At 40.4% G+C, this 144179-nt stretch overlaps 2 protein-coding genes across 8 annotated transcripts; one reads left to right on the forward strand and one right to left on the reverse strand.

The window, feature by feature from the left end:
* Positions 1-1966: 1966 nt before the first annotated feature.
* On the reverse strand, positions 1967-9483 carry TRMT5 (tRNA methyltransferase 5). Of its 6 annotated transcripts, none has more exons than XM_014735627.3 (5): positions 9339-9483; positions 7311-7963; positions 5286-5410; positions 3023-3677; positions 1967-2671 (listed from the first exon to the last, which is right to left on the reverse strand). In XM_014735627.3, exons 1-5 carry the CDS (start codon positions 9341-9343, stop codon positions 2562-2564), a joined length of 1548 nt encoding a protein of 515 aa, XP_014591113.1. In that variant the 5' UTR covers positions 9344-9483; the 3' UTR covers positions 1967-2561. The 6 variants fall into 6 exon arrangements, with proteins under 6 accessions (XP_014591113.1, XP_070105934.1, XP_070105937.1 ...); XM_070249833.1 differs by having other exon boundaries at positions 1967-2651; positions 9339-9475; XM_070249836.1 differs by having other exon boundaries at positions 1967-2651; positions 9114-9421.
* On the forward strand, positions 9419-68052 carry SLC38A6 (solute carrier family 38 member 6). 2 transcript variants are annotated; one of them, XM_005605219.4, is made up of 16 exons: positions 9419-9689; positions 10807-10937; positions 12761-12834; positions 27862-27914; positions 29837-29876; positions 40255-40333; positions 50757-50839; positions 51311-51369; positions 56652-56717; positions 56952-57005; positions 59168-59247; positions 59594-59694; positions 65385-65509; positions 66671-66815; positions 66922-67016; positions 67196-68052. In XM_005605219.4, the coding sequence occupies exons 1-16, from the start codon at positions 9585-9587 to the stop codon at positions 67274-67276; spliced, it is 1371 nt and encodes a 456-aa protein (XP_005605276.2). In that variant the 5' UTR covers positions 9419-9584; the 3' UTR covers positions 67277-68052. The 2 variants fall into 2 exon arrangements, with proteins under 2 accessions (XP_005605276.2, XP_023483623.1); XM_023627855.2 differs by having other exon boundaries at positions 9687-10002.
* The last annotated feature ends 76127 nt before the right edge of the window (positions 68053-144179 follow it).

Raw genomic sequence — 144179 nt, forward strand, 5'->3', positions numbered from 1 at the left:
AAAATAAATTGGCACAATTTTTGTAATTAAAATTCAAAATATCGAGTACATTTTTTGTAATGCCTCTTTTTAGGGAATAACACTTCCTTTAACTGGGATTCTGAGTGTTTCCTATCATCAAAATCAGTTAATGATAACTTGCTAATGGTTATCTGTAATGAGATTTTATACATATCATCTTTAAAAATGTCTTTTCACACAGATAGATAACTGCCAAATACTGCTATCAGTCCAGGAGCATATGGTTTTAACTGAGTGTATTTATCACTTGGAAGGCATTTGTAAAATTCTATTAGATGTTTTCTCTTGATATTTGCCTTTTAGCATATCATTACATAGTACATTAATCACTTCCAATTGAAGATTAGGTGGAAGCTCAATTGTAGTTAAATGGATTTTGAAATATGGAAACTTCCTTTGCATTTGCACAAAAGTCCCCAAAATGCTGAGCTCAGATAATATATCCACTGGCAATTTACGTGAGAATGGAAGTCTTGTCTCTTGTTTGGACTTTTGATAGTATGAGAAATGTATAACACAGGATATTGTGATTCAAACATCAATTGTTAAAATGACTTTACCGCAATATGTTTCTCATTAAAGTTATGTTTGCCTTGTAATGGTAGGTTGAAATCTTTAAGAAATATTATCAAGTCTTTAGCAAAAGTTAACTTCCAAAGCCATTCAGTGTTCTAAAATAGTGTTTAAGGGTGGTTCTTCTTAAGACAAATTTCAGTCTTGAACCTGAGCTCAAAAAATTGCAATCAAACTTTATAATTGTTAGACAAATGAAACTTAGATCAAGCAAGTCAGGAAATTCAGCTTCAATTTCTGACAAAATTCAAGGAATTGAAGATGGTTAAAGTCTGAAAGCAAATGAAGTTTGTTTACCATTGACACTACTGGTTCAGTAACATGATAGAGTCAAAATTTTCTGCATCATACGTGCTAGTGAATAATACAGTGAATAACCATAGGTTTTAAATACCTTACATTTTTCACAAGCTTTGTAAATTTGTCCAATTAGGTCTTTTTCTACCTCACCTGTTTTTTTGCCACCATCATTTATAACACATCTTAGCAGATTCCACTTCAGGTTGTATAGAATTACTGTTTTCTCAACTTTGAAAATATTCACCTGTAGTTATTCCATGCAGAATTCATAGAGGCTAATTCTTCAGTAACTTCAAACTGAGCATTGATGCTTAAATAAACAAGAACAGCAGTTTTAGTAACATCTGTCAACTCACCAAGTCAAAGAACCACTTGGACTCATTTACCTTTCAAATTGATTACTGATGTTGCTCCCAATGTCCTCAACTCTTTGACCAACTGTTCTTGCTAAAAGGCCCAGAGTCTTAAGCAAGTTTACTGTCTCTGGACACATTTTTTTGGCTGCTGCATTCAAACAACCTCACCGTCAGTAAATGGCTTTCCGTGCTTGGCTCACAAAAGAGAGTGACTTTATTGGAGACTTGACTTACTTTGGTTGCAGCCTCATTTTCATTTTTTATTTTATGAAGAAATTCTGCTATGATGAGAGATTTCCAGTTTAAATTTTTTGATTTTTCTGACAGTTGCTTCTCTGAGTTGGAAATGCTGTGATGAATGTTTCTTTTGGTAATGTCAACATATATTGTATTTTAGCTCAGGTATAGATGCTTTGTCATCTAATTCAATTTCAAAATAATTTACATTCTACTGTGCCTTAAAAGCACTTTAGAAGCCCACTTACCTTGTTTTGAAATGATGGATATACACTGGTAATAATAAAGAAAAATGTTACAGCTTGATGATACCCATGGAACTCAAAACGCTAAGTTATAACCATGTCAACTATGATTTGTAGCGTGCTGAGCAGCAGTATGAAGTAATGAGAATCACACCCAGTTTGTGCTGCAACTACTCAGTTCTGCTGTTCTACCATGAAAGCAGCCATAGACAATATGTAAACAAATGAGCAGGATATGTTCCAATAAAACTTTATTTATGGACAAGGAAATTCAAATTTCATATAATTTTCAGGTCACAGAATGTTCTTTGGATTCTTTTTCAACCATTTAAAAATGTAAGAACAATTCTTAGGGCACTTGCCACAGAAAAACAGATGGTAGACCAGATTTGGCCGCTAGACAGAGTTTTCCTATCTCTGATCTAAATAATCTCATTTTTTGATACTTTTACTGTGATAGTGTAGGGGTACTTACATAAAACTTAGCTACACTTTAAAGTAAGGATAACTGCAAAGTGATATTGCTGCCTTCCTAGTTAGCACATATGTTTCAAAAACTATTTTCCCAAAAGAGACAATATTTTAATACATCTAATAAAAATTAGATATAATTTAGATTGTAAAATTATAATTATATATTACAACTTAGAAAATAAAAATATATTTAGTAGAGTTATTTAATTTAAATTTTAATTTGATAATCCTCAATTTATAAGATAGCAAGGGCAAAACATGAGTTCAATACTAAAGCAACTGGTATAATGTTATGAAATCATACAAATTACATTTCAATACATAAAAGTTTAGTGGGGAGATGGAGAAAGCATTTTCAATTAAGTGACTGAAGCAATTTGTGTTTTTTCTTCTGAAAAGGCTTTATCTGTCCTCCGGCGTTTAAAAGGTGGATCTTCATAATTCTCTGTAACAAATCCAGAAAACCTGTATTAGATAAGATATTTAACATTTGAAAATGCTTTTAAAAAGCAAGGAATATAGGCATTTTAAAGATTTTTAATCTACTCAATTTATACACGAAATAGTAACATTCCTGTGGATTTATTATTTTAATGAAATAGCCTTCTACTAGACTGAACAGTGTGTCACACTAAAATTTGTGAAATTGGTACAAACTTTCAATTGAATGGCAAGGGGTCTTGAACTGAAATATCTTAACTAGAATTAGTTTTACCTATTTCCAAATCTAATAAATAATATAAAATATAAATGTAGCCCAAGAAAGCTCCATGAACGGTATTATAAGTCACATTTAATTTCCCAGAAATTGCTCACCTGGATTTGGGGTCTGGTTCTTGTAGAGTACGGCAGCAGGAATCTGAAAGGTGATGCATAACATTTCCTTGTTCGGGGCCACATTTCTCACTAGATGAACTGAACTGCATGCCTCCAAGGAGATGCCTAACACAGCTCCAGCTCGTTGCTGAACGTCCTTAGCAGGGTTAGCATCTTTGGAAAAGCTGTAACAGTGCACTATGGGAAGGAGTTCACTGCCGCATGGCTGCCCATCTAAAAGCAATTTGAAAGCACTGAGAAACTCGATAGCCTTTGCTGGCAAGTTCATGACAATGTGCACAGAGTGTTTTCTTTCTTTTGACAGTGGTCCCAGCTGCTGCATTAACTCTTCTCTGACTGGTCCTTGGAGGAAGTCTTTCCCATCCAAGTTAAAGACTTTCACCTTTTGGTCCACTTTATTTAATTTACAATTGTGCAGTAGCCACTTATGGGATTCAGGATTGAGATCATTGGCAAATACAGTGCAGTTTTTCTTTGCTACTGGAATGGCAAAGGGCCCAACCCCAGCAAAAACATCAAATAGGACATCTCCAGGTTTGAGAAGTTCTGTGATACGGCTGTGTTCTGTAGAGAGGCGAGGATTCCAATAGACTTTTGAAAAATCAAATTCATAGGTGTAGTTGTTTTCTCGAACCTGAAAAAGGTATTACGCTTTTGGTTAATCTGCTTAGTCTTAAATTCCAGTCACTGGTATTGGATGGGAGCACCCATGCACAATCACACATTTAACTTTACAACTATTAACAGCAAATAACAGTGCATTTAAAGGCATTTTAATTAGAATTCTGGTGTTTATGATATATGTGAGGCCAGTTAATATCTCCAGAAGTTTCTCAGAAATTTTAGATCCTCTCTCTGGAAGAATGATGCTCCCTGTTACTCGAACGGTCAGTACCAAGTGAAGAACATGCACAGTGGTCAATCAGGGTATACCTAAAGGTTATGCCTTAGTGTCAGCTGAGATAAGCACTTATTACCAAAGGATTCACTTTCAAATCTTACTTGCCATAACAGACCTCGTGCATTATACACAAGCAGTAGGCAGTGGGGGGTTGGTATACAGGGAAAGACCATGCATGGGCTCTAGAGTCAGAAGCCTGGCTCCAGACACCCTGCTGAGTCATTCCTTGTTACTTCATCTGCAACCATTATCTTGTGGGCTTCTTAGGTTTTGTTATATTTGAAGCTTTTGGCTCCGGGCCTAACAGTAAGTGTGTAGTAAATGGTATTCTAATATTCTGATACAATTAAATTATGGAGAAATAATATTATGCTTAAGATATTCACCTAAGTCCATGTGGCTCAGAATCTTAAAAAATAATTACTCTGCATAAACTCTCGCCTGAGTTTTATAAAGTCCTGTTTAAAAGGTATGTGTAACAATTTAAGAGTGGCCTTTGTTATTAAAATTTTTGTCAAATTATGGAGAGTTAACCTATTTCCTGCTTGGGTACAAAATTTCACATACTATTAACATATAATTATCTAAGACTTTTGGGTTAAAAAAAGTTTATTATAGTCAGTACTCCAGAGGATTGTCGAGGTGGGGGAGGAGAAAGTGGTTTATACCAGGAATCTGTTCCTACGTATTTTAAATTATTTTTCTTTTAAATAGATTTGTTTTTATTATTAAAAAAAATACGTGCTCAGTAGAAAAGTATAAAGATGATAACAAAGGTCACCAGTAACTACACCAAATAAAAATATACCACTGTTAACATTTGATGTGTGTGCATATTTACAAAGATATTTAGTTAAAATGGAAGTCCAGTATATATACTGTTCTACAACTTGCTATTTTGTCACTTAACCTGTCAATGGGCAATTTAATAAGTATGAAGCTAAATAATCTTTAATGATAGAATATTCCACTGTATTGTTATACCAGAATTTAATCAGTTCTCTACTGATGAATATTTAGGTTGTTTCCATTCCTCTGTTTCTTTGTTATTATAAAAATGATGATGAAGAACCTAGTACCTACATCATTACAATTTTGTCCAGCTATATCCTTGGGATAACTTCTTATAAATGGAATGTTAGGTCAAAGGGTGTACCCATTCAAAATTGCAGCATGTTACCAGATACTCTTTCTAAATGTTTATATGTAGTCCCATCAACAGAATATATAAATGTTTACATTCTCTCATCAATACTTGATATTATAAATATTTTTAATCTTTGTCATCTAAATATGAATCTTGATATATACCACACTAGGAGACAATAAAATACTCTATACCTTGGTCATCATATTCTCCTCTCCAGATAGCACTTCCATTTGGAAATTTCGATATGTATTATCAATATTATTGATTTTATTTACTGCTGAAGTGATTCCTGGATTTTTGTCAATCATAACTTGGCCTAAAAGAAAAGATGAGAATTCGTAATAAATATTGCCTACTGGTTGCAAAACAAAAGCTAAAACTGCAAATATGAAATGGAAATGAACTGTATTTTGATTTATGGACAAAAACTGCATCTAACGTATAAAGTAGTATGCAATTTTAAAACTTCAACAGATTACTAAAGTTAATGTCTGATGGCCTCGAATACAACACAAAAAAATGTATGGGCACATTTTTAAAGGAAAAATTTTGAGGAGTTTGGGTCTACCTAATATTTTTCCATGTTTTCTACTATATCTCCTCAAATGTACCAATACACAATAAGCAAAAAGCTAGACCATAGAGAACTGGTAAAGAATGAAAAGGAGACGTAAGGACTGTGGCAACAAATGGTCTCAGAAAACACCGGCCGTCCCCATTGGCCTCAAACCAAATGTTTGCTTTACTGTGCACCTGAGATCCATGCCCCCACTTTGGAAATAGATACTAGCAAAATAATGTTTTCAAATAAAAGCAATATAGATTCTTTAGAATCTTATTTTTTTAAATGTTCATTTATTTGTTCTTTTTGTCAAATACTTGCCAGAGCAGAAAAAGCTACAACGATAATAAAATATGCCAAAAATGGTATTTTGACACCGTTTAATCAGTCTACTTTTTTTGTCAGCGTTTAAAAAAATTTTTCAGAATCTATATGCTATCCCACTGCATAAGGAAAGATAATTTGATTTGTAAGTTAGTAAAAAGTCCTCAATAATATAAACATGCTGAAATACAACCAGAATTTGTCTAATTTCTCTCTGATAATTAGATACCGGATTTTAAATAGGATAATATTAATAAACTCCAGCCAATCATTGCTCTTATCCTCTTCTACTTCAGGTATCAGAACTCAATTTTTAAGGTACAAAAATTAGTCTGAAATGACGAATGAAATTAAAAAAAAAACACAAACCTGTTCTGAAGGTCTGTAGTAAAGCTTTAAAATTATCATTGTGTGAAAATGTTTTGCTTTTAATCAGTGAGCGCTCCTTTATGAAAGAGAGGTTATAAAATAGGAATGCCAAAAGGAATGTTTGAGTTAAGATAGGCAATGGCTCAAAGGAAAGCCTAGAGCTGACAATTGCACCCAGTCATAATTATAAGGATCTGCTTAAGTATTTATTATGTTATCACTAAGCATTATCAACCCCTTTCATCAATAAAAACAAAGGAAACGCATACATAATAGCATATTTCTGAAATCCTACCCACGCAAAATACTGAGCACTACATTTTAAAGTTGAACATCATTCCCAGAAGTTCTGACAATTACTCTACATTAAAAAAAAATCTGGAGAATGCATGGCCATCAAATATTTATATAAGGACAAGAGCAATTCTGATTAGTCTCCTACTTTTTTCTTATACCAAATAAAGGACCCAGGTTCAAATGTGGGCCCACAGAGTATGACATACACAAGCATCATTTCTAAAAGGCTAGGAGCACTAAAAAACAAAGTATGGTGCCTGACATATAGAAAAAGCTCAATTAGTTCAATCGATGAAAGCATGAGCGTCTTGCACTTTTGACTATAAAACACTCAAATTTATGAAACCTAGCATTCAACACAGTCTTCAAGGCCCAAAAGTCCTGTGTACTAAGATGACGAACTGCCAAAAAATTCTGCCAAAGCAACTGATTCAAGTTTAATCTATGCTTATGTATTGTGTATGCAAAAGCTTTACGATATTGGGAGCTTGCCATGACTCTGGCAAGGGTATTCCAAAATGACCCTCAAAAGAGAGGGTACGTAGCTCAAAATGATAAAATGTCCTGCTTCTCTAATTTAGCATCTTAAAAAATAATTTTCAAAACTAAAATTAGAACTTGCTAATTGATTTCTAGTATGAAAACATGACTACAACACACCTACCAATTAAATGCTTGAAAGGTAGTTGATGATCTCGAAGGTTCAGGTGAGCTATATGTCCAACTCTGCTGAACCCAGAAGTCACATCTTGACCTTCAGGAAGCACAGCTCTCAAGATTTCTTCTGACTTAAAATTTTCGTAAGTTAGTTCCAAATTATATTTAGATATCTGTGGATTGACATTAAGCTGTCTTAAAATATCTAGTTCTGCTTTCTCAAAGGAATCATTAGTAAACATTTTATAGGGATCCAACATAATTAGCCTGCTTTCTTCATCTTCTGGGTCTTCAATCACACGTTTTATGCCTGGGCGCTGCAGTGCCGCCCTTTTAAGGGATCGCATCAATTTACTGACAATTTCTTTCCTCACTTTAAGCACTGGGATGGTGACTGTCTTTTTAAAAGCTGTTCTATCAAGTTTTGTCATTCCTCGAACATCAGAGGGGGGTGCAAACAATTCAGAGTCTCTCTGATTTGTTTCTGTTTCAGGCATGGTTGAGAATCTTTTTCTTTGATCCAACAAGAAAATACCAGTTGCTCTGCTAAGCTTCTGTATCAGTGATGTCCAAGCTAGTGGAATTGATTCTGATTCAGTTATTCTACAGTTTTCCACTTTGAGAAGTCTTCTTGAGAATGCAAATGGCCTCCATAAGATCCTAAAAAAAGTATTAAGAAAATACCATAAAGCTACAAACTAACTTCATGTTCACACTAGGTTTTGAGAATAGAAATTTAAATCCTGTTTTAAATAACCTGCTAAATGCTGCTAATTAAAACTTTTAGCGGCACGTACAAAGTATACTATCTTTTCCAGGATAGGATGACTTTTATTAGTGGCAAATAATAAATTTGCAATTTCAGCCCACCTGCTGGCAAGACAAAGGCTTAGTGATCCATCAGCCTTCCTATACTCCATGAAGCTCTCCACCCACAATTTTCTAGAGAATACATCTGAGATTGGCGTTAAAGGATCATCTCTAAATGAAACGGTCATTATATTTATGACTTTATCAGGGGCAGTATTTACTAGGATATTCTTTTAATTTTTTTTTATTTTTCCTTTTTCTCCCGAAAGCCCCCTAGTACATAGCTGTATATTTTTTAGCTGTGGGTCCTAGTTGTGGCATGTGGGACCCGCCTCAGCATGACTTGATGAGTGCGCCATGTCGGCGCCGGGATCCCAACCGGCGAAACCCTGGGCCACGACGCGGAGCGCGCGGACTTAACCACTCAGCCACCGGGCGGCCCCTACTAGGATATTCTTATGGGTGCTTATTGTGTCAGACGCTGTGCTAAATGCTTTTCACACTTGATCAATCTTGGGAGGTGTGTGGGATCGCACCCTCATTTTGTGAGTAAACTAAAGCTCACAAGTAGGTTAATTCACCAGACGCCTCGTTGCTGGTAAGTGGCTAAGCAAGGACTGAAAGCCAGGCCTGCTGTCTTCAGTGCTTGTGTTCTTAACATACTGCTAGGTTGTTTGTCTTGACTGCCACAAGTCCTGCCTCTAACTAGAGGTTTCAGTATCTTGAGGAGGATTTTGCTGAGTGTTATATGCACATCCCATTAACAGTATCAGTTATTCGGCTTGCCTTCTAGAATACCAAAGAAGTAATTGTAAGTGGAAAGCGCCCTGCCCCGGAACCCTGAAAAGCAACAAACTTCACAGGGTTCAAAATGGGTCTAGCAGTTACCCAGCGATGTCATCTTGGGTAAATTACTCAATCTGAGTCTCGGTTTCCCACCTGTAAAATGAGCTAAAGGCTCTAGCAGAAAGCTTTTGGGAAGATTAAGCAGACTCCTCACCACGCTGTACTCGGACCGAGGCTCAGCACCGGGGCGCGGGGGTGACCTCGCGACGCTTCCTCGCCCAGGCAGCGCGAGGCGGAGAGCAGCCCAGGCGGGCGGGTACCGCCACCGGACCCACAGCCCCTTGGGACTATCAAGGGTACCGCGGCCGCCACCTCACCAAGGTCACCATCTCAATTCCCGGCGCCGCCCCGCCGCGGGCTCCTAGACCAGACCCCTCACCTCATGCTCTGGTGCAGCTCGGAAAGGGACGGCGGGCGGAGAGGTAGGCCCTCGATGACGTCATCACCGCTCGCCGCCGAGGGGCGGGCGTCAGCAGCTCGCGCCGATTCCTTCCTTTCTTCCCCACCCTAGAGAGGTACGGGAACGGGAAGGGCAGGGCTCGCAGCCCCGCCTCTGGCGCGCCTAACGACGAGACGGCAGGGATATTAGCTGGCAGATGGACCTGGCAGTCCGCCAGCGAGCAGCATGCAGGCGCCCGGGGGGACCCTCAACGCCCAGCGGGGCTGGTATGTCTCTGCCCAGCAGCTCGAAGAGGCGGAGGCGGAAGAGTCGTGCCCGTTGCTAAGCAACGTAAGTGGGCTCCGCGCTTCCCGGCGCTCACGGCCTCTGGGCTTCCCTGAAGTGCCTGCCAAATAAGACCGGGAAAAGAAGGGCGACGGCCCGGGGAGAGGGGAGAAGCTGAGCCTGACTCCTGGGGGATGGGGCCCAAAGGCAACAGTGAGATTCAGATGAGATCCGGCGGAGTGCTTGAATGTGAAAGCGGCCTAACAGGTCCTAGGAAGAAAAGCTGAATGGAAGGTGCAGGTGGAAGAGAGGCAGCTCCGAGTGGAGGCTGGGGACCCGACTGGTGGAGCAGCCCTAGGGTCACGTAACTCTCTGCTGTGTTAGTATCTTTGTCGGCTTCCTGTTTTCTCCACCAGTCTTGTGAGATTTTTGCAAGAGTCACAAGACTTTTCTTTTCTAGACTTAGTCATTGAGGGCCTATAAACAGTACAGAGATCCTTAGCGGCGAAGGAGGGAAGGTTGGCCTGATAACAAATACGTAGCACTTCCCTGACCCTAAAGCCTGTGCAGTGGGCACTCGGCTTTTTAAGCCAAATCACTGGACTGTAACAGTTTTTAGTCCCAAATGCTGTTTTGGAGGAGGGTGTTTTCAGGCGTGTCCTCGCCAGAGCAACGTGAATTGCTTCCGTTTATTATATCGTCGTTACAAGGTATTCCTGCCCATCCTTCCTGTGGAGCAAACTTAATTCATTAAGTATATAAATAGCGATTGGTTTTGCAGACCTGGTATTTCAGGAGCAACTGTTGTCTCCAGCAGCCCCAAGCTGACTCAGGGATTCTTCAGTAGTCACGTGAGCTGAGGCCATCTCCCTTCTCTCCGTCACTACCTCATTCCTTTCTATCTTCATCTTTTGCAGTCACAAGGTTAGTCATGGCTCTTCCTGAAGCCTGCGTAGCCTCTGTACTGGTGGAGATGATATTCCTAGGAAACTGGATTCCTGGAGCTGCACTAGTGGGAGGTGGAAAGGGAAGAAAGGACACCAGTGCTGGTTGAGCAACTAGTGTGTAACACAATGCCTGGTGGTTTGCAGGAGACCTTCTCCATAACCTGTCAGTCATTTCTTGATGAAATTTGAACTTCACCATCCAAACATTTAACACTATTAAATTTATGTGCTTACAGGAGTTTCACAGACAGAGCTCTCCAGGTGTTTCATTTGGTCTCTCAGTATTTAATTTGATGAATGCCATCATGGGAAGTGGCATCCTTGGCTTAGCTTATGTTATGGCCCATACTGGTATCCTTGGATTTAGGTGAGTTTTTTTCTTATTCTACCATTGATTTTTTTTTTTTTTCATTTTGATAGTATACTGAGAAGCAAAGAGATAGGCTGCAGAAGCTGGTGCTATACAATTTCTAGTTAAATTATTTCTGGGGTTTTAGCATTTTCCTGCTACTCTTATATTGTTTCAAGCCTGTAGCTTGGAGGGATATTATATAATTTGTATTTTTTTATTCAAAAGTGTGGCTCATTTTAAAAAAATAGAAACTTGATCCACATTTGTTTATAACCTTAAGAAGTGGCCTATTTGTTGTGTCAGGTTGTCCAAAGTGAATCAAAGTTTGTCGGTCATGCAGATTGCTTACAAATAGCAATTTTGTGAATGTAAATAAAGCACATAATCTTTTCATTCATCTCCATCTCTTCCACTTCTCCTGTTGTTAAGTAGTGTTGTTTCCCTTTCCGAGGCTAGACGTGTTCTTTGCCTGTTCCTTTTCATCTTTCAAGACTGGGCTCGGATGCCAGTTTGCCCAAAATAGAAGATATTCCTGGCTTTTCTGTGTTCCCATAGTGCTTTCTATATTCATGCTGTTATTGTAATGTGTTATGATGATTGTGTGCCAGTTAGTTTCCCCACTAAACTCTGAAATTCTTTAGAACTGGACCCTATCCTTAGCATCTACACCCATGGTTAATAGAATGAATGGATGTTTGTTTTATTTTGTCAGTAGAAGCAGACCTATTTTACTAGGAAATTTAAAATATGAGAAAGTCTCATTTGGCTGGTGTTTTTTTTTTTGCCTTTATTTTGAATTAAATAAGCAAATCAATTTTTAAGTAACCCAACTTGCTTTTATTATGGAATGTGTTCACAGACTTTCATAATTTTAAAACTTCAAAACTATATGTGACCCCTTAGGCAAGACATAGTCATAGGACTTATTTTTTGGTTCCCTTTGGAAAATCATGTTTTACACTCTAGGGTCTTTCATACGCATGTGTACACTGAATGTGTGCTCACTGAATCATGTCACACTTCTCATTTGGTGACACCAAACAGTTATTTTGTAAGGTGTCCGATGTGAGTTTCCTGACAAGTGTACTTTCCATTTCAGTTTTCCTACTTATTAACAAGCGTTAAATGCACCACAAAGATAGTATTTCTTCAGCTGTTGGGGCACTCCACGGGGGCAGCTCTCTAGAAGCTTGTCCTGCCAGTATCTTCCTGAGAATGAGTAGGGGGTCATGCATGTTGTTTCTTTCCACTCTGTTGGTGGGAGAATCCAAATTATTACATTGCTTGCACTTTTTTCAAATTGTGTCATAAGAAGTGTGTTGACTGCATTTGGTTTGGTTTGGTGACTGTGTGTGTTTAATAGATGCTAGGAAATGCAGTCAATTCAGTTTTATAGATAAAGTATGACAGGGAGGTACACATTATTGGAAGGGGGGGATGGAGGAAAGGAAAAAGGAGAAGACAAGGAGATTTCACCACTGAAACTTCTCTTTAGACTAAGAATAGGAAAAAATAGTCATAAAAGGGAACTAGTGCAAGATCATCTAATGGCTGAACCAGCAGTCAGCAGACGAGAGTGCTAAAGGAGAAGATTTGTTTTTGTTTTAAAGTTTGTTTCTTTCTGATTTCTTTTTTGGTTTTAAAAGCAGTATATTTTCATTTAAATAAAATTTGGTAAATACAGAAAAGTATCTTCTCTCTTTCTTTACTGACTATAATCCAACTACTTAAAGACAGTCCCTGTGAACATTTGAATGTGAAAAAAAAATTGTTTTGTAATGAAATACCATAAAAAAGAAACTTTTTAGGGGGTTTGACCATGTACTCTTATATTTTAGTTTCCTGCTGCTGATAGTTGCTCTTCTGGCTTCTTACTCAGTTCATCTCCTGCTTAATATGTGTATTCAGACAGGTGAGTAAAAATATGCTGATTCATTTGATGAAGCAGCCCCTTGAGATTATATCTACGTGCAGGATTGGATGTCTTAAATCTAATTTCCAGTGAGGCTACATTATTATTAAGTAGGGTTGTTGAAATGGAGAATTTCAGAAGGCCTGGATATATGTCTAGGTAGACCCAGTCCTACTGGGGAATATCCAAGGACGTGATGGGAGCGGGAAACTAGCATTGTTACCTGCATTTCTCCTCAGCACACAACATAGTTTCCTGGATTAGAGTAGATTAGACAAAGCACCTGAAAGCTGTTCAGAGCATTCAAACCTTATGTTATGGGGTAGCAGTAGACAGGTGTTCATTCTGATCATATTTTCTCCTAGGGTGATCACTTCCTCAAGGAGAACACCCCAGATCTACTACTGCCTTCCCTTTTTCCTGTCTGTCTGCCGGGATTGTGGGAGGCAAGGTCACTAAGCTTTGATTTACTTAGATAGTTTTGTATTTCAACTTGCAAGTCCAGAATAAGATAGTTTTTTGTAAGTGACAGATGTATATGCAGTTAATACAATACATATGTTTACATGGGTTTTTTCCATTTGGAACTTCATCATGCAGTTCAGTTTTGCATGAGGACTTTTAACAAGTCCTCTAGGTTATTCTTGTGCAAGTTACAGCTTATAGTTCACAGCTGTAACTTGCACCAATACCTTTGGCCATCCAGTTTATGAATGAATGCCTTTGCTTTCCAGGGGCTTGGGTGATATTAATCTCAAAGTAACAAGTTGTTCATAACAGCATCCCAAATTCAGGAATAATAGCCTTAAATAAGTGTATCTAAATCCTGCTGAAACTTGACTAGAATTTTAATGACATGTTTTGAAATTTTGCTTCTTTGTGTGAAAAAATTATTTTTACTTAATTGTGATAGTTTAACATCTTAATAGGTTATTTTATTATGGGTTCTACTCAAAGATTAATACATTAGTCAACTATGTGGCAATTCTGTCTTCATTAACTAAAATGTTTCGCTTTATTAGTTTCAACTATTTGAAAGTAATATTCAATTTCTGAAGATTTCCAAGTAATGCTAGTTTTTTACTCTCCCTCAGTTTCATCTATATTTAACTTTAAAATTCTGACACTGTCTGTTGTTCTTTTCTGTAACTTTGGGGCATATAATGTGCAAACCTCTGTATTTCTTTCTTTTTTCTTTTTCCTTGATTTTTGTAGCTTACTTGGTCCATGAACTAGCTTCTTCATGGTTCTTCGTACACACTGATGCACGTCTTCTGTTGAGTGAATTCCTTCAGTCAGTGTAAAATTCCCTGTGCAGGTAGGCTTTGTAAAAAAAATACGTATATATAGAAGACTAGAGAATAGCATGTGACTAAATTCCTCCTCAGTTTGTTGGACTGTCATGAAGGAGTATCGTGCTGAGATCAGAGGCGTTGGTCAGAGAAAGGGCTATCAGAAGTCTTGTACAAAACAATTTCTTTATTTATTTGCCTGGAGGTAAAAGGTGAAGAGAAATTTTTATCTTTATAAAAGTAAAGGATTTCTTTACGTGAAATTCTGATATTTTAGATTTTATCTAGGGTTTGGGGTCTATCAGGACTTTTCTTGGGAGCTGAGCTGGCATATAACGTACCTTAATCTCTCTAGCCTTTCGTCTTGGTAATGGTAAGCCTTTCCTTTTGGGATTGTTGTGAGAATGAAATAATGTATATAAAATGCTAGCTTTTATTATGAGTTTTCATTGGGGCAAAACCCTTAAAGATTGCAAGGTTTTGTATACACTGCTGGCTCAGAAAGAGTTCGCTCATTGCAGTTCTTTGGGGAAACTTCTCTGCCCTGGGAATAAACCCTTAGTCTCTTCTTCTGGCCTCCATATCACTATCAGCACGAGGGAATGAGAGTTCTGGAACTCACCGTATTTCCAGTCAAGTCCCTACTCCCTAGTCCTTGATTCCCACACTCACTGCATTGTCACCATTATTTGCCTTGAGATTATTTCGATTAATGACATTATACCATTTACCTTAATTTACGTCAGTCACTTCAAGAATCCTAGGTTATCCTTCATTTCCCAGGCTTATCTCATGTGGCCCTGTCATCCATTTTCTGACCTCATCTCCCTCTCCTCTCCAACTCCTGAAACCCTTCCACTGTGCTCTCTAGAACTCATGATCAATCATCAGCAAAACCCTGTGTCCTCAACTCTTTTCTGAACATTTCCTTCCCTTCTTGCTCCAAGTCTTCTCTGAGGACATTGCTTTCCCTGTGGTCCTTTCTTCCATGTCCCTCGTACTAGTTTGAAGATGGGATAGATGTCCCATTCACACCTCATTTCCACTTCTCAACCACCTTCCTCTCCGTAAACCCCAGCTTTGAATCTCATTACTCCATAACACCTGCTGCTCCCCTTGCTATTATCACCTATAGTCTCTTCAGCCACTTTCTGTCATTTTGTAAAAATTTTAGCTCCCACTTTACTTTCAGATTCTTCAGTGTTACCCCTGTTATAATTCTGGATGATGTTAATATTCATGTTATAATCCTTCTAATACTTTCATTTCCTTAACTTCTTGTCTTCTAATGATCATATTCCGTACCTCCCTTGGCTACTTACTTCCATGGTCATACCATTGATCTTGTCATTACCAAAATTACATCCCCTCCAGAATCTCCTTTTCAAGAATCTTGCCTTCCACCCACCACTGTCTCTTATCTTTCTAACTCATTCTCTTAAGCACTCCGACTCTGACAATTCTCTGCCCCCACCAGGACTTCAATTCATTGATCCTACCACTTGCACTGTCCCTCACTCTTTTGTCCATATTTCCCCTCTTTTATCCAGTTCAAGTGTCATGGTGTGTTATTGCAATCACTCCCTTGCCCCTCTCTTGCATCATTATACTCCCCTGGCAAAACCCCGACCCTAGTTAAATGTAACTCTGCCTACTTCACACATGCGCCTGTGCAGCTGAATGTTCCTAAAGAAAAACACAAAGCTATGCAGGTTGATATCACTATAATCCAATGCCTGGTGGACCTATGATGCTATCACACAATCTTTATCAACTTCTTTAGTTCATTCACTTGCTTACTCTGCTGTCTAGGAGATGACTTTTTCATATCTTCTTTCTCTTACACCTTCAGCACATTCTCCTTGGTTTCATTCTTAGCTGATGTCCTCACTTTCTATTTCACTGAGAAAATAGAAGCAATCATAAAAGAACTTTATAAGCTCTTGCCACCACTTCTGCCTACCCATTTTCATCTGTGCCATATACTCTGTTACTTTCGATGAACTCTTGTGTTCTCATCTAAGGCCAGCCCCTCCACTTGTGCTGTGATCCTTCTGCTCTCACCTACATCTCTCTAGCCACTCTTTCCCTTCTCTCTTTTTCATCATCTTTGTTCCTGTCTACTGTTTTCTTCCTGTCAGTTTACAAATAGTCTATAATTTCTTTCATTTTAAAAATGACTCCACATTCCTTCGATATGCTTCATACCTTCATAGCAAAACTCCTCAAAAGAGTTGTCTATACCCGATATTTCTCCTTCCTCCTATTCTCTCTTGAACATGCTCCAGTTATGCTGTTCCCATCATTTCACTAAAATTACTGTACCAATGAGTTCCACATCAATAAATCTAGTGATCAGTTCTCAGTCTTCATCTTGGTTGACCAGTCAGCAGCATTTGACACAGTTGATGGCTCCTTCCTCTGTGAGACACTTTATTCACACTCTCCTGCCTCTCCTCCTATTTTGCTGAATACGCCTTCCCTCTTCTTCTGCTGAGTTCTCTTTATCTCCCCATCCTCTAAACAGTGGAGTACCCTTGGGAATATTCCTCTGATCTCTTGTCTTTTATGCTCACTTATGGGCTCATGATGATCATAAAATTTACACCCCAGCCTGGAACTCTTCCCTGAATTTCAGGCTCATATCCAACTGTTTCCATGCCATCTCTAGTTGGATATCTAATATATATCTCAAATTTACCAAACTCTCCATCTTTGCACTGCCAATTTATAGCTTCCACTGTTTACTCATCTAAGTATATGGTAATATTTTCCTTCTAGTTGGCTCAGGTCAAAAATTTTGGAGTTATTCTGGACTTTTTTCGTTTTTCTTTTTTCTCATACTCCAAATACAAGTTCCAAATGTGAGAAAGAATCTGTTCTGTAATTTGGAAGGTAAAATGTTGATACAACAATTGTGAAGACCATGATGGAAAGGTATAGAGGTTACCCATTTGATGCAGCAATCATGCTACTAGATATTTACCTAAATGAATTGAAAGTTTATGTTGACACAAAAACATGCACATGGATGTTTATAACAGCTTTATCCAAAATTGCCAGAACTTAGAATCAATGAAGATGTCCTTCAGTAGGCGATGAATAAACTGCTCTATCCAAACAATGGAATATTATTCAGCAGTAAAAAGAAATGAGCTATCAAGCCATGAAAAGACATGGAGGAACCTTACAAATGCATATTACTAAGTGAAAGAAGCCAATCTGAAAAGGCTCCATCTGTATGATTCCAATTATATGACATTTTTGAAAAGGCAAACTATGTAAAAATATCAGTAGTTGCCATGGTTAGAGAAGAAGAAGGAATGAATAGGAGCGCAGTGAAACTATTCTGTATGATGTTCTATTGGTGGACATATGTCATTATCCATTTGTCAAAACCCATAGAATGTACAACATCAAGAGTGAACGCTAATGCAAACTATGCACTTTGGGTGATGATGTGTCAGTTCAGGTTTATTGATTGTAACAAATGTATGACTCTGGTGTGGGATATTGCTGGTAGGGGAGGCTGTGCACATGTCGGGTAAGGGAGGATGTGGGAACTCTCTGTACTTTCTGCTCAGTTTTGCTGTGAACCTAAAACTGCTCTAAAAATAAAGTCTATTTAAAAAGAAGGAAGGAAAGAAGCAAACTTAGAGGAATAGAGGAAACATACTTCAGAAACCAGATGAAAACTTGAAAAAAAATGTTATATTTAATAGCTTCAGAGAACTAAAAGAATATATTGCATTCTTGAAACAAGAATAAGAAATTATTAAAAGGGTAAATTCAGAGAACACAAGTCCTGGAAGCTAAAAATAAAATTTTAAAATAATCTAGTAGTTGGATTGAAAGAGTTAAGGACATTTCCTAGGGAAGAAACAAGACAAGGAGCTTGAGAATGGGAGAGAAAATATAAGAAAACTAGAGGATCAGCCCAGGGGCTTAGTGTGTAAATAATAGGAATTCCACAAAGAGAGAAGAGAAAAAATGGGAGGAAAGAAAATTATCAACAGAATAATACTAGAAAAGTTGTGTAACTGAAGGAAATTAGTTTCCAGATTGAAAAAATTCTTCGTAGTATGCAATATGATAATTGTAAAAGAATTCACACCAAGACACATCATTGTGAAAAATCAGAAACCCAGTTATAAAGAGAATATCATAAAAACTTTCAGAGACAAGAAACAAACAAAAAATTCTCATACAAAGAATAAAAGACTAAAATGGAAAAAGACTTGCCAGGAGCAATACTATAAATTAGAAGACTATAAAATAATACCTGCAGAATTCTTGGGGAAAATGACTTTAACATAGAATTCTATACCCAGCCAAACTCATTTAGATGTAAAGATAGAATAATGACATTTTCATACATGTAAGGATTCCAAAAAATTATCTCCCATGCATCCTTACTTAGTGAGCAATGGAGGATGCCATTTACCAAAGGTAGGAAGGAACAAAGAAACAGGGAATTTAGCATAGGAGAGAAAGAAAGGGAATTCCCAGGACAACAACTGAGCAGCAGGTCTAAGAGCCACCTCCAGATTAGGGTAGTTCTTTTCACAAAGGCACAGTCAGCTCTCCAGGCCATGCTTGCCCTCAGGGTTGTGTTCAGGATGGAAACCCTTTTCTTTTTCTTCTGGCTGTTGCAGAAGTGTAAGAATCAAATAGTGGGAAATTGAAATAAGGTATTAGCAAACAGAATAAAAGAAACAGGTTAAGGAATGTGACGAAGTTAGAATTGAAGGGGGCTGATACCTGGCTGAATGTGGAGAGTGAGGGAGAAGGAAATGTCTAAGGATATCTCCCAGATTTCTGGCTTGGGCCACTGCGTTAATGATAGTGTCATTAATAGAGAGAAGAATTCAGCAGGAGGTGTTGGTTCAAAATAAAATAGTTTGGTCTTGCATAAGTGGGCTTGGAAGTATAAAGTTTCAAGAGGGACAGGTCCTAGAACTGAAGCCCGAGATAGAGGTTCATTCGTTCATTCAGTATTCTTCTATCTCTTAGGAATACAGAGATGGATACAACTCACTTTCTTCCCTAAAGAAGCTCATAGTGTAGTAGGGGAGACAAATATATAAGCAAATAATTTATATCATAGTGTGGTAAGTGTAGCAATTTAAACATGTGCAAAGTACAGTGATAGCTCTGAGGTGGGAGTGATTTGCCTTGTCTGGGTTAGGGAGTGAGGCTCAGAAACATTCCTGGAGGACTGAGCTGAGAAGCAATTTGACTAGCAGACAAAGCAAGAGAGTATTCTAGCCTATACAAGGGTACAAAGACATATGCTGCATATTTTATTCAAGGTACCATAATAGTTTATTATTATTAGCGTATAAGATACAAAGGAGAAAATGAAACTGAAGAGAGAGACTGAAGTGTCAGATCCTACGGAATCTGGCGTTTTTTACTGAGGCAGTGAGAAGCAACCAAGGTGGTTCAAAGGAGTCAAGGTAGTTACTGGGATTCTCTGCTTGTTACTTCCAAAGAGGATTTTGGTCCTTCCTAGAGCCCACTGAGGAAGCTAAGATAGTCCCTTATCTTCCTCTTCCTAAAGGAGGATTAGAATTCTTTTATGAGGATTTTAATTTTTAGTAATGATGAGGAAATAAACAAAGGGTAAAATGGCCCCCTTGTGCTCCCAATTTTGTTTTTTTACTTTAACCCTCTAGAGCAGTGATTCTCAACACTATCTATTGCAACACCTTACTTTTATTAAAAAAAGTCAAATACTCCCTTTCCTATCTGAAATGAAATTCCTCTAGGTGTTATCACCTACTGGTAGTGGGCTGAATAATGGCTCCCCAAAATTTGGCCATATCCTAATCCTGGAACCTGTGAATGTTACCTTATATGGCAAAAAAGGACTTTGCAGGTGTAATTAAGTTAAGGATGTTGAGGTGGGGAGATTGTCCTGGTGGATTGTAAACGCAGTCACATGTATCACTGAGGGAGCTCACAGGCAGAAGAGAAGGTAGTGTGACCACAGAGGCAGAGATAAGAGGGATGTAGCCACAAATCAAGGTATACCAGCCGTCACCAGAAGCTGGACGAGGCAAGGAATGGATTATCTTGAGAGCCTCTGGAGGGAGTGTGGCCCTGCTGACAGCTTGCTTTTGACACAGTTAAACTGATTTTGGATTTCTGGCCTCCAGAACTTAGAGATAAATTTCTGTTAAGTCACCAAGTTTGGGATAATTTGTCATAGCAACCATAGGAAACTAATACACTGCAGTCATGTGCCGCATAACAACATTTTGGTCTACGACAGACCACATATATGATGGTGGTCCCGTACGGTTATAATGGAGCTGAAAATTACTATCACCTAGTAACGTTGTAACATTATAGCACAATGCATTACTCACGTATTTGTGGTGATGCTGGGGCAAATCTTCAGGTCCATTCAGGAGGTATTCCAGAAGAAGGCATTGTTGTTATAGGAGATGACAGCTCCATGTGCGTTATTGCCCCTGAAGACCTTCCAGTGGGACGAGATGTGGAGGTGGAAGACGGTGATATTGATGATCCTGACCTGGTTTAGGCCTAGGCTAATGTGTGTGTTTGTGTCTTAGGTTTTTTTTGAGGAAGATTAGCCCTGAGCTAACTACTGCCAGTCCTCCTCTTTTTTGCTGAGGAAGCCTGGCCCAGAGCTAACATCTGTGCCCATCTTCCTCTACTTTATATGTGGGATGCCTACCACAGCATGGCATGCCCAGCAGTGCCGTGTCCGCACCCGGGATCTGAACCAGCGAACCCTGGGCCACCAAGAAGCAGAACGTGCGAACTTAACCGCTGTGCCACCGTGCCGGCCCCTGTGTCTTAGTTTTTAACAATAAGTTTCTAAGGTTAAAAAAATAAAATAAAAAATTTCAAAAATAGAAAAAGCTTATAGAACAAGGATATAAAGAAAGAAAATATTTTGTACAGCTTTACAATGTGTTTGTGTTTTAGTCTGTGTTATTTCAAGAGTCAAAAAATTTAAAAAAATTTAAAAGTTTATAAAGTAAAAAAGTTATGGTAAGCTAAGGTTAATTTATTATTGAGGAGGGGAAAATCTTTTTAATAAATGGAGTGTGGCCTCAGTGTGCAGTGTTGATAAAGTCTACAGCAGTGACAGTAACGTCCTAGGCCTTCTCATTCACTCCCCACTCACTCAGAGACTCACCCGGAGCAACTTCCTGTCCTGCAGGCTCCATTCACGGTAAGTGCCCTATACAGGTGTACCATTTTTATCTTTTATGCCGTATTTTTACTATACCTTTTCTATGTTTAGATATGTTTAGATACACAAATACTACAGTTGCCTGCAGTGTTCAGTACATGCTGTTCAGGTTTGTAGCTTAGGAGCAATAAGCTGTAGCATATAGCCTGGGTGTCTAGTAGGCTATACCGTCTGGGCTTGTGTAAGTACACTCTATGATGTTCGCGCAATGACGAAATCACCTCACAAGACTTTTCTCAGAACGTAGCCCTGTCGTTAAGTGACGCATGACTGTGCTTATACATAATATTATGTCATATAGTAAAATAAAGGAGAAACAAAGACAAATTAAATGCTGTTGGTGATGTGATTTTCCTCAAGGCAAACAATTTTTGGCAAAGTTCAAAACAAAACAAAACCTGCATTTGCATGGTCATTGTATTCCTAGAAAATTTTAATGTGTATTTAAACCATTAACCATTGTTTTCTCAGTATCTACCAAACTGTGCTTGACACACAGAAGGTATTTAATAAAAGCTGGATACGTGGGTCACAAATGGGTGGATGCATTAGAGCTACAGAGGGATTCTATCTTAAAAGTTCTGAAGTCAAAAAGCAAGGCAAAAATTACATAAAGTCAAAATTGCCTTTGAAAATTTCTTATGTAGTTTATAAAATAGAGTGTTCAACATTTACATGACATGTTGGACACTAACGTATTCTTTCTTAATAAAGCTGAGAGCTTTTTGTTTTGCCCAGCCTTGATGTGGGCTCCATATAAGGAGAGGGATTGCTTTAGGGTCATGATGAATCCCATTCAGCACTGTGAGATGCTGTCACTGGGAGAGCACATAAGAACTGAAACCGACTGAAAGAGTCGATTCCCATCTCCCATCCCAGTGCTCACTGAGCATTTGCTTGTTGTTTGGAATGGTAAGTGGCCTGTCCAGCTATTTCTATGTTCATCTCTTTCTTTTCTGGGTGAGTGAGGCTAGTCCAATAGACCCACAGTTTATTAAGTGGGATGATGACGTGACTTCATTTTCACTGGATTGGTGTTCTTGTCTCATCCTTTTTGCTAATGAATAGCTCTCAATTGGGCTTGATTTTTCTCTCCCACAGGCATTTGGCAATGTCTAGAGACATTTCTGGTTGTCACAGCTGAGAATGTGGGGGGCTAAGGTAATACTGGCATCTAGTGGGTAAAAGCCATGGATCTGCTAAACATCCTGCAGTGCACAGAACAGCCCCCACTGCAAAGAATTATCCATGCCAAAGAGGTCGGTGGTGGCAAAGTTGAGAACCGCTGGGCTAGACTGTGCGCTCTGCTCATGTAGCAGTTCCCTCATATGGTTCGCCTTGACGTTAGAGTAAGTGCTGCCTGTAGCAGAAGCTGAGCTTTTTCTCTTGGGCTGCAGGGGAGGAGAGGGGTGAGTCTCTGCAGGGTTAAACATATCTTTAAGTTAACCTCCTCTTTTATTTTTATCAAAAGTAATATATGGTCACACACGTGTGTGTGTGCACGCACGCACTTGTGCAGCAGGGCTTGGAGGAGTTCCCAGCCCATTCTTACCCGCTTCTGGTTTCATTCCCAGAGTTAGCACCGTTTAGAGTTTTTGTTTTTAACTCTTTTGGTGGTTATCTTCCTAAGTCTAAATAATATTCTTCTACTGTTATTTATTGATTTAAGAGATTATCTGTTGACACTTCATTCTGAAGGGTGAGGAGTTAGCTTAAGAACACTAATCCTCCTTTCCCCCCTGTAATTTTCATTAGTTTATATTAAATAGTTCTTTCATTGATTATTTTGTAACTCTAAATAATACACTTAAACCTTTATTTTTGTTCCATGGACTTTAGACAGTGTCTCTTGACTCTCTGCTATGTTATATGATATTAGTGTTCCTATCCTTTCTTTCACCTGTCCTCTTCCTATTTCCCGTAGTGTTTCTGCTGTACCCTTACATTGTCCAGGTTGACAGTATTTACTTTCTGTTTTGTAATCATATTTAAGTCATTCATGTTTTACCTATAAATTGAGTCTGAAAGTTGAAAACTGAGTAACATTTATAGGATATTACTATGTAAGTGTTGTTCACTGCAGAGCCAAGCAGTATACTGGGATCCAAGAAGTTTCTCTATGCATGCAATATCACAGCCTTTGTGTCATTTACATGGAGAATGTTCCTAGTATTCTAGCATTCTATTTTCTTTTACTGCATTGAGTGCTCTAAAGTCACGCCACATTTAGTTGGTAAACTTACATTTAAATACATGTTAAGAAAGATCAGACATGGCAATACAATTGCATAGTAGACTTTGGATAAATGAATGACCTGCACAGCACTATTAGGGAGAAAAAAGGCGAGAGGAAAATGATGGAAAACAGAAGAAGGAAAAGAATTTCAAAATAATAAGGGTGCATTCCAAATGGCCAACTTTCTGAGAGTTGAACTGTGTTTGAATAACTCATGTCCCTCAGTCTAGATCCAAAGATAATATTGCTGCTGGTGAAACTTGGGCTTTGTACTATAACCAGAGTTTATTAATTGTCCTATTTCATTGAGGGAAAAATGCAAAGTAGACAGAACACTGGAGTAACTAGCTGGAAATATTCCACTACTTCATGGGAAGCAACTTTTTAAATGATTCCTGTGGAGGCCAAACTCTTGGTCTAGCCAAAATAGCACTAAAGTGTGCCTTGATGGTATATTAAAGAAGAAATTTTTCCCCAGTTTACTTTATTAGGATTTACAGCCTTTCTGCCCCCTCAAAAACAGAGGATTGATTTCTTTAATATCAAAAAATAATTTCCTAAAATAGATTGCTAATGACTGCTTTCAGTTATTTATTTAAGGAGGATTGTGCCAAGTACTGCTTGTATGAATTCCTGTAAAAGACTGAATTAATTTCATAATTAATGTTATTCCTGTTCTGGAGGAATATGCTATTAATGTGGCTGGTCATCACCACATCTTGTTTTAATATCTTTCAAGACATCTTTCACTTTATAAATAAGGTATTAAAACATCGATCATCTGAAAGAGCAGGAAAAATGTCCCTTTTTAGTAGACCAAGTGATATTTAAGTTACTAAACACCAGGGAAGTTAAAAATTGTAGCTTAAATAAATCCTATCAAATATTTGATGGAGGAAACAGAACTATTCAAGTGATAAGGTTTTTAAAAGTAAAGTTTCACTACCCCATTATAGTCATTATAGAATATTTGAACCCCTCCCCAAAAAAATGGAGAAAAAGAAAGAAGACTGCACAATCATTGTTACTGTTGGTTTTTAATTCATTCCACTCTTGTATTTTTACTCTATAGATTATATTCGAATGCTATTTTTTTATCTAATATTGCCTTTTTAATGTTATTATAAACATAGTTTTTTGTTTTTTTTTTTTAAAGATTTTATTTTTCCTTTTTCTCCCCAAAGCCCCCCGGTACATAGTTGTGTATTTTTAGTTGTGGGTCCTTCTAGCTGTGGCATGTGGGATGCCGCCTCAGCATGGCCTGATGGAGCGGTGCCATGTCTGCACCCAGGATTCGAACTGGTGAAACCCTGGGCTCCCGAAGCAGAGCGCATGAACTTAACCACTCAGCCACGGGGCCGGCCCCTATAAACACAGTTTTTAGTGGCTACATATTATTCTGTCAGGTATATTTACCATAATTTTACTTTACTCAACCAATGTTGAACATTTAGGTAGTTTTTTTCCAATGTAAATAATGCATGATGAGTATCTTTGCATATAATGATTTCTCTGATTTAGTTTTATTTCCTAATATGCAAGCTCCTAGGGGTCAATTGTTATAAATATTTTAAAGTTTCAGTGGTCAAATTGCATTCCAAAAGTCAGTACCAGATTATACTGTTACTGGCATCTTATTTGCCCAAATGACAGAATAGAACTTTGAAAGTATTTCATGAGTTGCTTTTGGAATGTCAAGATGATCCAGAAAACCATTGAAAAGTGAATATGTGAAGATAAAGCATTTGGCTGACTGTGTGCATATTTTAGTAAAGCCTCGATGTTAAGCCAGAAGCCATGATTCATATTCCTGATGATCTCAGACATGGAAAAGTACTTCTAATTTCTACAACATAAAAGAAGTATGAGAGGGACAGAACTGAAGGACTAGCCAGACTTGCTGACATGAGACAGAGTTAGGATTTGGACATTATACTCAGTCTTCACTTAAAAGTCTAGGCCTTTTTCACTCTGGATTTGGGAATTTGCTGTGTTTAGAGAGATTTTTATAAAACTAGAAAATAATGGAGAACAAGTTTGAGATTGCTGAAAGTATGCCAGTCTTGTCAGAAGTTGCAATTACAACTATCTTCGTTAAGCTGTTAGTTTGATTATATTTTCTGGAATAATTAAGGTTATGTTCTAATTAAAAAAGTAAGAATAAATGTTTAGCTTATTTAAATTTAGATAATTGAAATGCCAGTTCTTTTTGGACTCTTTCAATATTATGATTTTGCTTAAGGAAAAGTTACTAGCTTTTCATGTTTACCAAATATACAATCTATACTTGTTTTCTGCTGTTTAAAAGTAAACTTCTTTTTTTGAAGATTGGCACCTGAGCTAACAACTGTTGCCAATCTTCTTTTTTGTTTTTTTTTCTGCTTTATCTCCCCAAACCCCCCAGTACATAGTTGCAGGTCCTTCTAGTTGTGGCATGTGGGACGCCACCTCACTGTGGCCTGATGAGCCATGCCATGTCCGCGCCCAGGATCTGAACCGGCGAAACCCTGGGCCGCCGCAGCGGAGCGTGCAAACTTAACTGCTCGGCCACGGGGCTGGCCCCTAAGCATAGTTAAACTTTTTGATGAATATTATCTTGATAACTTCTCACTGACTGAGAAACTGATGCAAAATAGATCACTTTAAAGGCAAGTTATTTCATACATTCCCATATGTAACACTGAAGAGCCTCCTTACTTTAAATTCTTGGGAGGCAATGTTTTCTTAGGAAAGAACAGACAAATTTAACTGTAATATTAGAGAAGGATGCTAAAAATGAACAATGATGTTCCTTTGATCTCATGCCTCATAGTAACAGACCTCGTCTGGAAACTCGGTTCGTATACGCATAGTAGGTAATAAAATTACCTTCTCAGTGTCAAATTAGATAGAAGCTAACATTTAGAGAATTTTCTGGTTTAGTATATATACCAAGGCTTTGGAATGCTAAATACGAAGAATTGTGCCCCTATACAACATTATCACTTAATTATGTTTAGGAATATTAAAACAAACTAGTAAATAGTTATTGATTAAAGTAATTATTAATTTTTTTGATGACATTCACTTTAGAATATGTGAATTTGGAAAAAAATTTTTAGCAATTCACATAGAAGGAAAAAATTCCAGTTTTTACTTTTGTAACTCTGCTTTTTAATTTTATGTTCTAAAATATATCCAAAATCTATCCCTGTAAGATTATTATTGATGTCTTTCATTGTTAAAGCATAAATGTTCATACTTATAATCAAATTATATATCCCAAATTCAAAACTAAGTTGTCCTTGTCTGCTGTGTTTAGTAGTGTATAAATACATTTTAAAAAATGGTTGTATCATCCAAAAAGTTTCTAACTTCTTTGATCAAGTTTGTTAATGGATTAGAGTTAAAATTTTAAATGTATACTTGGCAAAAAAATAGGTAAATTTTCTTAATTAGTAAAAGTTATCTTTTCAGCATTTCACTGTTTTCTTTCTGACCTTGTAGTTATAACATGTAAAGACCATATATGGTTTAAAAATGTGGAGTTTTTTGTTAATTTAGTGGCAGTTTAAAGAAAACTCATGTGTGTCTTGAGAAGATATATTAAACTTGCGTTAAGAAATGATGAGCGTCGACTCAATAGGAGATGTGTGTTGCTATACCAAGCCTTAGTATCTACTGGTCAGCTTTTTCTTAGTATAAGTACTGTAAGGTTAAGCACTTTTCAAACTATAGGATTATGTGAATGTTTTTCTCTTATTTTTACCAGTGGCATCACTAGAATGAAAACGTAATTTCATACTCTTATGATGAAAAAAGAAAATGTATGCCCTATTAATTTGGGGATAAAGGTATTGTTTCTATCATGAACACATTATCATCATCCTAGGTAGCCTGGAAAAGTGAATGTCTCTGACACTATGATACAACTTTCATACTTTATCTAACTTTGTGCAGTTTTCAGAAACTATTGCCAATGAAAACTTAGATTTCACTGTTTAGTGAGAAGTGGGGTTGTTCTTGAGTAATTATTGCATTTGAATTAATGCAGCTTGAGTGGTTATTAGACAGCCTTGGGATTTGCTAAGCTCTACTTATTCTAAGAGGACTCTATCGTTACAGACCAAATGTCTTCAGAAGTTTCCCCCAAAAGTGGTTACTTCTGCTTTAAATTTAATGTGACCATCCAATAGCTATAAGGTAGTAATGGAGTAGCTTTCTTTCCTTTAAGACCTGGCACACAAATGGTTTTGTGTAAAAGTGAAAATTATCATTTCTTTTAACAGCTGTGACATCTTATGAAGATCTTGGACTCTTCGCATTTGGATTACCTGGAAAGGTAATTTTTTAAATTTCTCCTCACTGTCCAAATTCCAGAGGAGCATTTTTTCCTTCTGTTTCCAGTTAAAAGAGACAAGTATATATAAGAGAAGGAAATTAGAAGGAATAAAAGGAAACTAAAGTGAAGAAAGACAGAATGATGGGAACAGGAAGAGAAAGAGAAGAAATATTTCTATACATGTTTCCTAAAAATGCATCGTAAATTTAACTTAACACTTAAATCTTTTAGTATTTTTCACCCTAACAAAGGAGAGCAATGACTTGAATAATTTTAAAACAGTAACAATGGCCTGTTTTAAGTTTTCCTTCTTAATTTTAATTATAGTCTCTGAGTAAATCTTCGGAAAGACAGTAGAAGAAAGCAGCATAGAATTAAAATTATAGCATGACTCTTTACAAAACCGATAATTAGAAGATCATATCATTTAAGAGCTGAACAGTGCTAAAAGATTATCTAGATATCCCCTCATTTCTAGGTGAGGAAATTAAGGCCCAGAGAAATGAAGGGCCCTGTTCGTCCACGGTTACGTAAAGCAGGTACTATATCGCAGGACTCCAGACTCTCAATCTACTGCTTTTCCTCCTCAGAATAAGAGAAATAACAGCAGTATTTATTGGGCATTCATTTGTGATAGGCAGACTAAACTGATTTAAGAGGTAGGAAGAATACTGTCTTCTTCCACAAATCATCAGAAGGTAATATTATTGTTAGTGCTGTGATACTTTGTTATTTCTGAAGAACTATCCTACTTCTAAAACCCATTTGCATGTTGGTTCCAAACAGAACTTTTTCTTTTCATTTGTGAATCTGTTGTTCGTGGGATTTGTTCTAGTAGAGGTGGGCCTGAACAGTGATCTATTCCCAATCTATGTAGGACTGCATGATCCTAGATAGCTAGTCAGCTCCAGACATACCTTGGGGGTGCAGATCCACCAAGATTTGACTGATCTAAAGGCACAAGTGGAAGCAGAATATTTAAACATTTCCTCTGAGTACATTTGATTACCAAGAATGGATAAAGTGCTATCTTGAGTTTCCTAGGAATCTCATCAAAGATCACAAGCTAGCAAGCCTGCAGGCTGAACTTAGTCCTCAGGTATATTTTGTTTGGCTCAAATCTTGGTATTTTTAACTGATTGCCAACAAAGAGTTATAAAATTTTGAAACAGTTCAATTTCTGACTTTCCTTGAAAAATCAGAAGATCTAGTTACATTGGATCCACATTCTTACATGCCAGCAACTGGCCAGAGCTGAGTAGCAGCTGCCCCATTTTGAAAGGAGAGTTCTCCAATATACTAGAGTCTTTACTACCTCCTATTGTCTTACACTCAGCTCACTTCATACTATTGAATTTGAAACATTTTGCGTAAATTTTCAGATCTGAGAATATGTGGGCTCTAGAGTTTTTGCTCTAGACTTTATTAATCCCTGGGACAGGGATGTTCAAAGGCTTGGTGTAAGCCAAGCTGATAAATTCAGAAGACTCTATCATTTCCTTTTATGCAATACAGCATTGGCACAGCACACCTCAAGCTGTCTCAGTCTACCTACTAAAGTAATGTGGTAAAACCAGTAAAAAAGGGAGAATGAGACCAGATAGATTCAATTTCAACTTTTTGATACTTTGATAATCATCAGTTACCAGCTTTTTAACACTTAATAACTGTTTAAGAGAGACTGCCAAGAAAACTTGCAAAAGTATTCTTTATAGTAACCATGGAACTATTAAAGAAAGGCTTTTTATGTGATGATTATTAGTTTTATGTATTACAAGTGGCTGGCAAAATTTATTCTTTCCAATTTCTCTTCTCTTGACTTCTGCATCTTTTTGATAGTAATGGTTATTGGATTTTAATAAAATACTTATCCTTTTATAGTATTTCCCCTTCATCTTCTGAATACATTTGTTCTTTTATAGGTGGTGGTGGCAGGCACCATAGTAATTCAGAATGTTGGAGGTAAGCAGTTGAAAGTGCACCGCTTGCACATAGATATTATAGAAATGATTACCTTCCTCTCGGTCTAGCTGGGAACTTGAACCTCTGTAGACATAGGTATCTTCAGAAACCCTGTGTGTTGTCCTCATTACTCTTTTTTCAGGTCCTTTTTAGCAGCCCTTATAGGACAGTAACTTCTAAATTCAGTTCCAGCTAAGCCCTTGATTTCAGTCTCGTTATTAGGTCGGCAGCACACTGCTAAAGCATTGGCTCACTGTGCTTGTGACAGTGGTGAGGGACAGCCTGGAAAAATTCTCCAGGTTATTCTAAAATATTTCCCCTCTACTTTTGTCCTAATCACTCCCGTTGGCAGATACTGCTTTAGAGAGCATGATGTTCTGCGGGCTGTGAACAATCAGGTGTGGACAAGCAGTGTCCTTTTGTAACCAAGAAGTTAAAAATGACCAAGCAGTTTAAAAAATAAACAAACCTGAGACAAATAAGCATTCTCACATATATCTTTTGTTCCCATTATCAAGAACCACATGGAAATAAAAATTACTGTTAATTATAGAGTATTATTGACTGAATGTAATAAACATTTAAATCTGAAATATGGGAATCATGTTTGTAGGTGTTGTAAAGAAGTTAATGGTGAACAGTGTCTTAATTTTCTTTTACCATTGACTGGAGTGCTAAATAAATCCTTAGTCTGAAGGAAAATTCACAGAGAAGGTTGACATGCGCTCGGATCTTAGACAAGATTGTATGGTCAGGGGAAATTTTAATCTTATTTCTTACATGTAACAGTTCAAAATAATTTAAAGATGACAGCTTTAATAAAGTTTAACTCTGATTCTCAAGAGATCTGAGGTATTTCACTTTAAGTATTGTTCAACCAAATTCTATCTTTGAAGGGTTTCTTGGTCAAGGAAAAAATTAACATTCCAACTATAAATTGTACCTGCTATTGTTTTGAAATCCTGAACATTCATGTTTTAATTCTTTGAATTTTCATGGGAAAAAAATGCTATCGAATGAGAAGAAGGCTTTCTTGGATGCCATACCAAATAATTTCCTTCTAACACACACTACTTCACCCTTCACACTGGAAGTCAGTAACCACTCTCTTCCTTAATCTATATAAATGCCGTTGATTTTAAGATCTGCTTTGTAATAATTTATTTTATTTTAGCAAATAAATATTGCTTAAATGTGCACTCATAATATCTCTAATATGAATGCATATTTTTATATTTTCAATCCCTCTCTATATGATTACTGAGAACCATCACATTTTGTTTAGATTAGGTTGAACTGTTTTTTAGTAGTTTATGTAGAATTTTCAATCCAGGAATTTTGATCCAAATATGTGACCCTAGCAAAATGCTGCTGTTGTATTCTGTGTACCCTTCACCCTGATCCCTTCCTTCTCTAATCTAGTGTATAACTATTATTGTACATGATTTTAGCACTTGGCTTTTATTAGATTAAAACTATCTCTGTGTATGCTTTTCTCCCCCACTATATTGTAAGCTGCTCCAAGGCAAGGATTGTGTCTCATTTCTCTTTGTACTCCCAGAACCTAGCATAATACCTGGGACTTGATAAACCTTTGTTGAACTGAATAGAGCTGCATGTGATTTGTATAAGCTATTTCCAAGTGCTTTTTAATATTCTAGATATATTTATCAAGAAGAAGAGAAAAGAAGACTGCTAAACTGATCACAGGCTTTAAATATTTGAAAAAGTGGACGTGAAATATAAAAATAGATACTAGACTAATTCGATATTGTTACAGAGAGCAGAACTGGTTCCAATGTAGAGTAGAAGTCTACAGTGAAGCTGGTTTGGGTTCATTTGGAATACCTTTGTGACTAAACTGTGATGACGAAGGTGGCCTACGCTCCTTTGAAAATGTCCCTTATCCCTGAAAAACATTCAAACAGAGTTGGTTAGTCATTTGTCAGAATGTTCTAGAAAGGATTCCTGCATTTGGTAATGGATGAATCATCAGTTTTCCCAACTCTAAGTTTGTTGATTTGCTTACTTTGTTTTGGAAACTTTTTTTAAAATAAAGTGACTTAGGAGCAGTCACAGCAGTTTTTAATGTCCCTCAAATTCAGAAAAGCTGGTAATATTTATTTAGCTTTTAGAATAATGTCCTCAGGATTTTCTTCACATTGGTTAAAAGTTTATTTATTGAGAACCCAGTCACTGAAACATTTTAAAGAGCTTTTTTCTTTTGTGCATAAATCATTCCTTTATTAAAATCATAGAATTGGAAACTTGCTCTTGTGAGCAGAATGCTGGGTTGAATGTCTACTCCAGTCTCTGCCATTGGGTAGGCATGTCTTGGGGGAATCCCCTCCCTCACTCTCTTGGCTTCAGTTTCCTCTTTGCTAAATTGGTGGGGGTAGGATGGGAAGCAGGGAACTTAAGGTCCCTTCCTACCTCAAAATTTGAATTCTAATTTGGCCATTTCAAAGGCATGTTAATTCTTTCAGAGCATTAAAATATTTTTATTACAGGAAAGTTCAGTGGGGGAGTTATACTTGTTTCAAAATATGATTTGGTCTTTTCTTATGCATCTTTACCAAGTCAGCAACTATTGCTCTCAAAGCTGTCGTAGATGCTGTTCTCTGTCAGAAAAGCAGAATCTCAGTTCTTAGAACTACCCTTTAGGGCAACTGCTGAGCCTCTGAATTTAGAGTCTAGGAACTCCAGCTTAAGAAGTAATTTCTTGATGGATATAAATTGGGTCTGTGGAAGTCCTAAACAGTTACTAGACCATGTATCCTTGAGAAGAAACAGCACACTTATTTGGGAGGATCTGTAATATGTTGTGCATATGATTGACTTAGTGTTACGTCTTCAAAATGGACTTTGACTTTTTTCCTCATTAATTGGAAATACGTTAGATATTTTTAAGATGATATGAAGTGTATAGCATCAGATTGAATTTCTACACTTTTTACCTTCTATCTGCATATAATGTGGTTCAGGTAGCATTTTTTGAAAGATGGAATGTTCGTTATTAGTGTAAATGGTCTGAGTTTTTGCAGTGATCATTTAGAACTGAAAAATAATATAGTAGATTCTATTTAGGTCAAGTGTTCTACTAGATACTTTAGTTACATAGCTCTTCAAGGTAGATGCTATTATCCTCATTTTACAGGGGAAGAGATCAGTGCTCAGAAGCGATAAGTAGCTCATTTACTACCTTTACCCCTTAGTAAAGCTCAAACCTCGCTCTGCCTGTCTGCTTCTAAAGCCTTTATTCTTTTTGCTATGATATAATAAATGTTTGAAAAGCTGTGAAAAGATTAAATGTTGAGGATTTTAAAAACTCCTTGGGGACAGAAACTATGTGTTTTCATAACTTGATCTAGTTTCTGGTAGAGGAACTCAATAAATAATATTTGTTGAATGAGACAATTTAAAAATTCTACTTAAAAGCCTAAGATTTTGCCTCAAAGAGGCAATTTTATATACCATATAAATGATGGAAAGAAACTTGAAAGCCCATAGCATGATTTATAGCTTAGAATTATATAAAAATTAAAAGGTTGAAAGTATTGGGGAAAGTTATATCTTATTTATGTAAAATAGACAAAATATTTTGAAATCTGTTTTCAGTTAGGTAATTATGTTTTAGATTAATGCTTCCTAACTCTTGTATTCTTTGTAACATTTAAACATTTCTCAGTTATCTTGGGATTCTATGCCCCTGGTGAATCTATGAGAAAAATGGAAGAAAAACCTTTAGAAACAAAATGAACATGAATTGCTCTTGATTGATATTTGTTACATGGATCTTTCCAGTGAAGACCCAGTTTATCACCTACATCTCCATATTCCATAAATCTAAGTAATTTGCTCATTCATTTATGTCCGTAGTACCTAGCACATAGGAGGCATTTAGTAATATTTGTTATAGGAATAAAGGAAGGAATAAGAGAAGGAGGGAAAGAAGGAAAAGCAAGTGACTTGGCTTAGTACTTCCTTAGGAGGAAAAAGAGTTAATCAACTGGGAAGAGAAGACCACTGAATATATGTGAACGTATTTTAGGAAAGAATCTACTGTCAGAACTTCACAGAAAATCTTTTTTTCCCAAGATCCAGTACCAAGTATTAGTCACAGGTCACTAATGTGGTCTAAGTCGATTGGAAAAATCCACTGTCTTTGAATAATCTCTAAACTTTATAATAGAAAAAAAATGTGACTCACTAAATTCAGCATTCTTATTCTAAAGTTATAGAAACCTTTGTCTTTGGGAAATGGAGAGCCATATAGTAAAATACTACTTCAAGGCGATTCCTGATCTCCTCCCAATGCTAATGATTTAGGGGCCTGAAATAGGCCAGAGCCAGAGATAGCCCCCAGCTGCCCATTTCCTCAAGAGCTGAGAGTCGTTGCTACTGGGACACGAAGTCAGAAAAGAGGTATCTGGAAGTTGTAATATTTAATGCAGTTACAGGGAAGAGAACTCTGACTTAGAGAGTTTGAATTTAGTGGACTACGAATAAAAGGATTAAGAACTGTAATAGCAAAAAAGTATAGATAGTTTCTACAAAGTTCTCTAACTGTGTTGCATTATGAGATCCATTTCCTAAAACCCAAGGTAAGTAGTTTCACACTCATTTGAACTCCTGAGATTGACCACTCAGAAGGCAAAAATATCCCTAGAAATCAAGCAGTAAACCCCACATATCATTAATCAAGCTAGAGAAAGTCCTATTAACTCTTACATCATAAAGTGAAGTTAATTGATGTTCTTTCTGGTTTCGTATCTTGCCCAACTCAAAAGGTAGAAAGGTGAGTGGCTGCTAGGAGTATATTAACTTCTTATTTTGCTCTTTTTTTTTTTTTTTTTTGAGGAAGACCAGCCCTGAGTTCACTACTGCCAGTCCTCCTCTTTTTGCTGAGGAAGCCTGGTCCTGAGCTAACATCCGTGCCCATCTTCCTCTACTTTTCATATGTGGGATGCCTACCATAGCATGGTGTGCCAAGCAGTGCCATGTCCGCACCCTGGATCCGAACTGGCAACCCCGGGCTGCTGAGACGCGGAACAGCGAACTTAATTGCTGCGCCACTGGGCGGGGCCCCTTATTTTGCTCTTATAAAATATGAAGGATCACTATGGATAGCATATTCTTTCCTTAGTTCTTTAAAGCCCCAGTTCTTTAAAGGAGATTGAAGATCGAATCGCTGCTACATATTGTGAAAGGAGCACTGTAAACATTATAGTAGTCTTACTGAAACCTCCTGAAAATTGCTAGAATGACCCAGATTTTCCGGTCTGATACAGTTCCCACAAAGCTTCCACTAGCTGCCCTGATCAACACCCTAATTTGGGAATGTAAGTTTTAAGCGAAACTCAGCAGCCCTTTTGTGTACTCCAGCAGCACAATTTCTAAATCTCGTAAACACAAAGGTGTAAATAAGATCATTTTCAGTTGAGAACTATAGAAGTCTCAAATTATCAGTTTTTCAAATTCATGGTTTAATTTTAGGTAAGATAGAATCTATTTGGTTTAATTTCTTCCTTTTTTTTTTTCTTTTGCTGGGTAGTGAAGTCTTTTAGACGTACATTCTAATTTACATTGTCTCCTGGGAAACTAGGATTGGGCATGCTGTTACAGCGCCATCTGCTGGTCAGCTCCTCTGTAGTCAAACTGCAGGTTTTTTGAGCCTGAACAGTGTTATCCAGAAATTCTAGAAAGCGCTGCCTTAGAAGAGGAGGGAGAGAGGAAATTTGGAAGGAGAATTTTTTTCACAAGTACTCCCTTTGACAAAATTTACCGGTAAAATGTCACTTCAAAAATATTTTGAATATAATGTATTTCCTAGGAATAATTTTTATTTAAGTTTAATTATATAATTTTTAGAGTAGTAAATATTCTGGTCACTTTTTATTCAGAATTTAAGATCTTGATAAATGATAAAACGAAGATATATGTTTTTCAGGGGTTATTGGGGGGAGGATTTCTCCATACATTTTAATATCCATTTGTGCACAAATTAGGGAAATGACATTGTTTTCAGAGTTTCAAAAAGTCCTATTTTAAAAGGAGAGGTTGTGTTGTGTACCGTTTTGAGTGGGAACAGACTTTCATTGGTACTGGACGTTTAGTAGGAACATCAAGTTAATAAGACACACTGAATGTAGTAAACCAGTTGCTATCAGTGACTAAAAACACGTTTGAAGTAAAATTGAATCTCTCTTAGACGAAAGGCAAACTTGTATTTCCTCCCGTGGCACATCTCTTTAGGACTGGCTGACTGATCTTTTAAGAAGTTGCTGAACTTCCTCCAAGGGCTAAAAGCGAATTCTGTCTTTAAAATAGCTGTCCCGTAATCTCATCTTCATATATGTATTTTGAGTATTTAACAAAAGGGATAATTACTTTTTGTAAACTAATGGCTTGTTAGGCCCAAACTCCAATTGAGGTTTTGTCTGTTTTTGTTTTTTTAGGGAGTTCTGAGAAAAATAGTCCATAACAGTACAGGATTTGTGGGAAGAGAGATTGGTTTTTGTTTTAATTTTTTTAGATTTTGGTGTAATGTTACTATCTCAAATATGTGAGTATAGGAAACTTTCTCTTCTGAACTACACTCATAGCTGTAAATGCAGTAGAATCATAGTGGTAGATGCAGGGGGTCCTTTCATGAAACTCCTCCGCTTGTCTGAGGAATCTTGGGCTAATCACTTTGCCACACCACCTACAAACTTGAAATGAATTACATTGAAAGTACAACTCAAAGTGAAATGAACATTATAAGTGTTTTTAAAAGCTTCTAATTAGTGTTCTGTGTTGTAGAAATTATTTACTTTGAACCCAGCTGTTAAACTCAGCATTCAGAAGCAATTTGTTGTTTAAATGCTGGTGAAAAAAGAGTAATTCTGGGCAGTGGTCCTTTTGATAGACTTTCCTTATTTTTCTTTGCTGTGGTGGATTTCTTCCTCACTTTCCCATAGCATAGTAGTTAATAATGCACATTTCTCAAGCCTGACGGGCTATTTCTACTATTGCTAGCTTGGGCAAGTTACTCTTTGTGCCTCTATTTCTTCATCTGTGAACTAAATAATATCTACCTCACAGGTTTGTGGTGAAGGTGAAATGAGGAAATAACTTGTAAATCTCTTGGAACACTGTCGAGCATCTAACAGGCATCCAAAACACCAAATGTTCGCTGTCCTCATAGTTCTCCCACAGAGCCCTTTCCCTTTTCTGTTTCTGACATTTCTCCCCTCAACCGCCATGCTCCCAATTCATGTGTTTCTCTTTACGATTAAATCAACCAATATTAATACCTTACTACTTGCTATTACCTAATCAAATTTTACCCTATTTTAGTCATTTCTTAATATAACAGTTGCTTCTCCACATGGTTTTTAAAGAATACTTTCAACTTCTGTGTTCTGATTAAGTTGACAGAATTTTTTATTTCCTTCCCAGCACAGTTTCTGTTACATGAGGTCTATTAGCTATGTTTAAAGTGAAAGAGAAAAGAATACCTGTTTCGTTAATGTGGTGAAACTAAATGATTTGTAGTGGCTGAATACCCGTCATTAAGATATGTCTTCTAGTACTAGTTCTGGCTTTGCTGGTTTGGAGGCCAGAACCACTTAACTGTGACCATGGCTCTTATGGATGGCCCTGTTACAGCTATTAATTTAGAGTACAACATGGTGTGTGTTGTATTAGGAGTCTGTGCTATGTATCGATGTCAGCAAAAATCATTTACAAATTCTTGCTTATGACCTGTCTCTAAGATGTCTTTAAACACTTCCTTATGCTATTAATAGAAGACATGAGACAAAAGGTGTGACAGGCAGCTATTTGATCTAGTGAACCTTTTGGTTAAAAACAGTGGATATTTGAGCTCTCCTGTTGATATTATATATTTAAAACTTTTCCAACTTATTTTATTGAACTGATTATTCTTTTTATGTGACTCTAAGATATATTTCCTAACAGTGTCTATTTGGTAATCTTTTTTTGTTTCCTCTCTATATTATATGTAATAGGTTAAAGTGCTAGTCCTTGCATGAAAGTTTACTTATGGTTAAGAAAAAATAATTTAGATAGTGAAAAGAATAGTGTCTTCTTTTGTTTTACTTGCTTAGTCAGTGGAGTTTTTCCCCATCATGAGCTCTGTAGTTTTGTAGCTCTTAAAACAGACACCAGCATTCTCTAAGAAGCAGTATTTTACATGTTTTATTATATTCATATCTTGTATACTGAGATCTTTTTTTGAGAGAGATACATATGGTTAGTGAGTTCATATTTCTTGAAATGTGATGATTCTTCCGACTGGACTCTAATGAAATAGGACTCCCATTTAAAAACTAAAGAGTTAAGGCTACAGCAGAGGATAAAAGTGGTCAGATGATTAGCCAGAGGCTAATAGAAATTCTGGGAAGAATGACAGATTGTATATTAGAAAGAAATATGATCTCATATTCATTGAAGCTTTTTACAACTAAAGATCTAAAAGAAATAATAGCAAATTACTGAAAGATGAATGTCTGAAACTTTAGAAATGCATGTGGTGTTGGATTAATCCAAGCAAGAAAGACTGATGGGCAGATAATAAACTACATTGTGTAGGAAGTCTGCGTTCCTTGTTTTAAAGGTACTTTTTATCTTTTTTTTTTTCCTTGCAAGATATATTTAAGTAGCTCTAGGCCAGTCTCAGGAAATTCAGTTCATGATTTTCATCATCACACCATATGTGTATGATTCTTTGGAATAGATAAAGTATTATAAACAAAGGCCCCAAATCCTTGAGTGGAGGAGGTTAATCTAAACCTTCCTTCTATTCTGTGCCAAATTGATAGCATTTTTCCTTACGAGAGTGTGAACAGTACACCTTTTCACATACAATCAATTGTAACGCCCCATAACTAACAGAGGGTTTGAAGAAATGTACTGTACTTCTGCTGGGGAAAAAGAAATAGTTATGAACCGGAAAATGTGTATATTTTCATTACAGAGAACTGGTTATTGACTGTTCTAAATTTTAATTTTCCATAGGTACATGTTATTTTACTAAAAAATTGAGAGTGTATGTGTTTGTGTGTGTGAGTATTATCTGTCTTCATATAAATTTATCCACAAACTGGTATGTATCCTTTTTTTCTCCAGGGTTAAACGCCCACACAGCACTGTAATAATTGTGGAGAAGCTCAGCTACTTTTAAATATATTGATTGAGGAATATGCATTCTTTTTCTTAAACTATTTGAGCCTCTTAATTTTTCCCCAGATTTTTGCCATTCACACTTGGCGTTCATTTACGTTCTTAGTTTTTGTAGGTCCAAGGAGAAAGTGAAATGTTTCTTGAAATATAAATAAGTAATAAAATTAACATTCTTACATAGTACCCTCCTAATGGATATATTCTTGTTGGCTCTTTTTTAATATATACTTAATCTCTAGGGGAAAGAAAGATTACTACTCTGTTAAACTGAAGTTCTGACTCTAAATCATCTGGGTTTCTATATATTTAAGCATTTAAGTTTAAACTCAGGTGTTTACATATAAGTGAGTTCTGTATTCTGTAATCATATTATAACATTTCTTAGTATGTGGTGGAAGGTTTATAGGATTTTTTTATTGCTACATCAGAAATAGGATCATTATTAAAATGCTATAAAAGTTAGTTATTTCTTGGATCCTGTCAGGTAAAATCTGAGAAATAATGACTAGCTTCAGGTTTTGACTGCATAATACAGATGAGCCCTGTTAGTAAAATGGAATAAAAGTTGTAAGATATGTCCCTTTAATGTACTTAATGGCTTCCATTGAATCTTTTCTTAACCTGTTTTAGAGGACGATTGAAAATGTAAGTCATGCGTCTTGTTTTGGTTGTGTAATAGCGAGTGTCCATAAGGTGTGTGTGTTGGGCAGGGGCGGGGGGTGGCAGAGGCAGGGAGGGAGACTTCTAGGGGGAGGTCTCTCTCTCTAGTGAGAAAGAACAAACAAACAAAATTATTAGCTGTACTTATTAGACTTGTGTTTCTATATCACTTGTTGCTAAACTAAACTCTAGTGCCTTTGACAAGGGTGATGATGTGTGAGATTTTGCAAAACTTCAAACAAAATTTCATTTATAAATGGCCTGTAATCAAGACTCTTTCTCTTACTTAAATAGTTTGCCTTGGACTTGAGAGATAAACAAAGGATAATGAACTTACCAAATTATTCTTCTCTACAAAGTTACTTCTCTCCACTTCTGGTGTATACATATCTTTGAGGATAGTGCAGTACCAGTTAATCTTCCACATGTTGTCAGAGCCCTAATGGACATCTGTGTTTTGGATAGATTATTCTTTAAATGGTTAAAAATTATAGGATTCTAATAGGAACTCTTTTTATTCTTTTTTCAGCTATGTCATCTTATCTTTTAATTATTAAAACAGAGCTTCCTGCTGCTATTTCAGAATTTTTGTCTGGAGACTATAGTAGGTAAGAAAAAATATTTCACATTGTATCCATTCATTTATTAACTCAATAAATATTTATTAAGCTCTAGTGGGAAGTAAAACGTAGTCCCTGCCCTCGAGAGACTTACAAATTAGGCAGGGGCAGAGTAGTAACAGAGAAGATGACACTCAGTAGACGTTTACTGATGATCCATTATGTACACAGTACTGTGCTGTGATGCCTCTGAAGTGCCAGGTGTAACCTTTGCGTTCTTCGGTGGTATGATAGGGCGGGACAGGTATGAGCTAGCTCTTGGAGAAGAGTACAGGAGAAATTTCTGAGGATATGAAGGATTGGGGTGGGGATTGGGGTTGGGAATGGGGGAGGGCTGAGAGTACTGACAGTAAAGGTTTAACCAATGGAGGGGAGTGGATAATACTGCTGTCACTTCTCAGCAAACCATAGTGATAAGGATAAATCATAGTGATAAAGTTACAACCATACTTGTGTAAGATTCCTATTAGAAAGCATGATTTAAAAAAATAAATTATCAGGCCAGCCCCAGTCGCCCAGTAGTTAAGTTTGGTGCACTCTGCCTAGGCTGCCCGGGTTGGGTTCCTGGGTGTGGACTTATACTACTCCTCTGTCAGTGGCCATGATGTGGTGGTGACCCACATACAAAATAGAGGAAAATTGGCAACAGATGTTAGCTCAGGACAAATCTTCTTCGGCAGTCAATCAGTCACTCAATCAATTAATTGCAGGGACTTAATTGTTTCATTTCCTGTTTCTTAACAATATTATAAATAATACTAAACCACATTATACCTCCTTTCTCCTTATTTTAAAAATACTAGGTTCTAAAGACTATTGACTCATCTTTTTTTATGGGGAAAAAAACAAATTAATTATACTTTTCACTACATAGATTAAGAAATTTTGAGAAGGATAAACTTGAAAGGACAGAATACTTTTAATTGTCATCAGGTTATTTCACATAATTTCTAAACCACAACACAAAAACCTGTTGGACTTCTAGATTTAAATATTTGGTTGTTTTGCTCCAACATTTGAACTTGTTCTGGGTTGCAGGGCAAGTTTTCAAAATTTGGTTTTTACCTTTTACAACTTGGCTTCCATTAAAGAATTCTACTTAGACAACTGCAAATACATATTTGTAAGGAAAGTATGATGTACGTTAGATCTGAATAGGAACCATCAAGAAACTGTGGTTGAAAAAAGGTAGCTAGACGTCTTTAATGATTTTTCATCATCAGAAGATATTGTGCCTTTGTATAGTAATTTACAGTTTACAAGATTTCCACATTCATGATCACATTTGATGCTCACAACTTCCTTGTTTTATCCACAGCTTTATCTAGTTTTAAGTTTTAGTTTAACTAAAGTTTTAGTTTAACTGTTAGTTTGATAAACAATTGCTGTAAGAAATAGCTATGTGAAATTCACTTTGGCATTTGCTGTAAAAATATTGAGGACAACTTCTATTACTCAAAAAATTCTATGTGATAAATTTCTTTTATAATTTAAGGCTAAGAACTCAAGGCAATATGAGGTAGAATAAAGAAGGTTAGACTAAGAGTAAGGAGACATGCTTTCTACCCATTTCATATTCAGTAACCTCAGGAAATTAACTTCTTTTGGCTATAAAAGTTAATTCTGAGCCTTAGGTTTCTTAGCATAGTGGGAGTACTAGTATTGCCTTCTTAACAAAGTTGTTGAGATGGTCAAATAAGATATTATACATACACATGCTTTTGTAAGCTGATGGCATAGTGTAATTGTGGAGAATTAAGAAATTCCGATAATAATAACTGTATTAAAGATGGTTTTTCTCTCTTTGCCCTGTTGGGAAGTTCAGAGTCAAATTTGAATGTATTGCATAAGCTATGTTAATACTAATAGATGTCACATGTGTTTTCCTTTTTCTTAGCCCTGAATTTGGTGATTTCTATTTACATTTTTTTTTATTGTCATATGTCTTTATGGAAAGAGGAGGGCTAAAAATACATATAAAATTTTAGAAATAATTAAGGTGGTATGTGACAGAACTGTTATTAAAACTTTTATCATAGCTTCATTTTAAACCAATTGCCATTTACTTTATTGGGGTTTTTTTCTGGTTTCTTTAAATAAGTAAAAATTAACTCCCATCTTACTCATATTAGTAAAAAATCGATTAAAATGTTTTTACGTGTCAGAAATGGATTTCTAGAGGCTGGCCCCATGGCCAAGTGGTTAAGTTCACGCACTCCACTTCAGCAGCACAGGGTTTCGCTGGTTTGGATCCTAGCTGCAGACCTAGCACTGCTCATCAAGCCGTGCTGAGGTGACGTCCCACATAGTGGAGCCAGAAGGACCTACAGCTAGAATATACAACTATGTACTGGGGGCCGTTGGGGAGAAGAAGAAGAAGAAAAAAGATTGGCAACAGATGTTAGCTCAGGTGCCAATCTTAAAAAAGAAATGGATTTTTAAAACTGTATGCTTAAAAATAGTGTGGCCAGTTTGCATTCTCTTTTATGATGTTTTAAAATTGCACATCTTTTTAGCAGCCTCATCTTGTTTTAAATTAATATATATTCTCTTATTTTGGATTTTGAAGTTTTGAAAAACATTAATAAGCCACTAATTATTAATTGGTTAGAATGCAGATAAAACATTAGTCTTTAAAGTTTAGTGCTGTCAAATAATTAAGAAACAAATGTTATGGTGATTGACTTAACTATCTAGGGCAGTTTATTTCTAACAATATTTCTTCTATGGGATCAATATGATATTGATATGCTTTTGTTTTAGGGTTTGATTTGCAGTAAATTGCAGTTAAGATCTTTCACGCGTGCTTATTTTCTGGGTTATATGTGGGCTTTGATGTACCTTTGTGAAATATAAACCTTTATAAAGACGATACCAAAAAGAAACTTTATGTTCATAATATTGTAATTTCAAAAATTACTGTTAGAAGTCAGAAGCTGTAATACTTAAATACCAAACTTTTATGAGGCATCTATATTTTTCATAGAATAACATATATTTTAAAAATCTATGGCTGTTAAAAGTTGGAAGCTCTCTGTTAACATTTAATGATCTTGTCAGGGGAATATGATTGACACAATTAAGTTGTCTTGCATTTGAGTTACATAATTGATATGGGATGTGAGTGAGATCCTAATTCAGAACATATGATACTCTTGTTCTATTGTATTTGAGAATGAAATTAAAGCAATTTATAAATAAATCTGGTTTTCATTAAAATATGGAAAAAAACATCTGCATGCCAATGCATTTACAATACAGCTAAGGATTTATACTCTATATTTCATACTTGGAACATTTTTATCATATAGGATTAAATCCACAGATCAATCAAACAAGTTTTCTAGGAAGTATAAAACTTTTCACTCTAATTCTTTTAGCAAAAAGAGAATGTATTTAGATTGCAGTAGGAAAACAGGGATTCTGTTAGGTGATTCTTTTTCCCACCCCTTAGGAAAAAATTTAAGGTTAGTATATTGCTCTAAAATCTTGATTTATAAAATATGTTTATTCAGTATATGCTTTTTAAAATTTCTTTTAACTGGTTTGTATTTCTCAGGCTGAGGTTTTATTTTGTAAGTTTAATCATTTCTGTTCTTTGGAAAATATCCATTGCCAAACAGTTCAGTCGACTGTGACATGCACATGAAATCTAAACTAACTTTACTGTGCATTGCTGTATTGTCTTTATTGTTGAGGAATGTTAAAGAAAAGCATTGTATTTACAATCAGCTTTATTAACATAATAAATAAGCATAGGAAATTATTAGTAATAACCAGTAGCCAAGCCAGGGATAAAGAAATTATATTTTGCAATAAAGTTCTTTTTATATTAGGAAATTAAAGTTCAGTCCTTTGAAGGGGAGAGTGTAAAGAAAGCACAATCTTGAAATAAATGAGGCAGTATCTGCAAAATACCATAACCTCACCATTACTATTCAAGAGTAGAGAGTGTTTCCATTGCTTCTGTCACTAAGATAATCATCATCCTTTTCCTGACTTTCCAGACATATAAAATGAAGTTGTTGAGCCAGATGATCTCTGCAGCCTCTTCTAGCTCTAATATTCCATAACTCTGATTCTGAGTTACTGCTGGGAGGAGGTGAGGTTATTTTCAGACCTACAGTTTAGTGCTTTGCGCAGTCATGTGGCTTCTATGGACATGAATGAACTATGACCTGAAATAGAATAAAGTTATAAAGTATAATATAATAGTACAAGTTTTAAGTTAAGGGTTTCAAAGTGTTCTCTTATTCTTTTGCAAGAGAAGAGTCTTTGGTCCTGAGGATTAACGTGCTCCCTTTGCACAAGTCTACGTTCATGACAGCAGGGACAGCAGAACTAACAGATGGAATCTGCTCTGGGGCTCCTTTGGGCCTTTTTTCTCCTGGCACTGCAACTGTCTGGTCTGATACTGGGTCCCAGAAGGAGGGAGATTTCAGGCATAGAGCCCTGGGCTTTTTGCCAGCTTCAGAAATTTAGTTGCCAGGTGTTCCTCAATGAGATATTTTGAAGTTCCTATTTTGATACATTCTCAAGAATGACTAGAAGATGAACATGCCAAGTATCATTTTGTATTTTTAATGTGCGTCCTCTCTTAGGACCTCTTGCATACCAGGAATTGAGGGGCATGTGCAAATGCAGCTTCAGGTCCATTAGAGCTAGAAATACTTGTGCATAGGTTTTAGTTTCTGGCACATGCATTTCCTAAAGACGTGAATTAGGGTGGAGAAGGGAAACGTGTGATCATGGTGCTATTTCTGCTGCTGCTCCTTCTCTCTTCTGTTCAAGAGGAAGTTGTCAGCACCCAATAGTACCCATTACAGATGCATTAGAAAGGACTTCCTCATGAGCCAGGTGTAAAAGAGACACAGTGAATCATAAAGTCCATGTTAGAAGCCAGGAGTTGAAACTCATGTGGAGGAAAACCCTGTCTTTTTTTTTTTTTTTTTTTTTTAAATTGAGATATAATTGGCATAACATTGTATAAGTTTAAGGTGTGTAATGTGTTGATTTGATACACTTATATGTTACAATATGATTGCCACCATAGTGTTAACACCTCCATCATGTCACATAATATCATTTCTTTTTTGCTGTGAGAACATTTAAGATCTAGTCTCTTAGCAACTTTCAAGTATATAATACAGTATTGTTAACTATAATCACAACACTGTGCATTAGATCCTCAGAACTTATTCCTCCTCTAACTGCAAGTTTGTACTATTGGCCAACGTCTCCTCAGTTCCCCCACTCCTAGCCCCTGGTAACCACCATTCTACTAAGTTCTATGAGTTTGACTTTTTTAGATTCCACATGTAAGTGATATACAGTGTTTGTCTTTGTCTGACATATCTCACTTAGCATAATGCCCTCAAGGTCTGTTCATATTGTCACAAATGGCAGAATTTCCTTTTTTCTCATGGCTGAATAATGTACCACATCTTCTTTATCCATTCACCCACTGACAGACACTTAGGCTGTTTCCATATCTTGGCTATTGGAATAATGCTGCAGTAAACATGTGAGTGCAGATATCTTGTTTTAATTTCCCTTGGATATATGCCCAGATTGGGATTGCTGGATCATAGGGTAGTTCTATTTTTAATTTTTTGAGGAACCTCCGTACTGTTTTCCATGGTGGCTGAATCAGTTCACATTCCCACCAACAGTGCACAAGGGTTCCCTTTCCTCCACATTCTTTTTTTTTTTTTTTTTTAAGATTTTATTTTTCCTTTTTCTCTTAAAGCTCCCCCAGTACATAGTTGTGTATTTTTAGTTGTGGGTCCTTCTAGTTGTGGCATGTGGGACGCTGCCTCAGCATGGCCCGACGAGCAGTGCCATGTCCACGCCCAGGATTCGAACCAGCAAAACCCTGGGGCCCCGAAGCACAGCATGTGAACTTAACCACTCGGCCACGGGGCCGGGCGGGCCCCTCCACATTCTTGTCAATACTTATCTCTTGTCTTTTTGATAATACCCATACTAACAAGTGTGAGGTGATATCTCATTGTGGTTTTAATTTGTATTTCCCTGGTGAATAGTGATGTTGAGCATCTTTTCATTTACCTGTTGTCCATTCATATGTCTTCTCTGGAAAAATGTCTGTTCATTTCCTCTGCCCTTTTTAAAATCAGATAGTTTGATTTTTTGTTATTGAGTGGTATGAGTTCTTTATATATTTTGGATATTAACCCTTTATCAGATAATATAGTTTCCAAATATTTTCTCCCATTCTGTAGATTGCCCTTTCATTTTGTTGTTTCTTTTGCTGTGCAGAAGCTTTTTAGTTTAATGTAGTCCCACTTATTTTTACTTGAGTTGCTTGTGCTTTTGGTATCATATTCAAAAAATTGTTGCCAAGACCAGTGTCAAGGAGATTTTTCCATATGTTTTCTTTTAGGAGTTTTGTGGTTTCAGGTCTTACATTTAAGTCTCTAATCCATTTCAAGTTAATTTTTGTGAGTGGTGTAAAATAGGAGTCCAATTTCATTTTTCTACATGTGGTTATCTAGGTTTCCCAGTGCCATTTATTGAGGAGACTTCTTTCCCCATTGACTATTCTTGGCTCCTTTGTCAAATATTAGTTGACTGTATATGGGGGTGGGGGTATTGTTTCTGGGCTCTCTATTCTGTTCCATTGGTCTATTTTTATACTAGTACTATACTGTTCTGATTACTATAGCTTTGTAGAATAGTTTGAAATCAGAAGGTGTGATACCTCTAGCTTTGTTTTCTTTCTCAGAGTTACTTTGGCTATTCATGATCTTTTGTGGTTCCATACAAATTTTAGGATTGTTTGTTCTATTTCTATAAAAAATGTTATTGGAGTCTTGATAGGGATTGCATTAAATCTATAGATGGCTTTAGGTGGTATGGACATTTTAACAGTTAATTCTTCCGATCCATGAACATGGACGGGATATCTTTCCATTTGTTTGTGTCTTCTTCAATTTCTTTCATCAAAGTCTTGTAGTTTTCAGTGTACAGCTCTTTCACTTTCTTGGTTAAATTTATTCCTAAGTATTTTATTGTTTTTGTTGCTATTGTGGGTGACATCATTTTCTTTATTTCTTTTTCAGATATTTTGTTTTTCATGTATAGAAATGCAACTGATTTCTGTATGTTGATTTTGTATCCTGCAACTTTACTGAATTTGTTGATTAATTTGAACAGTTTTTTGGTTGAGTCTTCAGGATTTTCTATATGTAAGATCATATGATCTGCAAATAAAGACAGATTTACTTCTTTCTTTCCAATTTGGATGCCTTTTATTTCTTTATCTTTTCTGATTGTCCTAGCTAGGACTTTTGGTACTATGTTGAATGCATGGTGAAAGTGGGCACCCTTGTCTTGTTCCTGATCTTAGAGAAAAAGCTTCCAACCTTTCACCGTTGAATATGATGTTAGCTGTGGGTTTGTTGTATACGGCCTTTATTATGGTGAGGTATGTTCCTTCTGTACACACTTTCTTGAGGGTTTTTATCATGAAAGGATATTGAATTTTATCAAATGCTTTTTCAGCATCTCTTGGGATGATCATATGATTTTTATCTTTCATTTTATTAATGTGCTGTATCACATTTATTGATTTGCAGATGTTGAACCATTCTTGCATCCCAGGGATAAATCCCACTTGATCATGGTGTATGATCCTTTTAACGTGCTGTTGAATTCAGTTTGCTAATATTTTGTTGAGAATTCTTACATCTATATTCATCAGGGATGTTGGTCTGTAGTTTTCTTTTTTTGTAGTGTCCTTTTGTGACTTTGGTGTTAGGGTAATACTGGCCTTATAAAATGAGTTTGGGAGTGTTCGCTCCTCTTGAGTTTTTTGGAAGAGTTTGAGAAGGATTGCTGTTAATTCTTCTTTAAACATTTGGTAGAATTCTCTAGTAAAACCATCCGGTCCTGGGCTTTTCTTTTTGGGGAGGTTTTTGATTACTGATTCAGTCTCCTTACTCATTATTGGTCTGTTCATATTTTCCATTTCTTCATGATTCAGTCTTGGTATGTTGTATGCTTCTAGGAATTCATCCATTTTCTTAATTCTACATGACAGTCGGAGACTTTGGCTACCTGGTAGAGAAAGAGGATGCATTATCGCAAACTGGGAATTCTGAGAGCATCTGCCGAATGATTTGAAAAAGTAATCCCTATTGTCTTTGATGCTCCCCCTTCCACATTAGCATGAATTTTACGTTGTTACTGTTGTGCATGTATATATGTATATGTTTCAGTGTAAAAATATGACAGCCACATTATAGACAATTTAGAAAAGGAAGTAAATAAAAACTATACATAATACTATCTCTTACCTAGTTACTGTTATCATTTTATTTTCTTTGAATTTTTCTCAAAAAGCTCTTTTAAAACATGGTTAATAACTGTATATGTTGTATTTCTATCATTAGCATTTTCCATTTTACTAAATTGTCTTCTATAAAAAGCTGCATAACATTACATCGAGTATACTGTAAATGACCTAAATATTTTCTGTTATTGGATATGTAGGATTTCTCCTCAGCTTCTTAATATTATAATAATGTTGTACTCACAGCTTCATGCACATAGAATTCTTTATATTTTAGATGATTTTCTTAGAGTAGGTTATCTCTTATCTCTTTTATTGCTCTTGTTACATATTTTGAGTGTTTTTCAAGAAGATAGTACTAATTGACAAGATAACTAGCAATGTGTGAAGGACCAATTATGACACATCCTTGAATATTATTTTTTAAACAATTTTACTAGTTTAATTTCAACAGCCTCATTATTTATTTCTTTAATTAGCACCAGCAATTGAATGTTTCAAGTGTATTTACTAGTTGTACTTCTTTCATGAATTGTTTGCCTTTTACATGCTAAAGTCAAGTCTTTATTATTAAAGTCTTGGAGAATTAACTCTAACTTTTTAAAACTTCTACACATATACTTTATATTGAAAAATTGAAACCATATATATGCAAAAAAGGAGAAAATAAAAATTGCTCATATTGCTACCACATAGAAATATGCACTTTGGTATTTTAAGTATATCCTTCTGACTTTTTTTCTATGTGCACCCATTTTTTTTTTTAAATAATCAAATATACCATCACACTCTAACCTACCTTTTTCATTCAATATTCTAATGCCTTTGTATGAAAAATTTAATACATGGTAATTCATGCCCTTTCCTGAAAATTTGAAAAATATGGAAAACTGTAAAGAAGAAAAATTACCTATCTTTCTACCACCCAGAGATAATCCTTGTTAATATATTGCAGTTCTTTTCCATTTTTAATGATTCTATATTTTTCTTCAAAATTGCTATTATTGCTATTATGCTATATATATTTATGATGTTTACTGAATGCTCATATTATTATACCTGTAAAATTTCTTTTTTATGATTGTCCCATAGTCTCATAATTTGTTTTAATATTGTCATGGTCTCAGATGTTTGTTTCCAATTTTCATTATTTTAAGTATTTTCAATAAACCTCTTTTTATAAAAATTTTTGTTATTATTGCTGATTGTTTCCTTATTTTTGTTATTATTGTTGTTTGGTGAGGAAGATAAGCCCTGAGCTAACATCTGTTGCCCATCTTCCTGTCTTTGCTTGAAGAAGATTGTCACTGAGCTGACATCTGTGCCAGTCTTCCTCTACTTTGTATGTGGGATGCCACCACAGCATGGCTTGATGAGTGGTGTGTAGGTCCATGCTCAGGATCCGAACCTGTGAAGCCCAGGCTGCTGAAGCAGAGTGCGCAGACTCAACCACTACACTACTAGGCCAGCCCCTGTTTCCTTATTTATTTATTTATTTGTTTATTTATTTATTGTGGAAGGTTAGCCCTGAGCTAGCATCCGTGCCCATCTTCCTCTACTTTATATGTGGGACGCCTGCCACAGCATGGCTTGATGAGCAGTGCGTAGGGCTGTGCCTGGCATCTGAACCAGTGAACCTGGGCTGCTGAAGCAGAGCACGCAAACTTAATCGCTGTGCCACGGGGCCAGCCCCCACTGTTTCCTTATTTTTAATAGTCTTTTATAAGTGTTAAATATTTAAAGCTTGTCAATATCTATTACCAAATTGCTTTCCAGAAAGGTCATGTACACAGTTTATACTTTTATCAGTTTTGTGCACAGCTCATCACTCCTCACCAACATTGACCATTATCTTGTTTTTAAATATTTGCTAATGTAGTAGTTGAAAAGTGGCATCTCATTGTTTTGATACATCCCTTAAGTGTAAATTCATTAATAAGAATAACAGGATCCCACAAGAACATATTCTAACAAAAGGAAGTAGGCTTTTCCTAATGGGTGGTTGTAACGGTTATAGCTGTGTGAGTGTGAGTGTGTGTGTGTAAGCACAAACACTCCAGTCCTATACCTAAAATAGAACCATTTTTTCCCTAATAGGTCATGGTATCTTGATGGACAAACACTACTAATAATCATTTGCATTGGCATTGTGTTCCCTCTTGCACTTCTTCCTAAAATAGGTAAGTCTTTATAGAAGAGGACATTATTTATGTAGAAGAAAGAAAGAAAGACAATAATGTTAAGGGGCTTTTAAACTTCACAGTACCACATTTTTAGCAGAAGGGTAGTGGTTATGAATAGTTTTGAACTTGGACTTACTTTAGGTTGTTCAGCCTTCAGCCCTCCCTAGTTAACCTATTACTTGGTTTGCTCTAGTATTTTGTCTGCCCAACTAAAATAAAATCTTTACAGCAGAACATTAAAGAGCAGCCTTTCCTTACAGTGTACCATTAGTGGTAAGCCAGTTCCAATTCTGCTGTACAGAGCTACATAAATGATCTGTGACAGATAGTTGGAATGTTGTTATTCTCAACCCTAAGCCCCAGATACCAAGCGCTATAATAGAAAACATGCCCAAGATGTATAGCTTTAGCTCTACGTGAGGATCACTTTCCTTATAAATTGCTTTTTATTTTACTGTTATTTTACAGGCTTCCTTGGCTACACAAGTAGTTTATCATTTTTCTTTATGGTGTTCTTTGCTCTTGTGGTAAGTTTAAAATATAGTGTTTTGCTTATCTCCTCACAAAAATTGAACTCACTGTGTTAATGCCTTTTTCTTTTAACTCTGTTTTGTGTTGGGAAGGCATCCCATTTTCTCTCAGTGTGTGATTAAAAGCACTTTTGTTCCACAAAATCATTTCCTTCATTGTGTCTATTTTGAAGAGGCTTAGCTAGAGCAGTATTTCAAATTCAGTATCTCTTGTGGTTAACTAGAGAGGAGAGCACACCGATTCTGGTAAAACCTTAAACGGAATATGATTCTTCGTGTAGGTATATGTATCAGTTTATTTCTGTACAATGTTGTGTGTGTATGTGTGGAAGAGGTACTCAAGCATGAGAATCAGGCTGGTTTTAATCTGTAAAATCAATTTGATACTATTCATCATAATTTTGAATCTTTGCTCCATTAATGAAACCAGAGCTTCTGGGACTTAACCATTGTGATCCAGTTGGGGTGCCTGAGTTCCATCTGGTCTGCTTTATTCAGCATAGATAAATTCTCGTAAAAAGACTACTGCAAAGAAATGTTTTTCTTCACATGTGGAATGTGGTTTTTTTTCTTATTTTTTAAAATTAACTCATTTTTACTATAACACAGGAAAAATATCTATCAGATGGTAAACCTAATTCATTTTAATATTTATAAAATAATTTAATATAAAGATAAAAGAATTTGAATTTCTGATTTCTTTTAATTCTTCTAAAACAGATTTTAACATCCCAAAGATAGTATCTTTCTGTGAAATTTTGGAAAAAAAGTCCTTTTTCTCTTTGTATAGCAGTTTATTCCAAAGTCAATATCTAAGTGTCAAACCTTAAGTAGGGTTAAACATTTTAAACTTGCCAAGAAGATACATTTTTTTTTTTTTTTTTAAAGATTTTATTTTTTCCTTTTTCTCCCCAAAGCCCCCCGGTACATAGTTGTGTATTCTTCGTTGTGGGTTCCTCTAGTTGTGGCATGTGGGACGCTGCCTCAGCGTGGTCTGACGAGCAGTGCCATGTCCGCGCCCAGGATTCGAACCGACGAAACACTGGGCCGCCTGCAGCGGAGCGTGCGAACTTAACCACTCGGCCACGGGGCCAGCCCCAAGAAGATACATATTTTAATAGCTTGATTAAATTCTTAAAATCATAAACTTGATTAAGTTCTTCCTTATTAATGAATGAAAAATAAATGAAAGAAAAATGCCATCCAGGAGAGCAAGACAACACATCAGTAGTTAAACCATATTATAGAGCCAGGTTTCCGAGCTGTCTAAACAGCCTAGGATGCATTTAACTTAGGCTGGACTATCTTCTGGGATACAAGGGTAAAACAAGTTTAGCGTGGGTAATTGAAGTGGAAATGACTCTAGTTTCAGTGTACAGAAATGTTTACACTTTAATGAATGCTCTTAAAACTAAAAATACTTAACAGTGTTCACATTTAATCATTTGTTAGAATTTTTTTTTTTTTTAAAGATTGGCACCTGAGCTAACAACTGTTGCCAATCTTCTTCTTTTTTTTTTCTCTGCTTTTTTTCTCCCCAAATCCCGCCAGTATACAGTTGTATATTTTAGTTGTGGGTCCTTCTAGTTGTGGCATGTGGGACGCTGCCTCAACGTGCCCTGATGAGCGGTGCCATGTCTGTGCCCAGGATCCGAACCAGTGAAACCCCAGGCTGCCAAAGCGGAGCATGCAAACTTAACCACTCTGCCATGGGCCGGCCCCATTTGTTAAATTTATTAACATAAAATCATTGCCCTCCTCCCGAAATTGTCTGACATGTATCTTACAAGTAAGTGAATTGAACATACACTTTTTTTCCAGATTTTTTCTTCCAATTTTTTTGAGATTTAATTGACATGCAGCACTATATAAGTTTAAGGTGTACAGCATAATGACTTCATTTACATATATTGCAAAATGATTACCACCATAAGTTTAGTTAACATTCATGAACATATACTTTTTAGGCTCTACATTGAAGAGGGAAATAAATATTTTCTCCATAATCTGATTGTCGAGAAGCAACTACATGGGTAGGAGTGGCCCACCTACGCAAATGAACATATGGATATTAAAAAGAATCAGTATTGATAACATTGAATTTTTTCCTCACAGACAATTGGCAGTCCAAACATTGCATAGATAGGAGTAATTAGGTTTTATAGCCAATAATTTGAAGCCAGTGAAATGTATTGATACGCTATGTCTATTGTAGTTTTCACAGTATTCATTTCTGTCATGGCAGGTACCTTAATTTGATGCAGATTTCTACTGTGGCAGTCATATGGAAGTAATGCCCTTATTCTGCATTTGTTGTAATGCTTTACAAACTATCTGCTCGAAGTTTTACCTGTAAGCACACTTTAAAATTGGTCTACAATGGGACAATGAAGAACACTCTGTATACTTTTTTTTAACGCTGTTTTTCATCAGCATATTTATTTTACACTGAGTGTTAGGTTTTGAAATGCATAGTGGTTAAGGAAAGGAAAAACGTATATATTAACCCAGATTTTTTTGAAGGATATCAATTTTTTCATTGATTATTTTCGTCAGTATGTTTGTAAACCTATGTAACAGTTATATTACGTTTTTAAAAAGCAGTCCAGAGAACTATTATTTTCTTAAATTACACTTTTCAAATAATGCAAATCAAAACCTATACTCTTATCTATTGTCCCAGATCCTTATGCTGCATCAAAAATTTTAACAAATTTTTGCCCTCTCTGAAATATCTAAAATTTTAAAAATAAATTTTATTTTAGCAGTGACTCAGAATGACAGCAACCAGATGGATTTACCTTTTTTGGTAAATTTACCTTTTTTGGCCCATTTTAGGACACAAACGTATTGCCATTCTTTCCAAAAGTTCTGTCTTGAGTATAGATTAGTATTCTAAGTAATGTTTTAATAAGTCAAAATAGAATTATTTGAATGGATTTTGGTCAGAGCTTCCTTCTAGTGAGCACCGTGTTAGGCCTTATACGGTGGGGGGAGTTGAACCTGGACACTAGGTTTAAGGATCTGTCAATCTAGTAGAGGAGATAAAATAAATGTACGAGGGGAAAACTGAGAACAATATAGGCAATACGTAACCAAGTGTTGACGTATTTGCTTCAGAGTAAGAATTGCAAGAGTTGAGAGGAAAGAAGGATCACTGAGAGCTAGAATAAAGAAGGATGTGGAAGGAAATAAAACTTGAGCTGAGCCTTGAAAGGTGGGAAGGACTTGGAGCAGTGAAGAAGGAAGGGCCTTTTCTGCAAGAGAACACGTATTTTTAATACTTAGTCTTACTTTTCCCTTTGTTTTTCTAACCCCTGGAGTTACCTTCTACCGTGTTCTGTCTTCAGCCTGAGCGAAGACTCTTGTTACTCTTTGTTGTTGTGTATCTTGCCGTTCCTGTTCTGTACTTGCGCTTTGTAGGACATCATCTCTATCCAAGCCATTCCACCAGGCAGGCTTGGGGTTGGGCCAGGTCTCTGCGGAGAAATTAGCTGTAGTAACCGAATTTTATATTAATGTAAAATCAGGTTGTTAGTGATATTTTCTAATTAGCGAAAAACTAATGATTATATTGCATTTTGGAGTGTTGTTTTGACTTTTTTTTTTTAATTGGCACCTGAGCTAACATCTGTTGCCAATCTTTTTTTTTTTTTCTTCTTCTGCTTCTTCTTCTCCTCCCCGAAGCCCCCTAGTACATGGTTGTATATTCTAGCTGTAGGTCCTTCTGGTTGTGGCATGTGGGACGCTGCCTCAGCGTGGCCTGAGGAGCAGTGCCGTGTCCGCGCCCAGGATTCAAACCGGCAAAACCCTGGGCTGCCGAAGCAGAGCGCGCAAACTCAACCACTCGGCCACGGAGCAGACACCTGTTTTGACATATTTTGATTTGCAAGCCTAGTAATGACAGCTGATAAAACAAATGAGGTAGCTCACATACAGAGCTTATCGAAGTACACGGTACGCAAGCCCTCCGTTAGGTGGCTGTCGCTGCCACCACTACCACTGTTAGTAAGGGGAAGTGTGAGACACTGAATTTGAGGCAGGGCTGAAGAGAAAGACCAGTAACAACCTTGCTTCTCTAGCTTCTACCTCATGCCATCATACTTTTTTGAAAACATCAGAAAAAAAAAATGGTGGGATTTTTGCTTTTGATTTTTTTCTTTCTTCTTGCTAAGTTGACCATTTAGTTTTATTCCATATTGAAAACTTATGTATAAGTGACAAAACCACTTGCCCATTTATCCTTCTAATTCTTTTTTCTTGATAAGGGTTTTAATTAAGAGTAATTAGTTCAATCGCTAACTTAATCCTAAAAGTCTGTGTTTTCCTTAGATGTTTTATCACTATATAAAATTTTGATTGACTTGGTTAAAATCCAAAACTAGATAAATACTGAATAGGAATAGGAATAGTATTTACTTACTGTCTCCTGCAAAGGACATATACTTTCTTTATTCTTCTTGCCCCTTTGTACGTTGGGTTTTAGCTTGGAGCAAACATTTACAGAGTAATTACGTACCCTGAAACAATGACAACAATGGCAGTGTGGGCACAACCACAACTGTAGGTCTAGGAACAGGATGGGTGCAATTAAGAGTAAAATCCTAAAGCATTTGCATTGATTATTTCTGGGAAATAGCATCCCTCTGGATTTCTTTCAATTTTCTTAAAATTTAGTTTCACCAACTGGAGTTCCCCAGCTTTGTGCTCTTATTCTTAGACAGCTTTTCCATATTCACCAAAAGTAACTATACATCTGAGAAAAACAAGGAGGGACAGCACTTATACATCAGAAATCCCTGAGCTCCCCCTTTGCATAAGGTCTCTACTTATTTTTGCCTGTGGCCATTTCCAAAACTGCTATTAATGTTTCTCTGCTACTGATGCTAGATCCACAAATAACCATATTCTGTACCATTGTCACTAAAAACATCATGTTCTCATTTTAAGTTGCCCTTTTTTGGGTAAATGCTGTGATGCTATTGGAATTTTGAAAGTTGACATGAAGAGTACTCTGTCTTTAACGGGGAAGATCCCTGCTAAACAGATACACGGCAACTCCTCCCGTCCTGCCCTCCTGGCCATAGGTGACCAAATTAAATGATGACCCCATTCTCACTGGGGAAAATCATATGAGCAAAGAATCTTCCTAGGTTTACCTAGCATATTTTTGGTATAGTGTTAGATTAGTTGAAATAATGCTGACCTATTTGAAATCTATTTCTTGTCATGAATTTTGTAAGAAATAATCTGAGTGCTGTTTCTACTTATTCTTACAGATAGTAATTAAAAAATGGTCCATCCCTTGTCCTCTGACATTAAATTATGTAGAGCAATACATCCAGGTAACGGTTTATATTTTCTTCCTTTTTATTGTAAGCTAAAAAGAAAAAAAATCAGACTAATAATGATTTTTTTTCTAATTAACAAAAAAGTAATGGCTGTATTTCATTTTGGAACTCTGTTTTCAAATATTTTGACTTGAAAGCCTAGAAATAATAAATTCATCATTTTTGTTGATGTATTCTGACTTTTAATGGCTCTTGGTTTCTCTCTTTCCCCTCAATTCTCTTAAACAGATTTCAAATGCGACAGATGATTGTAAACCAAAGCTCTTTCATTTCTCCAAAGAGGTGTGTAAGTTATTAACAGATACTTTTGGTTGATTTTTCACATTTCAAGTTTTAAGAGATTTGTGTAACAGGGTCTCTTAGGTCTTTGTACCTGTAACTAATTAATTTTCATGAAAGTGCTAAGTATAAGGTTGCCTACCAGAAGAATAATATTATTTAACACAGGGTGGCCCATTATGAAACAACCACCTTTTTTTTTTTTTTTTGGCATGGCTTTAAAAATAGAGCCTGTTTTAAATGGGCCACAGCCTAAAAGAACAGATTTACTGAATGTCTGGTCTGGCCAATAAGGTCCTCTGTGGATACAGACTTCCTGTTGCCCTCTGGACTTGTAAAGCTAAATAGCCAATTATATCAAAAACTCCTTCCCTGTGAGTAGAACCTTGGTCTCTAGCTAAACAGCTTCATCATTGGACCAGTGATTGAGCACAGCCAATATGTCTTCTGGCTGACATTCCAAAGTTGAAATTTATGATGCCTGGAGTGGAGACTAGCAGACCAAGTCCCCTTGCCTTCTCGAAGAGCCCTGTGATACTAGAAATGCCTGCAAGAGCCCCTGGGCATCAGCAGAGGAAGCAGGAACTTGATCTGGATGATCTCTCCTTGACGATTATAGAAGAGCTCAGAATCTTTCCTGTTGCTGCAAGTTTCTTCCTCTACACTTGATTCTGCTGAAACACAGGTCCCAGATGCTAGAATCCCCTCCACTCATGTCCAACTCTGTTAGTGTGGTAACTCCTCTGTGCAGAGTTTTCCTTTTTATCCCCGGTTTTTAAATGAGAAATGTCTCTAGCCTCACTAGGGAGGTTACCACATCTTTTCCATGGTAAAGGCCTACCTGTGCCTAAAAGATCTAGGTAGGGTAATTGACAAGCCAGGAAACTGAGCAATATATGAAAGAGAGTTTGTGAATTAAACTCTCATTCCCTTAATCCAGTCTCAGGAAACACTAAAGCTTTCCTCCCTCCCTGCTCCCCTCAGATATTTTAGGAGGCATTATGTCCCAAGATAGGTCTTCACTCATCTACAAGTTCTTTTGCTGAAGAGCCTAAAATTAGTTAGGGGGAATTTTTTTTTAGAGTAGGAAAGAGAAAGTAAATCATCACCATCTATTTTGTAAAGATAGTATTTTCATTTAGATGGTAACTTTTGTTTGCTTTGTAATTTCCTTGGCCTCTTGCGTAGCCTAATAAAATTTTAAAAAACACAAACCTTATGCTGTGTAGTCCAATGGATCTCTAAGAATTTGTCAGTCTAGAATAAGTCATGTTCTTTCCCATTGAAAGAGATCCCAGTCAAAGATGCCGGCAATACTAAGATGAGGTTAATGTTTTCAGTATTCTCTTGGAATGAGTTGGTAAAAGCAGCTTCAAAAGCATTAACTATTATTACTGCTTAAGGTAATATGATGTATTTAAGTTTCGTAATGCATACATTAGGAAAGACTGAGAATTACAATAAGATCATTTCCAAAATGTTATTTTTAATCTTACCTAAATATTATTTATCTTAAATTATTTTTATCTTACTCAAATAATATAGAAGAATCATTGATTGTAGTAAAAGCAACATGGTATGGAAGCTATAGTACAAGCAAGTACACTGTCAAGTGGAACATTTGCTGGTGACCAGAATTATGTCTCTCTTTAAAAAAAAAACACACATTTTATAAAGAGATAATTCATGGAAGATGAAATACATTAACCAATTGATTGTTGTTGAAGAAGTGAGTTTATTGTCAAATGAAGTAGTGGTTTCAACAGAGTAGCATTTAATAATTTCATCTTTTTGAATGGATAAAGAAGTTGTGGTACATATATACAATGGAATACTACTCAGCTGCAAAACAGAACAAAATCATCCCATTTGCAACAACATGGATGGACCTTGAGGGAATTATGTTAAGTGAAATAAGCCAGTTAGAGAAGGATAATCTCTGTATGACTCCACTCATATGAGGAATTTAAAAATGTAGACAAAGAGAACAGATTAGTGGCTACCAGGGGAAAGGTGGGGTGGGGAGTGGGCACAAAGGGTGAAATGGTGCACCTACGACACGAATGACAAACATTAATGTACAACTGAAATCACACAAGATTGTAACCTATCATTAACTCAATAAAAAAAATAATAATAATTTCATCTTTTAAAATTTTTTTCAGAGTGCCTATGCCATACCAACCATGGCTTTTTCATTTCTCTGCCATACGTCAGTATTGCCCATATACTGTGAGCTTCAAAGGTACTATAGAATTCTGGAGTATTTTAAATGTATTATGTCTTTTTACTTCCAGGGCTTTCAAATTGAATGAAATTCTCCTTTATGAATTCTTTCCTCCCATTACTGGATTCTAAGTGTTAGTTTAAAACAAAATAAAACAACCAAGAGTTAGTTCTGTCCAAGTTGAGAATGTTTCCTAGAAGTGTAACATTTGTGCAGTAATTTCAAATAAGGAACGCTAGTGTGTAGTTGTTAATAAACTAGGTCTTGAGTGACTGAGGGATCCTCTTGACTAGCTTAGGAGATACTTCTTTCTTTAGATATAATTCAGATCACTGATTCTATTTTTGCCATTTTTGTCTTGTAGCCCTTCAAAGAAAAGAATGCAGAATGTAACCAATACAGCAGTTGCTTTAAGTTTTCTCATTTATTTTGTATCTGCACTCTTTGGATACCTCACTTTTTATGGTAAGTATATTATTTAATTGTAAATGACAAAGTAAATTGTTCTATAGTTGATCTCACACCTGAGTATGGACTTTGTTTCTGCTTTGCATTACCAAGCTAATTTTTTCAGGCTGCCAGAATTCAATGCAGTACATACTGTGGTGGCTCTATGGACCTTAAAAAGATTGATTTTCTTTCTCTTATAAAGGTGGATCAAGTTCATATGAAAATTTTCTTAAACGCCTACCTTAGTAAAACCTCAGGCTTAGGGACATTGATGGCTTTCTACAAGAAAAAATGTGCAATAATGATTTTAATTTTTTTAATTGAGAATTCGATGTATTAGACTCTAGCACTTTGAGAGGTCGAGAGAATCAATCATTTTAATTGCAGAAGAACAAGTTGAGAAAGGGAAGGGTTTTACACTGGACTACAGTTGTACACTTAGATGTCAGAAATTTCTGCCTTCAGACTTAATCCACATGATTCAGCAGATGTGCATTCTGTGATGCACCGTGACCTTTCTCCTTAATTTTTTTAGAAGATTCTTTTAAATTCATAAAACAAAGGTAAAATTTTATTTTACTTACTTTTGAAAAATTGCCTGCTGGGTGTGCATTTTTTTCTCTTCTCATAAGTACCTCAAGAAAATGTAAAACTTGAAAGTCTAGAACAAGAAAAAAAATTGTAAGCTCTCTTGTAATTTGCAAACATACTTGCTTAATTTGCTTAATTGCATTAATTAACTTGCTTAATTGCAAACGAACATGTTATAACAAATTACACTCAATTTGTCAAATTCTTGAATACACTTTTCAGTTTATGAATGCTTTCATAACAACTTTCCAAGTAAATGGCTGTTATTACTTTGCTGATATTTAGCTGTCATGACCCTGATTTCATGGTTGATAGCCTGTGCACATGTTTCAGGTTTAAGACAACCAGGATGACTTGAAATGGCGCTTTGCTTATCTCCCAGAGTTTTTCCAAGTCTGACAAGGTTTTGGACAACATTTACTTGCACAGCTACCTTTCCTAAGTCTGGTGGAAAGAGTATGAATTTTGAAATCTGACAAATGTGGTTCAGATAACTACTCTAACTAGCTGTGTGCCCTTGAACAGGATACTTCACCATGCAGTATCTTTGCTTCCTAATCTGTAACATGGGGCTAATTGCATAGAGTTGTATGGAGGAGGAAATGACTTACATGTAAGATGCCTATTATAGTATCTGGCACATAGCAGTCTTCACAAATGAGAGCAGCTGGTGGTGTGTCACTATTATCATTATCATTATTATTGTAATTATTTCATAATTTCAGTTGCCCTATTTTTCATCACTGTACTTCTCTTCTTACTATCTTTAATGAAATTTAATTCAAATGTGGTAACTTTTCAGTATATGCTGTAAGTATTATCTTGGAGTTTTTAGTGTGTGAGAAAACTGTAATTATCCCTTTCTTGCTGTCTCTGTGTTGTTTCAACAGTAATAAAGGCCATTCATTAATCCACATCTGCTCCCGCATTTTTATGCTGATGTAGTATCCTACATGGTAGAGCCCTGTGTACACCATCAGGAAAATCATCTTCTCCAACATGAGTGTGTTACCCTGCTTGATACGCTACACAGAAAGTTAAAGCAGATTGTTAAATTTTTTTGATCATCACTAATGAAACAAAATTCTTTAAACACGTAAGCTCTGTTTTTGGTTGTTGGGTTAGTTTTTGTACAGACTTGAGCTCAATAAGACTTTTCTATATTAATAAGGTATTATAGCAGGGTCTCTGTTAGGATTAAGCAAAAACTTAGTATAGCAAAATAGCTGTCTATTTTTCTAAATTAAAATTGTCACCTGGCACAAATACTATTAATTTAGGAATCTTCAACATTGCGAGAGTCCTAAAAATGGACGTCCTCCTCCATATGGATAAATAGAGCTATCTGGAAGAAATCTCAAATGGCCTACCAATCTCCAGGATAGCTGAGAAATAATTACATGAATTCCATGAGATATGCTTAAGAACTATATTAAATTGTAAGAAAGCTTTGATTGAAAGGGGAGTGGAGGAAGGATGGATGCTAATGCGTTTATTGAGCTAACTTTTGTTACGTAAGTACCAGGTATTTTACATACATTGCCTAACTTAGTCCTTGCAGCAACTCTGCAAGGTACAGATTCATATAGTTTGAGTAATTTGGGCAGATACCTGCAGCTAATGAATAATGAATTGGGATTTGAATCCAATTCTGACTTTCTCCGAAATCAGTGCCTTTATTACTACGCTCCCTCCTCAAGAATCATGCTATAGAATCCACATTTCCTTCATTCCAAGTTTTTGTCAAAGTTAACTTTTGAAAAAACTTGGATCACTTAAGCTCCAGGCACATCTGTATATCTCTATATCTATCTATCTATCTATCTATCTATCTATCTATCTATCTATCAATCATTGTTTGAACACAGAGGCTAAACATGTTTTTCATCCTATAAATGAAGTGTTTCCTACACAGAGATTTTCCTAGTTATCAAGTAAAGCTGTCACCTGGCACAAATACTATTATGTTTTGAGTCTTCAACATTTAGAAAAAAATCCAAAAAATTTGTCTCTGACTTAATCCTTCTCCACCAATGCAAATGCATCAGAATGTCCACATTTTCTATAATGGAGAAATACACATCAAAGAAAAATCACATGGTAAATAGGTAGGTGATGGATAAATAGATAGAAAGAATGATATAAAAGTGATTCCTTCTCCAAAGACAGAGGAAGATTCAGATATTGATTTGCTATTCACAAATCAATCACAGTGGTTCTTTTCTGGGGTTTTAATCATAACCAAGGGACATTTTTATGGCATATTTCTATTGGGATAACAGTAGCTCTCAGTTTTATGGAAAGAAATTTCTAGTTGAAGCTGAGACTTTATCAGAAGGGCTAGTCAGAAGTTAAAGGCTTCAACTCATTTTGTAGATAAGTAACTGAAGCCCAGAGAGGTGAAGTGACCTGTCACACACTTAGTGGCAAGTCTCCTGAATACGAATCCAGTGATCTTTCTGCTGTTCCATGGTAACCTTTATAAACTTCATACCCTGTTTGACAGTATATTACACAGGACAGCCTCCTGGCTTCAACAGCATGTACAACTTGCAGAGATCACCATCAGGTCCTTCCTGAGATTTGTAGAGATTTGTCTGAATCTAGAGAAGTGTGTTATACTCTATCCCTTACATATGTTAAGGCTCAGCTAAGAACACAGAATTCACTGGCTCAGAAGAAAGGTTTTCATCCTGGGAAAGTAGGAAGTGGACATGTAACAGATAGTTTGAATTTGTAATAAATCTAGTGCTTCTGGCTTCTGGAGCTGCTTGGAATCCTTTTATCCAGTGCTCCCAAAGCTTAGTTAATAATATAAATTTTGTCAGATTAAAGGGACCTATAAGTACGTATACCTAGATTAATAATAATGTTTCTGATTACAGATGTTAAAGCATTGTAAGGTGAGGGAGAAAAAGTGTTCCTCTGGTGAGCCAGGTCAATGCCCAACTGTTGCCTAATAACTAGACCATTTAAAAAGTCTACAAAGTTATTAAGCAGTAAGTGTTAATAGCTCATTTTTAATGATTCAGAAAGTAGAAATAAAATAGTTTGCTGTATTTCTCCAAAGACTCACAAGTATCTCACAGATTTGGAAATAGAATCCAGCTTTCCTGACTCCTCTTCATCTCTTGCTTAGTCCATTAGTCCCACATTGTATAAAGTATGTCTTTGATATTTTAGACAGTTTCTCTCCCATTTCCATTATCACTAGTCTAGTTCATATTCTTGTTATATTTCAGTGATTATGACAGTAGCCTTCTAACTGTTACCCTGTTTGGGGTCTCTTTTTCTTCCAATCTGTCCTCCTACTCAGTTCAGATGATAATACATTATTCTTCATAAGTCACTGCATCTCTGTGGCCTACCGGATTGTGTCCAGACTCTACCGGATTGAGTCCAGAAGAGCTCTATTACTGGGTCTTAAAGGCATTGCCAGCCTTATCACCCACTCCTCTCTGCTCTACAGCCCACTATATCTCAGCATTATAGTACCACTGACTGCTCATTTTCTCAAATGCACATTCCCTTTGCTACTTTAGGCTTCTGCTTATGCTGTTTCTTGCTCCTAGAGAGAATCTCTTCCCCCACATCTTTGAATGTCAGCATGCGTACATTAACTCACTTAATGCTCTCAGTAACTATAGGTCAATATATTGTTGTCCCCATTTTATAGATGTAAGAACTGAGAGACTCAGAGAAGTTAAGTTGCTAGTAAGTAGTGGTATTGGAACATTAGTCTGTGTGGTCCCAGAGTTCAAGCCCCTCTACCATCCTGCTGCTCGCTAGATCGTGATGACTCCCCCAAGCCTTCCTGGACTCCCTCCCTGCTCATCCCAAAACCATAGTTACCTTTCCCTGTTCGAATCGCCATAGCTCTTTGTTTAGACCTTCTGCCACTGTGTGTGTATCTGTGTGTTTTGTACTATATGTGTGTGTTCACCGTATCTCCCCTTAAAATTTTAAGATCCTTGAAAACAGAGGTGTGTTTGATTTGTTTTTTATTTCCTCCAAAGCATCTTTTTCAAAACATATACCCTCAAATGAAAAAGCCCCATGCTATTTTAAGTACAACCTGACCTTTCCTTACGAGGCAGTGATATGGAGTGTTCTTGAGAACCCTCACTCTTCAGACCCCTCAGGGAGAGGTATGAAGGTGAGAATGGAAAAACACCATGGAGCAAAGCATGGTCAACTGTCACTGTCACTGACTACCACACTGGCTTGCTAAGTAAGCCATTTCCCTAAGACTGCATTCTCTTTTATGGAAGATGAATCTACACATGCAGAGTTGATGAAGCAGGTAACATGCACAAAACTCTATGAGATTCTAGACAACATTGTGGTATTGAAGGAAAGGTATCAGCTTTGGCACCAAAAAAATTTGGGTGCACAGCCTGCCAGCTCTGCCCCTTTGTGTTGTGTGATCTTGGGCAAGTCTTTTAACGTTTTTTGCCTAGCTATATATCTTATATTGTTATCATGAGGACTAAACTCAGTAGCACATGTGAAAGCACTTTGTAAAACAACATAAATGTTGTTCAAAACCTTCAGATTATGGAAAAGCTCTAAAGAGATATTTTTATATATATATTCATTGTCGTAATTTTAGAGGCTCTGCCTGTGCTGTTTTCTGGTTTCATTAAAGAAAAAGATTGTAGGGGCCAGCCAGTGGCCCAGCAGTTAAGTTTGTGCACTCCACTTCAACAGTCCAGGGTTTCGCGGATTTGGATCCTGGGCGCAGACTTGGCACCGCTCATCAGGCTATGCTGAGGCGGCATCCCACACAGCACAACCAGAGGCACTCACAACTAGAATACACAGCTATGTACTGGGGGCTTTGGAGAGAAGAAGGAAAAAAAAAAAAAAGAAGATTGGCAACAGATGTTAGCTCAGGTGCCAATCTTAAAAAAAACAAAAAACAGATTGTAGGTTTCAAGAAGATATTTAAATATCTCTTATGTTTCGTAAGATAGGAAAAAGGACAGAGAGACATTTAGTGCTGGGATTCTAAAATCTGTTAAGATCCATTTGTGCAAAGGAAAATAATTTTGCTGTTATTGACATCTTAGTAGTTTATAATGTGATCTTTATTACTATATTTTTATTAACAGACAAAGTGGCGTCAGAATTACTACAAGGCTATAGTAAATACCTGCCGCATGATGTTGTTGTCATGACTGTGAAGTTGTGCATACTGTTTGCTGTGCTTTTGACAGTGCCTCTAATCCACTTCCCTGTAAGTACTCTTAAAGGTTTTGTTGCTTAGTGTAGTGGCTCCCTAATAGGGCAACACTAATTCTTTGCAGACTAGAATGTTTGAATCACATCTAGTCTTGTATATCTTATTCATTTGTCAAGTAATTGATCAAAGACCTCATACTTGCACACTGGCCCCATGAAAGCACAGAAATAACAGTGAACCACTAAGCTAATTTGTGCTTTTTGAGATTTAGTTTAGATTTATGCTCTCCCACAGCATTGTTTCCAATTTAGAGACTAGAGTTCTTCTAAAGTTTTGGGGTTTTTTTTCTCCCCTTTAATTTTGTATTCTGTTTTCAAAAGAATGTGCATGAAGAGGAAAAAGTCAAGTCAGCAAAAATAAGCTCTTTCTGGTTTATTGTAAATTTGTTTTCACATAGACATTCTAGTTTAATTTTAGTCAAAATATTTTATTTGCTCTAGATTTATAACTTGAGGCACAACCGATCTCATTCTGCATTTAGCTGCCATACATAAGAATCTTAAGAATTTTTGAGAAAATGAAACAAGGGCTTTGAGTAATAAATGCTTCTGCATGGATTTTTGAATCCCTAACAGTGAGTTCCTTAAGAACTGGGCCTTCAAGATTTTTTGCCTCCTCCCTGTGCGGACTGCAGTGCCAGGAGTGCAGGGGGGCTGGATAAACATTTATGGGACGTGACTGCCTGCTGCCTGCGTTAGCAGTGAGAAGTGTCATGAACTAGTTTTCATATTAACATGCTGTGAAATAGATAAATAAAATCGTAAATGGTGTTCCCATGGCATGATTTCTTTTTCTGTTTTAAACCTTTTGTTCTTCTATCTGTTGAATTTAATGAAAATGATTCTCTGAAATTTCATCACAATGTGCTATTGTGGATAATTTTGAAAATTATGCACCCTAAAGAAATTGCATGTGAAAATTTTTTCAAGAATTAAAGCAAAATAATTTTTATGAAGCTCACAGAGAAAGGTATATTTCTTAGTTTATGTGTAATGAGCACTTTATGGTAATAGTTTATGGTATACTTTTGGATTCTAAATTGTTTAGAGGGCAAGAATACCATACTTACTGTATTGTACATGTGTTTCCCTAAGTGAGTGTTTTTACTTTGACACTTTCTCTTTGCTTAAATCTGTTTCTTTTTCTGTTATACAGGCAAGGAAAGCTTTAATGATGATGTTTTTCTCCAATTCTTCATTCTCATGGATTCGCCATTCTTTGATCACTCTAGCACTCAATATTATCATCGTTTTACTTGCGATATATGTTCCTGACATTCGGAATATATTTGGTGTGGTTGGTAAGTTTTCCATTTCAAAAAATTCACATCATAAAATGGATAAAATTGTCCTCCAGCCTCACATCTGAATCTAGCAATGTCTTCTTTTTCCTCCTCCCACTTAAAGGTTCCAGTACATCGACGTGTTTGATTTTTGTATTCCCAGGACTGTTTTATCTTAAACTTAGCCGAGAGGACTTTCTCTCAGGGAGAAAGCTTGGGGTAGGTTGGTTTTTGTTTCTTTTAGGAATGCTATTTTAAGAAATAATTTGTCATTTTATCATTATTTCATCCACTCCAAGAAATTTAATGTATTTTGAACTATAACATACATTATTGGAGAGGGTGGAGGTTTAACAACGTACTCTAACTGTTCTTTTTCTCTTTCCTTATTTCCACAGGCTTTTGTTTTGCTCATCTTTGGAATTTTGGTTGGGAATTTTAGTTTAGCACTCATCATTTTTAATTGGATTAATAAGTGAAAGACATATTTTCCTGCTTCTTATGAAGACTAATTTACCTCCATATGCAAAAAGGAATAATTCTGGAAGCCACCTTGGATGAATTCTCTTTGTGTGGGTTAACATTTTTGTAAACATTATTAATAGGAAAGTGGAACAAAATGGGAGTGAGTAGAGGAAAGTGAGCTCATAGCAATTTTAATCAAAATAAGAAAGAAACTCAAAATGCTCAGGTCAGTCTTTCATTTGTGGGTTTATTTTTTTAAAAAAATCAATAGACTTTATTTTTTAGGGAAGTTTTAATGTTTACAGAAATATTGAGCAAAAAGTACAGAGAGTTCCCATATATCCCCTCACCCCCAGCACACCTGTACTTACCCATATTATTAACACCTTTCATTAGTGTAGTGCATTTGTTATTCTTGATGAGCCAGTATTGATACATTATTATTAACTGAAGGTCCATAGTTTACATTAGGGTTCACTCTTGCAGGCATTGGCAACCACTGATGTTAATGTCTCCATAAAAACTATGAGCTTCTCCCTATGAGCCTTTTCCAGAATGTCACATAGTTGGAATCTTATAGTATCTAACTTTTCAGACTGGCTTCTTTTACTTAGCAATATGCAATTAAGTTTCTTTCATGTCTTTTCATGGCTTGATAGCTCATTTCTTTTTATTACTGAATAATATTCCATTATATGGATGTACCACAGTTTGTTTTTCCATTCACCTGTTGAAGGACATCTTGGTTGTTTCCAAATTTTGACACTTATGAATAAAGCTACTATAAACATTTGTGTGCAGGTTTTTGTGTGGACCTAAGTTTTCAGCTTTTTTGGGTTAATACCAAAGAGCACAATTGCTGCGTCGTGTGGTAAGAATACATTTAGTCTTGTAAGAAACTCCTGAACTGCCTTCCAAAGTGGCTATAATATTTTGCATTCCTGCCAGCAATGAGTGAGAGTTCCTGTTCCTCATCCTTGCCAGCATTTGGTGTTGTCAGTGTTTTGGATTTTTGCCATTCTAATGGGTGTGTAGTTGTATCTTGTTTTAATTTATATTTCCCTAATGACATATAATGTTGAGCATCTTTTCATATGCTCATTTGCCATCTGTGTATTTTCTTTGGTGAGGTTCAGATCTTTTGCCCATTTTTTAAATTGGGTTGTTTTCTCATTGTTGAGTTTTAAGCATTCTTTGTATATTTTAGATATCAGTCCTTTATCAAGTATGTGTTTTGCAAAGATTTTCTCCCAGTCTGTGGCTTGCTTTTTCATTCTCTTAACAGTGCCTTTCACAGAGCAGAAGTTTCTAATGTTATTAAATGTATTGAGTCAATCTTTTGTTTGTTCATTTGTTTTTTAAGAAATCAGTGTATTAAGTTTATATACAAACTCCAATCTTAGCTTGTGGGTTAATGTTGTCAACATCAATCACTAATAACAAAATTGTGGATTTTGCCCTGCCTTCAAATCCTAAGAAACTTTTGTGATTTTCCTCTGTTATTCATTATGAGATAGAGCTGTGATGATTGACTGTGGATTTTAAAAGTTCTCTGAGCTTTCTCCGTTTGTCTCTAAAACATGTGACTTTCTACTTGGCTAACAGAGACAAATGCTGATGGTTTATATCATATTTTGTTTGGAGGTTATAAATCATTCCAGTCTTCCCATTGATGTGGCTTATTTTTGGTTGGAAACCAGAAGCGAGGTCTCTTCTCCCTATGAGTGTTCTATGTAAAGGGCAGTTGGTTAGCAGCCTACCAAAACCAGGGTGTAGCAGTAAAAATGCAATCTTATCCCTCTGCACATGTAAAATAGGGAATTGCATGCAAAGTGCCAATTTGCATGTATGGAAATACACACTTTTGCAGGTGTCCCTTTTCTTCCCATTTAGCAAATGGCCTGAAAAATTGATAACTGAACTTCTCTTTTGAGTTAAGATACTTCTTTAGCAACCTGAGATCAGCACAGTTTTATGGAAAAAGTCCAAGGTTTTGGGTTAGAGAGACTTAGATTCAGATCTCAGTGAGTTTAGGCAAACTACTTAACCTCTCTAAGCCTCTGCTTTCACATAGGTATTACACAGAGTTAATACCAATTATACAGGGTTGCGTTGAGAAGATTAAATGATCTTGTATAAATTAGGTGCAGACCGAAACATGTCTCTCTTAATAGAATAGATATTTATCCCTTTCTCCCATCCCTTCATCTGGACCAGTAACATGAATTTGCTTTCAATCAGGGACATAGAATTTTTTCATCTTCCATCTTGTACAACTAATATGTTTAGAATCTCTCTAGCCTTTACTCACAGGGGTACTGGCCCCATGTGCGCTCTTTTTAGTGCTTTCCCACAGTTCTACCCCAGCTGTATTATCCTACTAAGGCCTTCCTGAAACTGGGCACTTAGCATGGTCCCAGGGGCACAGCCAGGCCTGGCCTCCTATGTGGCTTTAGACCAGCGAGAGCCCATCACTCTGATAAGCTAATTCTTGTACCCTCTTTTTCTATTTATGAAATTATAGATCCAAATACAAATAGGTGTTCAGCTGCTTAAGTAAATCTAACTCCAGTAATACCAAAATAACCCTAAATCTGCAACAGATGCAAGGATGCCCCCTGGGGCAAATGTTAAGTGTGATGACAGCTGGGCATCAATTAATACATTTGTCACCTGCTCATGGGATAGGATCCTGGGAGGTTTGGCAAATGGACAAGTAACCTATTGAACACTCTGCACAAAACTTAGTTAATATCAAGAGGAATCATTTGTGGAGGTGTTCACTTTTATTTTACTTTAATATTCCACCTTATCCCGTTGCCTGTTTGGAGTCACAGCTTCGCCTGTGAGTTTGGAGGAAGCTAACGAGATGGCTGGTGAGAGCAGTGCCCCCTCCACCAGGATTACCCGAAAATCTTGTTCCAGTGCTCCTCAGCATTTCCATGGGAAATAGAGACCTTCTCATTATGGGCTTAATGTTCACAATTTATTAGGTAATAACTATTGAAAATAAAACTAAGTAAAGCACAAAATATATACTTTTCTAACACTTGGAGACTTGTTTGCTAAATTAAAAGACGAAGTGCTGAGAATATAAATTACTTTCATATGTGGAGGGTGAATGTTTAAATTGTACTTTTTTTTTAACAGAATGTTTACTCATGAGCTTAGCATTTAAATGGTTAAAACAAGCCTTTGAAGTTAACACTCCATTAAGATGAATGGGGGTAATTCACACCTCTGCTGGTGCTGTATTATTTCAGTCTGGCTGCGGAGAAAACAAGACAGCAGTACGTTGATTTACTGTGTGAAGGTTCTTTAAACACCCAAGGTCTGGAAATCTTTGTTTTCTGTTGTTTTTTTTTTCTTTTCCATCTTGAAGTAGAATCTGAAATTCAGCACAATCTAGCTATAGAATTGAAATCTTGAAAGTACCATAGATCCTCAACTATCTGGCAATCCCTGCCTGGCATTGGATGGGTAGCACGTTGCCAGATCAGCAGCTCTCTGGCTGTGTTTGCTGCTGTACTCCAGTTTTTCTTCCTACCATGGCACCATTTAAATTTCAGTTTAGTACCCTGGTGAATTCACCACTGGAAAATCAGAAACAAACCATCCGTTTTCAGGTGAACTTTACACATGCTTTTAAATGGGTTATGAGCTAATCATCGGCCTTCATGTGCTCTTAGAAACAATTTCATCTTTGCAAAATCTCATCTTCTATGTTTGCCTACATATAAAGTATCTGCCTTTAAGAACTTTTGATTCTTCCCCATATTTGGGGGGTGGAGGTGGTGAAGTGAGCAGAGATCAGTTGGGAAAGATTCATTTCTTCCTCAGTATGTCTTTTCCACCAGTACTCTTTTGTCATTGAAATGTGTATTCCACCATTGATGGAAGTGTTACAGCCATTTGACCCTGAAAAGATTCATTTTAGAGCCTGAGAATAAGGTTATGTGAGCACGGGGGAAATGGTGAGCATTGTATGAGACGTAAACAAATTTGGAAGATCTCTTTTACGGTGGACAGATTTTTCTCTTCTCCATTGTCTGCCCTGTGTATTTGCAGGATCAGGTTACTAGATAATCTGCGAGTAGCTGGGTGTGGACAATATTTCCATTTGGGCTGTCTCTAGTGCTGACATTGCCACTACAATATATAGACATAGAAAATCGATGCTAGAAACAGGGACTCGAACAGTTCACTTTAACCTCTTCCTCCTTGGCATGCTGGCTGTTTTAGAATTAGCCCTATTGGAAACATACATTGTTTCCTACAAATTCTCTGTCTAGATTTTAATGGTCATAGTTTTGGGCCTTAGAACTTCTCAGAACCTTCTATAGTACTGAGAAATTTGTTTTTCTAATTTAAACACAATTTATTCATTGTCCTACCATGATCCTACCATAGTCTTTCCATAATGAAGTAGGAAAAATAAGAAGACAAAATTTTGGTGAAGGATGAGTAAAGATATCATGGATGTGGTTTCCTCTTTACAATAAAATTCTTTCTGTTTCTCACCCTTCCCAAACAATCTGATGTATGTTTTTACTATCGTCATCCATTGTCCTAGTTTGCCAGGCTGTCAATCACGATGAGCAATTATGAGGAGCAGGAAGACTCATTTTGGCTGATGGCCAGGTGGGCAGGTGGGAATGAGAGGTTTATTCACCTATAGGACAAAGTAAATTGGTGGAGAGGAAAACTGAGTTGCTGGGAGGAAAAAAAGACAGATGGATTAAAAGGCATTGTAATATGGGATGCTATAAAGAAAAAAGACTTGCAGAGAAATGTTTCTCACTTATTTGAATGTATATGTGTTTTGTCTCATGTTGATCAGTGGACTGATGCACAGCACAAGCAAAGGGCTGGCTAATTCACTGAGCAAATATTTACTGAGCACATGTTATGTAGGAGTCATGCTAGTCCTAAGGTTGTTAAGTTAAATAAGGCACACTGCTTGCCTGAAAACAGCTCAGTTATAACTTTGATTTTTTCAGATTGAACCTTTTCATATAGACTTGATAAGTGAAACTGCTTAATTCAAAAGAAAAATTTTATATACATTAAGATTTTAAAATATATATTTAAAATTATATATACACATATATATGTATATTTTAAGATTTTGGAGTCAAATTTACCTGTGTTCAAATCCCACCTCTACCTCTTTCTGTCTAATTTTGGACAAGTTACTTTAATTCTCTGAATACTCTGATAACCTTCAATATTTTAAGACTGTATTTTCTCTCAACCAGGGGAAATATACCTTGTTTCAACAAGACAGATTACATGATATTTGGGAAAAGCTTGAGTAAGCTGTTAAGCACTGAATTGAATACGTGTACAATTCTGTTACTTGGCTGTTCCTCAAATCACGTAGTTTCCAAACCATGTATCTCTTCTCCCTTCTCTGTTTCAGCTACTTACTCAGCATCCTGATCAGAAAACGGTATTCTAGAAATATCCTGATCAGTACAGTTTATTTTCACTACTGGTATATTCTTCCTCAGAAAAATAATTTCTGTAGTTTTGTAGTATTGTCAACGTACTCTGATTTGACATCAGCTTTTCACAATAACATTACACTTTAGGCTCCTAAAGTTTGTGTTCAATAAAAGCTCCAGGTCTTTTTCAAGTGAACTGCCAGATTTCTAGGACTTGTGCTATTGATTTTAATTTTGTATTGATTTAAATTTTTTAAGTATGAAGAAATATGTATATATTTATACACACATATAGTCATGTGTGTGTGTGTATATATGTTAATATCTATTAAATTTCATCTTTTTAGCTTCAGCTCATCCTTCTAGCAATCTTTTTTTTAAAGATTGGCACCTGAGCTAACATCTTTTGCCAATCTTTTTTTTCCTTCTTCTTTTCCCCAAAGCCCCCAGTACATAGTTGCATATTCTAGATGTAGGTCTTTCTGGTTCTGCTACGTGGGACACTTCCTCAGTATGGCTTGGTGAGTGGTGCTAGGTCCGTGCCCAAGATCCGAATCGGTGAAACTCTTGGCCACTGAAACTGAAGGGGGAACTTAAGTACTCAACCACAGGGCCGGCCCTTGATTCTTGATTCTAGTGCATCAGTCATTGTTCCCTGCTTCTTGACATCCTTCATTCTCCTCTTCCTTCATCCCACTCACAATGAGATGTTAATGAGACAAGACTAACTGCAGAGCCCTGCAGTCCACCACTAGGAACAGTCCTTCCAGGTTGTCATTCATCACTTTGGGTGAAGTTGTTAATGTTCCTGTAGTGTCATCTAACCTGCATTTCTTCAGCCCCCCTGGAAGTGTCTCCCACGTTAGTAGGTACAACCTAAATTCTCACCTGTTTTCCATATTTCTGGTTGCTCTGGGACATTTCTGCTTAGATACCATGCAGTTACCTCACTCAACATGTTCAAATCTGTTCCCCTCCACAGTTTTCCCCTGTCTGTTGGTGGCCCCACTGTTTTAATTTAACCTCCCAACTGGTTTTCTTGCTTCCATTCCTGCCACTTGCAATCCATTTTCACACTGCAGCCAAAGTGGTTGTTTAAAAAATGTAAATCAGATCATGTTGCTACCCTGCTTAATTTCCTCCAAAGGCTTCCCAACTCACTTAGAACGAAATCTGTGCCATGACCTATACGACTCTATTTTGTCTGTACCCACTTACTTCTCTCATCTCGACTCATATCTGTCTTTCACTCTTCTCCAGCCACACAGGCCTTTCTGTCCCTTGAAGACACTAAGCTTGTTTCTATGTGCTTACTGTTTTCCCTTGTTAGAACATTCTCTTCAAAGACCTTTGCAAGTCTGGATCCTCGTCATTCAAGCCTGCTCGGAGAGGTCTTCCCTCACCATCTTAGGTAAACAAGCAGCCCCCAACATGCAGTCATGCTTTGTCACTTTACCCTGTTATACACGTCACTACTGGAAATCTTGTTTGTTGTTGTCTTTGTCCACTAGACTGCAAGTTTCACAAGAACTGGGACTTGTCTGACTCATTCGTCACCAAATCCTTAGTGTCTAGAGGGGTACCTGGTACTTGGGAGTGGCTTAATAAATATTTGTTGAATGAATACATAAAGGAATTTAACAGACTGTCTTTTCACTCTACCTCCTATCTGTCACCATGTCTGTTCCTTTGAAATGCCTCCTAGATTTGCTTTTATCCTGTCCCCAACCTCCTGCCAGCACCTGAATCTTAGCTCTCATCTCTTTGTCCCTGGATTATTGCAGTGATTCTCAACCTGGGCCACTGTTTAGAAACACTTGGGGGGCTTTCAAAAATAACAGTGTCCAGGCTCCACTCCAAAACAATTAAAGCAGAATATCTAGTGGGTGGGACCCGGGCATTGATATATATTTTTAAAGCTTCCCAGATGATTGTAATGGGCAACCACTGGATTGCTGCATCAGCCTTCTAACAGATGTCTGCCTTCCAGTCCATTTTGTCTGTTGCTGTCTGCTGATCTCCTTGGAATCCTGCTTTCATAACACGACTTCCCTGCTCAAGAACCTACAGCGGCTCCCTACTGCCTACCACTGTAATTCCACATTCCCGTGCCTCGTCTACTAAACTGTGTTTCATCCTTTTCCTACCTACACTCTACAATATATTGAGACTGTTTCACTGTCTGGCACTTGATTTGCCTTTCATTACCCTTCTCCTACATTTTTACTTCCACTATCCTTCTCTCTTTGCTCTGACTTCCATGTACACACCCAGAATGTCCTTATTGCTCTCCTCTACCTATCCAAATACTTCCTATTCTTCAAGACTGAGCTCAGATCCCACCTTATAAATATTTTATTCTACACTCCAACCTACTCCTTATTATCCCTATGATTCTTTTGATATATATTGTTAGTACTTTGTAATATATTTTCTATGTTTTTCATAAATTGCTTCTATGCTTCATTTTTTAATAGGTAATATGCACGTTGTACAAACTCAGAATTTACAAAATTACCTCCCTCCCTTTGTCCAAAGCACCCAGTTTTCCTCTTTGGAAACAACCACTCTTACAACTTTCTGTATTCTTGCAAATATATTCTAAGCCTACTTAACCATATATGTATGTAGAACACACACATATATACACATACACACAAATGTTGGCATACAACATGCAATCCTCTGCACCTTGACTTCTTTTCACTTAGAAATTTATATATATATAAATTTGTATATAATGCATATTATATATAATTATATAATTTATATATAAATTTGTATATATATTTAAAGATATATATGTACATATTAAATAATACATATTGATATGTATCTACATTTAAATTGTGGTAAAAAAAATCTGACAGTAAATCTGCCCTCTTAACAAACTTTTTAGTGTACAGTACCATTGTTAATTATATGTACATTGTTGTACAACAGATCTCTAAAACTTTTTCATCTTGCTAAAACTAAAACTCTATGCCCATTGAACAGAAACTCCCCATTTTCCCCTTCTCCCAGCCCTGGCAACTACCATTTTACCTTCTGCTTCCATTAAGTTTCACTACTTTAGCTGCCTCATACAGTAGATTTATGCAGTATTTTTCCTTTTGACTGGTTTGTTTCACTTTGCATAATGTCTTCAGGTTTTATCCATGTTGTAGCGTATGGCAAGATTTCCTTCTTTTTTAGGGCTGACTAATATTCCGTTGTATGTATGTACCACAATATCCTTATCCATTCTTCTGTCAATGGACATTTAAAAAATTGTTTCCACCTCTTGGCCATTGTGGAAAATGCTGCAATGAACACGGTAGTGCAGATATCTTTTTCAGTTCTTTTGGATGAATACCCAGAAATGAGATTGCTGGATCATATGGTAGTTCTATTTTTAATATTTTGAGGAACTGGTATACCGTTTTGCATAAAGGCTGTACCATTTTACATTCCGGCCAACAGTGCACAAGGGTGCCAATTTCTCTACATCCTCACTAGCATTTATTGTTTTCTGATTTTTTGCTAATGATCTTCCTAACAGGTGTGAGGTGATATCTCATTATGGTTTTGATTTGCATTTCCCTGATAATTAGTGATGTTGAGCATCTTTTCATATACCCCTCGGTCATTTGTATGTCTTCTTTGGAGAAATGTATATTCAAGTCCTTTGCCCTTTTTAAAACAGGGTTATTTGTTTTTTTAAGTTGTAGGAGTTTTCATGTATTTTAGGTATTAACCCCTTATCAGACATATAGTTTGTAAGTATTTTCTCCCATTCTGTAGGTTGCCTTTTTACTTTCTTGATTGTTTCGTTTGCTGCTCAGAAGCTTTTAAGTTTGATATAGTCCCATTTGTCTATTTTTGCTTTAACATTATATTTTAGAGAATATTCTGTATCAATACATATAAAGCTTCCTAACTGTTTAATGACTGCATAATATTCCATTAATGTATGTACCATAATTTAATTAACCAGTTTCCTATCAATGCATATTTAGGATTTTTTATTTTTAAAAAATTTTGTTTTATATAATACTTCAATTATTATCTTTATACATACATCAGTTAGCACATATATGAATATATCTGTAGGATAAATTCCTACCCTTTAACTGGAATTCTGAGTCAAAGGGTTTATGCATTTCTAATTTTGATAGACATTACTAAATTGCCCTCCATTAAAGGTTTTACTCACTTATATTCCCACCAACAGTGTAGTAATTGCTCTTTAAATTTTGTGGTGTTATTTAGCTTTTTACGTTTAAACATCTTCTCTCCCTGATTCAGTTGTCATTAACCCAAAGACATGAACCACGTCCTGTACATTTTAACGTGTGTGCAACACCTTACACCAGAGGTTCACTTAACTGGTGCTCAGTAAATATTGGTCAAATCTTTCTTCATTGTGTATTTAGGGGGTTTTCTTATGGCTCTGATGAATGCCTTGTGAGACTTACCTGCTTCACGTGTGCAGTTCCCAGGAGAGGAAGTGACCCATGTGTAATACTCTTAGGGGAGAGGCCGTCCGTTGCCGTTGCTCTTCCAGGATTCTGTATTATCATCGTCTCAGAAAGGTCAGCCAGTCCTTGGATCAATTAACACGTTTGGTTAGTTTGAATCATTGAGTGTAAGGACTGCAGCTTACACCAAACATGTGCCCACTATCCTTCATTTCCTAAAACGTAGTGGATAAGACATTTTTATACCATTTACTATAAATTCCCCCAACAAGCTCTACTCCCTGAGTTTTTCTCAACTTTTTTTATGAAAAATTTCAAACATACATATGTTAAAATAATATGTCTATATACTCGCCACGGAAATTTAACATTTGTTCATATTTGTTGTGCTACCACATATACATTTGTATATATATGAATATATAATATGAATATATATATATATTTGCTGAATGATTTGCAAGCAAGTTGCTGATATTCCACTGAGTAATAAATCAGGCTGAATATTAGTTTTGTAAATATCATAAAATAGAGGAAATCTATTTTAAATGTTTCACAACCTTTTTTTTTTTTTACAAATTATATTCCTTTCTCCAAAAGGATAAGAAGCTGTTTGATGCCATCTTTTCCTCAAATGCCAAAAGACTGTATCCATGAAAGAACAGATTTAGAGGGAGGAAAGCAGCTGGCACCAGAATTTCTCTTAGTAAGGGAAATATCTTTAATGTCTATTTAGAAAAATATCTTGATAAATCGTTTGGGGATGAAAGGTGAAACCCTATGCAGTTTCACAACAATGTGAGTGTACTAAATGCCTGTGAATTGTATATTTTAAAATGGTTATTAATTTCATGTTATGTGAATTCACGTCAATTAAAAAAAAAGTGAGACCCTATGAGAATAGGTTGACAGGAGAAGAGGAAGTGAAAAAGATGGCTGAAGCACTCTGCGTGAAAAAGAACATGGAGTTAGCAGTTGAGGAGGAGCAGAGGGAAAGGGTTCGCAGGGGCTTAACTAGTGGTGGGAGCCTGGAGCCTGTGAGGAAAAGTGGCTGAGGGCATTTTAAGAACAGAAATGTCTAATAGTCAGTTTTAATTTGCCTGCCTCCATCTGCTGAAACCAATAAAAGTCAGCTATACACAAAAATGCCTTGTGTGAGCAGGATCGTGTGTGTGTGTGTGAAAACCCTTCTCTGAAGCCACATGGGGCAGAACAAGAGCAGCACGTGTGCTGGCCAGGTGACCCAGAAACCTCAGAAAAAGAGGAATTCCAAGTCAGAGATGACGAGAGAAAAAGCAAGCCACTGCCTCCTCCCAGAGTCCTTGGGGACATCGGAAGGGTTGTAAGACTGTCCCCATATGACAACATGATTGAACCAGGTTAGCCTGACTCTCAAAGTGTAGACAACTTTACTCAGCATCTCAGTGGCAACATACTCTCATTCCATTGACTTAAGGGTTCGTTCTTGATTAGTCAGCAATTGTGCTTGTAGGAAAATGTCTCTTTTAAAGACAAAAGACCAAATCTTCAAAGAAGTGGACCTCAGGGACTGGGGACAGCTCTACACTTCCTAACACTTACTCTTAGAGTCATCTTCCTTGGTTCTCTAGAACCAAGCCTGGTAGTTCAGAGACTGGGCTCCCAGAAGTTGCCTTATAGCAGCCTGAGGTGTTTTGTGTTTGGGATCAGAACTCCTTGACCCAACTTCTAGTTTGATGGTGGTAGTAGGAATCAAAGGGAGTGAGGCCCCTAGGGAAGGGTCCTGTGGGCAAAAAGCGAAGGCCATTCTTACAGTTCCCTGGTTCTCTTACTCAGTTCTCTGTTCAACTCTGAGAGTTTGTTATTTTAAATGAATGGAAGGTTGTCGATATTATAAAATAATATGACAATGATGAGCAAGCCCATATGTGTATGGACCAGGCACCATGCCAAGCACATTACCTCATGTACCCTGAGGTAGGTGGAGTTATATTTCCCATTTAATAGGTTGAAACTAAAGTTTAGAGAGGTTACAAAGTTAAATGACTTGTCCAAGGTCACATATCCAGAATGTAAACTTGAGTTGGACTATAAAGGCTGTGTGCTTCACTATTATGCTAATAGTTAAGTATGTGCTACTGTTGGAGTTTTTCCCACCAAAAGTTTCTGCTCATAGTAGGTACGTAGTCAATACTGACTGTGTTGAAGCCTGTGTTATTCATTTAAAATGTTGCATCTAAGTCTAAATCTGTTCTGTTACTCCAGCCAAATAGCATTCGGGCACACGTGTCCTCTGAGTCATGGTCTATTGCCACAGCATTACTGTTTCTCCTTCAGTAAGTATTTCAGAGCAATTCTGGGCAAAGGAAAGGTATATGGGCTTTTAAGTAGAGCAGGAGTGTGTTCCAATATTTGTCAATCAGACTTTGAGAAAACTTGGATCCCTTGAAAAACAGTGTCAGAAATCAATTTCTGTGTTCTATGAGTCTCCACAAATGCAATTATAAAAATTCAGGTATAGCTCAGACCATCAACAGTCTAATTCCGTGTTTCCCACACTTTGGACTTCTTTTGGATCTTTTAGAACATCAAAATAAATTTTGGGGACATTCATAAAATTACCAACTTTTTATTTTGCAAATTGAGGACATAAAAAAAATTGTCACCCATCATCACCATCCTTTAATATAAAAAAGTAAGGAAGGTTATACTATAACAAAATACAGTCCTTTAAATTAAGGTCAAGATTTGTTAAAAAAACTTGCTATATAATTCTTATTTTTCTCATCAGGGACCAATGAAAACTTTCTTAGGGACCAGCATTTGAAAACTATTAGTCTAAATGACCAGAGTCTGCATTCAAAACTTCAATAAAGGGCCAGCCTGGTGAGGTAGTGGTTGGGTTCACATGCTCTGCTCTGGCAGTCCAGGCTTCGCTTGTTCAGATCCCGGGCACAGACCTGCATACCACTCATCTGGCCATGCTGTAGCAGCATCCCACACACAAAATAGGAGAAGATTGGCACGGATGTTAGCTTAGGGCCAATCTTGCTCCCAAAAAAATAATAAAATAAAAAATTCAGTAAAATTTTCTACACCTCTAATGCTCATTGACTTCAATTATCTTATATTTGGAACAAGGTATATAGAAAAAGAGATCTTGGTTTCAAAAATAGATTAATGATTTAGTTAACTTTCTCCCCAATAATTGCTGACCCTAAACTTTGTAAGGGAAAAATATCAAAATAATCAATTCCTGATGTACAAATTTACAAAATTTTGCCAACATTTCAGGATTTATAAAAAGGCAGACAGAGCATTTCTACTATAAAACTTCATAGGTTTATATGTTGTATCTAAACTCAATCAGTAATGATTATACCATGATGATATTTACATTTCACAGGGAAGCAAAATACTTAGAGACTCCCCATGTGACTGTCTAGAGATTTGTCATTCATTTGCATTCAAATAAATTCTTTGCTTTCACTCATCCAGAATAGTTCTCAACTTATTAGCTAACCAGACTACATAAACAGAGTTGCATTCATGCATTTTAATGTCAATGTAAAAATGGTTTTCCCAGATTTTTTTCTTTTCAATCAAATCCCCCAAAATATGTCTAATCACTCCCAGACTCAGTTACTTAAACATTTCACAATATTGTCACTTCTGTAGTAAAACAGAAAGAAACCTGCATTCAGTAAATCAGAGAGCCACACTCTAGCAACTTAGAACTTTATTTTGATGAGAGAAAATTCTTGAACTCCATTTCCAACCTCATTTGTGCATGGATGATCTGGCCTGTCACATGGGTATATGCCATTGTCCGGTATATATAGGATTCGTTATTTTGTTGGTAAACCACTCCTGTAGCTTACAATCCAACAGAGGCAACCTGTACACAATAACTAATATTGTGATATCCGGAAGCTCAGGGTTGGGCCATAGTGCATGCCGTGTGCACACTGGACCCTCAGCTTGTTGAAAGAATGACATAGGTTGGTAAAATGAACATTAAAAACTCTGCTGGACAAGTTCGGAGGGCTGGGGGCTCACTGCTTCCCGGGTGAGTGGGGAAGATTTTGTGGAGGAAGTAACAGCTGAAGTAAAACTGAAGGATAACCAAAGTGGAAATGAGAATGGGAGGAAGGCACTCCTGCTTGGAAAGAAAATACTAACCAACATAACAGGAACATGAAAGGTATATTTTGAAAATGAGAAGTAAAAGTTTTCCCAGGAGCAAAGACATAATGACAGTTTGAGAAATAAGCTGAGAGGGAGGATCCTGGTTGTAGAGAATGTTGGATGCCAGGCTGGGATTGGATTTTACATCAAACTAAAAGTAGGGCCTTGGCTGAAAGCCTTTGAGCAAGGCATGATCAAAGATCGTGGCAGAGAAACACTAGTTGCTTCTCTGCATTTGACTATCACCATCATCATCTTCCAAAAGCTGTACAAAAAAAATAAACAGTTTCAGCCTTCAAGGGCTGGTCATCTAAAAACCTCCACTTAATTTGTTCCGAAGTCTCAGCTCCATGGGGCACGGGGAGTTTTTCTGGAGTTTTGGGAAATCCTAATGTCCTTAGATCCTATTAGGGTCTCTGACATATTAAAGGACTCCCCATTAGTTCCTGCCTCTGTACTTTTGCACATGCCATTCATGCTGTGTTCTTTCCCTTCCAAGGTTCTCCCTCAAAACCCAACTCAACACTCACCTCCTCTGGACGGACTTCTAAGACTGTGATTTCATGTATCTGTTTGCTCCATTATTTAGGAAGCCCATCTCCAACATCTTGATGCTACGTTTAATTTCTTTAAATTACAAAATATACAAATTCTTGTATATTTACATGTCTAACCACTCTGTAATAGCGTTTAGGAAAGATACTACGTCCTCCAGCCCCTTTATATCCTCCACCCAGGACTTGCCTCCCATCCCCCTCTGCCCACCCAACTTCACAGTTCAGTGCAGTACACTTGGTGAGTGCTGCTGGTTTCACAGCTTGCCCTGAACAACAAAGGATTTCTTTGGAGCTGAAGTCCTATGGCATTCATGGAGTATGGGTTTTCACCTCTCTTTGGCTCCACCTTCTTTTCACCAACATGTGTAGAGCTTCTAGAACAGTCCACACCAAGTATGCCTCCTCCATATCCTTACTGTCTGTTTCTGTGGGTCTGCTAGTGATGATCGGAATATAGGCTATTAATGCGGTCATGCCTTTGATAACCTGAGACTGGGCAGCGTGAATAGTAACCATTCAGAACCAAACCAAACCAAGCTAAACCAAACCAAACCACCCTCTTATTTTACCCAGGCTTAATCTTTAAGAAGTGTTTCTCCCTAACTCACTTCTGCTCATCTTTATCTACTCTCTCATACTTGTGACTAACAGTGGTAGGGACACTCCACCCTCACACACACCTAATTCCATCCCTCCAAACTTAGTGTTCTCCAGAGCCTGTTTGTCATGTGACCTGCTGTGGGGAGAGGCCCAGAGGCTCAGAGAGGGAGTTTGTGATGCCAGATGGACAAGGCATATTTTATCTCCAGGTCCCAGCATGGTGAAAATCATAGCACCTGAGGTTTTGGAGCTGGCTATCTTCCTTGGAAATTGTGGCCTCCAAAAATGTGTCTTAGGCTGCCTCTCCCTGCGTGCATCGGCTTTGACTGTCACCAACTGTTGCTTCAGGCTGAGTCCCACCTCACTGGATGCAAATCAAAACAGAGCTCAGAGTCAAGTCTGGGAAGCAAGTCGGAGTGGTTTGATTTGCATGGAGGAGCTTTAGTTGCCGCCAGTGAAGCCAGCCAAATTTCCTGGGCTCCCCAGCCCTCCGGAAATAAGCCTCAGAGCTTGGGGGCCTGGGCCCAACAGGGTGGGCGTGATTTGAATGTTCACTGCCACAGCTGCTGCGCCCGGCACTGGTCCCCGCCATCGGTTTCGCTCCATTTTACTGCCTCAGAATCCCCCTGTGCATGTTAGTGGTTAATACAGCAGCCAGGAGACGCCAGACAGCTCTCGGCACCTGGTTCAAATTTAAGGCTCATTTACACATGATGTCACACACGCATTGTCAGCGCAAGGGAGGTCAGGATGGTTCATTTTGGGAAGGTTTGCATTGTTGAGTCTTTACAACACTCACTGCTATTAATGCCTTAACCATCTGACTTGGATTTCGGTTTTCTGGCATGAGGTAATCCCAGGCACTAGATTTATATGCTGAATGGGAAGCCAGCAGTGGTGGCTAATCATGCTGGTTTGCAGATCTGCACCTCTGGAGCCTTGGGATGGAATTAGAGGGCCACATGGCATGTAGCAAATCATGGAGGTTTTGAGCAAGAGGGGAATTAGCCAGACCTGGAAGCAGGGGCCGTGGAGGGGGTGTCGTCTGAGGCAGGAGGCGTGATTGAGGGATAGAAACCGAAGCAAGTCAGACAAGGGTCTAAGCCCAGAAGCCATGGGGATTATTCTAGTTTGGTCAGTGTTTTAGGTCATTAATTGACCCATCTTTTTGGTCACCATCCATAGAAATTCCAAAGCCATCTTCTCAGGCCCAATTCAAGTGTCTCATGTTCATGAAGCCTTTCCTGATCACCCAGCCCGTGCTGATTCCTCTCTCGAATCTCTAAGTACCTTTATCAGCAAAATAAGACAACTAACAATTACTGAGTCCTTAACCTGTGCTACCAGCTCATTTTACCCTCGCAACAATCCTATGCAGAAGGCACTATTATTCCCTTGTACAGGTGATGAAACAGCTTCAGAGAGATTCAACAATGTGTCCAGTGTCAGAGCTGGTTAGAGTCAGGATGGAAGACTGATTCCAAAGACCAGGTTCTGAACCCTTGGAGTAGGCTACATACTATGCCGTAGTGCTACACTGCCTGTAGTACTTAGTACAATAACATGGACGAGAAGTACATGCCCAGGGAACGCCACAGGGGAGTACACGGTAGTGCTATCTGATGCCTCACGTGGATATGCGTTCTCTTGCCTGCTGTAAGTAATTGCCCGGCAGGGACCATCACTTCTGCTTTTCTGTACCCCCCGACTTCCTAGCACAGTGGCCCTCAAAGCATGCTCAGATGGATGGATACCAGCCCCCTCAACCCTCACCTATGCTATTTTCCTACCTAAAACATATGAAAATATTGAGATCTTTGAATAGCCAGCTTCTAGCCTCCAGAACTGTGAGCAAATAAATTTTTTATTGTTTAAGCCACTCAGTCCAGGGTATTTTGTTATGCATCCCTAGCAAATGAGTACACTAAGCCTGAGGGTACTTCACTACCCCTTGGTGATTTCCTAAAACCTTGCTGAGGAAGTTACATTGTAAAGGCCCTTTACTACACTTTTGGGCATGTCATCTGTTTCTTGCTGGGACCCTGACTGGTATACAAGCTTAGACTCCAACAGGAAGGCTTAGTGAGAAGGCAAGAAGGTACATCGCTGAAAGCAGTTCCCACCTAAAGGTGCCCCCACCCTCCCATCCTGTGAGCCCACCTGGGTACTGGTGCTACTGTGAGGTATTTCCTTTCCCTAGGTGCTGAGTGCCTTTGGGCTAATCATACCCTAGGAGCTTCAATTTTCCTATCTGTAAAGCAGAGATAAAAACTACCTCTTAGAGGGTATTTGGAGGTGAATGTTGGATGTAAATATGAATTAACTGAGAGAACCCTACAAAGAAACAAAGTGACCTTCTGTAGCATATCCATAAGCAAGTTCATTGACAAATATGCACAAAGCATTGAAATCTTTGAAGGCAAGAGAATGAAAGGCTGCCCCGAGTGTAGCAGGGGAGGCTCTGCTATTTGCTCAGAACTCCCTGTTAACTCTTTGTTAAAAAGAAAAAACCAAATCAACTTTTATTTCACACAGATACAGCCCCCATGTGTACAACAGGTGAATATCTCATCTCTTTGCTTTGTCCTCCTTTTTGTTTGAGAGTGAAGTCAAAGGAACTAGTTGGAGGCCAGAGCAGCTCAGACACCGAAAAAGGTACGCAGTGTGCAGTGGCAACAGATGGTGTCTGATGCGGGGTCGGTGAGCCGAGGAGTCAAAAGAAAGATTTCTTAGACTCTCAAGATCTGGCAGTAGTGCTCTTTTATTTAGAGAATAGTGTGGAATAGCATGGGGACAGGACCCATGGGCAGGCAGAGCTGGTGCGTGGGGACAGGACCCACGGGCGGTCAGAGCTCCTGCTGCTGCCGCATGGGGACAGGACCCATGGGCAGTCAGAGCTCCTGCTGCTGCCCCCACTGGCATGGGGACAGGTCCCATGGGCAGGCAGAGCTGGTGTGTGGGGACAAGACCCACAGGCAGTCAGAGCTCCTGCTGCTGCCCTGAGTTGAGGGTTAGGGCTAATTTTATAAGGCATGGGTACGTGACTTATTTTTACTGGAGAAAAGAAAAGATGATGTAAAAAGTCATTAAATGATTTCAGTGCAGATGGGGTCTGGTTATTGTGCGGTCATATAACTTTAGATACGAATCTGGCCATATAGATCGGCATGTAGGTGAGGATGCCCTGGGCTTCTCTCCCTGGGGCGCTCCTAATTCATACCATAAAAAAAGTCCACTGGGTCGTATAGTTTGGCGTGTAGGCCAGGTCACCTTGGGCTTCTCTAGCTGGGGCAGCCTTAATCCACATCAGTGGCGTCTGGATCCTATTTTCTATTTCCAATAAATGAGGCTTCTCAAGCATGTTATCTTCACCTGCAAAAGCTGAGAGTCTTCCCTGCCCCCCACAGCTGCAAATAGGGAGCTGTTGACTTTATACATGGTGATACTGCTAGAACGGGGGCAGGTCCCACCCTCCCAGGCTGCAACTGTGAGGGGAGGGATAGGCGCTGGGGACTGAGACAGGGCCTGGAAAGTGAAGGGGCCCAGCTGGCTTCTTGCATCCTTTTTGCCCTCTGTAAGCTGGGCTCTCTGCCAGCCCTTCCCAGCACGCGAAGGAGACCCAGTCTTCCTCCTCAGTTGGACCTCTAGCTCTCCACAAAGCAGAGCTGGCTCCTGGAAGGATGGTACCTCCAAGCTGACAGGAGCACCTTTTTGTTAGTGTATAATGTTCTCCCTCCAATTCTCATTAGATGTGGCCTCCACTAAAGTATTCTTGTGATATGAAAAGCGTATTGAGAACTGAAATGATCTTGTGTGTTAGCCAGGTGAAAAGAGAATGAATAGCTCAAGACGTTGAGATCTAGGAGTGTCACCTCCACTTTTATAAAAAAAAAAAAAAAAACTCCAGCAAACTGCAAGCTTACTACTTTTTTTGAAAGCTGAGGTCAAAGGGCAATCAACTAGCCTGCAATCTAAGGATCGATGGAGGCTTGTGGAGAAGCACGGTCCCTGCTTACCTGGGTGCAGCTGCAGCCAACAGAAGAATTCACCTGGGGCCGGTAAAGACTTAGTGGAGAGTGCGGGCTGTGAGGGAGTGTGCAGACCTGGGGGCTACAAGCCTAGAGGGAGTTTGCATTTTCTTGCAGGCTTTTCTTCACGGAGCCCATCAGGCACTCACAGAAGAGACTGGCCGAAATCCTGAGAAAGAATCCCTCCGCGGTGCAGGTCTGGGGAGGGGAAAAACCCACCGCAGAGGGGCCTGAAACGGCCCAGGCCCGCCCCCCGCCCCCGCCCCCGCCCCCGCCCCCGTCCCCGTCCCTTCTGGAGCAAAAGCCTTAATTTGCAGGCGAAAGGGCCAAACACTGTTTCCCTTTGAGCACTGGCAAAACAGAGGGAAGGAAACGGAAAAGCAAGGCCAAAACCCTCCACCCTGAGGAACCGGCAAGAATTCAGACAACTAAAGCGAAGACTTTGTTGCCAGCAGGTATACTCTACAAGAAATGCTAAAGAAGTTCTTGAGGCAGGAGGAATGTGATGCAAGATAGAAACACGTGTCCAAACAAGGGTGTGAAGAGCCCTGGAAGTTGAATAAACGAGGGAAAAATACATTTAAAATTTTAAATTGTTGTAAAGGATAAAGGAGTGTCAAGAGTGAAATCAGCAGCAGTGTGTTATGCGTGTGGAGGATACATAAAAGCAAAGTGGATAATGGCACAAATGTTGGGAAGAAGCAACTGGCAGTATACTATTGCAAGGTCCTTACATTATGCATGTTAAAAAATAAAATTCAACTGAGTAGATTTTAGAGATCTTATTGGCTTTATTCAACGACTCATGCATCGGGCAGCATCCAATCTAACGGGAAGGAGCTCCGAGGAGGTGTACAAGAGGAAAGACATTTTAGGCAGGAAGGAGCAGGAACAAAGAAGTTATAGGCAAAAAAGTAGCTTGGTCGTGGCAAAGTCACTTTCCTTTAGGGGACGGCAGGGGTCTGTCAGGCAGCTGACCTCCCCAGTGCTGAGCAGACGATTCCTGATTGGCTGGTTTAAGATTCCGTTTCCGGGAGAACCAAAACCGTAATTAAGTTAAGTCTGGGTTTGGTGATGTGAGGCTTAGCGTAAGCGACTCCATTTGGGGCCTGTTGTCTTGCTTTTAACAATTCCACCCTTTTGATTGAGACTAACTGAGAGATGTGACAAAAAATTTACGACAAAGTGCTGCTTCCACCTACCGCTTTGGAATTCTCGCAGTTCTTGATGAGTCTCTATGTGGTATTCACAGGTCACGATGTCAGGTTCACGTTCTTTAAGTGGGTCCTTCTCTTTGTTCCTTTTCTGACATTCTGTTTTTAGGGAGATCATTTGCTTGGTGGTTAGTGGCTGCAAACATGCATTTAAAGCTTCTGAGAGAATACTGTGCACCAGGGAGACTACTATGATTATTATAAGCAGATGATTCCCAATGTCTGGAGTGCACTTCAGAGCCATGGACCCTCGACTTCTCCAGAAGCATCACTCCAAGTGCAGCAACTGGTATTGTCCATAGCAGATACCTCCTTACTCAGGTAAAAGATAATCAAGGGCTATCCTATTATCAAAAACAACTTTGTCCAGAGAGCCTAGGGATTTTTGTCGGGCAAGTATTGCTTTAGCAGCAGATTCTGCATTATCTTTAAAAGTTAAGGGAAAGTGCCTGATCATAGCCTCGTTTGCACTCACTCTTAGCCAGGGGAGTAGAGTTCTGCCAAAGGAGGCAAATTTTGAATCATGATGCCTCGTGGTAATTCCCATTTCAGTCTGTGGCTCAGGACTAGAAAGGCGACAGCCATGAAGGCCAGTAAAATTTAAAATTTAAGGATCTATAGACCACACAGGCGGTTTTATTCTGGTTATCCTTGCCTCATATCCCTTTCTTTGTATAGAGCCTGGATGCATGGTTCCTCAGGTTTGGGTTTGTTAACTAGAGACAAGGAAAGGGACCCCTGGGGTTAGGGAATCTGACATGATGGAGAGGGGGCTGAGTTTGTTCCAGAGAAACTGAGGCATTGGAAATCAGGGAGGAGTTTGTGACGGGCAGGACTACAGGATCACCACCATGTAGCAAATCCAACCATGGTTTGGAGGTTGAATTACCCCTCTTTGCAATGGCCTGAGATATGTGAACAATGGCGTGGTTTTTCCAGGCCATAACTAAGCAAAAGGTAGACAAAAGAATCATAAAGACCTTCGTGGTGTAAGAATTAGGAAAAGGACAGTCAGAGAGGGAAGAAGGAATGGAAAGAAATGTTCTTCATCCAACATCTTAGGAGGAAGCCGTCTATTGCAATGCTGGCTTCTTCTCTTCCTGGTGAATTTGATTTTGAGGTCTCTAGCATTTGCACAGGACAAGATGTCAGGAGGAGCCTTCTTCTGTTGTGAAATATGGACCCTAGGTTTGACATTTTGTAATTTGACAATGATGTCAGTGAACAAGAGTACTTGGTAGAGTCCTTTTCACAAATCTCACTTTTGCAAAAGCATCCAAGTAAAGCAATAACTGTCTGTAAATGACGAAAAAAGCAACTTCAAAATACCCATGGTTAAAGATGTGATGAGAGTTCATTATAATTGAATTGACAAGGAAATTTGGTTATTTTTTGTGACATACAACATTTTAAGATAATACTAGAATTATGACTGATAGCATTATACCAGGACATAGATTTCTATTCCTAGATATTATATTATAGATGTTATATTAATAACATGCATCCATACAAATATAACCTAAGCAGGTCTAGCATCATTTCTTATTTGATAATGCTTCTCATGTAATTTAACATCTCAAATAAACCTAATTAGTTTAACATCTTACCAGATGAGAGACAAATCCTTTGAGATTTTTGAGATTTTCCAGGGGTCCTCTAAGAAATCTCAAACTTAGTTTGAGATCAAAAGACTCCATTTAAAATTTGATTTGGGAGAAGTTTGTCAAAAATATTTATTTATCTATTTATTTATTTATTTGGTGAGGCAGATTGTCCCTGAGCTAACATCTGTGCCAGTCTTCCTCTATTTTGTATGTGGGACGCCACCACAGTGTGGCTTGATGAGCAGTGTGTGAGCCTGCGCCTAGGATCTGAACCCATAAACCCCAGCACTGAAGCAGAGCACACAAACTTAATCACTATGCCACGGGGCCGGCCCCCTCAAAAATATTTATTTAACCAAAGTGACAATTACGGACTTCAGAAGCAAATACAGAAAGTTACTTAGTTGTAAAAAAAATCTAGCTCTTTTAATGTTGAGAAGACAGGGTTTAAGTAATCAAATACCTGATAAAGACAATGTGAAGCACAGTAAATTGTTTTGGTGAGACAAATCTTTAGTGTTCAGGTAGATTACCCAAAAGGTAAACAAAAACACCTTCACAATCTCTTTTCAAGAGCAGACCAAGAGTCCAAGAAAACTTTATTGTTTAAACAGAGAGAAAATCAAATTCTAATTTTGCACCCGTGTACTTTTGACATTAAAATTTATTTTTCAAAACTTAAGTAAATCCATTCCAATCTTAGCCAGTTTGGCCACCCATAAAATTTCTTTCCCAAGATCCCTTTTCCACAAACCTTCTACTACAACTTTTTAAATATCCTTTCAGATTTTGTCCTATGTTTTCCCTCTCTCATTCTAGAACAACCAGTCATTCTACTTTTTTAACCTAGTTTTCATACATGGTTATTTCCTTTCACCCTCATTATTTCTCAGTAGTGTTTTACATGTATTGATTAGAATTATTGACTTCAGGATCCATTACTCCTAATGAAAACTAAGAAGCAAGCAATTGTGGACCATCTGTTACCCTAGCATTCTGCCGACTGGCAAATTTATAAGTACATTTCCTAATTTCCAGAAGTATAATCTTCCTCTTAGTAAATTCTTCAATGTGGCACAAGACATGTTTACTAATAGACCCAAATATCTTCAGCTCCTCTGTAAACGGAAGCCAAATATGGATAAACTTATATCCAGTAATTAATCTAATTACTGAAACATATGTTTTAGTATTTTATCTTATTTGGAAATGATCTAGATATTCAATGAATATTAATCAATTAACTTATCTCAGTATAACTTTAAGGTTTCAAGTCACCAAAAAGATTTTGCAAAATTTTTTTAAGTAGACACATAATTATTGTTGAAAAGTTCATTTATAAACTTTTATTTTACTTACATCTATTTAATTTACTTGTTCTTAATAATTATGTTTAGATTAGTTATGAAAATTTCCTGAAACGTTAAGCAGCTAACCATCATCTTAAGTTATCTTTCTTGCTGACCATTTCTGTGACAGAGATAACTGAGCTTATTTGACTTTTAGTAAACCTAGGTAGAATAAAAGTCTTATATTTAGTGCTGGTAACTCTAAGACATGCCTGTTTTAATTAAACCAAAAAATTTAAAATACCTTTCATTTACTGAAGATAATCCTGGATCATGTGCACTTGAAAAACATTTGGATTAATTCCTATATTTCTGAAAGTATACTTAATTTATATAGTTTTTATATAACTTGTTTGTCTTTAAGCAATGAAATAGAGTTCTTTACAAATTAATTTTAGCAATACCATCTGGAGATAGAAAAATATATCATGTCTATAACATACACTCATGCATACACAGACGTGCATGAACATACAGATGCAAATACAGCTCTTACAGCTTTCATTTTAAAATGTGAGCCATGAGACAGATATGGTAATGCAAAATTCACTAATTTATAAAAGAACAGTTGGATTCAAATCATGTTTCTGGAAGATGAACTAAGTTAAGATTACCTGCTCAGGTAGCTAACGCTTTTCACTAGTATTTGTGGTGAAGATTTTAAAGATTTTTCAAAGGCCTAGTTTTCAAATGACTTTTCTTTTTTCCCTTCTTATAAGAATTACCTTGGTTCCTAGAGAAGACCAAGTAGAACGTTTACATCACAAAAGGCACAGAAAAAGAATGTAAGTTCCATCAAGAAGCATTTTTCTTCCCTAAGTCCAGATCTTTTACAATATTTACAAGCCTTTTGAGATGAATAGGAGAGGTTTTGGGATTAATAAAAAGGATAAGTGGGCTTTGAATTGCTTCTAGAGCTGCATTTTTGTTCTTGTAAAGACTCAGTTTATAAGACAAGGACAGTTGTTTTTAATTCCGTAAAGAATTGGGTTATAAAAACATCAAGGGGTTGACCCACCCATACAACTACATTATCTTCAATTTGCTTCTTTCTATCAGGGAAATCCTCAACCAAGATGGAAATTAAAAGATTCCTGTGTTCTAAGTTTAGAGTTATTTGTCTTTGGAAAATTTTCTTTCCCTCTGGATATATAGTTTCATTTTGTTTAGAGGAGAAGGCCTAAATAAATGTTCCTATCAGGCTCTGAATGTCAGCTTCCAATCTGGCCAACTTCTGACAATAGAGCTATGTAAAAAAAAAAAATCCTTTCAAATATCTTGTCAAGTTTCAGCTGGGAGAAATAGTAAATGTTCCTGGCAGCATGGAACAACCCCTTGAACACAAGGAGCATGCAAAGATACTACCCTCCCAAGATCCAGAGTCAAGAAAGACTCAGTTCCCCTGAGAGCTAGCAATAGTCAGTAGGACCCTAGCCATAAATGGAGCGCAATGAGGGCTGGCCCCAAAGCTGAGTGGTTAATTTCTCGTGCTCCACTTCGGTAGCCCAGAGTTTTGCTGGTTCGGATCCTAGGCATGGATCTAACACTGCTCATCAGGCCATGCTGAGGTGGCATCCCACATACTAGAGCCAGAAGGACCTGCAATTAGAATATACAGCTATGTACTGGGGGGCACTGGGGAGAAGGAGAAGAAAAAAAAAGGAAGATTGGCAACAGATGTTAGCTCAGGTGCCAACCTTTAAGAAAAAAAATGGTGTACAATGCACATTTCTGTCTGGCCATATTTTGGGGCTCCCCAACGTGATGGTTGAGCTGCCTGCAAACACAAGAACTGACAACTTGCTTGCCCCAGGCAGGCAGAAAGCCAAGCCAAGTTCTCAGGACACAAAACAAGACAAACAGTAGGCAATAACTGTCTTTGGGAGAGAATGGATCAATAATCAATGGGTACCCCAAAATCAAATTCACAATAGTCTGAATTTGGAAAGGAAGGGACAATATGGAATTTTACCTTCCTCTCCTCCCCTGGCACTGCAGAGATCTGAGGGAGCTGACTTTGGTAAGAATTCTTGCCCTTCACCAGCTTCTGGCAGTTTTCCCAGGTTCCCATCTGCAGGCTCCAGAATGAGTGGGGTTTAAAGTCGAGAGTGTAGCTCTGGTATCTGCCAGAATTTGGCAAGATTTTCCACTAATTTTAATTTTAGTTTCCCCTTGGATTTTTAAGAGAATAATTGGTAGACATTTACCGGAGAATTTCTCCCAGTCCTTTCCTTCCTGGGAGGCAACCACATGGGGGCCATCTTTTGAGGATAGATATGGGGGTGCTCAATTAGTGTGGAAGGATTTGACAACATTTTTAAGGATAACTTTTCTCTGGTGTCCTGGTTGCATTGAAATGAGATACCAATTTCTAGGCCAGTGTTTTGATGATGGACCCCCAGGAGGGTGCAATGGGGAGGGCCCAGGTGTTGTTTTAGGTTTTGGGCCTTGGAGCTCTTGCAGCTATGAGGTCGCTAACTTGGTGGACTTTTGTCTATGGTCTTGTAGTGTCTTCAGAGTGGAAAGGCAATTCAGACAGGATTAGTAGACTGAGCACTCAGATAGGGTAGCGTAGAGGGGAGTAGCAGGAGCCACATCAGTCTTGGAGCCTTTTATTTTAAGTACATGTCGTGTCTTTAATTTTTCATTAGCCTTTTGCAGTGAATCTTTCAATGAAGCTATTTGGAATCTTGAAGGCTTCTGCATGCCAATTAAACTAGGTATCCCATTCTCTTTGTTTGATTTAAGAGCATTTGCTGTCAAGTGCACTTCTTAAATGAATGATCTTGTCTAATTGGAATGTTCTCCATAATAGGCATTGTAATTCTAGGTTGTCTTAGTAAGATTTTGCCATTTTTGTAGATATCTACAACTCCCAGGACCACAGTTCTTAGACATAAAATAAGCAGGTGTGTCGGAAGGTGGTGTGCTCAATTCTTTGAAACTTGAGGATCCCATTTCTTTAGCTAAGCCTTGGTGCTTTTGAAGTCAAATTAATACTTAAGAGGGATGTGCTGCTGGGTCGGAGATTTCTTGGTGGTTTACAGTGTACCTAGTTGCAGGGAAATTTTCTTTTTTTTCTTTTCCTTTTTTTTTTTTTTTGAGGAAGATTAGCCGTGAGCTAACTACTGCCAGTCCTCCTCTTTTTTTTTTTTTTTTTGCTGAGGAAGCCTGGCCCTGAGCTAACATCCATGCCAATCTTCCTCTACTTTATATGTGGGATGCCTACCATAGTGTGGTGTGCCAAGCGGTGCCATGTCCGCACCCGGGATCCAAACTGGTGAACCCCGGGCCGCCGAAGCAGAACATGCGAAGTTAACCACTGTGCCACCGGGCTGGCCCCTGCACGAAAATTTTTTTGAGGTTGGTAGGTGACCTAGTGTTGTTCTAGTCTGTGACCAACTTATCCTAGCAGAGAGTCTTAGAGTTAAGTGGTGAGTGCTCTAACAGCTTTTAAGTGCTTGACCCAAGCCCACCAATTTTGCAGCTTTGCAAAAGGCTTCATTTCTTCATTTCCGATCTATGTGTTCTTTATTTCTTTTTATTAACTTATTGCAGTAGCTAGGGCTTCCAGTAAGATGTTGAATAGGAGTGATGAGAGAGGATATCCTTGTCTTGCTCCCAGTGTTAGGAGAAAGCACTTGGTCTTTTACAATTAGATATGATGTTAGCTGTAGGTTTTTTTGTAGGTGTCTTTTACCAATTTGAGGAAATCCCCCTCTATTTTGCTGAGAGTCTTTCTCATGAATTGATGTTGACATTTGACAAATGCTTTTTCTGCATCAATTTATATGATCGTATGGTTTTTCTTCTGGCTGTTAATATGGTGGAAGATATTGATTGATTTTTAAAAAAATATTAAACCAGCCTTGCTTTCCAGGATAAACCCCATTTATTCATGATGTATTATTCTTTCTTTTTTACCCCAAATTTCCAATTTTTAAATATTGACACAAGCAATTTTAATTATCCATTTATCATTTACTTGGTGTATATCCCTTGTACTAATCTTTTTATATACTCCTAATATCATTTTAAGAATTTCTGCATCAATGTTCATGTGGGATATTAGTCTATAGTTTCTTAAACTATCTTTGTCTGATTTTGACATCAGGGTAATGCTGGCCTCATAAAATGGGTTGAGATGTGTTACCGCTCTTCTGTTTTCTAGAATATATTGTGTATAATTGGTGATATTTCTTTTTTAAATGTTTGATAGAATTTTCCACTGGAACTCATCTGGGTCTTTTTTTAGGTTCTTTCTTTCTTTATTGTTTAATTGTTCAGATGTTTGTAAGTATAATTCAATTTCAGCAGTTTGAATATAATGTGTCTTGCTGTGCTTGCTTTTTTATTCATTTATTTTGTATTTATCTTGCCTGAAGTTCTCTGAGATTCTTAGATCTGTGGCATGATTTCTTTAATTATTTTTGGAAAATTTTGTCTACTATCTCTTCAAATGTTTCTTCCACCTTATTTTTTCTCTTTTCTCTTTCTAGAATTCCAATTAGAGTGTTTGATACGGCTCTTGGATTCTCTGTTATTTTTCTGTCTCTTTGTGTTTAGTTTGATTATTTTGGTTATTTCAATTGTCCTATCTTCAAATTTAGTGATTGTTTCCTCAGCTGTATCAAATCTATTGATAAGCCCATCAAAGGCATTCTTCATCTTTGTTACTAGGTTTTCTTATTTCTGACATTTCCACTTGGTTCTTTCTAATGGCTTTCATCTCTCTGATAAAATTCTCCATCTGTTCATACATATTATCCATCTAGGCCTCTAATACACTAATCACAATTATTTTAAATTCCTTATTTGATAGTTCTACCCTCTGGACCATCTCTCAGTCTGGTTCTTTTGATTGCTTTGTCTCTTGACAGTGAATTGCTTTTTTCTTGCTTTTTTGTGTTTCTCCTAATTTTTGGTTGGATGCCAGACATTGTGTGTAGAACAGAGAAGACTGAGTTAAATAGTATTTGTGCCTGGAAATGGGCATGTATCTTCTGCTAGATTGAGTAAATAAAGCAGGATTTGAGCTGGTCTTGGGTTTTGTTCTTGCTGTGGTTGTATTCAGTGCACTATTAGGTTCAAATGCCGTCAGTAAAACCTTATGCTTATGGTCGTGATTGGGGTGTCAGAGGGTTTTTCTCAATGTTCTTTCTTCACCCATAGATTTCAGCCTTCGCTTTCTATCTATGTCTCAGGAAGACTCCTTCTCCATGCTCTTGCCCCCACAGGGTGGCCTACAGTTGCTTGTCACTCAGTGCTGGGGAATGTGGGGTGTGTTTGGTCCTAGTACAGTCTCAGGCTCAGGCAGGCCCTGTGTCTGTGTCTCAGGAGGGGGTCTTTCTCAGAAATCTCACCCCTCCTCCCTGTAGCAGTTGAATTCTGCCTTATATCTTGTGCAAGAGAGATTGTCCTGCCGCTTTCCCACTGATAGGAGACCTCTTACAGGATTCTGGGCCCAGCACTCTTTCCTGCCCTTTCCCCAGGGCTAGAGGGTCTTTTGTCTCTTACCCTTTCCCCAGCTGCAGTGAGTCTTTCCCTGTGCCCTGAGTGCAGCCGAGTTTCCAGCCCTTCCCTAGTGGCTGAAGGGAAGAAGGGTCTAGGTGTCGCCTTGTGCCTTTCCCTCAGCAGTGTTGCCCCCTTCCGTAGGCCTGCACATGGAGGGAGGCTGCTTTGGTCTCCTGCCCTGCTTTCAATCGTTTTTCAAGCAATGGTGGAGAGGCCTGTGGAGAAGAGCTTGCAAGTGGGTGTGAATTCCTTTTGTATTTGCAGTGCCCGGGGGTTCTATACCCTCATGCTAGTCCACTTTTGGCCTGTAGCAATTTGTTACAATTTTTAGCTGAATTCTTTTTTTTTTTTTTTTTGCATGGTAACCGGTGCCTCTTCTTCCTATACTCAACCACAGGTAAGACTTTGTTTATGTCCCCTCTTTCCTTGAAGGGGCTGTCTGCCCTTAGATTTCAAGCTTTTTGATTCCCTATGACCTAAGCTGTCTGATGGATTCAAGAAAATTTACAGTTTTATGGTTCATCTGACTTTTCTTTTGTTTTTGTTGTTAGGATGGGAGAGGCACTATTTTCACCTTTCTACATGCTAGGCAGGAGTGGAACTCATATGTTTTCATATCTAATCAAACATGTACCCCCTCCTTATTCTTGTTTTAAAATTTTTTCTTGGCTATTTTCATGTATTTATTCTCCTAAATACACTTTAGAATCATTTTGTCAAGCTCCTCATCTCCCAACCTCTCCAAAAAAAAATCTTTTGGGATTGAAATGGTGTTAAAATATGTAGACTAATTTGGGTCCCAGATAGTGTTGAAGCTCCCATCCCCCAGATCTGAACACAGCAGCCAGAGCAGATGCTGTGATTGGAAGGATCCTTGAAAGCCTCTAAATCCTATTCATTTGCTCTGGTGCCTTGAAATTCCTGCATTAGAGGTAAGAGAAATATTTCCATAATCTTAGGGAATTCAAATGTATACAATTTGTCTAGGAAGTACCAGTATAATAACCAATTTGCAACCATCACTCCACTTACAAATTAAGGCCACAGAACTAGACAAAGTTTTGTGTGAATTGAGTGAGTGAATGTGTGTGTAAAGAAGGGAGAAAGATTCTGTTAAGAACGTGTGAGCTGGAGGGGAAATTACTGGATCTGGAACTGGGAGCACCTGAGTGGTTGAAAATGAGGACACTGAACCTCCTGTGGAGAGGGACAGTGGGAGCAAAAGCCCCACGGCCACCTCTGTGGTCATCACACTTCAATCTGGCAGCCAGAGGAAAGCCTGCACCGGGGCAGACGAGACTCCTCAGAGCAGTTGGGCATGACTGGGCACAAGGCCTACCGTGTGTGAAGGAGGAAAAAGTTCCCCAGGAGGAACCAGCAATTATCACACCTATCGATTTGTACTCCCATGGCCCTTGCAACTATGACTCTCTTGGAATCAAATGAAACAAACCATCAACAGTTTCAGGAAGACTTTTCCAGTAGGGGAAATAGAGAAAGAAAAAATTCTGAGAAAGAAAAGGAAAAAACTTCTTGATGTTTTCCACAGGCAGCTTTAGAAAGAGAAAGAATGATGCAATTCAATAAAAGACGACGATCCTTGGTTGACCCAGGACATTTCACAGACCGAAGGCCAGAGAACGCAGAAGGGGCCGACGCCACATGCAGGCCTCAGTTTTGATTTTTAAGATGCAACAATTTTTTGTAAATTAATATTTAATTCTCGACCAATTCCAGCACCTCATTAAGGAGGGGCCTGTTCTCTGCCAAACTCTTCCACGGGAACCTGCTGGGTTGGAGTGTAGGTGTCAGCAAACTTTTCCCAGTGTGCTCTAGTGGGGAAATATTTATTTTGCAACACTCCTCCCTGACCAAAAATACAATTATGTGACATGTTTTATATGACCAAGGGGATTCGGACTAAGATTTCACATCCGTAATGTACCCTAATACTGAGAAACTCAGTTTTTTCAATGTCTTTTCCTTGGCATGGACAGGGTGCTGCGTCCTGGAAGAATGGCGCTTCATGGGAATTTCTCTTTAGCCCTGAGAAAAAAATAGTTTGGGAGCATATATGACTGTGTTTGGTTTGGGATCTTGAATCCTGGAAGGTCTCGGAAGGAGGCAAACGGGTGTGTGAAATTATTATTATTAGTTACTGCAAATTCATTTCATAATGGCCTGTAAAAATACACATATTCCACTTCTGAAGCTGCTATGCCTTTACTACAAGTATTTTTTTTTAAACAAGAAACTTTCCACAAGGTCATTTTCTGCTTTTAGAGGGATAACATTTAGAGCAAGGTATAAAGGATCTTTGCCAGAATAATTACCATTTATGGCAAAGATCTCCAAGATTTTACTTGGAGTTGAAGACGCTGGCACTGCCCCTGCTCTGTGGACACACACCACACTCATCCAGCAGCCATGGGAAAGCTGGCCGCCCTGCTAGGCAACGCTGCACATTAATATGAATCATATGTTCTAGAGGGTGAGCTGTGATTATCTGCTAAGTGAAGGCTCTGTCAGGAGAAGCCAGAGGAATGGCAAGAGCATGCCAACCCGAAACCCACGAAGGGGTCCCAACCCTTTTTCATCATCCCCTTTTATGTGTTAGAACATGTTCCTTAGGCACTTCCATGGCATGGGTGTCAGGACTCAGTGTCCCCAGCACAAGGCCAAGCAGAGTTTATGAGCAGAGAGATCATTTACGCGGCTGTTGAATCTGGAACGCATGGCAATTAAGTGATTTGGAATCACTAGAAAGAGGGATAGAGATGTGTTATGGCTGAAGGCAGAACTTGGGCTGATGTTCAAGAGACTAGCCAAACAGCTTCTGCCCGAATTAGTGTCCTGCTGGTAGTTCTGTTAGGAAGGACTATCATTCGTCACTAAAATAAGGCCTTTTATTAGAAGATCATTGTTTTTGTATAATAGTGATGTTATGAAACTGGTCAGAGGGAGATATGTTATATATACCAGTGAAAATCAAATTCACAATCTGATACACAAACACAATAGGAACTATAGAAATGCAAGTTCAAGCAAATATTTATGTGTTGATTCTTGGTCCATTGAGCATAATATTTGGTTTGAGGCCTGACTGGTAGAGGGCACAGTTATCGAGTGCGATGTCCACTTCATCAGGATGGGAAATACCTCCTTCCTCCCATATGTTAGTTTCTCTTCATAACTTATTATGATTTCTTAATCCATCTACCTCTAAAGCAAGTACCAGCTCCTAACTGTCACTGAGTGAAAAGCAGTACTGCTTTTTATCCTCCTACCTAATGCGTAAACAGTAAAATTTCCTTTTGCCTTACCTTGTCTTCCTAAATTTACGTTGATCTCTAAGGTAGAAAAGAAAAGTAATTCTGTTATTTTGGAATTTGGGACCCACTCTCCATGTTTATCTTCTTTGTACTTTCACAATTTATAGCTTTTTATCACATTTTCTTTCATCCTTCATCTTTCCAGGAAAAAAGAGATTTATTTATTATTATTTTTTGGCTGTGTAGGAGTCATTCCATTTTTTTGACCATATTACTGCATTTCTCTGGACCTTCTCCAGCTCCATTTTGCCTTCCTAGCAAAGAGATGTTTTTAAAAAGCAGTTATTTGGGGAATAACATCAACATGGTTTATTATTTTTCTCGCTTCATTAGACACCATCCTGCTGTACTAACAGCCATTAGTAAAGCCAAAAGTTAGTTAAGTAAGTAAATAGTTTAGTTTAAAAATAGAAGTGTTGACACAGGCATAATGTACTAATTTGCCAATCCTTTTGGGACACACACACATATAACTAATTTTGTACACACCCACAGAACTTCAGAACCTCCAAGGCAATAATAGAATTAAACACCTACCCGTAGCTGCCAGTGAATAATCAATAAATTGGTAAATTATGAGTGTATTGATTCATTTATGCAAACACTCAATATGACTGGAGAGTGTGCAAGTTAATTGTAGTTTCCTACAATTAAACGGCTTGAGAAAGTTCCCAAACATCATCTAGACTAGCCTCGTACTTTTAAATTTGGCAGCACCTAAAGTAGCCGTGCAAACTGTTGTCTTTCTTGTAAACTCAAAGTTCTTTGTTAGGCATTGACTGGCCAGCATTATGTCCGGCACCAGAGGTAGAAAGATCAGTGGGACCTGGTTCTGGCTATGAAAGCGGGGCAACCTTGGGTGGCTGAGCCATTGGTTTATTGAGATGATTAACGGGGTCTGTACCTGTCCACTGCTTAGAAGAGGGCCAGGCACGTAGTGAGCTTTGCATAAGTTTGTTATTCTTATTACTTCAGAGTTTCAACATTTTAACATTTATGTTCTCATAATCAAAAGGAAATGGCCTATTTAAAAATGCCTAATGAGAAAAGCTGTCCTAGAAGTGTGCGTAAAGGATGGCGGGAGCCGGGAGGAGGGACTGGCTCTGCCTGGGGGAGCTGGGATGGGTATCAGGAAGAAGTTGAATCTGGGCCTCGAAAGATGGGAGGAGCTTTTCGGGCTAGGGGGACAGCAAGTACTAACTAGACCTGTTCTTGCCTCATTTTGAGGTAATTTCCTCTTGTTTAGGGCTTTGGAGAGAGAGAGCACACTGATAGGAGATGCTCTGATAATAACCGTCTTTTTTGAAGGATGGTAAATTATCCGTAATAAAACTTCCTTTCCAGACCATAATCTACCCAGTTCCCTTTCTCGGTCCTCGGGGGATTTATTTCCATCTTTTTTTCCTCTTCGGTGGAGAGGCAGCTAGGAAGAGCCTTGGCGGAATTGTAAAGCTGACACAGTGTGCCTTTGCCTGACTCCCCTCCCAGTCTGAAGTCTTTCCGCGGTCAGCTCTCCTATGCTGGCTGAACATGGCCTCCCACCTTTCAGAGAAAAAGGAGCCTGCAAGCTCGTTCTTATGGGACTGTTCTAGTCCTGCCATGCACTGTCTGCATCCCAAAGGCAAGCTTTCTGAGAATGATGTTTTAGTGCAGAGGTTCCTAGACCAGTTTGCCAAATTTCCAAAATTTTGGCAACCCCCGACAAAGTGCTAACTTCTCATTTTACTATGTGAGAACTTTAAAAAGAAAACAAATTCTTGCCTAATATCACCAATACGTCCTAACAGAAAGCATATTTTAACAACAACAAATAGTGGAAAGGGTTGAATTTCAGAATAAAGGATAGTCGTTTACATGGAATATAATTGGTTTATGAAAAATCCACTCCCTTTGTTTTCCTGCTGACCTGCGATGGTCATTTGAGGAGCACTGTGTTAATTTGAAGGGATGAATACCTATCGGTGGCAAGTCAGCCACCAGCAGGGGCCAAGAGGGAACAGACGGAGAAAGTCTCAGCTTTCTTTGCTGCTTCTGCCCTCCATTTCCCCCACTGGCTCTCTGAATGCCTCGAGCTTTATCAGCCTCCAGCACATAACTGTTAGAGGCATGAGCCTCGGTCTCTAGGATCAACTGCCCAGACCATCCGAGTCAGGAGTTGACCTTAATGGACCTGTGGTTAGTTAGGGCCGTATCAAATCTCATTAGTTAGTCATTCTCACTGTTTCAAAACATTAACTCAAAACCCATGCTTGACCACGGCCCAAGCCTTGAAGAACACATTAGTCCTAAATGCCTTGAGGTTTAGAAACTTTGAGTGCATTGACTGAGGTTAATGTGCTTAAAATATTAGACTTCACATAAGTACTTATTTGAACATAACTATCACCTTTGAGGCACCTGGCATATCAAGCCAACTTGGGACACATCAAGTGTCAATAAAGTTTGATTAATCACAGCAGCCAGCCCAGTCCACTATGGACAGGGTCAAAGTCCTAGCAATGGGGAATGAAATATGCAAAACCTGCATTTCTATTTTTGGTCATGCTCTGCAGCATGGTTCCTAGAATAAATTGTCACTGCACAGCAGGATTCAAGGAAACAGTGCTGACGGCCTCACTCTTCTTGCATTGTGATGCCCAGAGAAAGACCAGCCCACTGTTGACTTGTGTCCTGAATGAAAAATGGACTCCAGGTAGAACTGTGGCTCCTTCCAATTTATGAGATCTTGCTCAAGAGAAATATACATGCATATTTATTTATAGCTGCCCAACTCCTTTTCAGACACATTCCAAATTTATTATTCTTGAAATCGAATTAGTTGTAATCGCTGATTGTGGAAACACTGAGCAATTTCAAGGCAGGCTGGGAGGAAACCTGTGTCATCAGACTCTCCTGCATTAAATCCTGCCTGCAGCTCTGGGCCTTTGGCAGTGACTTAATCTTTTCATTGTCTGTATTTTCACGTTTTTAAAATGGGGAGATACCACGTACGTTGCAGAATTATTGTGAAGAGTGGAAAGAATGATTGTAAACGTCTGACACATAGCAGACCCTCAGTAAATAGTTCTGGTAATTGTTATCAGAATTTTTTAGGGTGGGAAGAAAGCTCCTTTGGCATTTCTTCCCCGCTCTGGGACACCCAGGGGGTGCTGGGAGAATATGGTCCCTTGTGCTCGTTTCTAAACATGTTTTCTCCTTCTGGCACCACAGAGGGGCAAGGACAAGTGTCATTTGAGGGTGGCTTGAGGAAGTGTGCAAGCAAATGGCTTCTCCTTGCTCTCAAAAGCCCGGGACCCTCACTTGGGCCTCACCCACAGTGCCTGTGCAATTTGTGATGGTTCCTGGGCACGTGTCTCTTTCAGTTAGTTGAAAAAAATCCTTGTAGGTGTGTCCTCCCACCTGGGCTGCTCTATATGGCCCCAGCAGGGCACACAGCAAATGCTGGTTGGTTGACTTTGGAAGATGGGTTAGCGCAAAGCAAATAAGGCTTGGAAGAGCTCAGGAACGGCTGAAGCGGCTAGACGGATAACTCCCTTGTTGTGACCATTCCTGCCTCTTGCTTACTCCATTGAAGAAGGGATAGGATAGTGTAAGTTGCCTCTGCTCATCCAGACCAGGTTCAAAGACAGGGATACCAGAGCATCCTCTGCTCCTGTTTTTTAAGTTCTCCTCTGCTGTTGGTATTGTACTGAGTAAACACTCAGCGCTCAATAAATGCTAGCAGACAGACAGAAGCACTGATACCAACCAGCTGGGCTGGGAGTACTGACGCCCAGCGCCCAGAGCACTGCTTCTGGTGGGGAGCGGCCTCCGCTCCTGACTCGGTGTGTGGCACGGCCCTGGCGAAGCCTCACGCCCCCCGCTCACACCCTGTCAATCTCCTGTCCTCCATGAAAGAGCCTGTTTTTCTCCCTGCTGGGCCCCTGACTTCTCTGGGATTTCCTCAGCGCTGTCTGTCCAAGTCTTTCTGCTGCTGGAGGTGTCGCTCAGGCCCAGAAACACCAGGAATGGAAAAACCAGCCAGCTCTAGGCATGGCTACAAATTCTTCACCTTCTCGACAGCCTGGGGGTTTCTTCCCACCAGGACAAAGTGAGTCTTTCTTGGAGTCTCTGAAATCTGGCCAGGTGAGGCCCCTGTCCTTCTCCCACTGGCACGGGCCAGCTCTGATAGCGTCCCTGCCCAGGGGGCAGACCCCCACATGATTTCCAGGGGTCCAAGGACTAGGAAGGGAAGGGAAGGGAAGGGTGAGGGCCTCTTCTGCTGAAGCTCAAAGTCTCCCGCCCTGGATCCAGGCCCATGTGCCCACATGTGCCCAGCCTGGGTCTGGTCGCTGAGCTCACTCTGCCCTGTTTGCTTGTATGTTAGTTCATGGCAGCTGTGGTCACAAATAGGATCAAATGGTGCAGTTTTTAATTCTGTGTAATGCTGCCGTGAAAATGGGCTTAACTGCTTTTCAGTATGGTCATTACAACTCTCTTAACTTCCCTTCCCCATGAAACCTTACATGAGTCATGGCTGAAGAATCTCACTCCACCCCACTGCCCCCACTGTCCCAAGAAGCAGAAAGGCTGGCTTCCTGGGGTTTCTCTTCCTGGCAGTAAACCCCATGGTCCCTGCAGGACCATTATAACTGATCCAAGGTTAGCACGTCAGGGAGCCCATAACCTGGCAGGGGTGGGGGTTTCTCCTGGCCAGCTCCCTCCCCGTCCAGAAGGAAGACAGGTCACTGCTGCAGATTTCCTAGTGGGAACAGGCATGGGGGAGGACCACAAGGCCAACCAGGCACAAGGGGGGCTGCCCTGTGAAGTCCCCAGGCCCAGCCAGGATCCTCCCTTCCCAAACTCAAGCCTGCTTGCTCCCAGAGTCATTGGTCCTTTTGATTGTAAAGGACGAAAGCTCACTCAGGCCTCTGTGTTAGTTTGCTAGGGCCGCCGTGACGAAGTACCGCAGTCTGGGCAGCTTACACAACGGCTCCTTCTTGCCTCACGGCTCTGGAGGATGGAAGTCAAAATCAAGGTGTCGGCAGGCTTGCTTCCTTCTGAGGCCCATGAGGGAAGGAGCTGTTATGAGCCTCTGTCCTTAGCTTGGAGACGGCTATCTTCTCCAGAGTCTTCACATCATCTTCCCTCTATGCATGTCTCTCTGCCCAAATTTCTCCTTCTTATGACACCAGTTGCATGGATTAGGGCCCACCCTAATGACCTCATTTAATTTAATTATCTCTTAAAGACCGTGTCTCCAAATACAGTCACATTCTGAGATGCAGGGGGCTAGGACTTAAACATGTGAATTTTTGAGGGGACACAATTCAGCCCGTATCAGCCTCCTGGAGCAAAAGTCTGTTTTCAGAATACTCACAGCCCAGAGCTGAGCCGGGCTAACGTGAGTGGCAGCTCCAGAGAGATTTTCCTTTCCATCTCACTTTCCGTGGCCTTTTCTTTCCTTCCAGGTGAAGTCAGGTCTTTCTGTTGTACAAATTCCTAACACCCCTTTGTCTCCCTTGTGGAATTTACCACCACCGTAATTACATACTGTGTTGTAAAGTTATGTGGTCAAGGTCCGTCTCTCAGGCGAGACAGGAAGCATCAGGACAGAAGGGCAAATGGCTTCTTGTCATTGTTGCGTCCCCAGTACGTGGCCTGGACTTGGCACACAAAGGTACTTACTCGTCATCATTGAATTGATGGTCTCTCACAATTGGTGTTTCTGCTCCCTTCTCCTCTGACTCCTTACTGGCTAAGCCTGCAGCAGCCTCTGATCCAATTTACCCACATTTCAGAGAGTCACATCCGTATACCATATTCTACTTTGTGCCACTTGACAATTATTTCCCCAATGTTATCCTTTAAAATAATTCACATTTTTACATGAACAAATTTATTTGTAAAGGAAACATTATGTCATGGGTTTGATATTCTACTTATAAGTTTAAATTAATAGATGTTAAAACAAACACATAACTATTAAAATAAGTTTTGGTGTAACAGTTAGAGTCATCTCCTGAAGCACTGGTAGGCCGCCTGTCCTGCTCAGACCCTGGGGGAGGCAGTCTCCCCGGCTTGGCTGATCATCTCTCAGGTTCTGTCAGATAGGGTGCTCTCAGCTGCCCCGCTGGAGCTGACTTAACAAGAAGGACATTTCTTAGCTCACACAGCTGGAACGTTGGGATAGTGTGGTTTGAAGACTGCTTGTTTTAGGGGCTCAGTTATCTCATCAAAGACTGAAGTTCTTCCCACCGCTGTGTCCTGGTAGCCTCAGCATTGGTTTCATCTCCTGGGGGGACAAGATTGTGGCAGCAGTCACACCATCACCTTGAGACAACCTTCAGAGGAGGAAGGAGATTGTTTTTGTCATTCTCTCTTGTCCTAGAAGGCCCCCAGGAGACATCCCTACGTGTCATTGGCTAGAATTGAGTCACTTGCTCATTCCTGACTCAATCCTCGTAAAGGGAAGTGGAATGACCAGGAAGGTCCTCTCGGGGAGAAAGGATGTTTGGGTGTCATGTCAGTGACTAGCCCATGACAGATTGTCGCTGAGGCAGGTGCCCATTGTTGGTCCATTCAATCACTACACTGGCCCCAAACCAGCCTAGGTCAGGGGCAGACAGTTTCGACCAGAGGAAGACTGAGGCATGGCAGTGCCATAAATGACACGTCTGTGCTCTCCTTTCAGGTGACAATTTCTTTGCTTGTCCTCAAGCTCTGCCTGGCCTCAGGCTGAGCCATCAACTTCTAAACTTCTAGATGCATCCTCCTCCCTGACTCCCCCACGCTCTGGCTCACAGCAGACCTGAGCAAACAGAGCCAGCCCCAACTCCACCTTGGCCCCTGAAGCTGGGAAGAGAGGCTCTGCCCTGGGTCTGCTTTTGATGGGGCTGGGCCAGACCCGCAGGGCTCATTTTCTCTGTCTCCTGCTAAATTCCCTGGCAGCTCCCCAGTTGTCAGGTTGCCAAGCTCTGAGTGTCTCCTGGCTCCATCTGCAGCAGGAAATGGGCCTGACGATTGTTCCTCCAGAGCCGCTGATTTTCAATATGGATTTGTATGGATCCCACCCACGCTTCGTCTCCAAAACCCCAGCTTGTGTTCAGCTCTGATTTACTAAGCACGTACTACAAGCCCTGCTCTGTACTCAGTACCACGGGGTCAGGGCGGGGAGGGCTAAAGGATTGGGGGAGCAGGGAGGGCATGGAGGAAGCATCTGACAAGCTCCCTCCTTTGGGCTAATACTTTAGCAATAGTGACAGCCACTTGGAAAGGGCTCACCAGCCAGGGTGGCTCTGTTTGGCTATGGGTCACATAAGCGGTCCAGATATAAAATGCTGTGTGGGCTCAGAGGAGGGCAAGATAGACAGGGTCGGCATGTGTGCTGATTATTCTGCCTGCCTCTACTCTCTTCCCTGCTGGGTGCCCTGAGTCTGACCGCTGTAGATGCATTGACTGGCCCCCGGCCCCCAGTGTCCAGTTGTGCTTGCCAGTGGAGCCATAAGTGGGAGGTGGGAAGGCAGAAGCAAAACGAGGCCTGGGACCTTTTCCCCCTGCGTTCTCCCTTCTCGTGCGATTCTGGTTTGGCTGGATCCTCTAAAGCCACAGCCCCTGAAGGGTGCAGGATGGTGTGGCTTCCTGCTGTCCTGGTCCCGGGGTCCCTTATTGGTTTCCCTGAGCCTCTCCACTCCTCTGAAAATAGCCCCTTTATTCTTCAGAGTTCCCTTGAGTGTGCTGGGATGCTAACTGGTAGACCATCTTAGGAAATACCCCCAGAGGGGCAGAGCCAGGAACGCGGCTGCTGAGGATGAGTCGAAGTTGGGTAAGCAGCGAAGAGAAAAAAGGGCTTTTCAGGAGGAGCACAGCCCAAGCAGAGGAGCCAGAAGACCGAGGGGAGGTTGGGAGACTTTGCCTGGGCAGGGGGTGGAGGGGGAAAATAGGATGAAGCCTTCTCCTGGAAGTCCTTGACTGCCAGCTGAGGGGCTTGGCCTTCATCTCTTGGGCTGCATGGGCCTACCAGAAGATATTGAGCTAATGAGGCACAAGTTTCGACTTTTGTTTATTATTGATGGTTTTGTTTCTATTTTTCCTTGTTATTGATTTTACTGTCATCATTAATAACAGCTAGTGTTTATTAAACACTTATTCATGGATTGAATTGTGTCCACCCCAAAATTCATACGTTGAAGTGCTAACCCCCAGTACCTCAGAGTGTGACCTTATTTGGAAACAGCGTCTTTACAAAGGTAATCAAGTTAAAATGAAGTCTTCTGGGTGGGCCCTAGTCCAACATGGCTGGTGTCCTTATAAGAATGAGAAATTTGGACACAGAGAACGCATGGAGAGAAGACGATGTGAGGAGACACAGGCCATCTCCAAGCCAAGGAGAGAGGCCTGGACCAGATCTTCCCTCCCAGCCCCGGGAAGGAAGCAACCCTGCTGACAGCTTGATCTCGGACTTCCAACCTCCAGAACTGTGAAGCAGTACATTTCTGCTGTGTAAGCTGCCCAGCCGTCTGCAGTACTTTGCTGCAGCAGCTCCAGCAAACGCATAGCCCCACCGCATCCGGGTCATGTCTGCATGAACAGTGCTATCAGATGCGTCCTCGCAGCGGCTCCACAGCAGCAGAGATTCCTCGGGCGCCTCTGATCCCAGCACACTTTAACTCTGGCCATCACACTTAGCGCTCCTACACTTCCCATGCCTCTTAACATGTCCATGTACTGAGCACCTATCATGTGCCAAGCAGTCTTCTAGGGTCTGGGGAGACAAAACGGACTAAATTCCTCACTGTCCTGGAGCTGACAATGGATGTTCCTGTCTGTCTCCACCAGAAGAGGAACAGCTCCATTCATGACACCTGAATGTCTGTGGAGTGAATGAGAATGAAACTAGGACTAAACTGTTGATGTCGTTTCGTCAAGGTCAGTAAGGGCCAGGGCCAGGGCCCAGATGCTGCGAATTAGACAAGCCAAGCCTTTGGATGGCTGTTGTCAACTTAATATCTCCTCTCAAACTGAAGGGACAAGGGACTTATACCATGAAGAGGAGCAGGCCACTTTACAAGTCCTTATTGATGCCCCCAGCTCCCAGTCTTTTGTGGGGTACAGAGGCTGTGACTTCTGCTCAGAGGATTTGAGTGATGTGTAAAAGAGAGGGACATGTATTTAGACTTTCTGTGGAATGCCCATTTTGGTTTCAGTCACATCTAACAGTCAGTTAGCTTGAAAGAGCTCTGAGCCTGCCTGTAGGTCGGCGGCGGCCTCTCATGGGCAGTGTAGGCAGTGGCCTCCCAGTGGCGGTGTGTTCGAGGACCTCTGGCCATTGTGTGAGGAATGGGCCCGGTGGCGTATAGGGGTGAAGGCAGGTGGCGTGTGGTGTGGTGTGACAAGCTGCTGGTTCAATTCACAGCCCTAAAATACACACTGATGCTGCATTCTCTGTTGGAGGCAGGAAGGAAAGGGGAAGACTTTACCAGCTTGCTGGTGGCCCAAGATGTGAAACCAAGCAAGCAGATTCTGGATATTGAGAGAATCCTTCCACCCCATGTCCTGGGACTTCTTCCCACAGGCATTAGTTCCCTTCATGGAACCAGTGTTTTCCTCCGTGGTTTCCCTCAAAGTCCTAAAGCCCGTGCTGCCAGCCCGCCTTCCTCAGCCTCGGCTACTGTCTTCAATGGCCGAGGAGCTAGGTCTCCTGACTTCTTTTGGGCCCCAAGATCATAAGCATGATCATCTTGATAACGTGATTATACTTTAGTTATCTCCCCAAGCCCCCAGACGTGAAAATTCTCAGTCCACAACAATGGGGGTACAGAAAGCAGGAATGCTCACATGGTGGGCAACGCCAGTCCCCGGCCACCACTTCTGAAAGGCTGGCCTGGAATGATGGCCAACCCCACATCAGATCCTGAAATTAGGGCAGCCAGGCCTGCTGCCCGGGGGTCAAACACAAACCTCAGGAAGTTCCATGCTGGCTTGAGCTCTCCTTCTCCGTCGTGGTCCCCACAAGACTACGTGTAGACAACAGTCATCCGTCCTTGTAGTATTGGGCCCAAGCATGGGCTGGTCCATAGGAGTATGTTGCTCATATGAATGTCATCATCTTGTATGTTGTGGCAGAAAAAGTTGGGAATGAAACCTCTTTCAGGTTGTTAAGAGATGGGCTTCTGGAAGACCCATTAAGAGAATGCTTTGGAAACCAGCTTGGAAAATTCGACACTTTGTCACTTTCATCTGCGAAGCAGCTTACAAACATTCTCCCGTTCCTTCCCATGACTCCCTCCAGCTTCTTTGCTTCAGCCCAACCATCTGAATTTTCCAAGTGAGATCACAGACCCGGAGTGGGCTGGCTCCAGGTTCTGGGAGGGTGTCGGGGGCAGACGTGAGGTTTGGGGACAGGAGCCATCAGTCCTCAGGAAAGTTCCCCATTTCGCTCTATCTTTTGTAATATCAAAAACCCTCCCATCACAAGGCAACTAATCCCTAAGTTCCCCCGAGCTCCGACCTCATCTGTGGGAGCATCTCAGTCATTGCGCTGTAGCAAGACTGAGAGACCTGCTGGCTATCCCGGCTGGCGCAGGCGCAAATTTCCCTGGGCTAACTCCTGGTGCCCCTGGGAATGTAGATGAGCTCAGGCCACTTTGCAAGAATGAAATAGGGACTAGGGACCAGAGCCACCTCTCTGACATTTTAGATTGTACACTCTGATCCAAAAGGGTTATTCTCTTTTTCTGGAAAATCTCCGCAACTGCTTTCTGATTCTCCTCCCCCCTGACTTTTGTTGCAATGGCCCAGAGGAGAGTCTTAGACCCGTCCACCTCCCACCCATGAGCGGGAACTTTTGGGGGCACGCACCAGCATCTCTTTGCCCAAGCTCTGGGCTGGTGAGGCAGCTGTGGAGTTAACTGTCTTTTTTTTATTTGTGTCTCTGCGCCTGTCCTGGGAGAGGCATGATGGATGCCCTGAGCTCCCCGGGGGGCAAAGCTGAGGGATGAACTGAGGTGGGAAAGAAAAGCAGGTTTGTAAATAAACAAGGGCAGAGTCAGAGACCCAGGGCCAGGCTCCCGCCGTGCTTTCCGGGCTTCTGACGAGGGGAGCTCCTGAGGCGCCCTCTGGAGCGGCTGGGGAGTCAGTTATTGTTTTTGGATTTCACTAAGATGAACTCCAGATGATTTTCCAGGGGCTGATTTCACAGCACATTTGCTCCATCTGAGCGATCACTCTTTGCAACAGTTGGATTTCCATTCGGCGTTTACCTCGTGTGCCCAGAATCAGGACTGTCTGCCTCCTTGGGGTTGAATCGTTTTATTTTCTTTGGGGCTTGGCCAAACCCTTTCCGTCAGCCTCGGTTCCATCTAGGCATTTCCATTTGCGTGTGGGCAAGACAGACCAAATTCACAGAGGTTTCCAGAGCCCAAGGACAATGCCCACTCCTTGTAGAATATAAAAAGTGGGGAGAGAATCCACCAAACCTTTTTTTTTTTTAAAGATTTTATTTTTTCCTTTTTCTCCCCAAAGCCCCCCAGTATACAGTTGTATATCCTTCGTTGTGGGTCCTTCTAGTTGTGGCATGTGGGACGCTGCCTCAGCGTGGTTTGATGAGCAGTGCCACGTCGGCGCCCAGGATTCGAACCAACGAAACACTGGGCCGCCTGCAACGGAGCGCGCGAACTTCACCACTCGGCCACGGGGCCAGCCCCCATCCACCAAACCTTTTGATTTCACAGAGATAGATGTTTACTTACAATGGAAGACAACAAAAGCCAGAATGGCAACAGACTTAGGAAATGCCACGTTCTCTCGAGGAGCCAGGCCGGCCTCTGGAGGATGCCTGACGGGGCCCTGTGAGGAAGAACTGGTTGATGGGCAGCATCGCACGTGACAAAGAGAACCCCGAAGAGGTACCAGGGGATGGGGGCTGCAGTGGAGTGGGCTGGGGCCTACGTGGGGCCTGACTGAGCTGGTTTGCGGACAGAATGCCTGGGACAGTGACAGAGCAGGCCTTCCATTGAGAAGTCTCGTGTCCTTGTGCGTTGAGTGGCACCAGAGGCTCATTGTGTTGTTTATTTTAATTTTCTATCTTAAAAATTTTCCAATATTTATGCTTTTGTAGTACAAATAAAACTAGTCCTGAAAGTCAACCTGCAGGTCATTTTTCACTCAAGGAAAGAAATCTGTGCCCAGGTTGATGCACGTGTCACTTGACGTCTAAATTGTTTAAGGTGAGCAGCAGCGTATTTTCTGTGAAAGGTACTGACCGCAGCATGCCCAGTGTTCCCCCTGTCCTCATGCATTTCCTCACCAGAACATGTGTCCTCCACCGGGGCTGCCACCACTCCCCCAGCTGAGTCATGAGATTCCTGCTATTCACCTCCACAGTGACCACCCTTTTATCTGCCTTCTGACCGCACTCATCTGGCCTCACTAATGTGGCTAAGGGTCCATCTCTTCTGGTTCCATCCCCAACGCTTGGCCCGGGGACAGGGCCACAGAGGGTGCCTGTCATTCACTTGCTGATTGAACACACTCCTTTATGGTGGCTCATGGCCTTCCCAATCCCACTGCTTCCTCCACATCTGCCTCTGCCTCTCTCCTTTTCTCATCCCCAAAGATACCCAAGAACTGTGCTTGATGACCGAACTCGGGGCATCCACCCTGCAGAAGAATGAGTCCAGTCTCTGGAATCAGATCTGAATGCCAGGCCTGCCTCTGCCACTTATTACCTGTGCATCCCTAAACTCATTTCTTTTTTTTTTTTTTTTTAAAGATTTTATTTTTTTCTTTTTCTCCCCAAAGCCCCCCGGTACATAGTTGTGTATTCTTCGTTGTGGGTCCTTCTAGTTGTGGCATGTGGGATGCCACCTCAGTGTGGTCTGATGAGCAGTGCCATGTCCGCGCCCAGGATTCGAACCAACGAAACACTGGGCCACCTGCATCAGAGCGCGCGAACTTAACCACTCGGCCACGGGGCCAGCCCCCCAAACTCATTTCTTACCCTCTCTGAGCCTCAGTGTCCTCATCTGTGAAAACAGAGAGAGCGCTAGTGCCGCTGTGAGTCTTAAATTTCGTTATGATAGAAACTGGTGTTCTTAAAAGGCCCTCAAATTTTAGGTAATATGAAAAAAAGAGTTCTCCATTGGGGTTTATTTTGTAGTTAACAAGGGTTAGGGAGCCCTCTCTGAAACTATGTTCTTAGAGGCCTGGGATTTCATTGAGTCTGAAAGAAACCTGCATCCAAACTTTATTCTAGAAGGGAAAGCAAAGGAAGGAAGTAGAAGCTGGCCAGGCCCTCGGGGGCCGAAGCGCTGGTGCGGTTCCATTTGCTGTGCTCTGTGTGCCCCGGGACCGTGGGGATCGCAGATCAGGATGGCTGCTCGTCCCCGACACTGGCCTTGGTCAGATGGGAGGTGGCTCTGAGCCTGCTGCCTCGATCCCTCCCGTCTTTCTCGCTACTGGCTTGGCCTTTCTTTAAACTCCACTCCTGTGTTTCCCTGGGCCTTTCTTCCCACTCTTTGCTCAAGAGCCTCTCTGGAAGACCCCAGGGGAAGATCTTGGGCTTTTGAGGAAGAAGTTGGCCAACTAACTCCCTATTTTCACTGCCCAGCTCTCTCCACTGTGTCTCACTCAACGACCCCAAGATCCTTGGTTGGAAAAAGCAACTGAGGGTCTGGAAAGAGAAACTGTGATTCGAATCACTGTCTGTTTTCTACCAACGTGAGCACCATGGTGCTTAGGCATTTTCCCAATGAAAAGTGTCTGGACTCAAAATGCCTACATTGTTGTTTCCCAGGAAAAAACAGCTCTCAAATTACGGTCCAAGGCCAATGGAAGGGCTGAGAGGGGATTATGAAATCCAAAATGCCAAGTTCTTCCATGCAAAGAATGCCCAATTCTACAAACTTTCGTTACTATGGACTACCAAAGGTTATTGACTTGAAGCCTGCTAAGAATTATTAAGCACTACTAAACTTTTTTTTTTTTTTGCGAGGAGGATTGAGCTAACATCTGTTAACAATCTTCCTCTTTTTGCTTGAGGAAGATTGTTGCTGAGCTAGGATCTGTGCCAATCTTCCTCTATTTTATGTGGGATGCCGCCACAGCATGGCTTGACGAGCAGTGCTAGATCCTTGCCAGGGATCCGAACCTGCGAACCCTGGGCTGCTGAAGCAGAGCACGGAAACTTAACCCCTATGCAACTGGGCCAGTCCCACTACCAAACTTTTGAGGAAAGCATTGTTTCGCATTATAAAATATAATGCAATGTATAAAGATTTACATATTAAACTATTATAAAATATATATGCATAATGAGAAATACATTATATATATATAATAAAAATAGTTTAGTATAAAATCATGTATATGTTCATAATGTTTTTATACAGTGAATAAGAAATTCTTGTTTGTTTCTCTAATTTATTTTTTATTACTAACTTTTGTTTATTTTCTTCTGGAAAGATGGAACAGGCAGAGGGATGTGGGCTGTGGGGACTTCTGCCAAGCCTAAGTTGGCCACAGTCAACGTTTGAGGGCACCATCCAGAGAAAGGACACTGCAAATAATTTTTCCCAGCTCCCTCTCTTTTTCCTCAAAATGGCTTTAGAATTTATAGCTGGACAGTAAAGCATTTTCAGATCCCCACATAGGCAATGGTAGAAAAGTTCTAAGTGTGATAGTGTAAATACGTATTATCATCTCAGACAGAAGTATTTGCCTGTCCACCCAAAGGTACAAAGGGGCGTATGGGTTGGTTGTCTTTTCATCTTTATTTACTAAGTACAGAATTTCCTTTCATCAAAAGAACAGAGAAGAGAGAATTAATCCAGCAGTGTAGGCTTCTGCTCTATTATAAGGCGAGGAAAGATATTCAAAGACAAAAATCAGTGTGGAATGATATTTTACTTGCAAGCTTTTAGGAGATACATGTAAACAGAGATCAGAGGAAGGCAGAGAAACCAGGAGGCGGGGGTCGATTATATCCTTCCAACCACTGTAATTGTGGCTCAGTTTGCAGGGAAATAGGTTCCCTTTCACAGACTTGATAATGTGAGCTGCAGAACGCTCTGGGCCGCAGATGAGACCCGATCACGTCTGGCAGGTCCAGAGCTCTAGCCTGGGGTTTCACGTGGTCTCTGCTGTGTTAGTGAATGGCCAGGGCTCCTCGCCCCCAGTGCTGTGCTGGGGTCATGAGGAGTTGGTGTCCGTGGCAGGATCTGGGCCCAGCAGGCTTCTCATCACCCAGAGGCAGAGCACCCACAGAGAAACACAAACACTGCACGTGCCACGTGGAAGGCCAGTGCTCAGTATTTACATCTATTGTGTTCCAAAAATTTATAAAATATGTTAATTACATAAGAGTTGGAAAATTCTAAGCCATATAAAAAGGAAAATAAATATCAGCATAATGAGCCAGTCCTGATGGCCTAGTGGTTAAAGTTTGGCGCATTCTGCTTTGGCAGCACAGGTTAGGTTCCTGGGTGCAGAACTACACCACTTGTCTGTCAGTAGGCATGCTGTGGTGGCGGCTCACATAGAAAACTAGAAGGATTTACAACTAGAATATACAACTATGCACTGGGGCTTTGGGGAGGAGAACAAAAAAGGGGGGAAGATTGGCAACAGATGTTAGCTCAGCAAATCATTCTCAGCAAAAAAAAAAAATCATCGTAATCCCACTACAAAGAGTACCCACGGTTGAAATCCTACCCACTTCTTTCAGTCCACTGTGCATCTGTGTGTCTATATATTTACACACACATCAGCTATTAGCACGGACTTCCCAGCCTCTCGCACTCCTGCAGAGGCTCAGCCCTGTTGCATTCTCTCCAGAAGTCCAAAGTCCTCCTCCCTCAAGCTTTCTGGAAATTGCCGGGGGTCTTCTGCCTGCAGGCTCACCTCTGCCTCCAAGCATCTATTTCTTTAGCCATTTTAACTGTGTTGTTCTGCATTTCATGAACTTAGATGGATATTAAGTCTTTCTCTGGATTTCCAGCCCAAATATCCACTCACACAAAGCATCCATTTGGACTGCACTGAAAATTTCAGAAGGGGACAGAGTTGCAGTTTAGCTCGCAGCCACAGCAGCACCTTCAGATGGAACCCCAGGCATCTTCGTGTCCTGTAGGCAGCCTGGCAGGCGGAGTTCCTCTGTCTGCTTCACTCCAGGAGGTCCCAGACTCACTCCTCCTGGCTCCTTGCTCCTCCTTTGGTCCCATGCCCCCTTCTCCCCACCTGCACCACCATAGTCCCCAAAACTCTCCTGTTGTTTTGCACCTGTGAACACCCGACACTCAAGGTCCCCCTTCTAATACAAGTAGATCATGAAGGAATCTTCTTAAACAAGGACCTTTCTTCTTATAGCAACTGTTAGAGTAATAAAAATCTTGAGACTGTCCTCTAGAGACAGTCTTTATTCTGGCTTTTTAAATTGAGCATTACATTTTTAGCACTTTCCCATATCATTAAATACATAACAACACAGTATTTCATCAAATTTATGCACTGTTATTCATTTCACTGTTCCACTATTGTGGGGCATTCTTTACTTTGGGGAAATTTATATACAGCGGCAATGATTATCTCAAGGGGTGTGAATATTTTTAAGGTTCAATACTAATTGCCAAACTGTCCTCCAGAAAGATTATGTCAATTTCCACACTCCCCAGCTGTAGATGAGAGTGTGAAGTGACTTTATTCTTAAATGATTTGCTAATTTGGCACTGACTGTGGGAGAGACTATTTCAGGGCAGTAAAGTGACGGTCAGTCAGAGCCACAGAGCGGCTCAGGCACTGAGGGAGTTCTTGGCCTGGCTGAACTCTGGGGCGCCGGGGCAGTCTGCAACCTCTCAGGACCTCTGGTTCTGCTGCCCCGCCCAGGCACAGATGCCCACTGGCTCACGTAGTCAAAGCAGGTCCTCACCCCTGCCTCCTGCTCTAGGAGGTGGAACATCCCCTGGTATCTCCCGTTCTGCCTTGGATATGCTGCCCTCAGCCCCTCCTCCCAGCTATTTCTCAGCAGGCTGGGTGGCTTTGGGCACACCAGCCTTCTCCTCAGCTCAGTAGGGAACTGGGTCTCTGGACCCACTGAACTCATTTCTCTCCCTCATTGGAGCTGGGAAGGGATTAAGGCATCAGCTACCCCGTCATCCCATCCCTCCAGTAGGTTATTTCATGGGTTCTGGTTTCCCGTTCCTAAAGGCCACAGGAGTGCAAACAAGCAGAGCCTCAGAGCTCATCTTTCCATTCCAGATCCCCTGCTTTCCTTTGGGGAGATGAAAGAGAGCCAGGGAACCCGAGACTTCTCCCGCCCTTTGCTCTGTTAGGACGTGGGTAAGTTCTGCTTTTCCCACTTTGTGAGCAAAGCGCACATGTGCACAAGCAGCTGAGACTTTGGCTGTCCAGACTATTTTTAAACAGACTAAAAATACCAACTTACCTCAGGACTGTGCTGAAGGAGCTTGTTTAGGGTATTGGATGGACCTTGACAAATATAAAATGCTTTGCATCACCTGCTCTTACACAGCACAGGTTCCTCCCCTGGGAACCCAACAGGAAGATAGTTCCAAGCTCAGGGCAGCAGAGGAGCTGGGGTGATGGGCAGACAGGGAAGGGACAGGCCCCCGTGGGTTCGGTGATGCTCTTTTGTATTAGGCCTCTCTAGACTCTGGACGACTCCAGGGCAGACCCTGGATTCCTCTGCCCAGTGCAGGCCTGGCACGTGGAAGGCATCCTAGAAGTGCTGGTTGTTGATGGGAACGCAGCTAGATGGGCGTTCCTCGGCTGGGACCGTGCAAGGGATAGAGGCCAGTTGCCTGGGATGTTATGATTCCTGACACTCCTGTTTGGGTAGGAGAAGCCCAGACACATGCACACACATGTCCACACTATTTTCCTCTCCCTTCCACTCTGGGTCCTTCCGCAGTGTCCCTGGGCTCCTTCCTTCCTTGAGACATCTGTTTCCCCAGCGTGAGCCTCTGGGGCACTTTCCTTGTTGCAGAGTGGAAGGAGATCAAGTGCTCTCCTGTTCTAGGTCAGGCACTTCAGATTTAACCTTGAGGCAGAGGCTCAGCTGCCCTGACAACCCGCAGCTCATTTCTACAGCACCACCTCCCGCAAAGGTAGCCCTGCACGTCCTTGGCAGCCGGCTTCCTGGGGCAGGCGGTAAAAATAGCTGAGGCCCCGCAGCTGCTGAATGATGAGGTCTGGAAGGAGATGATTGATTCTCACAGCTGAGCTGCGGGGTCAGCGAGCTGCAGGCAGAGGCCGCTGATGCTGGGCCCGCCCCAGGTCCTGCTATAGATAGAGCTGTTGACAGAGCAATCCTGGGCTTGCCCCACCTGCGGAGAACACAATGCAAGTTAATTGAAAGGACCTGCGAAGGGCTCTGGTGAGACGGTGTGGACTGTGCACCCTTCGTCTCAGGCCAGACTTGACCCTTTTTTGCCACGGGCAGTCATTTCCCCTCCATCTGGGACAAGATTCGAAGTGGGGAGAGAGGGCATCTCCAGGAAGGCAATGGGGTGGTAGAGTGAGAGGAGCCGCCATTTCCCCCAAAACAATGGTAAGGAGCTGTTGGGGCTTATGAAACACCACGGGGACACAGATGTCAGACAGCTCCTGACGGCCTGGAATCAATATCTGCTCCCCCTGGGCAGGGGCAGCGCTCCTGCTCGCCTTGCCAGGGGCTGGGCTGGGCCGGGGTGACCTGCCAGGGATGCGCACCAATTCATCACAGTGATCTAAGGTTAACCGTGCATGCGGAGCTCCTGACCAGTAACAGAGTAGCTTTTAAGCCAGTACCCACACCATGAGGCTGTTGGGCTGTGTGCCAGTAAACAGCTGGACTTGTGAAGTTGCACAACTGGACTAGATCTGGACAATTCAGAGACGTAGCCATGTGCATTTACTTCATAGTGTGTGTCTTTTAGGCAAGCTGTCCCCCAGTGTTCTATAACGCAGTAATAATAAGGTTTCAGAAAGAGAGAAGAAAGTGCTGGAGGAGAGAGAAATTAAGAGGCCAATGAGAAAGGATATATTTGCAGATGAGATTATTAAAAAGGTGATGAATTGGGGCTGGCCCCGTGGCCGAGTGGTTAAGTTCGCGCGCTCCGCTGCAGGCGGCCCAGTGTTTCATCGGTTCGAATCCTGGGCGCGGACATGGCACTGCTCGTCAGACCACGCTGAGGCAGCGTCCCACATGCCACAACTAGAGGAACCCACAACAAAGAATACACAACTACGTACCGGGGGGCTTTGGGGAGAAAAAGGAAAAAAATAAAATCTTTAAAAAAAAAAAAAAAAAAAGGTGATGAATTGGTGAGGGGGCCAGACACAGAGAAGATAACCCAGATGGCTGTTGCTCCCCAGGAGAAGACGCTGCCCTGTGATTGGAGCAGAGGGACAGGAAAACGGAGACCTACTGGTCTTCGTGAAAGAGAAAAAGGGAAGACTGCCAAGGAGCCTGGGTTAGGAGCGCAGGCTTGAAAGTGGAGTGGACCCTTCCTTTGTCTGTTACGCCGCCTGTAGGACATTTAGGTGTGTCCCTGTCTTTTCTGGAGTCCTGTGAGGCACGTGCACACAGTCTCCCTTCCTCTCTGTTCTTTGCTCCTTATCTGCTCCTCTGAATTGCAGCTTGGTGGGTCCAAACCCTTCCCCAAGCAGCCCCTCTCTCTCCCGCCCACGAACTTAATCCCTGAGTCACTTCTGCATCCATCCATTTTTTGGGGGATTTGGTATATGTAATCGAATCCATATTCCCTGATTGTCCCTGACTGTAAAGTTTCTGTAGCAGTTATCTGAATTTCTAGTTATGGAAACTTTAGAGTCAATTCAAAAGAGGGTAACCAAGATTATGGGAGGTCTGGAAACTGAGTCAGACCAACTTGGGTGGGGTAGGGTGGGGTTGCAAATATTAGTGTTGAAAAGAGAAGATTTCAGAACACTAAAAAAATAACCCTATAGATGACCTCCAGGTCTCTCCCTAATATTTGTGGGAGACAAATGGAGATTCCTTCTATTCCAAACCCCTCTCCTGTCCCACGTCCCAAGAGGCCTTGCACACGTGTATGTCTGTGGACAACCCAGGCTGCACATCCCAGCTCCATCTCAACACGCCGCCAAACAGCTGCCTCTTGGCTGCTGCCTGAGACCAGGGGGTTCACATTGGCTGCCTTTGGGAGGACAGACCTGGGAAGAGGCCGCAGGCTGGGGCATTTGGGCAGGGAATTCCCAGGTTCCAGTTACCTGGAGCAAGTTCTAGAAGGAGGAGTCACTGGATCTTGTGGGCACGTCCCCGTGGTCCCACAGACTTCTCATTGCCTCATGGAAAGTGGTGGGGCCCAGGAAGAGCTAGAACGGGGCCCCTAATTTGGGGAGCCAAGGGCAGGGACCCCAGCTGCCCAAGTCGAAGTCTGGTACTGAGTATGTCAAACTCAAGCTGTCCAAAACGGGATGAGTTCCCTGCTAAATATACTCTTGCCCCTGTATTCTGCCTCCTTGGAAGGTGCCACTGTCGACCCCCAGGGGAACCCTGGGAGGGGAAGTCCTTCTCCATCTCCAAAGTAGCGCTCCCTTCTAGCGATTCCAGCTCCTTCCTGCCTCCAGGATCTTGCCTCTCTTTCAGCCCTTGGCTCCTACCCACTGACAGCTCTCACATGTGCCTGGACGGATTTCCTGGCCTCCTGGGTTGATCTCCTCTCCTCCGGGCTCCACACTGCCACCCCAGCAATCTTTCCCCAGGGTAAACATGACCTCTCCACCCTGTGTCCTACTTAAAGCTCTTCAGGGGCTCCCGGTGCCAATAGGATCAGGTCCAAGCTCTTCAGCCCAGCACACAAATCTCTCTATAATCCCACACTATAACCCTACGCTAGAGCCCTACACTGCCCACTGCCGCTCTCCCCTAGCCATCCCTTTTGCCAAATACACTTACAGTTTGTGCAATATTCCCTTTCTTGCTCACGCTGCTCCCTCTACCTGAAGGGCCCTTTCTTACCTGCCTGATCAACATGTGCTCACTTTCTCCCAAATGGAAACCTTTCCAATGCTCCCTCTTCCTTTCCTCCCCAGGTAAAATTGATCCCTTTATCGGTAAACTGGGCTGATGTCCACATCATAGCAATTAAAATATTTTCTAGCATTTATTTGGTTACAAGACTGTTCTTTTCTAACCAGACTGTAAGCTTTCTGAAGGCAGGGGCTATGTTGTTCTCCTTAGCATCCCTGTGCCTGACATGGAAACATGTGTTGAACTGAAATAGAAAAGTGTATATATGACCAATGCCAGTCATTATAGATAGAGTTATATATTGATAAGCATACATTACTTGATTTGTTTTTGCCCGGTATTGTAAATGGTAATAATCCCTAAACAATGGGCAGAAACAGGTCACAAGTGTCGGGCATGCATTCAAGACATGGCTGAGTCCGTAAAAGGTGCGCAGTCTTGCTGAGAACCCTCAGCACTGCCAGCAGCTAGAAAGGCATCTGGAGCCTGCAGCAGTTCCAGGCCTGTGGACTTTGTGTCTCAGGTGCCAGGGTTACCTCAGGACAAAGGCCAGGTCAGTTACTCCAGCCACTGGGCTCTGCATCCCCTTCCTCCAACTGGAGGAGCCAGCAGGGGCTTCTTCCTCACCTTTAAAAGTGGAGGGGAAGGGGGGAAGGCAGACAGATATGAAAATCTACTCAGGTGGTCAGCAACCATTGCTCATCTCACCCACCATGATTCTAGAACGGGCTAGTGCCAAAGACATAGTCATGAACAAGACACAACCCTGGCCTTGAAGGGCTCACACTCAGCTAGGAAGTAAGGAAGCAAACCAATGGGAACTACAACAGAACATGGGCCCAAGTAGGAGACCTACCAAATGATCACAGGACCCTGAGCATGGACGCCACCGACTCCTCCCCATGACTGCTGGCCCTGTGTGATCTGAGCCTGCCCACTCTCCAATCTCACGAGCCTCTGTCCCTCTTGCTCACTGGTCTTCTCTCTGCACACATGGTCCCCTCTGAACTGTACACTGCTGACTCCTTTTCATCTTTCAGGTTCTGCTGAATATTATTTCATCAAAGAGGCCTTCTTTCATCACCCCATCTATAGTAACTGCTCCACTTTAATCCTCATTATTTGCTCTCAGCTTCTCCTTTATTTCCTTTAAAGTGCTCATCAAGCTTGACCATCTCATTTATTTATATTTATTATCTCTCTAATTCACAACAGAGTAAGCTCCCTGAGGACAGAGACTGCATCCATTTTGTTTTCTCCTGTATTGACAGCATGTGGGACGTACCAGGGGCTTAATAATCATTTATGAAGCAAATGAAGGAAAGGAGGGCTCTTATTGGTTCTCCCGTAATTGGTGGTATGAGGTGGGGGGATGTCATGGAAGGCATCCCAGGAGACAGGATGTTGGAGTAGAGCCTTGCAGCGTTGTTGAGTGTTTGCAGATGGAAGGGCCATTGCAGGTGAGGAGTCAGGGATGAGACTCTGGCAGGGGTGAAGGGTAGAGGGCAGGAACACATGTAGCCCACCTAGGGTAGTAGGGAGGGGGACAATTGCTATCAACAAGCTGTTTCTTTTGTGTACGACCCCTCCTTGATGGGTGGGACAACGAAGTAAACTATTGAGTCTATTTTGACACACCTACCTCTTGGGCAAGCCCACCCGAACCAAAAAAATTCAGCACAAGCTGAACAATTAGAGCTCAGAGAGCTACCTAAGGGACCCAACAAGGACAGCAGGGACACTCAAGTGACCTCAGATGATTCTGAAACCTAGGAAAAATACTCTAGCAAGCCCAAGTCATCTGATCATGAGACTCATCTCCTGACCATCTCTGCCTGCTCACAAAGAGCTGGCCAAGGACATTCCATCTCTGCCAGGCCACTGGGCCACGTTCCCAGGGACAGCTATCCACTCTGCTCTCTCCCCCATCACACCCAAGGGAAAGCACACAGAATGGGCTTGTGTCCATGGGCTGGTAGACACCTGCCCCAGCACCAGCAAAATAACCACCACCTTCGCACGAGGCCAGTGGGTGGGGCTGTTGTTGGCTGAGCCCTGCTGATTTATGACACCAGGCTCACCATCAGGGTGATGCCAGGTAGAATCTCCAACTTCACCAGGCAAGGTCTCTCCCTTCCAGTGATTTATGGATCCAGAGTGAGCCAGTCGTTTTTTCCTTCTCCTCTTTCTGCCCCCTCCTCCTGGGACAAATGGGTTTCCCACCACTGTGGGCCCTATGGGTGCAACGACAAAGACAAAGAGGCTCCATTTGTCCGTCCCCCCCTGCACCTGCTGTCAGGAGATGATGGCAACGTCCATTTGGCTGGCACTCTCGGCTCTTTCTGTGGGGCTTGGGCCACAGCACTAGCCATTGTGCTCTCACCATGGCTTCACTGGTGGCCAGGATCTACTGCCTGTTGATAGCAGGCAGTATCCTGCCTGGCTCAAGACTATGAGGTTAAGTTTTTCTCTCTCTCCTTCTTTCTCTCCTTCCTTCCTTCTTTCCTTTTATAAGAACCCATAAATCTTAGCTTGATTTCTTGGCGTGAAAACCCAGGAGGTTGGGGTTTCCTTCCCTAAGAGCAGAACAGTTATGAAAGCGTGATGTCCACGCTGGCACCCAGCAGCTGGTACCCTGAACCCGCTATGTTTGTGCTGTATGATAAATGGGCTGTGAACGTTTTCAGAATCATCGCTTTGCTCCAAAAGGTCAAAGAAGGAACAAGAAATGCCATCCCCCTCTCTGTTGTTCTCAGGTGCCCCCACATTCTTCTTGTGCTACGTCAGGGCAGTGGTGTCCTCAGGGTCTGGGACACGGCAGAGGCACAGCCAAGTCAGAGCAGGAGGGAGGCTGGGAACTTCCTCCTGGCATTGCCAGCCTTGGGAGCCAGAGTTCCTTGGCAAAGAACCTTCACTCACTCAAACCCATGGGGGCGCTTGGGCATTTACCAGGTTGAGGCTGGCGTCTATAGAAAATCACAAGGAAAAAACAAATGCAACCACCCCATGCAGTCAGGCCCCTTCCCTCTGCCATGCACTGACGAGTGAGAGGAAGGGTGGGCAATCCAGCACCAAAACCCCGCTCTCAGCCCCCAACAGCCCCTCTGCTTTCTGCTCAGGAGAACCGACATGAGCCAGGCCGATTGGGTTTCAGCTCCAAATGTGGCAGCCAGCAGTGGGACATGTCAGGTCTCAGGAGGCCAGGACTGCTGCTCCAAGTTTGCCAGGCTTCTGCGTGTGGCTGCCATCCCTCTGGGCTGTGGTGGCCTCCGTGGACGCCACCAGCCTGCCTGGCCTCTTCCATCAGAAGAGCTAAGTGTGGGCTGGAGACTCTGGGATGCTTTGGGGCCTCCTGCAGGTGGGGAGGTGCCCACAATGCTTGCTGCAGGAGTCCCTGCTCTCGGGGTGATGGCGCGTTGTGGATGACTGGTAATGTACGCGGCCACCTTGGAGCACGTACTCTCTGTCGGGCACTGTGCTAAGTACTTCATGTCATCTCACTGAGTCCTCTCAACAACCTGTCGGGAATGCATCATTTCCCGCCTTTTGCAGATGAAGGAACTGAGCTTTAGAAACGTTAGACAATTATCCAAGATCGCACAACCCGTAATTGGGAGAGCTGAGAACTGAACACATGACTCCAACACTCCTGTGCTTACTAAGTAAATTATCCTGCCTTCTTCCATGAGGTTACTGGGAATTCAGATATTTGAGGAGCACTAGGTAAATTAGTCAAAATTCCAAACAACAGTTAAATCCAGGCTGTTTAGATAAAGCAATTAATCTTCCAGAATATGGGCTGGGACAAAGCAGAAACATCACCTTCCCCTCTGACTCCCAGGAGGATGCTAAGGCAGCCACCAGCTGTGACGGTTTCCTCTGCTCCTGGGGGCTCAGAACACACCTCTCAGCCCTACCAGGACTTACTTGGCTCTGATGAGGCCTTAACAGCAGGGTCCCGAGGACATGGACATCTTTGGGTCACCATTATTCTGCCTACCACACATGGGTTTTCTTATTTCGTCCTCATGGTAGCCACAGGAAGTATATGTTCTTAATATACTCATTTTGCAGATAGGAAAAGTGAGGCTTCTAGAATTTGCGTGACTTGTCCCGGGCCACTGTCTTTGCTGAGGCTGCTATGACAAAATACCATAGACTGGGTGGCTTAACCAACACACATTTATGTCTCACAGTCTGGAAGCTGGGAAGTCCAAGACAAGGTGCCGGTAGATTGGGTGTCTGGTTGAGGGCCCGTTTCCTGGTTTGCAGACATCCGCCTTCTTGCTGTGTCCTCACCCAGCAGAGAGAGAGCTGGAGAGATCTGTCTCTTTCTCTTTTTATAAGGGCATAATCCTATCAAGGGGTCCCACCCTCATGACCTTATCTAACCCTAATCACCTTCCAAAGACCTCACCTCCAAATACCATTGCACTGGGGATTAGGGCTTCAGCACATGAGTTTGAGGGACACAAACATTCTGTTCATAGCAACCACATAGCCAGTAATTGTCAGAGCCAGGGTTTGAATGCAGATAGTCTGACACTAATATATTCTACTCCCATGGTATTTTCTGTAAGATGTTACTCTATGGCTCTTCTGTAGCCTATTTCTTTCAACTCCACATATTTTTTTTTTTTTACTTTTTATTGAGATTATGATAGTTTACAACCTTGTGAAATTTCAGTTGTACATTATTGTTCATCAGTCATGTTGTAGGTGCACCACTTCACCCTTTGTGCCCACTCCCCACACTCCGCCCCCCTTTCCCCTGGTAACCACCAATCAGTTCTCTTTGTCTACATGTCTAACTTCCACATATGAGTGAAGTCATACAGAGATTGTCTTTCTCTATCTGGCTTATTTCACTTAACATAATACCCTCAAGGTCCATCCATGTTCTTGTGAATGGGACAATTTTATCCTTTTTAATGGCTGAGTAGTATTCCATTGTATATATATACCATATCTTCTTTATCCCATCATCTGTTGATGGGCACTTAGGTTGCTTCCACATCTTGGCTATTGTAAATAATGCTGCAATGAACACAGGGGTGCGTGGGACTTTTGGAATTGCTGATTTCAAGTTCTTTGGATAGATCCCCAGTAGTGGGATAGCTGGGTCATATGGTATTTCTGTTTTTAATTTTTTGAGAAATCTCCATACTGTTTTCCATTGTGGCTGCACCAGTGTGCATTCCTACCAGCAGTGTCTGAGGGTTCCTTTTTCTCCACAACCTCTCCAACATTTGTTACTTTTTGTTTTGGTTATTTTTGCCATTCTAACGGGTGTAAGGTGATATCTTAGTGTAGTTTTGATTTGTATTTCCCTGATGATCAGTGATGATGAGCATCTTTTCATGTGTCTATTGGCCATCCGTATATCTTCTTTGGAGAAATGTCTGTTCATGTCCCCTGCCCATTTTTTGATCAGGTTGTTTGATGTTTTCTTGTTGAGTTGTGTGAGCTCTTTACATATTATGGAGATTAACCCTTTGTCAGATGTATGACTTGCAAATATTTTTTCCCAATTGGTGGATTGTTTTTTTTGTTTCATCCTGTTTTCCCTTGGCTTGAAGAAGCTCTTTAGTCTGATGAAGTCCCATTTGTTTATTCTTTCTATTGATTCCCTTGTCTGAGAAGACATGGTGTCCAAAAAGACCCTTTTGATACTGATGTCAAAGAGTGTACTGCCTACATTTTCTTCTAGAAGCTTTATGGTCTCAGGTCTTAGCTTTAGGTCTTTGATCCATTTTGAGTTTATTTTTGTGAATGGTGAAAAAGAATAGTCAATTTTCATTCTTTTACATGTGGCTGTCCAGTTTTCCCAGCACCATTTGTTGAAGAGACTTTCTTTTCCCCATTGTATGCCCTCAGCTCCTTTGTTGAAGATAAGCTATCCATAGATGTGTGGTTCTATTTCTGGGCTTTCAATTCTGTTCCGTTGATCTGTGCACCTGTTTTTGTACCAGTACCGTGCTGTTTTGATTACTGCAGCTTTGTAGTATGTTTTGCAGTCAGGGATTCTGATGCCTCCAGCTGTGTTCTTTTTTCTCAGGATTGCTTTAGAAATTCGGGGTCTTTGGATGCCCCATATGAATTTTAGGATTCTTTGTCCTATTTCTGTAAAGAATGTCATTGGGATTCTGCTTGGAATAGTGTTGAATCTGTAGATTGCTTTGGGTAGTTTGGACATTTTAACTATGTTTATTCTTCCAATCCATGTACATGGAATGTCATTCCATCTCTTTATGTCATCATCAATTTCTTTCAGGAAAGTCTTGTAGTTTTGGTTGGATAGATCTTTCACTTCCTTGGTTAAATTTACCCCAAGGTATTTTATTCTTTTTGTTGTGATTGTGAATGGGATCGTGTTCTTGAGTTCTTTTTCTGTTAGTTCGTTGTTGGAGTATAGAAATGCTACTGATTTATGTATGTTGATTTTATACCCTGAAACTTTGCTGTAGTTGTTGATTATTTCTAAAAGTTTTCCAATGGATTCTTTGGGGTTTTCTATATATAAGATCGTGTTGTCTGCAAACAATGAGAGTTTCACTTCTTCATTGCCTATTTGGATTCCTTTTATTTCTTTTTTCTGCCTAATTGCTCTGGCCAAAACCTCCAGTACTATGTTGAATAAGAGTGGTAAGAGTGGACACTCTTGTTTTGTTCCTGTTCTCAGAGGGATGGCTTTCAGTTTTTGCCCGTTGAGTATGATGTTGGCTGTGGGTTTGTCATATATGGCCTTTATTATGTTGAGGTACTTTCCTTCTTTACCCATTTTATTGAGAATTTTTATCATAAATGGATGTTGGATCTTGTGGAATGATTTCTCTGCGTCTATTGGGGTGATCATGTGGTTTTTGTTTCTCATTTTGTTAATGTGGTGTATCACGTTGATTGATTTGCAGATGTTGAACCATCCCTGTGTCCCTGGTATAAATCCCACTTGATCATGGTGTGTGCTCTTTTTAATGTATTGCTGTATTTGGTTTGCCAGAATTTTGCTGAGGATTTTTGCATTTGTGCTTATCAGTGATATTGGCCTGTAGTTTTCCTTCTTTATGTTGTCCTTGTCAGGTTTTGGGATCAGGGTGATGTTGGCTTCATAGAATGTGTTAAGAAGTGCTCCATCTTCCTCAGTTTTCTGGAATAGTTTGAGAAGGATAAGTATTAAATCTTCTTTGAATGTTTGGTAGAATTCTCCAGAGAAGCCGTCTGGTCCTGGACTTTTATTTTTGAGGAGGTTTTTGATAACTGTTTCAATTTCTTTATTTGTGATTGGTCTATTCAGATTCTCTATTTCTTCCTAACTTAGTTTTGGGAGGTTGTAAGAGTCTAAGAATTTATCCATTTCTTCTAGGTTGTCCAATTTGTTGGCATACAGTTTTTCATAGTGTTCTCTTATAATCTTTTGTATTTCTGTGGTATCCATTGTGATTTCTCCTCTTTCATTTCTAATTTTATTTATTTGAGTCTTCTCTCTTTTTTTCTTAGGGAGCCTGACTAAGGGTTTGTCAATTTTGTTTATTTTCTCAAAGAACCAACTCTATGTTTCATTGATCCTTTCTACTATCTTTTTTGTTTCAATTTCATTTATTTCTGCTCTAATTTTTATTATTTCCCTCCTTCTACTAACTTTGGGTTTTGTTTGTTCTTTTTCTAATTCTGTTAGGTGTCATTTGAGGTTGCTTATCTGAGATTTTTCTTGTTTATTGAGGTGAGCCTGTATTGTAATGAATTTCCCTCTTAGGACCGCTTTTGCTGCGTCCCAAATGAGTTGGTATGGCATGTTTTCATTTTCATTTGTCTCTAGATAATATTTGATTTCTCCTTTAGTTTCCTCAATGATCCATTGGTTGTTCAGTAGCATGTTGTTTAACCTCCACATTTTTGCCCCTTTCCCAGCTTTGTTCTTGTAGTTGATTTTTAGTTTCATAGCATTATGGTCAGAAAAGATGCTTGATATTATTTCAATTCTCTTGAATTTGCTGAGGCTTGCTTTGTTTCCCAACATATGATCTAACCTTGAGAATGTTCCATGTGCACTTGAGAAGAATGTGTAACATGCTGTTTTTGGATGGAATGTTCTATATATATCTATTAAGTCCATCTGGTCTAGTTTTTCATTTAATTCTACAATTTCCTTGTTGAATTTCTGTCTGGATGATCTATCCATTGGTGTTAGTGGGGTGTTGAGGTTCCCTACTATTATTGTATTGTTGTTGATATCTCCTTTTAGTTTAGTTAATAGTTGCTGTATGTACTTTGGTGCTCCTATGTTGGGTGCATATATATTTATAAGTGTTATGTCTTGTTGGTGGAGTGTCTCTTTTATCGTTATAGACTGCCCCTCTTTGTCTCTCTTTATCTGTTTTGCTTTGAAGTCTACTTCATCTGATATAAGTATGGTGACACCTGCTTTCTTATGTTCATTAGTTGCTTACTCCACATCTATTTTGACCATATTTCTATATGAATAGCTGTATATCTACAACATCATTTTAATAACTGCACCGCTAATGGGGTAAGGACACAAAGAGTAGAGTCCAAATTCTTCTACTTAACACTCACGTGATCTTATTGCTTTATGCTTTTGTTAAACAAGGACAACAGCAATAATATCCATCACATAATGGTGGAGACTGAAATAATGCATTAAATATGATTTTAAAATCATAGCATTCTATGTGAATGTAAGTCATAATGATCATTGTTGTTATAATTGTGTGCCAAGATGGGGAGATTCCCCACAGTTTGGGTATTGCAGGGAACAGAACACTGGTCACCTGGATGTGATCGCTTTATGAAAATTCACTTGTCATTTGTACCCCTTTTTGTATATGTTATTCTTTAGTGTAAAATTTACATTTAAAAAACTATTCCACCTTTTCTATGGAATTATGTGCCAATTTCTGACTCTGGCATTCAAGGCCTTGTACACTGTGACCCAATCTACCATCTCAGCCTAACTGCCCTAGCCCAACCCCACCAGGAGACACACCACTCTTTTCACCCTTCCTACGCTTTCTTGGTTCTGTATCTTTGTCTGATGCTGTTATGTCCTCCCCTTTAAGACCTTTTCAAATACCATCTTCTCTGTGCGTTCTTCCTTAATCCCTATTCAGTCCCTCTTCTGAGTTCCCCTCTTCCTTGAGTTCACGTTCTGCGTCTCCCTTATCAGGGGCATTCTGCCAACAAATACTGTTTGTATAGAACTTTCCTGAATCCCTAGTGAAGGCCTTCAGTCCTAGAAGCTCTTCTTTGTGAGTCCCTCTCTCACAGAGGACACTGACTTTATAGATCTCTGACCTGGGATGGTTAATGGTCGAACACATTTCTGACTGAGAAAAGCCCCACAGCTTGAAATGGAACCATGGCTGTTTTTGCCCTGCCTGGAGGTTCTCTCTATTTTTTTCCCAGTTAAGGTGTGAGTTCTAGGAAGACAGAGCCCATGCATGTCTGTGTTTGAATCCACTCCCCGCTGACCCTGATCACAGGCAAGCACAGTAGTGTGTGCAGAGTAGAGGCCCCTGGGTAATGGCCTGATGGTTACCGGTTTGGCACGGGTGGAGCATGTTACTGAGAAAGACACCACTACCTGCTCTACCCACCATCTGGGGCTCTTTAACAGTCAAAGGGAAAGACACCTGGCCATTGTTATTGTCCTTGAACCAAAGGAAATGGGGCTGCAGGCTGACATCCAGGCAGCAAGGCTCTGACATGGCCAGTGGCTTGTACTTAACCAGTTGGGAACCCTTCTGCTAGGGAATTGATATAAAGTCTTTCCCATTCCATTAGTTCTTCAGTTGAATGGGATGAGGGATTGGCAAGCTTTTTCCGGTAAAGGGCCAGATAGTACACATTTTAGGCTTTGCAGACCATATGATCTCTGTCATAACTACTCAACTCTGCCACTATAGCATGCAGGCAGCCGCAGACAACACAGAAATAAATGCGTGGCTGTGTTCCAATAAAACTTTATTATGGACACTGAAAGTGAATGTCACGTTATTTTAACATTACAAAATAGTATTCTTCTTTTGATATATGTATATATATATATATATATATTTTTTTTTTACCATTTAAAAATATAAAAAAGCCTTCTAGCTCACGGGCTATAATTTGCAATGCCTCTGAGTTAGGCCACCAAGAGGAAGACTTTCCGTTGTTTCATGGAAATGCTTTTCGGACAACTTGCATGCAAATCGCTGAGGGGTAGAGGAGAAATGTCTGCTAAAGACATTGCCCATGGATGCCACACCAGACCCACTGAACCAGGGAAACTGCCCAGGAACCTGCAGTTTTAGCAGATTCTCCTAGGTGATCGTGAAACACACTATGTGTGGAAAAGCATTTTAGCAAAAAGGAAACCAAGAGCTTTCTTAGAGAAGCTTTTCAATCTCAGCAGAAAAATGAAGCCAACCAAGAAAACAAGTACTTCCTACCTGAGCAGGTTGTATTAGGATATTTTTAAGGCCACTTTGGGTTCTCCTATTTATAAGTTGGTTTAATCTTACTCAGACTCCGACTGCTGTGTTTTCCAGAGAGAACGAGGGAGCACCTGAGCCCTTCTCAGACAGAGACTGTTGATTGCTCATTCCGAGTCCTCTTCCCTCTTTTTTTTTCTAGCTAAAAGGACCCTGTTTTGTTCTGACATCCAGCCTTAAGGAGGGTGACCCTGTTGCAGGGATTACTGCTACATATTTATCAACTGGCTTTTCAGGAAAAAAAGCCCTGATATTTGGTGCTTGCCAGTTCCTGTGGTGTAAATATGCCCCCAGGGCCAGTTTCAAGTATTACCACAAGGTCACTAAATGGAGAGTTGGGAAGAGACGCACGTGATCAACTCTCGCAAGCTGGAATGAGCTGGCTGCAGTCTGTCACTGTCCTATCACCACTCAGGGATCAATAGTCTGAGTCAATTATGGCAATCCCATCCCTCTGCCAGTGATTTGCTTGGGTGCAAAAAATATTTTGGGATGAGATTGTGGCACTTTAAGAAAAGTTTTCTTTATCAATAAAAGAATGAATAGCTTCCCTTCTTCCACTGGACATGACTGGACTGCAGGAATTCATGTTCCACTGCAGTGCACTGGCAGCCATCTTGTAGTCCGGAAGGCAGCTAGCTTGTGGACAAGTGAACACATCATGGATTGCAGAACAGAGACAGGAAAAGGACCTGGGTCCTTGATGATATGATCAAGCTGCTGAATTACACAGGTCTGACAACACTGTACATCAGGACTTCTAGTTATGTACATTCAGAAAACTCCCAGATTACTTAATCTGGTTGAGTTGAGGTTTCTGTTACTAGGAACAGTAAGCTTTCCAACTGATGTCTCTTCTCTGCATTGATCACTCAGAAATTAAGAAGAGAGGACATCCACGAGTTATTGCCCAGCTTTTAGCACCTCACCACGGGTGGATGCCGAGCAGGACTTCGAGGACTCAGAGGCAGCGGACGTACAAGTCAGCTTCTCATGGCTCATTCTCTTTCCCTGCACCACCCTCCAAAGCCCATTTACCATGTGAAATGTCACCACTTTTCTGTCTCACCTATCTTGCTCCAGCACTGCTAGCCCGAGAGATGCAGGCCATTATCAGGGCTCCAGCAACTGCGTGTGTGGCTGAGGTTTAAATGAATTTCATCAGCATGATTAAATACTTATTACATGAGTCAAACATACGGGCTTCATTAAGCTAGTGAACTCCCAGGAACCTCCTCTTCTGTTTATACAACCCATCTGGACTCTCAGATTACTTTAAAGAAACGGGATAAACGGAGTCGATATGACAGCCAGGTCGTCTTTCAGCATTACACTCTCAGAGGAAACTCATCTTCCATTGCTAACTCTGGCTTCCATACAGTTGGGTGCAGAGGGTTTTTCCATCTGCTTCTGGCCTCTGTTAAAGCCTGACATGATGCTGAAATTGAGACTTTAAGTGCAACTTGCCAGGACATGACAGACATGCTTTTCTCATTGAAGCATAGGACATTGTCTAACGTCGTTTGCAAGCACAAACCTCGGGCCTTTTACAAGGAGGGCACACCTTGAAAGCAAAATAAAGGACAAGGTTTAATTAACTTCCCGGGCCTCTGTTAGTCATTATTAGAAGCTCTTTATCAAATTAAAGGCCTGCTGGGAAGGCAGCGGAGGGCTGAGAAGCAGTGACGTGTGTTAAGTGCCCAAGTGGGTTTTAATTGGCTGTTTAAATGAGGAAAAGCTCCCTGCAGTGTGACAGACACACATAGCGGGTGTGTGTAAACACACACACTCGCACACGCACACGCATGGAGCCCCAGGAAGTCTGGGAAATCACAGGAATCACATTTTTGGAAAGCTGACATCTCCAGAGTCGGACCACAAACCCACCAGGAAGGGAACCCTAGAGCACGTGGCATTCCATGTGTAACAAAGGCCGCTGGTGTTATTTCTGATAATAATAAATAACAGTGACGGAGCAGTAAGCTGTGTGAACGCTGCCAAATCTACACCGTCCGTGGCCCAGCCACATTGCCAAGGTCTCTTCCTCTAGGATCAAGTTCAGGGTTTGCTTTGTCTCTTGCATCTATCATGGCGCTATATAAAATGAGGCCATGACACCCGCCCTGCAGGAATGCTACGAGAGATTTACACAAGCTCCTGGCGGTGCCCGGCACAGACTGGGAGCCCAATAAAGGTAGTTATTTTGACCAAGGTGTTTTCTACTATACTCTTTAAAAGGATTATTGGGGATTATTCACTCCTAATAGCTCTAGTTGGGATGAGCGGTACTGCAGCGTGGCGGCTAAGAGCACGACCGGTGGTGTCAGATTTATGTGGGTTCGTGTGCTGCCGGCTCCGCTACATCAAGAGGCCTCTCTGGGCCTGAGGCTCTTTGTCTATAAAATGGGATAAATCATACCTACTTCACAGAGTGGTGGGGAAATCATATGACCCATGCCAGAAAAGAGCTTCGCACAATGTGTGTACAGAGTAGCTGTGACCATCAATATGCTTATTAGGGTTGTAAGTGTTTGTGTTCCTCAATAAGAGATGGGGAGACCCAATTACAGAGCACCTGTAGGACAGGCCGCAAAGACACCCTGCCATTTTTTTTTTAGGAAGATTAGCTCTGAGCTACCATCTGCCACCAATCCTCCTCTTTTTGCTTGACGAAGGCTGGCCCTGAGCTAACATCCGTGCCCGTCTTCCTCTACTGTTATGTGGGACACGTGCCACATCATGGCGTGCCAAGTGGTGCGTAGGTCCACACCACGATCTGAACCGGCGAACCCCAGGCTGCTGAAGCAGATGTGCAAGCTTAACTGCTGCACCACCGGGCCGGCCCCAGGACACCCTGCCTTTTCGCAGAGTCTGCTAGCAAAAGTTCACTGAGGCAAACCCTTGGCGGAGTTTATGGGATTTCATCCTTACCACCAGGATGTGGCAGAGACAGGGCTTTTAGAGAGTGGGGACACATTTAGGACATATAGGGAGGAGGGATGGACAAAGGAAGAGCTCTGAGTCAGTCTCTTGCTGGTGCTCCTCACACTGCTCACCCCTAGAAAGCGGGGACTCCCCCATGGTCCGGGTATGAATACATTTGACCCAGAATAACTCCACGGCACAGCCGGGACAGGAGGCGAGGACCTCAGTTCCCAGTCTATGGCTTATTTAACTGAGAGAGTTTCTTGTCAGGGTGAGATTCCCAACTGGTGGGGAAAAAAATTCTTCCAAAACAACTAATTTTATTTCATAGCAGATTTATTATTATTATTAACTTTTAGAATTGTATTGGTACTCTGAGCTTGCTGTTTAACAGAAGCTTTCAAATGAAGTTCTTATAAGATCGAGATTTCCCATGTTTCTTTACAAGGGTGACGTGCAGTAGCCACCATGACTTTTGGCTTCCTGTCAGCATCACGGTTTGGTGTAAAGTTTTGGGGAAGGTGAGAAGGGAGAAGGAAAGGAATCCCGTGACCACAGCGGGCTGGAGAGCCAGTCGAGAGCATCTTCTGAAGAAGTTAGAGGTGTTAGAAAAGAACCTCAGTCTACAGCTGCTGACGAGGAACTTTAAACACAAGACTGTGGGTCTTGGAGCCATTTTGACTTCAGGGATGTTTTCATAAAGGCTGCAAAAACAAAGCTTCCCCGTTGCAAGCATGCGGCTACGTGCATTTAAACATACACCCTCTGTTCCAATAACACTGCAGTTCTGAGCTATCCCTGATGGATCAGCAAGGAAGAGAACCAACTCCTTCATTTCCCAACATCCTTGCGGGGGCTGGAGGGACCGCGCTCTCACTCAATTTTCCAGCCCAGCAAGGCTTTGAACATGAAACAGCAGCGTCCCAGGGCTTTTACAAATGAGCCACAGCAGGCTGGATGTCGGGGTATGGATTCATGGGCTGCTGGGGGGTTAATATCTCTCGCAACTACAAATAAGAAAAAAGCCTGCATTCTTCTTCACTCCGCCTGGTTCACACATCCTTGGCAGCTGGGCTTCCCAATGCTTCATTTAGGCCAATGCCCGTGAAGGAACGGATCAGCAGGCGCGGGCCATCAGGCGGCCATTTTAAGCCCTTGGCCTGCGTCCCCACTCCCCGGGCTCGGGTGAGACAGACAGGCCTTTGTGTGCCTGAAGCCGGCTAAGCCAGGATGTGACTGCGAGCTGGAATCTGACCTTTCATGGGCTCCAGCACCTGTCAGAAAAACGAACTAGCTTGGGGTGTTTTTTCCGCTCTGGACTTAAATGCCAGTTTTGTGACTCCCTCACAGTGGAACTGTGCCAAGGCAGTTGTGGTCAACTCCACTCTCCGAGGAGCAGACCTGAGACAGGAGTGATGGACGGCCCTGCGTTTCTGAGGCCTGGCCAGCTCTCGGCTCAGAGTGAATTCAAGCCTAGCAGAGGACTCCGGTGCTCTGAGTTAGGAAACTCAGAGCAGAACAAAACAGCCCTAATCCTCTGGCACCCTGTGGTGTGTGTGTGCGTGTGCGCACTCAGCATTGGAACAAAGGCCTAGTCACGGTGACCCTGACACGAGAGGCCATCAGGGGACAGCTTTGGCCCCCTCCTTGTTGGCTTGCTCTAGTGGTCTGGGCCTGAACATATTGGTCAAATTTGGGTTGGACTTTGCCACTTAGGCAAGCAATTTTACCTCCCCGAACCCAACTTCCTCAGCTGTTAAATGGGGAGAAAAATGCCTTATTCCAAAACTTGTTGCGGATTAAATGAGAGAATATATACACATCCCGGAGCACCTTGGAGCACTCGGTGGCCAGCCGCCTTTCCCTCCCCTGCTACAGGGCGTGCTGGGGCTGCAGGAGGAGTATGGGTGCTGGTCACCACGATAATCAATTGCCCCGTGGACACATCCTGATCATGGAAGAGGGGTCTACCCAGCCCATCAGTGACTTCAGGTGTGGGAGGACAACTTTCCTCCTGAGTATGGCCTCCGAGGATCATGTTCACCGCTCCTTGGTGGCCTGCTCTTCAGTTAGAGGCGGCCGCAGCTGCCAGAAAGGCCTGTGGGTTTGGCATGGACCTGTGGTTGGTGCGCTTTCCTGCAGTGGAATAGGGTCAGAACCCTACAGGTGGAGGCAGGCTCGTGCACGCCAATCCTCTAGCCCAAGGAGCTTGTCCCCCTGAGGTAAACATGGCCACTGTGCCTGCATCCTTGGCTCGGGGATCCTGCATCTGCAGAGATGGCAGGCTGGCAGGTCACTTCATTCACAGGCTGGCAGTCCAATACCAAGAAGTAGCTGCTCAGGTTGAAGAAAATGTCCACAGTTATACAGATGCCTGGCCCCTAGCTTGAGACATGCAGGAGATGTCAATGAAAAAAATCTGAAGCCTAATTATCCTCCTCAAGGCTATTAATACTTAAAAAAATACATAAACGTCTATCACATCAAATCTGTTTTTGGAATTACATGGATCATAAGTGAACAAAGTTGCACAGCGTTTTAGAAATGAAGTTTCTGTTTCCTTGTTCGACTTTACCACATCTTGTGAAAATAGCCGGGTAGATTTTTTACCAAATTCGGAGAGCATGTTAGAGTGATATGACAGAAAATGTAGGCTCTGCCCTGGGGGAGTCTCAAAGAAATAAGCCATCGTTACCTGGAGGGAATGAAACTGAAATTTGGCGACAGGTAGCTATGACTGGCAGTTGGGGAAGACTGGCCCCAGACCTCAGATCCCGGGCCAAGAAAGCAAATAGCTGTGTATGAGCCTTAAGCTGGAATGTGGTTGTTGATTTGCAACAAGCTGCTTCTCACATGGGCAGCTCTATGTAGTTGGCTCCGAAGTGAGCAGAACGGAGATTTATTTAGCCGTTCTCCTGAGGATCTCAGGGTAGGGGAGGCCAGTTGGTAAACACACAGATAGGCTGCCAAGTTCATTCTCTTTACATTATTTAATTTAAAAAAAGATATTGTTACTTGTCTAGACTATACATTTTGTAGCCTTTCTGTTGCTAATGTTTGAAACACACAGTTTGCAGTGTGCCAAACACTTTCCTTTACATGTATCACATGTTATCCTCACAAGGATTTCCTTCTATTGTCCGCACGTCACAGATGAGGACAGAGGCCTGGAGAGGTTCAGTAATTTGCCAGCATTACCCAGCTAGTAAATGACAAAGGCGGGGCACAAACTCAGGTGTGTTCATCCTAGGGCCCAAATTCTTTACCAAAATACAACACAACCTTTCCCTGTGGTTTCTTAAACTGTCATTCATTCACTACAAAGATATTCTGATGGTCATAATTTGATTTCGTTGACTTAAAGGGTTACTTTAATCAATCAAATTGCATTCTGACAATATACTTCTCTATACCTTTCAAAAATGTCTGGGCTTAAAAAATTCAAATGAAGTTTAAAAAATGCCCTAAATTAGATTTTCACTGGCAAGCATGTTATCTGATCATGTTATTATTTGATGTCTGATAAACACTCACTGCTACTGTTGATACTGTTTGATACTCAGTTGACTAGTTAAAAGGTGGCTTGTTTTAGTCTTAATCTGAAATACATTAAGAAGGGTCAACCAAGCCCAGGCAGGCTTTGCTAAAGGTTTTTCGCATTGGTCACAGTTTTGACTTATAGATCATCAATTAGTTGCAGATGTCGACAGTAATATGGAGTGTAGGAAGGGTCAGGAGAACACTTCGTTCCCATTTGAGAGGAATTTAGAACTTAAAAAAATACTCTGTTAATTCTAAGCTGCCAACATATACACATCCATGCGTGTGTGTAACTCCCTGGAAAAACTATCAGATTTTTGGAAGCAATAGACTATAATTCTATAGACTTTATAAGTCGTAGGAACTTGAGTTTTAAAAAAATAATCATAACAACAAGAAGGATAACAAGAATCATTTTCATGCTTCTCACGTCTCTATAACTCAATAAACAGATTTTAATAATTACGATAATTACTCATATAAAACCAATAATGCTGACGAGGACAAGCATAGCTCTGTTCACAGCAAGGTGCTGATGCTCTGTTTGTCAGTTGTTCGTTCATCCTCATGCCCTCTCGCTACCATTAGCTCCACTTAGAGCCAAGTCAAACAGAAGGCCAGGGAAGTCATCGGCGCTCTTCATGCTGAGCGCTGCTGTCTCCCATGTGCCCTGCTCGGCGTGAGGCATCTCCCCGGTCTCTTTGGAGGGTCCACATTTGGGAGAGGTGGTATCAACTCTCTAGGAGCCAACAGATTTAGAAAGGGCAGAGATGCAGACACCAGAATTTTTAGGAGGAAGAATGTGGAGAAGTCCAACCTCACTGTGAAAGAACAGGAGGAAAGAATTGCTTCTGTAGCTCATTGATCTCTACAGGTCAGCCAGCTATGGCCCATGGGCTAAATCTGGAGCCAGGGCCTGTTTTTATATGGCCCTGGAGCTAAGAATGGTTTTTATATTTTTAAAAGGTTGAAGGAGGAGTTAGGAGGAGCTGAGGGAGGAGAAAGAGAAAATATATGACAGGCCATTTGTGGCCCACAAAACCTAAGATATTTACTATCTGGCCCTTTATAGAAAAAGTTTGCCAATTGCTGGTCTAGACCAGTGTTAAGAGAAATATAATTCAGCCACATACGTAATTTAACATTTTCTAGTAGCCACATATTAAAGGAAAAATAAACAGGTCAAATTAATTTTAATAATGCATTTTATTTAACCAAGAATAGCTAAAATATTTTCAACATGTAATCAATATAAAAATTAGTAGTGAAACATTTAACATTCTCTTTTTCATATTAAGTCTTCAAACGCTGTTGAGCGTTTGACATAACACATCTGAGTTTGGACTAGCGGCGTTTCCAGGGTTCAACAGCCACATGTGATAAGTGGCGACTCCATCGGACAATGCAGATCTAGACCCTGCTGAATGGACAGAAATTCTATGTGGGGAGTGGGAGGACATCCAGGCTCAGTCCCCAGGGTTTCTCAACCTCCACACTATTGACATTCGGGGCTGCATAACTCTTGGTTGTCAGAGGCTGTCTCTTGCTTTGTAGGATGTTTAGCAATATCCCTGGACTCCACCTATTAGATGCCAGTAACTAGCCCCTCCCTAGCTGTGACAACCAAACATGTCCCCACGTATTGCCAAATGTCCCCTAAGCAGCAGATTGCCCTGGATTGAGAACTGCTGGTCTAAAGCGTGAAAAAGCTGTATGCGAAAACACTCCTGGAATTGCCCAGAAAATGTCCTTTGAGTCAATCACTTTGATGGAAGAAGGATAATTGAAGGAGAGAAATGAGAGTCTTGGTAAGAAAAGCTGAGGCCAGAGCTCAGAATAAAGCATTTGAAATTTATTCCCTCAGCCATGATAGCCATCTAAGAGTTTTGAGCAGAGGAATGAAATTAGCAAAGTTACAAATTAAAACCATTTTTACTTCTATCTTTGAATAACTAGATTCTTTCTCTTCTTTTTTTTTACTGGCACAGATAGATTCTTTTTTTTGTCTTAAAGAAAAGCATCATTTAAAGAGCCAACGCCCCCGCCCTGCGTCTGGAGGGTGGTTTTTATTAAATTCCAGTAGAGGGATGGGTTTCCAAAGCAATCATCCAGCCCCTTGGTGAGCAGGCTCCCTGCCACTCAGCTGACATTCCACCCCGCAGGAGTTGAGGAGAAAGGAAAATCAACAGTGAGCAGGCAAAGAGACTGTGGCTTGCGCTGTTGGAATTTCCAGTGGGGCCCCTTGGTGTTGCAGACCGGGCCAAATGCAGCAGAGCATGGAGGGAGGGAGGAGAGGCGGCCAGATAACAGCCTCTGTATCTTCCAGTTGCTAAATTGTTTGATTTGCTCAGTCCCTGACCTCCAGTGGTTATGGAGTTGTCTAATTCTCCTTTGAATAATGCTGATAATAATAGTAATTGGAGTATGTGTCCGTCTGTGTGGTTCTTCATGTGCTTCTGTGTACATAGTCATGTTTAACAGCCACGCAACATTGAAGGAGATGATATTTGGAGATTTGTGTTCTTTTTTGGGGACTTTGGGGCTGTTTGTCTGGCTCTCCTGGACACTCTGTTTGCCCTTGGACCCACTCCGCCCCCTCTCCACCCTGCTGTGTGCCCCGGGTTGGGCTGTGTGGATTGCAGCAGCCGGGCTCCTCTGCCCTCATTTCCTTCTGGGTTCAGTCGAAGGGAGGAACACCAGGGGCTCACAGGACTGGGGAGAGTGAGGCTGGGGTGTTTACTCCCCCATCCCTTCCTGCCAGGCTGTGGGTTGGCAATGGCTGCATCCCTCCACTGAAGACCACAGCTCCCACGATGACAGGTCTCACCCAATTCCAGAACTACGTCCTCTCCTTGTCCTTTCAGGCCCGAGGATGGGAAGACACGGTGTGCCGTTAGCCGCAGGTGCTGCTTCATCCTTTGTAGGTTGACCCACACCCCTGCAAAGTGTCCACTTGTGAACTCTCTTCAGTCACCCCTTCTGAGTGCGCCATGTGCTTCCTGCCAGGACCCTGACTGACATTCTAGCTCACTTTAGCTTCTATGAGGAGAGTCCACATCTTTGTTAACCGTCCCCACATCCAATTAGGAAAACTCAAGCAAGGCTAGAGTTAGTAGCTTGGTTTTTGAAATTAACGTGTTGACCCCATTTTATAGCTAGAAAAGCTAACCATGGAGTTTCCATGGTTTTTCCTGGGTTACCAAGTAACTTGGTATTCAAGAATTTAGTCAGAAACCCAAAACCTACACACCCAGTTCTCTTCAGAGAGGAATGTATGTAATGCTTAATTTGGTGTTTTTCTTTCTGGAATTTCTAACAATAATAATGGAAAAGGAACTTGGGGGAAAGTGTCGAAGAAAATCATATCAGTGTTTTCCTTTCCTTATGTGTGGATTGTTCAAAGGAATCAAAACCCCAGCTTGAGCTACAATGTCTGAACCAGACACATCAGCTGTCAGCCACCAGTCCTATGATTGGATGTCAGTAGAGGGAGATGTATGCGCTCTCCTCTCCTCTTTGCTTGGAATCTTGGTTCAGCCCCGTGGGGACCAGGCCTGGAAGTCACATCACCTGCACTTCTTCACGGAGTCACACTAATTACAGAAAGAACAAGCCATACTCTGGGTTTTGTCTCAGCCAGTTGGACCAGAGGAAATGAGGAGTGCCGATTAGTTGAAAAGGCTGGGTCTTTATTAAGATGCTTCCCAGCTATCGGTGAGCACACTTTTGGCTCTCGATAGCATAAAGGTTAACAACCAGCAACAGCAGAGATATTAATGGTAGAAACAGTACCTAAAAACTTTAACAAAAGAGAAGACAGGAATTCTCAGGTCACAGTAGGCAGAGGGCACTGAGCTGCCTGCGTGTTCAACCTCTGCAGGCACGTAGCATGGGGTGTGGGCACGTGCAGGGTATCTGGGCTCTAGGCACGGCCCACTGGGTGACTTGGGGCCAATTCCTTCTATATTTTAATCTTGGTTTCTCGGGAAGGGAGATGCAAGGAGCTTAAACACTATTGAGTTGAACGGCTCTCAACCCTGATGCCATATTAGAATCACTTGGGCAGCTTTTAAAGAGGGTATGTGAGTTCTGCTCCACACCAATTGGATTAGAATTGCTGGAGATGAGGTCCTGGCAACGGTCTACATTATTCTGTTAGCAGATACAATTTCAACTGCAGACGAAGCAAGCAGGGCCCCGTACAGAGCCTCATGCCTCAGCCTACTCTCCTCACTTTAAGTGCCTTTCTCCAAGGGTGTCCTTGTTTGGTGTCTGGGATAGACAGAACAAGCAGTGATGTCCAAGTGGGGCACCTTGATCCTGGACTGGGATCCTTGTGGGCCCTGGTCCATGCTTCTTCCCTTTGGGACACCTTGACACTGTGCCATCTCCTACCCCATGTGCATGGGGTCAACCAGATGCCCTGGGGAGCTCTGGGATTCATGTTTATGGGGTTATCTTAGCTGGGCCCCAGTTTCAAGAGAGCACCCTAGAGAGAAGATTGTTCCTACTGGCTGGCAAGGTATCTTTTTCATGGCATTGCTTGACATTGGGCAGCCAGAATGGTATTGACTTGCTGATTTGAGATGACTCAAATATTTCATATAGATAGGGGTCTTGCAAAAAATATTTGCCTGGTACCTCACACACCCTAGGGGGCAACCCTGAATAGATATATACCAGTCTGTTAATATTATTAATCTAGGGGATGGGATTATGGGTGCTTTTAGTTTCACTTTTGATATTTAAAAAAATTAATTGGGAGGGAAATGAATTTTTATGCTGGTGGAACTTCTTTTTGGATGAAAACTGTTTTTGGTAATCAAAACACTGAAATGGGTCATTTTATGTGCAAAAACCCAAACCAGGGTGAGCTGGTGTGACAATGGAAACTGAAATTCTTTGTGTAGTAAAGTGAGAAGGAGTTTGGGTTTGCTGGGCGTCCTAGCGGGAAGGAAGCAATGAAGGTATTTGAGAAAAGAGCACAGCGAGTCCAATGCGGACCAGGGCTCTGGCAGTAAGAAGTCCTCGGGTTGGTGGCGGGGGTGGGGAGGGGGAAGGCATAGACCAGGGACCAGCGTTGTCTACCGTGCCCCTGAAGCTTGTTGACTGGTGCTGTACAATATACCCCCACCCTCTGCGCTGCCACAACTTCGGTAAAGTCTGATCCATCCACAGCCTTGGATTGCGGGTTTTTAGGGCAGAAAGAGACTGGATGTGATGAAGATGAAGGATGTGCTTGGTGTGGAGAACGGGCATGGCGGACTTTGAGGATTTGTGGACCCTGAAGCCCAGCACGACCCAGAGACAGGGCAGCTCTCCATTAATACATAGAGACACTGGCAAGGCCCCTGAATCTCCCACTTGAGTGGGTTGGAGGCACTAGCTTTACACACTTAAGGGCAAAGTGATCCCAGGAAAAGGGGTTGCTGAGAATTGGATAGTGTGCATTTTTCCCCAAAATGTCTTCAAAGAATACACATTATTTCTCTAACAAGAAAAAAAGTTATTTTTAAAAAATCCGCTTGGCAAAAATCCCAGAATTTGAAAATACAGTTCCTTGAAAAGACTGTGAGGACCTGGGCACATTTCCGAAGGAGCACTAAATGGCACAACCCCTGTAGAAGGGGACTTGGCAAGATCCAGCAAAAGCGTGTCTGCTCTTCCCCTTTGACCGAGCAATCCCATTTCCGGAGATCTGTCCCAAAATAAACTGGAAAAGGTGTATGCACAAAGCTATTCATTGCAGCACCATCTGTAAAGCAAAGACTGGAACGCCCTGAACGCCCATCAGTGGCAGGCTGGTTGGGTAGACTATGGTGCAGGCACACAATGGAACACTTTGCAACCGCAGCAAAGAAGGAAGATGAGGTGTGATCTCAGGGTGTATAAATTAAGGGACAAAAAGAAAAAAGGTGGGAAAAATATATATATTTTTTGCTACCATTTATCTAAGAAGAGGAGTATATGTACATATAAAAATACACACATATACGCTCATAATTTTTAAAAAAGAAACAAAATGTTTAAAAAGTAGTTACTATAGAGGAAAGAGGAGAGTAGGATGGAAGGGACAGAGATAGAAGAGAAACTTGTACATTTGACTCTGGAATCAAGCAAATATTTTACGTAATTATAAACCAGAATCATCTGAGTTTAGCATAATGGTTAAAACTATCACTTTTCAGTCTCAACTTTGTGATTTACTAACTGCCTTCTGTTGAGAAAATTATTTAAGTTTTCTAAATAGCAGTTTTTCTTTCTTTGAGATAATAATCCTACTGCATTATGTTGATGTGAGGATCAAATTAGATAACGTACCTCAAGCAGTTAGCACAGTAGCCAATATAGAAAGTGTTTAATAAATGGGAGCAGTGATGCTTTTAGTTAACATACTCTTTTATAGTGTATACTGTCCAGACCCTGTTCTAACTACCTTAAAGATCTCTCAGTTAACTCTCAGACAACCACCCGAGGTTGGTGCCGTCACTACCCCATCTTGCAGAGGACACTGTCTGTTGTTTAAGCCCCCCATGCCGTGGTATTTTTTCCTAGCAGCCCAAGCAGATTAATACACTTATCAAAGACAAGAGTTATCTACTGAGATGTGTGTTTATTTGTGTGTGTGTGTATGTGTGCGTGTGTGAGAGAGAGAGACAGACAGACAGACAGAGAGGGAGAGAGAGCTGGGCTTT

Source organism: Equus caballus, chromosome 24, assembly GCF_041296265.1.
Source record: "Equus caballus isolate H_3958 breed thoroughbred chromosome 24, TB-T2T, whole genome shotgun sequence".
NCBI classification, from domain to species: domain Eukaryota; kingdom Metazoa; phylum Chordata; class Mammalia; order Perissodactyla; family Equidae; genus Equus; species Equus caballus.

Coding starts and splice junctions, on each gene's coding strand:
- TRMT5 (XM_014735627.3), bottom strand. Junction 3,678..5,285: donor AGGAGAATATGATGACCAAG/GTATAGAGTATT, acceptor TACCTTTTTCAG/GTTCGAGAAAACAACTACAC. Junction 2,672..3,022: donor GAACCAGACCCCAAATCCAG/GTGAGCAATTTC, acceptor TATCTAATACAG/GTTTTCTGGATTTGTTACAG.
- SLC38A6 (XM_005605219.4), top strand. CDS start 9,585: ATGCAGGCGCCCGGGGGGACCCTCAACGCCCAGCGGGGCTGGTATGTC. Junction 10,938..12,760: donor ACTGGTATCCTTGGATTTAG/GTGAGTTTTTTT, acceptor CTTATATTTTAG/TTTCCTGCTGCTGATAGTTG. Junction 12,835..27,861: donor TAATATGTGTATTCAGACAG/GTGAGTAAAAAT, acceptor TTCTTTTAACAG/CTGTGACATCTTATGAAGAT.